This window comes from Scyliorhinus torazame, chromosome 9, assembly GCF_047496885.1.
Source record: "Scyliorhinus torazame isolate Kashiwa2021f chromosome 9, sScyTor2.1, whole genome shotgun sequence".
In the NCBI taxonomy this organism is placed as follows: domain Eukaryota; kingdom Metazoa; phylum Chordata; class Chondrichthyes; order Carcharhiniformes; family Scyliorhinidae; genus Scyliorhinus; species Scyliorhinus torazame.
Window position 1 is genome coordinate 71,289,475 of NC_092715.1, and position 106,212 is coordinate 71,395,686.

General features: G+C 46.9%; 1 protein-coding gene and 1 long non-coding RNA gene across 4 annotated transcripts; one reads left to right on the plus strand and one right to left on the minus strand.

Annotated features, from left to right (window-relative positions):
• Nucleotides 1–3,553: 3,553 nt before the first annotated feature.
• LOC140429298 (uncharacterized) lies at nucleotides 3,554–82,068 on the minus strand. Its single transcript, XR_011949027.1, has 3 exons — nucleotides 81,436–82,068; nucleotides 52,474–52,554; nucleotides 3,554–3,722 (listed from the first exon to the last, which is right to left on the minus strand). It is a non-coding gene; the product is annotated as an uncharacterized lncRNA (long non-coding RNA).
• Nucleotides 82,069–82,403: 335 nt separating this feature from the next.
• Nucleotides 82,404–86,615, plus strand: foxd1 (forkhead box D1). 3 transcript variants are annotated; one of them, XM_072516111.1, is made up of 2 exons: nucleotides 82,404–82,484; nucleotides 84,787–86,615. In XM_072516111.1, exon 2 carries the CDS (start codon nucleotides 85,016–85,018, stop codon nucleotides 86,003–86,005), a length of 990 nt encoding a protein of 329 aa, XP_072372212.1. In that variant the 5' UTR covers nucleotides 82,404–82,484; nucleotides 84,787–85,015; the 3' UTR covers nucleotides 86,006–86,615. The 3 variants fall into 3 exon arrangements, with proteins under 3 accessions (XP_072372212.1, XP_072372213.1, XP_072372214.1); XM_072516112.1 differs by having other exon boundaries at nucleotides 82,418–82,484; nucleotides 84,792–86,615; XM_072516113.1 differs by lacking the exon at nucleotides 82,404–82,484 and having other exon boundaries at nucleotides 84,120–85,574; nucleotides 85,673–85,907.
• Nucleotides 86,616–106,212: the final 19,597 nt, after the last annotated feature.

The following is a 106,212-nucleotide window of genomic DNA, read 5'->3' on the forward strand; positions in this document are numbered from 1 at the left end:
CAAATGGTACAGCAACAAACAGTGATTAGTTACGGTGCGGAACAAAGGGCCAAACAAAGCAAATACATGAACAAAAGCAGCATAGGGTGCCGTGAATAGTGTTCTTACAGGAAACAGATCAGTCCGAGGGGGAGTCCTTGAGGAGTCTTGTAGCTGTGGGGAAAAAGCTGTTCCTATGTCTGGATGTGCGGGTCTTCAGACTTCTGTACCTTCTGCCTGATGGAAGGGTCTGGAAGAAGGAAATGCCTGGGTGGGAGGGGTCTCTGATAATGCTGTCTACCTTCCTGAGGCAGCGGGAGGTGTATACAGAATCAATGTGGGGATGGCAAGCTTGTGTGATGCGCTGGACTGAGTTCACCACACTCTGCAGTTTGTTGCAAGTTTGGACCGAGCAATTGCCATACCAAGCTGTGATGCAGCCGGATAGGATGCTCTCTATCGCACATCTGTAGAAGTTTGTGAGAGTTGATGCAGACATGCCAAATTTCTTTAGCTACCATAGGAAGTAGAGACGTTGTTGGGGTTTCTTGACTGTTGCATCAACGTGAGTGGACCAGGACAGACTGTTGGTGATGGTAACCCCCAGGAACTTAAAGCTATCGACCATCTCCACTTCGGAGCCATTGATGCAGACGGGAGTGTGTGTCGTGCTGCACTTCCTGAAGTCGATAATCAGTTCCTTGGTCTTTCCGACATTTAGAGAGAGGTTGTTTTCGGTACACCATGCGACCAAGTGATTTTTCTCCTTGTCTGAAACGTCGTTGTTTGAGATATGACCCACCACAGTCGTATCATCCGCAAACCTATAGATTGAGTTGGAGTTAAATCTTTCCACACAGTTATGTGTGTATAGAGAGTACAGTAGAGGACTGAGCACACATCCTTGCGGGGCCCCGGTTGTGGTCTATTGTAGAAGATGTGCTGTTGCCTATCCTGACAGATTGCAGTCTGTTGGTGAGGAAGTCAAGGATCCAGCTGTACAGTGAGGGGTCAAGTCCAAGATTGCATATGATTCTTGTCGGGATAATGGTGTTGAAGGCGGAGCTGTCGTCTATGAACAGCAGTCTTACATAGGTGTCCTTGTTATCGAGGTGTTTGAGTGTTGATTGAGAGCCAGGGAGATAGCATCTGCTGTGGACCGGTTGCAGTGATAGGCAAACTACAATGGATCGAGACCGTCTGGGAGGCTGGCAGTGATCCATCTCATGACTAGCCGCTCGAAGCATTTCATGATAACAGACGTCAGGGCCGCCCGTCAGTAGTCGTTGAGGCAGGCTACCTATTTCATCTTACACCACTGAATTCCTGTGCCCCTTTCCTTGCCCCTGTTTTGCACTGTAATTCTCTCTCTTTCTCCCACTGCCTCCTTCCTCTCCCTACATCCTCATTTGACCATTTTCCTGCTGCTTCCCCCCCCCCCCCCCCTTTCAGTCGTGCATTACTCTTCTCTATCATTTTGTTGTCAGTGGAAAAACGCAAAGCTTTTTTCACCATGGAATTCTCTGCAGTGAAGGATTTTTTTTTTCCCTCTCAGAAGTTCATATTTGAAACACATCTATATATATTCCCTCCCTTCAGGAACTCTATCTGTCCAAAAGTTAATCTCACTCCCATCCAGCAGAGGTTGCTCACAGACCTCAGTCCCTTCAGTTAAAATAATTCAGCATGAGAAGAATAAGACACTGCTTCCAGCAGCTATTATGGCCCGAAATGCACCCTGAAAATACTTTACTTTTCTATCTATCATTTTTGCTGTACCAAAAATAAAGAATCTGATGCAAAAATACTGATTAACTGGTACCTTGTAACCTTGTGGTTACATTTATGTCACCATGATACTCTTCATAGACTGCAAGTTACTTAGCTATGCATTTACTGTCCTGAATGACATTGTCATTTTCAGCCCATTTATAAATCATTAATTTTTCAGTTCATATGGTGGATAGTGTTGGTGTGTCAGCTCGATTTCCGAAGAGTATGCTTTTTCCTGCAATTCTCCTTATTGACTCTCCTTATCGCACTTGGAATACTGTGAACAGTTTTGGTCCCCTAATATAAGGAAAAATATACTGGCATTGGAGGCAGTCCATAGAAGGTTCACTAGATTAATCCTGGGTATGGAGGCATTTTCCTATGAGGAGAGGTTGAGTAGGTGGGCCTGTACTCATTGGAGTTTCGAAGAATGAGAGGTAACCTTATTGAGACATATAAGGTTCTCAGGGGACTTGACAGGGTAGATACTGAGAGGCTCTTTCCTCTTGTGGGAGAGTTGAGGACCAGAGGGCATAAGAGGTCACCCATTCAACCTGGTGTTGTAAGACTTCTTACTGTGCTCACCCATTTATGACAGAGATGAGGGTAGTGAATCTCTCAGAGGGTAGTGGAATTTTTTCCCACAGTGAGCTGTCGAGGCTCGGTAAGTATGTTTAAGGCTGAGATAAACAGATTTTTAATCAGTAAGGGAATCAAGGATTATGGGGATAAGGTGGGAAAGTGGAGTTGAGGATCATCATATCAGATCAGTCATGATCTCATTGAATGGCAGAGCACTCAATGGGCCGAATGGCCTATTTCTGCTGCTGCGTCTTATGGTCTTATGGAGAATGACTGATTTTGATTATCAGAAAGAAAAAATGCGAAGACGGTTATCTGGGTGAAGCCATCATCAAGGGATGGCCCACCATTAATAATATGTTGTCAGTCCACCACTGACCAGATTCTGAATTTGACTGACCTGATAGCAATGTTAGCAGCATTACAGTGGCTGAATATTCTGTGACAAATTCCCTGAGTCACAAGTCCCTCAGACACAGGATCCTGTCAATCCATGAGCCTGAAAGAAGCTGCATTTGATTAAAGTTTCCACTTTTATAGCTAGTATCATTAATTTATTCACTTTTTACTATCTGTAGGGCTCAAGTCAGGAGTGTGATAGAATAAGCAGGATTTTGTTTGATTGATGCAACATACAAGAAGCTCAGTTGCATACACAACAAAACAATTTAATCAATGCCACTGGGTACTATATCCACCCTATCATAAACAATTTAATCACAGAAAATGGTTCGTCTTCAAGGACTAAGAACATTCTGGAAAAGATTGTGCTTTCTAAAAGACACCTTTGAGTTATTAAACGGTTAATGCAAGGACTCTGGTTGTTGCTGTTCCTGGAAAAGACAGCGGGCAGGATGCTCCTTTTGGGAGATCATGGGCGGAATTCTCTGGCCACATCTGCCCAGAGACCGGAGAATCCCGCCCAAAGTCAGTGGACTCTCCACTGTCTGCGTCTCGCCCGAGGCAATTTTGCGGCAGGCGGGCGGAAGAATCCAATCTACTGATTTATGCTCCCGCTGGGTGTCCTCCCCGAGACCTCCTAACTGAAGAGACCCCCAGAGTCCCCTTAACAAAAGGGACCCCCACAGGGACCCCCCTAACTAAAGGGCCGTCCCCCCTCCCCTTCACTAAAATTCCCCCAGAAAAAACACCCCTATCTGGAAGCCAGAGAGCAGTCCAGCCAAGGGCAGTGAAATAATTATGGTTGTAACACTCACCTGGAAGTACCTTGTGTCCATTCCTGAAAAGAGAACAGCTGTGACCTGTGTTCAAATCCCTCAGATCCAGTAACTGCAAGCCATTCATTAATTTCTGACAGTGGGCTATGATGGACAGCTTCCACAAAACAGCTGTGAGACTTGCTGTACTCATATTCTTCGCTCTAAGTGCTGTAACCACAATGTTTGTAAACATTAACCACATCAAAGATTTAAGTGCACTCCAATCACACTCCTCCACCTTGAGTGATTTTGAAGTGCTGAGCTGGAAATTGACAGTACCTCACAGACAATCAATGCGAAAACAACATTCCCTGACACGCTGCACCCCCAGCCTCCTCCACTCCCCACGATAGAGGGACTTATGGACTTTTGGGGGAGGGGTGATATTATAACCCCCACAAGACCCACTGGGATGACCCGATCGATCTTCCCATGGGCCTCATGGAATATGAGTTACCCCGCTGAGGGGCGGAGGCTTAACAGCGGGGCTCGTTAATCCCCAAAGTCAGCCCACGAGGAAGCCGGCATCTCAGGATGGTCCTGGCTGGGACTTGGAGTGTTCCTTAGTTGTTGTATTTCCTAACTGTGAGTAGGAAATAAATGACTGTTGACTTATCTTTTCGGGGCTCCTCATTGACTATAATAGTGAAGAATCAAACACAGACTGTGGTCTATTGTAAGCGCTGTGGCTGCTGCATCTGTGATCTTAGCACCCAGTTGCAGGGTTCTGGCATTGTTGATTTGGAAATGACAACGATCAAAAAATACTGGAACAAATTATAGTGCCCTAACTTTGGTCCCAACTGACATCAACTATTTATTATTAAGCAGTATAGCATCCTGGGACTTTTATTCATTGCAAAACACATTCTATATGTATTCATGAACTCAGTATTTAAAAATCATCAACAATGCGATGTCACCTGTTAATTTGTTGCAATATAGCAAGATGGTAACCAATATTCAGAACCAAATAAATCGAATTTGTTCATTATATTTTACTGAACTTTTTTGTTAAATCATATAAAATAAATAGTCAAAGAATATTGTTTTAAAGTGCAGTTAATTAAAAAAGTTCTTTCTTTTACTGAAATGAAGCAATGTACATAATAAAGGTTTTCAATCCGATCAATAAACAAACTAATGTGTGAAATCTTTGTAGAAGAAATCAGCTATTGCTATATTCTAATCTCCATTCACAGCAGCTCATAGTTGAGGCACAAGAATGTTGGGGAAGTATGACAGACATCTACATACAAAGAGTGCATCGAACCGTTGTAACTTAAATCATATGAGAAAAATAAGATACACTTTGTAAATAAATCAAATGCACTCAACAGACAGAATAAAGATAATTCATCCGTTTAGAATAAACATTGGGCATCAACCCAGGAAAGAAAATCCAGTTAGCAATTTAAAAAACAATCAGTGAATGGTTGACCTGAACTTCAGTATTTGTTTCTTCCCACCACTTATGTTTTTTTGCCGTTTTGAAGAGGTCGGGTCAATCATGTCCCAAGGGTTCCCTGTGCCTTTGGCTGACCTTGCTGCTGTAAGGACAAGGCTTTCATTTCAAATCTAGAAGCTGCCGCAGTCTAACCCCTCGGCCCCAGTGTTTGGAACTGTCAGCACCCCACAAGCCTGGGCCCTGGTTGGAGGTACCGACAGCACTTTACCCGTGCCTCTACCACCTCAAAGAATAAGGGTAGTGAGTGCATGGGAGCCAAGCCACCTGGAAGATCGTGTCCAAATTAGGGCGGCACTATAGCACAAGTGGTTGGCTCTGTTGCTTCACAGCGCCAGGGTCACAGGTTCGATTCCCGGCTTGGGTCACTATCTGTGTGGAGTCTGCACGTTTTCCCTGTGTCTGCGTGGGTTTCCTCCGGGTGCTCCGGTTTCCTCCCATTAGTCCAAAAGATGTGCTGTTAGGTGAATTGGACATTCTGAATTCTCTCTATGCACCCGAACAGATACCGGAGTGTGGCAGAGGCAGATTTATAATGAAACACACCCAGGCCAGCAACAGGCGCGCGACACCCTGAAGCCACGAGGAAAAGCAGGGCAAGAGCAGGTTTGCGCTGGCAATCTAACAGAGAGTACCCCACCTCCTTGCCAACAACAGGCACGCAACAATGCACTGAAAAAAGCCATGAGGAGCCAAGCAGGTATTCGTCGGCAGCAGCACGGACTCCTGAGACCAGCAATTATAAATCTGCCTCTGCCCAGCGACAGCGGAAGAACAGTGATATATTTCCAAATCACAAAGGTGTATAATGATAATAATCTTTATAATAATTTTTATTGTCACAAGTAGGCTTACATTAACACTGCAATGAAGTTACTGTGAAAATCCCCTCGTCATCACACTACGGCGCCTGTTGGGTACACTGAGGGAGAATTCAGAATGTCCACTTCACCTAACAAGCACGTCTGTCAGGACTTGTGGCAGGAAACTGGAGCACCCGGAGGAAACCCACACAGACACTGGAAGAACGTGCAGACTCCGCACAGACAGTGACCCAAGCGGGAATCGAACCTGGGACCCTGGTGCTGTGAAGAAACAGTGCTAACCACTGTAATACCGTGCCGCCTATAATCACTATAATGGCAAAGCATCTCAGAAACCTAATGAAGTAAAAGATGCAAATACTATTCCATAGTAGTTGATTCAACACCAGATGTGAATCACATGGACCAATTAACATTAACTTTAATATATGTGACAAAGGATGGTGAAGTCGTAAAGCAATTTCTTTGTTTTGTCCAGCTACATTACACACTTCTGAGTGTCTGAAGGCAACTGTTTTGGAAGTCATTGCAAATTTAGGTTCGGACATCAGAAATTATTGCGGGCAGAGTTTCGATAATGCCACAAATGTGGCAAGAAAATACTCAGGTCTACAAGCAAGACTGAACAATGTAAGCCCCTGTGCATCATTCATCCCATGTTCCATACATTCCTTGAATTTAATCTGCAATGCTGCAGCTGAATCCTGTGAAGGAACTGTACATTTTTCTGACTTTGTTTAAAACGTGTATGCCTTTTTTCAATTTCCACGAATCGATGGAATATGTTGCAATCTCACTGGGAGCAGGTAGATGAAAAACATTTGACAGTCAGAAGAATTTGTGACACCAGGTGGCCTGCTTGTGTGGATGCTGTTTTGGCTTTCAAAATTAACTTTGCTGATATAAAAGAAACTTTATTGGATATAGCCACATCAAATTCAGAAAAAACATCTGTGAAAACTGAAGCAAAACCCTTAGCAGAGAAGTTTGAAAAGTACAATATTGTTTTTACTCTTTTATGAAACCGTTTACTTCAAAGAATTAATGCCTTCAGCAAATCTCTGCAAAATATTGATACACATTTATTGAATGTTGTATAATTGTTAACCTCAGTTGGAAGTTTTGTCACAAATGTTTGAAGTGACTATAGCTTGGTGGAAGCAGAGGCAAAAGCATTAACAAAAATATAGGTCCCTCTGATATATCTGATGAGAAGTGTACAAGATGCAGGAAGCATTGAAACTAGAGACAATAGAATTAATCTAAAAGGAAAAGAGAAAATCATAATGGTGACACATAATGGTGCAATTGCAGGGTAGAAGTGAATCTCTGAAGAAAATTGTTGATTTAATTTGCATGCTTTTTGGCAGAGGTTTGGATGAAAATGCTAAAAGCCACTACAGTAAGTAATTAAGTGAATTCTACTGGGAGGACATAGACACAAATATTTTTTTATTAATTTCATCGCTACTGAGGAGCTTTGTGCTTCAAGGTCACCAGCTGATTTGTACAGGCTTGTACGTGATAGGCAACCTTTGTAAAGGTGGAAACTATTCTGAAAATACTTCTAACAACACCTGTCATAGTTGCTTCCAGTGAATGTTCTTTTTCTATATTGAAAAGAGTTAAAAATTATTCACGGAGTACGATAAGTCAGGAACATTTGGCAAGCTCAGAAATATTGACAATTGAATGTGTGTCTTTACAAGATTTTACCTATGATGATGTAAGTGATGATTTTGTATAGAATAAGTGTAGAGAAACCTAATTAAATTGCGATTCTAACAAGAGATACATAGAAATAGAAGCGGGAGGAGTCTGCTCTGCCATTCAATACGATCATGGTTGATCACCAAGTTCATTATCCTGATACAGCCTTCCCCCCTCATATACCTTATCCCTTTAGCCCCAAGAATTATATCTAACTCCTTGAAATTACACAATGTTTTGGCCTCAATGACTTTTTGTGGCAGTGAATTCCACAGATTTACCACTCTCTGGGTGAAGAAATTTTTCCTCATCTCAGTCCTAAAAGGTTTACCCCTTATCTTCAAACTATGACCCGTAATTCTGGATTCCTCCACCATCGGGAACATTCTTTTTGAATCTACCCTGCCTAATCCTGGTAGAATTTTATAAGTTTTGATGAGATTCCCTCTCACTCTTCTAAACTCCAATGAATATAATTCGAACTGACTTAGTCTGTCCTCATATGACAGTCCCACAATCCCAGGAATCAGCCTGATAAACCTTCGCTGCACACAATACTCCAGGTGTGGCCTCACCAATACCCACACAATTGCAGTAAAACATCCCTATTGCTCTACTCAAATACTCTCGCTATGAAGGCCAACATACCATTTTCTTTCTTTAATACCTGCTGTACCTGCATGCTTACTTTTAGCGACTGATGCACAAGGACAACAAGATCTCGTTGAGTATCCACCTCTCTCAATTTACACCCATTCAAATAAGCTGCCTTCCAATTTTTGTGACCGAAACAGATAACCTCACATTTATCAACATTATACTGCATCTGCCATTCATATGCCCACTCCCTCAGCTTGTCCAAATCCCACTGGAGCATCTCTGCAATCTCCTCACAGCTCACTCTTCCATCCAACTTTGTATCATCTGCAAATCTGGAGATAATAAATTTAGTTCCCTTGTCCAAATTATTAATATATAACATGAATAGTTGGGGTCCCAGCACAGATTCCTGCAGTACCCCACTAGTCACTGACTGCCAATCAGAAAGAGATCCATTTATTCTGTAGCCATCTGGGATGGCCACTTTCAGCATATAAAATGGACACTCACAGAGCATAAAGGGAAAAATGGACAATGCAAAGTAACAAGCAGGCACAGAGCCTGAATGTGTATTTAGAAGACAGACTGCAGACAGAACCAAAACTCTTGGCCGATTTGCACATTGATGGCCCATCTCCGATAAACAAAAGACTAGCGCTCAGGTAGCCGATACCGTCCCAGACATTCAGCAAGAAGATACAAACAAAGCAAGGCCAACGGCCACTTAGGACACGCCCAGCCATCAAGGCATTTATTGGCTCAGATCGATGGCGGTGATCGAGAAGCTGCCCAAGTTTAAGGCCTGCCTAAAAGCGTGTGAAGCACCCCCCGAGTATACGAAGGAACCTCGCCATGTGTTCGCTCTCTTGGATTCGGCTCTCAACTGGAGAGACCCCTCCACCTGCACCACCAGAAGCAAGTTCAAGTTCAACGCTCGCTACCAGACGGACAACCATAGCTACATTCCTGCTACCTCTTCGAACCCAACAGCCTCAGATCCGAACAACGGCCACTGTTCCTCTGACCTAAGCAGGTACCCGAAGTTAAGTATAGGTGTTAGTGATAGACATAGTTTAGCCTGTAGTGTTATTGTGCATGAGTAAACCATACTGTGTGTAAATAAAGTACCATTGACTTTGAACTAACTAACTGGTGTATTGGCTCTTTGATCGATATTCGGTTGAACCTTGTGGCGGTATCAAGAGATACCTGGCGACTCTGAAAAGCGTTTTCATAATTAAGATTAAGAAAGGTGACCTTATTAACCGCCATATTTATAGCCCCTAAAAGATAGCAACATTACTGGCGACTCTGGTGGGACTCGACCTAGAAGTGACTTTGTCACTCCGAGAGAACCCAACTTTGAATTAGAAACCCAATTGGAAAAAGTAAAAACCACAAGCGTAAGACCAGTATTGATCAAACCTCCAAGATTCGGAAGTGTGTAATTTGCATGCGTAATAACAAGGGACATAAGGTAACCTCGATAGATTTTGTTGCTTAAAACTGTCGGGAGTCTTATAGACTGGAAAATAGCTTAAGCCGTACCCGTGTTTGCATCACCACTTTATTCCCCCCTGTTCCAAATTTACGGTAGAAACCCAGAGATTACAGTAGGGATGGCAATGAAGGCAATGGAACGCCTTATGCATCCACAAGAGCTTGAGGTCGCAGCGACCAATAGAGCAGAGCAGTGTCCCATATGGGAAGAAGAGATTAGGAAATATCTAAAAGGGAAAGGATGGCCCCTTTGGAATGAATTTTGCGCAAATGAGGAAACAGGTCCCAGAAGTATAGGACAGACTTGGTGGGATAACCTGACCGAGATCCATAAAAGGAGTTTAGGAAATGTTCGTAAGCCGATCGCAATCGTGTCGTGCTTGGCACAATTGCGAGGCACAGAGGAGTTCGTGAAGACGCTCCGCGGAGAGATTCGAGACAGAGAGAAGAATAGTGAGGAAGACGTCACCGAATGCGAGAAAGTTAATAAGCATCTCAGAGAGCAGTTAGCAGCGAAGGACAAGGAGATGGCTGATGTCAAACGGGTACACCAATCTTGTCTCGCTCACCTAAGCAGCTTTCAGTCCCAGTACGATAAGGCCTACCAAGACACGCAACGCGCAGTATTGGTAAGAGAAGAGACAGAACTTCAAGTCGAACAATTAAAGATGCAGTGTAAGGATTTAAAGGCAGCCCTACGAGCACTCCACAATTCCACCATGGAACAAAGGCAGAGTTCGGTGGACCACGCCAAATGCCGAAAGAAAATTGCAGACCTGCAATCTCTGCTCTCAGTACAAAATGGTTTCCAAGATACATTTGGACCCCAGCTAGATCAGGAAAATGGCCCCGATTGGCAGGAGCTAAATGAAACTGCCCATCGCTATGTGCATGGAGCATGTACTCAAGATAAAACCCAGCAAAGGAAAGCACCCCCACCCCCGACTGCACAGGTAGTGCAAAATCCCATGAACCCTGTCAAAACACAGTGCAGGGCCACAACAGCCGGAGACCCCGATTTTCTGTACACTACCCCATTAACCATCACCCAATTAAGGGACGCGTGTGACAAAATCAAACCGTTCCAACCCACATCGGACCCGCACCATTATTTTGCGAGAGTTAAGCCACAGGCGACCATGTACGGCCTGGACAAAAAAGAGCAAGTTAAGCTCAGTTTTGAGCCTCGATCCTTCAGTCGTGGCAGCCCTTCCCGACCCACAAAACGTAGGAGGAGGTACCCTCCAAGAAATGCATGCAGCGATCCTAGATGCGATCGGCTACAATAAGGGAGATCCCATAGAAGGACTCAATAAATGCAGACAAAAAAAGACCGAGCACCCAACAGCGTTTGCTGGACGCCTTCAGACCCACTTTACTGCAGTAGTTGGAGAGTTAGTCCGCGCCCATTTGACACCAGAAAATATGGCCAAATGGACTTGTACCCTAGTCTCCCACGCGACCGAAGCAGGATAGAGAGCTTGCGCCACTTATGACCCCTCAGACGACGCACATAATGAGAAATGGGTATTAAAGAGATTATCCCGAGCTTGGGAACAGTCCCTTCAGGGAAGGTCAGAACAAGGAAAAGTAGGGGAAGAGCAGGCAGATGCTAACATGCATCCAGTCAGGACACATCAAAACCCCGCATGGGTAAACGAGGGAAGAAACAGCGCACAGCAGCCTAAGTCTCAAGAATGCCATAATTGTGGACAGTTAGGACATTACACCCGAGAATGCAATGCCCCCTAGAAACAGCAGCAAAACCAGCAGGCACATGCCCCAAATAAGAACAAAGCCAAACCCATTTAGCGCCCGTTCCGAGAACGCAAACATGAACGGCACCGATTGACGGTGTTCGGACTCCCCAACTTGGGTCTGCGACACCCTTCAGGACAAGTCCGGAAGACCGGTAGGAGCAGGCATAGTCCGGGGACACCCCGTAGAATTTCTCTGGGACACAGGAGGGTCCCGTACCACGTTAAATTCCTCTACAATGTTCCAACGGGATACATGGCCCACCACAGATACCATTACCCTTAGCGGCTTCACAGGACACTTACAGCAGGGACACATTACGGCCCTGTGGCTATTCAGATAGGCAACATTAAGACAAAACGCCCCGTTGTTCTAGTAGGCATACCCCAGACAGCCGAACACATTTTGGGGATAGATTTCATGAGCCCCCACAATCTTTCATTTGACCCTGTCAATAGATGTGTGTGGAGAATGGCAAAAGGCAGCACGAGCCCCCGCCACGCTCACAGTTGGAGACTGCGCACACAGGATTAGCGCAGTAGGAGATTTCTGGTTTGATCCAAGAACCATTAGTCAAGACAAAGAAGTTAGAGATGTTTTACAGAAACACAAAGCATCTTTTGCCCAGCACAAGCACGACTGCGGCAAGATCGCAGGTTTAGTTAACATCCCAGGTCCCGATCCTAAACCCTAGAAACAGTACGGTTTCCCCCAACAGAGGGAGAAATTGTAAAAGTCATCCGAAGTTTACTTGACCAAGGCGTACTTCGTTCAGTAGCCTCAATTAACAATGCCCCAATTTGGCCCGTAAGGAAACCCGATGGCTCAAGGCGACTGACCATCGATTATAGGGAACTAAACAAAGTGACCCCATTAGCAGCCCCCACCGTGGCCATTGTCCTGAGACAATGTTAAAACAGAGACTCAAGTCGAAATTGTTCACGGTTTTGGACATCAGCAACGGCTTTTGGTCCATGGTCCATTCCATTGGATAAAGCGTGCCAATACAAATTTGCTTTCACCTTCCAGGGACAGCAATACACGTGGACGTGCCTACCACAAGGCTTCTACAACTCCCCTTCCATTTTCCACAGACAATTGGCAAATGGATTAGCTAATTTTTCCCGACCATAATGCCTCGTTCAGTATGTAGACGACTTACTCCTACAGACAGACACTAAGGGAGAGCACATTTCGCATCTCACCAAATTATTAGGACTCCTTCACGAAATCGGAGGTAAAGTTAACCCCAAAAATACCCAGATTCTCCAGGAAAAGGTCATTTATTTAGGCACAGTAATCACCCATGGCAAACGCGAGATCAAGGAGAAACGCATTGACTCCATTGTTAAATTACCCTTGCCCCATAATGTTACAGCCCTCCGGTCATTTCTAGGACTGGTTGGCTCCTGCAGGAACCACATAGACAGTTTGCCACAAAGGCAGCCCCTCTTTCCGAGCTCCTAAAAAAGCAAGCCCCATGCAAATGGCTTCCACAGCACACGGATGCCATGGATGCATTGAAACTTGCCCTGAGCACAGCTCCCGCTTTACAGGTACCAGACGCACTCTCCTCATACGCAATAGCGGTAGTATACACCGACCGAACCCTTTCGGCCGTGCTCCTTCAGGAAAGACACACTCGTTTAGGCCCCTTGGCCTATGCCTCACGAGTTCTCAATCCGGTAGAGCAAGGATTTTCTGCCTGCGAAAGGCACTTGCTCGCAGTTTTTTGGGCTGTTCAGTACTTTGCGTACATAACAGGATTCAACCCCGTAACCATTTTGACAGAGCACATCCCAACCCAACTTCTACTAGACAGTAGACTAAAGGATGGCACAGTCAGCCAAATTCGCACAGCACGATGGACCCTACTCCTACAAGGACGGGACATTACGGTTAAAAGGACTAAGACACCACGTTTCTAGCAGACAATTTACAGTATGCAGGCACCCCACATTAGTGTGACATCATTACCACCAAGCACAATACAGGACCCTTTGTCCCCAAATCAGCTCCTCCGAAACCATGTACTACACCTCAGAGGCCCACACACACTATCGCAGCTCTTAGGATTTATGTGGATGGCTCCTCCACAGTTTTAAACGGTAAAAGAATCACAGGTTGTGGTATTTATGTAGAGGATGCGCAGGGACGCGCGTTAGAAGAAATCTCACTGAAATTGCCTGGACGTCTAGGTTCGCAGGCAGCCAAATTAGCAGCCGTAGCCTACATTGTACAGCACCCCGACTCGTTCCCGACCCCAGCCAACATATACTCCGACAGCCTATATGTCTGCAATAGCTTAACTGAGTTCCTACTCCTGTGGGAATCTAGAGGTTTTGTTTCCGCCGACGGAAAACCCCTACCCTCAGCCCTATTACTCCAGCATATCCTCAAGACAGCTAAAGGCCGTAAATACGGTATTGTTAAGGTTCGCAGCCACCATCGTTCTTCCCCCCCCCTGGTAACGTTAAGGCAGACGCCCAAGCAAAAGCAGGTTCCAGACATGGTCACTTTTGGAATCCCCCCGGGAGTGCCCCAGTGCACGCGGTCCAGGTCTCACAGAACAATATTCAAGATTTAGCCCAAGCACAGAAGGAAGACGAAAAGCTCAGGGAAGTTTTAAAAGGTAACTTCCCAGCCCCCTATGATAAGTACAGACACGCTTTAACAGCACACGATGGCATAATTTTAAAAGACGGTATTTATGTGGTCCCCACCGAAGATAGAAACCAGATTATCTGCCAATTCCATGACAACCATGGACGCCAAGGGATAGATTCAACCCTTGCCCACCTCAGACCTCTCTGCTGGTGGCCCAATTTAAAATCCAATGTGACTCATTATATTGAGAATTGTTTGATTTGTGCCCACAACAATCCAGACAGGTATGCGAAGAAAGGTCAACTCAGTCACACCCGCCCTGTTAATGGCCCCTGGACAAATCTACAGATAGATTATATAGGTCCCCTACCCCCCTGCAAAAATGATTTTAAATATGTGTTGGTAGTGATTGACACCTTGATGAAATGGGTGGAAGCTTTTCCATCTAGGACTTGATGTGTTAAGTAAGTTGGTTCAATGTTGACTGCAACTGGATGCAGTGAAACTAGAAACAGGCTTCTGACACAGGAGATGGTCCAACACTGTTTTATTGAACTTCCTGATTTCTGTACACAGTCTGCTGTGAGTTGACACTCTATCAATCTAACTGATAACCTCCTACTGGCTTGACCAGACTAACTCTCTAGCTCATGGTGATAGTGCTCACTGGCTTGTGCACTCTTACTATCTCAGTAGCTGTGTCCTATAGAGAGAGAGAGAGAGAGTCTTAATGTCCTGTGTGCTTTATAATGGTGGTGTCCTGTCTGGTGATTGGTTGTTATGTGTCGTGTGTGTTCATTGGTTATCCTGTGTGTCAATCACTGCCTGTCTGCATCTCATTATATACATGAGTGGATATTATGACATCTCCCCTTTTTGAAATAAATTTTGGAACGTGGCGATATATATACATGCATGATTATATACAAGTGGTGAGTGAATGAACATATGTACATGGGAAGGTGTCTATCGTGCAGATACAGAGCAAACTGAACAAAATTTACAGGATTTAAGTCTATAGATTCCGTCTTTGTGGTGGGCGACGAATTCTTGTTGATCGCCTCAGAGGTGGAGGTGGGGACGCCGGCACTTGGACAGGCGGGATTGCTGCCATGTCGGTGGCCTCATGGAGAGGCGGGATCGCTGCCAGATCGGTGGCCTCGTGGTGCGAGATGTCCGGAGGAGGCATGATGACATGCGGAGAAGTGCGGCCAGGCAGCGGGCAGAGAACTTTTCGTAGCATCCTCCTGTTGCGCCGTAGAACATAAGAACATAAGAATTAGGAACAGGAGTAGGCCATCTGGCCCCTCGAGCCTGCTCCGCCATTTAATGAGATCATGGCTGATCTTAGTGGACTCAGCTCCACTCTCCAGCCCGTACACCATATCCCCGAATCCCTTCATTCTTTAGAAAGGCATCTATCTTTTTCTTAAAAACGTTTAAAGGAGGAGCCTCAACTGCTTCACTGGGCAAGGAATTCCAGAGATTCACAACCCTTTGGGTGAAGAAGTTCCTCCTACACTCCGTCCTAAATCTACCTCTCCTTATTTTGAGGCTATGCCCCCTAGTTCTGCTTTCCCCGACCAGTGGAAACAACCTGCCCGCATCTATCCTATCTATTCCCTTCATAATTTTATATGTCTCAATAAGATCCCCCTGCATCCTTCTAAACTCCAATGAGTACAGTCCCAGTCTACTCAACCTCTCGTCATAATCTAATCCCCTCAACTCTGGGATCAACCTAGTGAATCTCCTCTGCACTCCCTCCAGTGCCAATATGTCCTTTCTCAGGTAAGGAGACCAAAACTGAACACAATACTCCAGATGTGGCCTCACCAACACCTTATACAATTGCAGCATAACCTCACTAGTCTTGAATTCCATCCCTCTAGCAATGAAAGACAAAACTTGATTAGCCTTCTTAATCACCTGTTGCACCTGCACACCAACTTTTTGCGACTCGTGCACCAGCACACCCAGGTCCCTCTGCACAGCAGCATGTTTTAACATCTTACCGTTTAAATAATAATCCATTCTGCTGTTATTCCTCCCAAAATGGATAGCCTCACACTTGGCAACATTGAATTCCATCTGCCAGACCCTAGCCCATTCACCTAACCTATGCAAATCCTTCTGCAGACTTCCGGTATCCTCTGCACTTTTTGCTTTACCGTTCATCTTAGTGTCGTCTGCAAACTTTGACACATTGCACTTGGTCCCCAACTCCAAATCGTCTATGTAAATTGTGAACAACTGCGGGCCCAACACTGATCCTTGAGGGACCCCACTAGTTACAGGTTGCCAACCAGAGAAACACCCATTTATCCCCACTCTCTGCTTTCTGTTAGTTAACCAATCCTCTACCCATGGAGCCATCAGCCATTTGGACAATGAAGGACCTGGGGGCAGCCTGCTTGATGACAATAGCTGGGGCTGACCAACCTCCCTCAGGCAACTGGACGCGAACAACATCGTCTGGAGCCAGCGCAGGTAGATCCTCGGCATGAGCATCATACGTGATCTTCTGCTGGTCCCTGGATCTCTGCACTTTCTGCAGCACCGTGAGGCGGTCAAGGTCTGGAACATGGATTGCGGGAACAGTCGTCCTCATGAGCGGTTCATGAGCAGCTGCGCCGGAGACAAACCAGTCGACAGAGTGGTTGCCCTGTCTGCCAACCACGCCAGGTTGAAGTCCGAGGCTGAGTCCGGAGCCTTGCACAGCAACCGCTTGACAATATGGACCCCTTTTCCGACCTTTCCGTTTCATTGCGGGTAATGGGGACTGGATGTGATGTGACTGAAGTGGTAGGATCGTGCAAAGTCGGACCACTCTTGGCTGTAGAAACATGGGCTGTTGTCACTCATTACTGTGAGTGGTATGCCGTGCCTGGCAAACGTCTCTTTGCAGGCTTTAATCACTGACTTGGACGTGAGGTCCGACAGTTTCACCATTTCCGGGTAGCTGGAGAAGTAATCGACCAAGAGCACGCAATCATGCCCATTTGCGTGAAAGAGGTATATCCTCACCTTGGACCACGGAGAAGTCACAATCTCGTGATGTTGCAGTGTTTCCTTGGGCTGAGCTGGTTGAAACTTCTGGCATGTTGTGCAGTTGAGGACCGTGTTGGCAATGTCCTGGCTGATGCCAGGCCAGTAGACTGCCTGCCGAGCTCTGCGTCGACATTTTCCAACCCCAAGGTGACCCTCATGGATCTTTCTGAGCACCATGGCTTGCTTGCTTTGGGGAATGACGATTCTATCTCATTTAAGAAAGATCCCCTCGACAACCGTTAACTCGTCCTTAACGTTGAAGAACTGGGGGTACTGCCCCTTTTGCCAGCCATGGGCAAGGTGTTGCATCACACGCTGCAGTAGAGGATCTTTGGTAGTTTCTTCACGTATCTGGACAACTCGTTCATCCGTGGCTGGGAGGTTGCTGGCACACAACTGCACTTGTGCCTCGATGTGGCAAATGAAGTCACCCGGTTCACACGGCATGGTGATGGATCGGGATAGGGCATCCGCGACGATCAGCTCCTTGCCCGGTGTGTAGACGAGTTCGAAGTCATATCGGCGGAGACGAAGAAGAATTCGCTGCAGCCGAGGTGTCATGTCATTTAAATCCTTCTGGATTATGTGGACTAAAGGCCTGTGGTCTGTTTCCACCGTGAACTTCGGCAGACCGTATACGTAGTCATGAAGCTTGACTATTCCTGTCAGGAGACCCAGACACTCCTTTTCGATCTGGGCATACCGTTGTTCGGTCGGAGTCATGGCCCTGGAGGCATATGCCACTGGAGCCCAGGACGAGGAATCGTCTCGCTGGAGGAGCACCGCACCAACGCCATCCTGGCTTGCATCTGTGGATATCTTGGTATCCTTGGTTGGGTCAAAGAACGCCAGTACTGGGGCTGTGGTGAGCTTCGCCTTCAGCTCAAGCCACTCGCTTGGTGAGCGGGAAGCCACTGGAACGCTGTCAACTTTTTAACGAGATGCCGGAGGGCTGTGGTGTGGGATGCCATGTTGGGAATGAATTTTCCGAGAAGATTTACCATCCCAAGGAAGCGGAGGACTGCCTTTTTGTCCTCTGGTGTCTTCATGGCGTTGATTGCCAGCACCTTGTCGGCGTCAGGTTGCACACCTTGCTGTGAAATGTGGTTACCCAAAAACTTCATAGCGGACCACCCAAACGAGCATTAGGCCCTGTTGAGCTGGAGGCCATTTTCATGAATCCTCTGGAAAACCTGTTTGAGGCAAGCAATGTGATCCTCGGGCGTCGTGGACCAGATGATCACGTCGTCCACGTAGCCTCGCACCCTCTCGATGCCCTCCATCATTTGCTCCATTATGCGATGAAGTACTTTGGAAGCTGATATGATACCAAAAGGCATGCGGTTATAGCAGTACCTGCCGAACGGAGTGTTAAAAGTGCACAGCTTCCGACTGGACTCATCCAGCTGAATTTGCCAGAAGCCACGGGAGGCGTACAGCTTGGTAAAGAATTTGGCGTGAGCCATCTCACAGGTCAATTCTTCATGCTTCGGAATCGGGTAATGCTCTCGCATGATGTTGCGATTCAGATCTTTGGGATCAATGCAAATGCGGAGTTCGCCAGAGGGTTTCTTGACGCAGACCATGGAGCTGACCCAGTCTGTGGGTTCTGTGACCTTTGAAATGATGCCCTGGTCTTGGAGCTCTCGTAGCTGCGTTTTCAGACGGTCCTTGAGAGGAGCCGGCACCCGGCGTGGTGCATGGATGACTGGGGTGGCATTCGACTTGAGCAATATCTTGTAACGATAGGGGAGCGTGCCCATCCCATCAAACACACTGTGGTATTGTGTGAGAATGTCGTCTATTTCAGCCTGGAGATTCGCATTGGGCGAGGCCGTCGCCTGTGTCGAGGTCGTGGCATGAACTCGCTGTACCATATTTACTAGTTTGCATGCGCGAGCACCGAGCAGGGATGCCTTGTCAGGCCGGACGATCTTGAATCTCAACATCGCCTTGATTGTCTTGTGAGAGACACCTCGCTGGCATGACCCACTGGCAGCTATGGCATTGTAGTCAAGGAGCTGGCAGGCTGGTGGAATAATCTGTTGGGCTGCCTGGATCAGAATCCTGCATGCCTTGTTGTACGCAGCGGACATGTCTGCACTGCAGGTGGGATCGCTGGCTATTGTCCGGTGGGGCGGACCTGCAGAAGGCCACGTAGTGGCCAGGTTTTCCACACTGTAGACATCGCCTGCCTTTGGCTGGACATTGCCGCTTTAAATGGGCGGAGCCACAATTCGGACACGTCATGACGCTGACGTCAGCACCTTCTGTGCGCCATTGCGAATGCACAGTACGGTCAGCCGACGTTTGTGCATGCGCCTCAGGGTCTTCGGCCTCATCGGCCACCCGGTTATGGCATGCATGCGTGGGGACCCGAGAGAAAAGCGTGCAAAACGGCCACTCTCCTCGATGCTCAGGCCTTGAATTTTCGCTTTGGCCTGCACCCTTTCTGCCTCATGGGAGGCCAGTTTTGCAGTTTCTGCCGCCCTGATGCGGGAGTAGCGATTTCTGGCATGCTCATGGACAACGCACGTTACGATGGCGACGGAGAGGGTCAACTGTTTGATTTTGAGGAGCTGCTCCCGCAGGCAGTCGGACTGGACCCCGAAAACGATCTGATCCCGGATCATGGAATCAGTCGGCGAGTCATAATTACCTGACTGCGCTAGGATGCGGAGATGGGTCAAGAAGGACTGAAAAGGCACATCCTTACCCTGAAGCCTCTGTTGGAAGATGTACCATTCAAAGCTCTCATTCACCTCAATGTTGCAGTGGCTGTCGAATTTCAGCAGAACTGTCTTGAACTTTGTCTTGTCTTCGCCATCGGCAAACATAAGCGAGTTATAGATGTGGATGCGTGATCCCCCGCAGTCGACAGGAACAGCGATCTTTCTGCCATCCGATGCTGCCTCGAGGTCGGAGGCCTCGATGTACAGGAGGAACTTTTGTTTGAAGACTTTCCAGTTGGCGCCGAGGTTGCTGGAGATCCGGAGTCGCGAAGGAGGCTGGATGTTTTCCATGCCACTGGATGGCTGCTTGCTGGTCGTTGCAGATGCACTCGAGGTAGGTTCGTTAGGATTAATAGCACTCTGGTACCATGATGAGTTAGGTAAGTTGGTTCAACGTTGACTGCAACTGGATGCAGTGAAACTAGAAACAGGCTTCTGACACAGGAGATGGTCCAACACTGTTTATTGAACTTCCTGATTGCTGTACATAGTCTGTTGTGAGTTGATACAATCTAACTGATAACCTCCTACTGGCTTGACCAGACTAACTCTCTACCTCATGGTCATAGTGCTCACTGGCTTGTGCACTCTTACTCTCGCAGTAGCTGTGTCCTGTAGAGAGAGAGAGAGGCTTAATGTCCTGTGTGCTTTATAGTGGTGATGTCCTGTCTGGTGATTGGTTGTTATGTGTCGTGTGTGTTCATTGGTTATCCTGTGTGTTAATCACTGCTTGCCTGCATCTCATTATATACATGAGTGGATATTATGACAGGACTAACATGGCTAAAACGACAGCCGAGATTCTAACACAGCAAATTTTCACAAGATGGGGACACCCCCGTAATATCGAGTCAGACCAAGGCTCACACTTCACAGGACGCTTGTTGAAAAATGTCCTCACAATTTTCAGCATACGACAAAAATTTCATATGGCCTATCACCCCCAATCCAGTAGGATTGTGGAACGCATGAATCGAACCCTCAAGCAACCCTTAGGAAAATGGTACAGCAGCATAATGCGACATGGGACACAGTTCTCCCATTTGCACTCATGTTCATTAGGAACACGGTATCGACTTCAACAGGATACACCCCCCACACCCTCATGACCGGACGACCCATGAAGGGAACAGAATACTTATTAGGGCTTGATTTGGCCAGCCCCACAGTCACCGCCCTCACCCATGAGAAAGCAGTACAACAAATCCTGGAAAACGTTAAAGCAGCCCAGCAGCTGTTAGGCTTGGCACACAAAAAAACCAGAGTAAAGCATGTTTTGGTAAAACGGTACACCCAACGGAATTTTCAGTCGGACTTCAAGTCTTGCTCTCCCTGTACAACCCCAGTTCATTTCTTTTCCCCAAATTCGCAGGACTCTACTCAATTTCAGACAAAGTCAGCCCCTCCGTTTATAAGATCACTTATCATAATGGCAAGTCCGGATGGTTTCACATAAACCAGCTGAAGGTTTATGTCACACAGTGCAACCACTCCCACCACATCTCACTCGCAGCAGCAGACAAACACGCCCCGCCCATGAACGACCTATTCCTACCCTCCCCCAACCAGTCCAGCCCGTCCACGGACACCACTTCGACTCCACCCCCAGACACATGACTCCGCCCCTCCCTTCTTCGATCAGCACCGACAGCGACAGCACTGATACGTTAGACCTCATGGAACCGCCACACGATTTGAATTCTGCACCAGGCCCCACTCACAGCGCCTCCGAACAGGATATGTTTGACCCCTACGAGACCACTTATGTAAAAGCCCCTGAATCGGACCCACCGCCCGATGACGATGGATTGCCACCTACCGCCTCCACCCTAGACACTAAGCATTGGCACCACGACAATTCCTACCGACTCATCCATAACAATGAGAGGGACCCCACATCTGCCCAGGCCGCCTTGGCACAGCTACTCCAGTCACGAGTGTGGCAACCGGGAGAAGATGATGACTCAGAGTCTGACTCCCACCAGGCTAGCCCCTTTGCGACTCTTTTTACAGTTGAACAATGAGGTGTCCAGATGATGAGAAAAAGCAACCGATTGACATTTACGGTGTCCTACTTTCCGATGGAGCCTGCCCGCTTTCTTGTTTCAGCTTGTTTTTAAAAAAAAATTGAATGTTTGTATGTTGTTCGACTCACGATACAGTTTATTCATGGCCCCACGCCAAATCTTGATGCAGTCATAACTGCTCTTTTAATGCCACACGGCAGTTAAAGGGACAAGTTTGTCGGCAGACACCAGTTGATACAGTCATAACTACTCTTCTGATTCGACGGCAATCATAAGAACCAGTGTATCCACGATGAACACATTCTTTCCGTTCTTGTCCGGTCACCCAGGCAGTGGAGTAACGGCACTGATCCCCGCCCTGCCTGAGGACCCCTATCTGGTCAGCTAGGCTCGGGTACTGCACCTACGGCACTGGTCACCGCCCTACCCAGGGATTCCAACCATTCTTGCCCCGCCGTGGCCCATACGCACCCCATTCGGAGCTTTTATTTCGAAACACTTTTACTGTTTCTTAGGATGTGGTTTAAAGAATGCTCTTTGCCACAAGTTTTGTTTGCTTTCCGGCGACCCTTAAGTCGCTATCCCCACATGCTATTTACATGTTCAAACACTTGGGTGAAACGATTTGCTGCTGGACGGCGAAATTGTCCGCGCACTCAGCGCATCGACCACACAGGCTGCGAGACTGCTCGCACTGCGACAGTGTTTTCTTTTTCGGATGTCTTGGCCCCAAAAATATTTGGTTTAAAAAAAAAATGAGAGAGTCACATATGGTGACAATTCTAATGGGCAATTGATGATTAAAGGAGAGACAGACAGACATACGAGATATTAAACAAGGTAATAACAGATATTATGCTTGTGCCTACAGGAAATCCAAAAAACCAGAAGACCGAGGAAGACCAAGAGAAAAATGAAGACGGACATAATGACCTACATTTGGATCATCGTGGGATCACTACAGTTGCGCACGGAAGCGACCCCCCCTAACCCCCACCCCACAGGCCGTGAATGTATCCCATCCCTGCCATACACCACACCCAGAAACAGCCACTGACACACCAACCTGGTGCGACAACCTCATAAAATGATATTCCCTTTCATACATCGTGGAAGCCCTACTAGTGATAGCAATACTCTGCAGTGTCATCCAGACACTGAGACTTCGAAAATGGCGAAGGAAAGCCTCCCGCACTCCGGTATACACACTGAGTGCTGAATTTGGTGCATTTGAGTGCGATAGTGAGAGTTTGGTGACCGAGGGAGTATAAGGCTTCATTTTTATCTAAAGTTTAGTCTTTCTTTTATTTAGTTAATTAACTTAAAAGTTGCTGTTTGGTTTAGAAGAAGGTGAATTTTCAATAAGCTTTAAACAGGCTTCTACTTGTAGGCACTTGCAGCTGGAGCTTGTTAATTAGTTAATTGGATTAGGCCAGTTTTCAGAGGCTAGATTCACAGTATAAAAGTGATCCCCTACAGTGCAGACTTTGTTTGCACTGAGTGCTGAATTTAGGGCATTTGAGTGCGATAGTGAGAGTTTGGTGACCGAGGGAGTATAAGGCTTCATTTTTATCTGTAGTTTAGTCTTTCTTTTATTTAGTTAATTAACTTAAACGTTGCTGTTTGGTTTAGAAGAAGGTGAATTTTCAATAAGCTTTAAACAGGCTTCTACTTGTAGGCACTTGCAGCTGGAGCTTGTTAATTAGTTAATTGGATTAGGCCAGTTTTCAGAGGCTAGATTCACAGTATAAAAGTGATCCCCTACAGTGCAGACTTTGTTTGCACTGAGTGCTGAATTTGGTGCATTTGAGTGCGATAGTGAGAGTTTGGTGACCGAGGGAGTATAAGGCTTCATTTTTATCTAAAGTTTAGTCTTTCTTTTATTTAGTTAATTAATTTAAAAGTTGCTGTTTGGTTTAGAAGAAGGTGAATTTTCAATAAGCTTTAAACAGGCTTCTACTTGTAGGCACTTGCAGCTGGAGCTTGTTAATTAGTTAATTGGATTAGGCCAGTTTTCAGAGGCTAGATTCACAGTATAAAAGTGATCCCCTACAGTGCAGACTTTGTTTGCACTGAGTGCTGAATTTGGTGCATTTGAGTGCGATAGTGAGAGTTTGGTGACCGAGGGAGTATAAGGCTTCATTTTTATCTAAAGTTTAGTCTTTCTTTTATTTAGTTAATTAACTTAAAAGTTGCTGTTTGGTTTAGAAGAAGGTGAATTTTCAATAAGCTTTAAACAGGCTTCTACTTGTAGGCACTTGCAGCTGGAGCTTGTTAATTAGTTAATTGGATTAGGCCAGTTTTCAGAGGCTAGATTCACAGTATAAAAGTGATCCCCTACAGTGCAGACTTCGTTTGCACTGAGTGCTGAATTTGGTGCATTTGAGTGTGATAGTGAGAGTTTGGTGACCGAGGGAGTTAGGTGAGGAGGGAGTAAGGTGCTCCTTTCATTTTGTTTCCGACATTTCCGCAAAGAGTGCGAAGAGAGCCAGGAGTTTACAGAAAGTGTAGCTGACTGGGAGCAGGGTCGGAGGGCGGAGATCTAGTTAGTCCACAGGGCAGCTATATTCTGTCAGGTAAGAGGGGATGGAGGCTAGGCTAGTTACATGCTCCTCCTGTAGGATGTGGGTGGTGAGGGATACCACCGGTGTCCCCACTGACTATACCTGCGGGAAGTGCACCCAACTTCAGCTCCTCAAATACCGTGTTAGGGAACTGGAGCTGAAGCTGGATGAACTTCGGATCATCCGGGAGGCAGAGGGGGTGATTGAGAAGAGTTACAAGGAGGTAACCACACCCAAGGTACAGGACAAGAATAGCTGGGTTACAGTCAGGGGGAAAAAAACAAACAGGCAGAAAGTGCAGGGATCCCTCGTGGCCGTTCCCCTTCAAAACAAGTATACCGTTTTGGATGCTGTTGGGGGGGATGACCTACTGGGGGAAGGCCCTAGCGGCCAGGTCTCTGGCACTGAGTCTGGCTCTGGGGCTCAGAAGGGAAGGGGGGAGAATAGAAAAGCAATAGTTGGAGGAGATTCAATGGCTAGGGGAATAGATAGGAGATTCTGTGGTCGCGAGCGAGACTCCCGGAAGGTATGTTGCCTCCCGGGTGCCAGGGCCAGGGATGTCTCGGATCGTGTCTTCAGGATCCTTAAGGGGGAGGGTGAGCAGCCAGAAGTCGTGGTGCACATTGGTACCAACGACATAGGTAGGAAAAGGGGTGTGGAGGTAATAAACAAGTTTAGGGAGTTAGGCTGGAAGTTAAAAGCCAGGACAGACAGAGTTGTCATCTCTGGTTTGTTGCCGGTGCCACGTGATAGCGAGGCTAGGAATAGGGAGAGAGTGCAGTTGAACACGTGGCTGCAGGAATGGTGTAGGAGGGAGGGCTTCAGGTATTTGGATAATTGGAGCGCATTGTGGGGAAGGTGGGACCTGTACAAGCAGGACGGGTTGCATCTGAACCAGAGGGGCACCAATATCCTGGGAGGGAGGTTTTCTAGTACTCTTCGGGAGGGTTTAAACTAATGCAGCAGGGGCATGGGAACCTGGATTGTAGTTTTAGGGTAAGGGAGAATGAGAGTATAGAGGTCAGGAGCACAGATTTGACGTCGCAGGAGGGGGCCAGCGTTCAGGTAGGTGGTTTGAAGTGTGTCTACTTCAATGCCAGGAGTATACGAAACAAGGTAGGGGAACTGGCAGCGTGGGTTGGTACCTGGGACTTCGATGTTGTGGCCATTTCGGAGACATGGGTAGAGCAGGGACAGGAATGGATGTTGCAGGTTCCGGGGTTTAGGTGTTTTAGTAAGCTCAGAGAAGGAGGCAAAAGAGGGGGAGGTGTGGCGCTGCTAGTCAAGAGCAGTATTACGGTGGCGGAGAGGATGCTAGATGGGGACTCTTCTTCCGAGGTAGTATTGGCTGAAGTTAGAAACAGGAAAGGAGAGGTCACCCTGTTGGGAGTTTTTTATAGGCCTCCTAATAGTTCTAGGGATGGAGAGGAAAGGATGGCGAAGATGATTCTGGATATGAGCGAAAGTAACAGGGTAGTTATTATGGGAGACTTTAACTTTCCAAATATTGACTGGAAAATATATAGTTCGAGTACAATAGATGGGTCGTTTTTTGTACAGTGTGTGCAGGAGGGTTTCCTGAAACAATATGTTGACAGGCCAACAAGAGGCGAGGCCACGTTGGATTTGGTTTTGGGTAATGAACCAGGCCAGGTGTTGGATTTGGAGGTAGGAGAGCACTTTGGGGACAGTGACCACAATTCGGTGACGTTTACGTTAATGATGGAAAGGGATAAGTATACACCGCAGGGCAAGAGTTATAGCTGGGGGAAGGGCAATTATGATGCCATTAGACGTGACTTGGGGGGGATAAGGTGGAGAAGTAGGCTGCAAGTGTTGGGCACACTGGATCAGTGGGGCTTGTTCAAGGATCAGCTACTGCGTGTTCTTGATAAGTATGTACCGGTCAGACAGGGAGGAAGGCGTCGAGCGAGGGAACCGTGGTTTACCAGGGAAGTGGAATCTCTTGTTAAGAGGAAGAAGAAGGCCTATGTGAAGATGAAGTGTGAAGTTTCGGTTGGGGCGATGGATAGTTACAAGGTAGCGAGGAAGGATCTAAAGAGAGAGCTAAGACGAGCAAGGAGGGGACATGAGAAGTATTTGGCAGGAAGGATCAAGGAAAACCCAAAAGCTTTCTATAGGTATGTCAGGAATAAGCGAATGACTAGGGAAAGAGTAGGACCAGTCAAGGACAGGGATGGGAAATTGTGTGTGGAGTCTGAAGAGATAGGCGAGATACTAAATGAATATTTTTCGTCAGTATTCACTCAGGAAAAAGATAATGTTGTGGAGGAGAATGCTGAGCCCCAGGCTAATAGAATAGATGGCATTGAGGTACGTAGGGAAGAGGTGTTGGCAATTCTGGACAGGCTGAAAATAGATAAGTCCCCGGGACCTGATGGGATTTATCCTAGGATTCTATGGGAGGCCAGGGAAGAGATTGCTGGACCTTTGGCTTTGATTTTTATGTCATCATTGGCTACAGGAATAGTGCCAGAGGACTGGAGGACAGCAAATGTGGTCCCTTTGTTCAAAAAGGGGAGCAGAGACAACCCCGGCAACTATAGACCGGTGAGCCTCACGTCTGTAGTGGGTAAAGTCTTGGAGGGGATTATAAGGGACAAGATTTATAATCATCTAGATAGGAATAATATGATCAGGGATAGTCAGCATGGCTTTGTGAAGGGTAGGTCATGCCTCACAAACCTTATTGAGTTCTTTGAGAAGGTGACTGAACAGGTAGACGAGGGTAGAGCAGTTGATGTGGTGTATATGGATTTCAGCAAAGCGTTTGATAAGGTTCCCCACGGTAGGCTATTGCAAAAAATACGGAGGCTGGGGATTGAGGGTGATTTAGAGATGTGGATCAGAAATTGGCTAGCTGAAAGAAGACAGAGGGTGGTGGTTGATGGGAAATGTTCAGAATGGAGTACAGTCACAAGTGGAGTACCACAAGGATCTGTTCTGGGGCCGTTGCTGTTTGTCATTTTTATCAATGACCTAGAGGAAGGCGCAGAAGGGTGGGTGAGTAAATTTGCAGACGATACTAAAGTCGGTGGTGTTGTCGATAGTGTGGAAGGATGTAGCAGGTTACAGAGGGATATAGATAAGCTGCAGAGCTGGGCTGAGAGGTGGCAAATGGAGTTTAATGTAGAGAAGTGTGAGGTGATTCACTTTGGAAGGAATAACAGGAATGCGGAATATTTGGCTAATGGTAAAGTTCTTGAAAGTGTGGCTGAGCAGAGGGATCTAGGTGTCCATGTACATAGATCCCTGAAAGTTGCCACCCAGGTTGATAGGGTTGTGAAGAAGGCCTATGGAGTGTTGGCCTTTATTGGTAGAGGGATTGAGTTCCGGAGTCGGGAGGCCATGTTGCAGCTGTACAGAACTCTGGTCCGGCCGCATTTGGAGTATTGCGTACAGTTCTGGTCACCGCATTATAGGAAGGACGTGGAGGCTTTGGAGCGGGTGCAGAGGAGATTTACCAGGATGTTGCCTGGTATGGAGGGAAAATCTTATGAGGAAAGGCTGACGGACTTGAGGTTGTTTTCGTTGGAGAGAAGAAGGTTAAGAGGAGACTTAATAGAGGCATATAAAATGATCAGGGGGTTGGATAGGGTGGACAGTGAGAGCCTTCTCCCGCGGATGGATATGGCTGGCACGAGGGGACATAACTTTAAACTGAGGGGTAATAGATATAGGACAGAGGTCAGAGGTAGGTTCTTTACGCAAAGAGTAGTGAGGCCGTGGAATGCCCTACCTGCTACAGTAGTGAACTCGCCAACATTGAGGGCATTTAAAAGTTTATTGGATAAACATATGGATGATGGTGGCATAGTGTAGGTTAGATGGCTTTTGTTTCGGTGCAACATCGTGGGCCGAAGGGCCTGTACTGCGCTGTATTGTTCTATGTTCTATGTTCTATGTGGTGGCCATCACGGAAACTTGGATAGAAGAGGGGCAGAAATGGTTGTTGGAGGTCCCTGGTTATAGATGTTTCAATAAGATTAGGGAGGGTGGTAAAAGAGGTGGGGGGGGGGGGCATTATTAATTAGAGATAGTATAACAGCTGCAGAAAGGCAGTTCGAGGAGTATCAGCCTACTGAGGTAGTATGGGTTGAAGTCAGAAATAGGAAAGGAGCAGTCACCTTGTTAGGAGTTTTCTATAGGCTCCCCAATAGTAGCAGAGATGTGGAGGAACAGATTGGGAAACAGATTTTGGAAAGGTGCAGAAGTCATAGGGTAGTAGTCATGGGCGACTTTAACTTCCCAAATATTGAGTGGAAACTCTTTAGATCAAATAGTTTGGATGGGGTGGTGTTTGTGCAGTGTGTCCAGGAAGCTTTTCTAACACAGTATGTAGATTGTCCGACCAGAGGAGGGGCAATATTGGATTTAGTACTGGGTAATGAGCCAGGGCAAGTGATAGATTTGTTAGTGGGGGAGCATTTTGGAGATAGTGACCACAATTCTGTGACTTTCACTTTAGTAATGGAGAGGGATAGGTACGTGCAACAGGGCAAGGTTTACAATTGGGGGAAGGGTAAATACGATGTTGTCAGACAAGAATTGAAGTGCATAAGTTGGGAACATAGGCTGGCAGGGAAGGACACAAGTGAAATGTGGAACTTGTTCAAGGAACAGGTGCTACGTGTCCTTGATATGTATGTCCCTGTCAGGCAGGGAAGAGATGGTCGAGTGAGGGAACCATGGTTGACAAGAGAGGTTGAATGTCTTGTTAAGAGGAAAAAGGTGACTTATGTAAGGCTGAGGAAACAAGGTTCAGACAGGGCATTGGAGGGATACAAGATAGCCAGGAGGGAACTGAAGAAAGGGATTAGGAGAGCTAAGAGAGGGCATGAACAATCTTTGGCGGGTAGGATCAAGGAAAACCCCAAGGCCTTTTACACATATGTGAGAAATATGAGAATGACTAGAGCGAGGGTAGGTCCGATCAAGGACAGTAGCGGGAGATTGTGTATTGAGTCTGAAGAGATAGGAGAGGTCTTGAACGAGTACTTTTCTTCTGTATTTACAAATGAGAGGGGCGATATTGTTGGAGAGGACAGTGTGAAACAGATTGGTAGGCTCGAGGAAATACTTGTTAGGAAGGAAGATGTGTTGGGCATTTTGAAAAACATGAGGATAGACAAGTCCCCCGGGCCTGACGGGATATATCCAAGGATTCTGTGGGAAGCAAGAGATGAAATTGCAGAGCCGTTGGCAATGATCTTTTCGTCCTCACTGTCAACAGGGGTGGTACCAGGGGATTGGAGAATGGCGAATGTCGTGCCCCTGTTCAAAAAAGGGACTAGGGATAACCCTGGGAATTACAGGCCAGTTAGTCTTACTTCGGTGGTAGGCAAAGTCATGGAAAGGGTACTGAAGGATAGGATTTCTGAGCATCTGGAAAGACACTGCTTGATTAGGGATAGTCAGCACGGATTTGTGAGGGGTAGGTCTTGCCTTACAAATCTTATTGAATTCTTTGAGGAGGTGACCAAGCATGTGGATGAAGGTAAAGCAGTGGATGTAGTGTACATGGATTTTAGTAAGGCATTTGATAAAGTTCCCCATGGTAGGCTTATGCAGAAGTAAGGAGGCATGGGATAGTGGGAAATTTGGCCAGTTGGATAACGAACTGGCTAACCGATAGAAGTCAGAGAATGGTGGTGGAAGGCAAATATTCAGCCTGGATCCCAGTTACCAGTGGCGTACCGCAGGGATCAGTTCTGGGTCCTCTGCTGTTTGTGATTTTCATTAATGACTTGGATGAGGGAGTTGAAGGGTGGGTCAGTAAATTTGCAGACGATACGAAGATTGGTGGAGTTGTGGATAGTAAGGAGGGCTGTTGTCGGCTGCAAAGAGACATAGATAGGATGCAGAGCTGGGCTGAGAAGTGGCAGATGGAGTTTAACCCTGAAAAGTGTGAGGTTGTCCATTTTGGAAGGACAAATATGAATGCGGAATACAGGGTTAACGGTAGAGTTCTTGGCAATGTGGAGGAGCAGAGAGATCTTGGGGTCTATGTTCATACATCTTTGAAAGTTGCCACTCAAGTGGATAGAGCTGTGAAGAAGGCCTATGGTGTGCTCGCGTTCATTAACAGAGGGATTGAATTTAAGAGCCGTGAGGTGATGATGCAGCTGTACAAAACTTTGGTAAGGCCACATTTGGAGTACTGTGTACAGTTCTGGTCGCCTCATTTTAGGAAGGATGTGGAAGCTTTGGAAAAGGTGCAAAGAAGATTTACCAGGATGTTGCCTGGAATGGAGAGTAGGTCTTACGAGGAAAGGTTGAGGGTGCTAGGCCTTTTCTCATTAGAACGGAGAAGGATGAGGGGCGACTTGATAGAGGTTTATAAGATGATCAGGGGAATAGATAGAGTAGACAGTCAGAGACTTTTTTTCCCGGGTGGAACAAACCATTACAAGGGGACATAAATTGAAAGTGAATGGTGGAAGATATAGGGGGGGGATGTCAGAGGTAGGTTCTTTACCCAGAGAGTAGTGGGGGCATGGAATGCACTGCCTGTGGAAGTAGTTGAGTCGGAAACATTAGGGACCTTCAATCAGCTATTGGATAGGTACATGGATTAAGGTAAAATGATATAGTGTAGAGCTATTTGTTCTCAAGGGCAGCACGGTAGCATTGTGGATAGCACAATTGCTTCACAGCTCCAGGGTCCCAGGTTCGATTCCGGCTTGGGTCACTGTCTGTGCGGAGTCTGCACGTCCTCCCCGTGTCTGCGTGGGTTTCCTCCGGGTGCTCCGGATTCCTCCCACAGTCCAAAGATGTGCGGGTTAGGTGAATTGGCCAATGATAAATTGCCCTTAATGTCCAAATTGCCCTTGGTGTTGGGTGGAGGTGTTGAGTTTGGGTAGGGTGCTCTTTCCAAGAGCCGGTGCAGACTCAAAGGGCCGAATGGCCTCCTTCTGCACTGTAAATTCAATGATAATCTATGATTAATCTAGGACAAGGGTTCGGCACAACATCGTGGGCCGAAGGGCCTGTTCTGTGCTGTATTTTCTATGTTTTATGAAAATATTTTCAGACTCCAGCAAACCCCCTGCTCTCTCTAAATAAATAAAGTGCATCGATTATTTTTTTGATTTGTTCTAATAAAAGAAAGGATTTGAATTTTCTGTATTTGACCGCCAAGATACAGAGAAATGTAACGCTGCTATTGTATAGTTTTATACTGTTTGTAAATTCTTTTTATTGGCTAAACAGCCTGAATATAGTTTAGAGGAAGATAGTTAGAGGTTCCCATGTTTAAAGAAAGAAATGTAATGCATGCTTGAATGTTATCGTGCCCCTTAGGATTTTATAATGATATGATGTAAATAAAAGCAATTTAGGTAAAGGTTCAAATCCATAGGACAGAGTAGGCTAGAACCTGGGCGGAATTCTCCAACCCCTCGCCGGGTCGGAGAATCGCCGGGGGCTGGCGTGAATCCCGCCCCCGCCGGTAGCCGAATTCTCCGGCACCGGATATTCGGCGGGGATGGGAATCGCGTTGTGCTGGTCGGCGCCCCCCCCGCCCCCCCCCCCGGCGATCCTCCGGCCCGCGTTGGGCCAAAGTCCCGCTGCTGGAATGCCTGTCCTGCCGGCGAGGATCAAACCACCTCTCTCTCTTACACGCGGAACCTGACGGCGCGGGCGGGCGGGCTACGGGGTCCTGGGGGGAGCGCGGGACGATCCGGCCCCGGGGGGGTGCCCTCACGGTAGCCTGGCCCTCGATTGGGGCCCACCGATCGGCGGGCGGGCCTGTGCCGTGGGGGCACTCTTTTCCCTCCGCCTCAGCCACAGCATTTACCATGGCCGACGCGGGCGAGACACCCCCCCCCTGCGCATGCCGGTGAAGGTCCTGCGCATGCGCGGACTCGCACCGGCCGGCAGAATCCTTTCAACCCCGGTTGGCGTGGCGCCAAAGGCCTTCCATGCCAGCCGGGGGAGCAGAAACCACTCCGGCGTGGGCCTTGCCCCTCAAAGCCCCTACAGATGCGGAGAAATCCGCACCTTTGGGGCGGCCCGACGCCGGAGTGGTTCCCGCCACTCCATCCCGCCGGGACCCCCCGCCCTGCCGGGTAGGGGAGAATCCCGCCCCCTGTCCTTGAATGCGGGTGCTCGACTTAGGCAGAGAACAAAGAAGATTCAGTAATGTGATCCTTCACGCTTCGCGTTGAGGATCATAAGGAGGGAGACGACACAAAGGTTGGTGGAATTGTGGATAGCAATGAGGACTGTCAGAGGATACAGCAGGATTTAGATTGTTTGGAGACTTGGGCGGAGAGATGGCAGATGGAGTTTAATCCGGACAAATGTGAGGTAATGCATTTTGGAAGGTCTAATGCAGGTAGGGAAAAAACAGTGAATGGTAGAACCCTCAAGAGCATTGAAAGTCAGAGAGATCTAGGTGTACAGGTCCACAGGTCACTGAAAGGGGCAACACAGGTGGAGAAGGTAGTCAAGAAGGCATACGGCATGCTTGCCTTCATTGGCGGTGGCATTGAGTATAAGAATTGGCAAGTCATGTTGCAGCTGGAGAGAACCTTAGTTAGGCCACACTTGGAGTATAGTGTTCAATTCTGGTCACCACACCACCAGAAGGATGAGGAGGCTTTAGAGAGGGTGCAGAAGAGATTTACCAGGATGTTGCCTGGTATGGAGGGCATTAGCTATGAGGAGCGGTTGAATAAACTCGGTTTGTTCTCACTGGAATGACGGAGGCTGAGGGGCGACCTGATAGAGGTCGACAAAATTATGAGGGGCATAGACAGAGTGGATAGTCAGAGGCTTTTCCCCAGGGTAGAGGGGTCAATTACTAGGGGGCATAGGTTTAAGGTGCAAGGGGCAAGGTTTAGAGTAGATGTACGAGGCAGGTTTCTTTAGACAGAAGGTAGAGGGTGCCTGGAACTCGCTGCCGGAGGAGGTGGTGGAAGCAGGGACGATAGTGACATTTAAGGGGCATCTTGACAAATACATGAATAGGATGGGAATAGAGGGATATGGACCCTGGAAGTGTAGAAGATTGTAGTTTAGTCGGGTAGCATGGTCGGCACGGGCTTGGAGGGCCGGAGGGCCTGTTCCTGTGCCGTATTTGTCTTTGTTCTTTGAGTGTAGCCATCTGGGATGGCCACTTTCAGCATATAAAATGGACACTCACAGAGCATACAGGGAAAAAGGGACAATGCAAAGTAACAAGCAGGCACAGAGCCTGAATGTGTATTTGGAAGACAGACTGCAGACAGAACCAGAACTCTTGGCTGATTTGCACATTGATGGCCCATCTCTGATAAACAAAAGTCAAGTGCTCAGGTAGCCGATACCATCCCAGACATTCTGGCGCCATTACCTCAGCAAGAAGATAGAAACAAAGCAAGGCCAACGACCACTTAGGACACGCCCAGCCATCATGGCACCCGCCCCTTTATTGGCTCAGATCGATGGTGGTGATCGAGAAGCCCAATTGATTGGGACCAAGTTTAAGGCCTGCCTAAAAGTGTGCGACACCGCCCCCGCCCCCGCCCCCCCCCCCCCCCCCCCCCCCCCCCGAGTATAAGAAGGAACCCTGCCATGTGTTCGCTCTCTTGGATTCGGCTCTCAACTGGAGAGACCCCTTCACCTGCACCACCAGAAGCAAGTTCAAGTTCAACGCTCGCTACCAGACGGACGACCATAGCTACACTCCTGCTACCTCTTCGAACCCAACAGCCTCAGATCCGAACAACGGCCACTGTTCCTCTGACCTAAGCGGGTACCCGAAGTTAAGTATAGGTGTTAGTGATAGACATAGTTTAGCCTGTAGTGTTATTGTGCATGAGTAAACCATACTGTGTGTAAATAAAGTACCATTGACTTTGAACTAACTAACTGGTGTATTGGCTCTTTGATCGATATTCGGTTGAACCTTGTAGCGGTATCAAGAGATACCTGGTGACTCTGAAAAGCATATTCATAATTAAGATTAAGAAAGGCGACCTTATTAATCGCCATATTTATAGCCCCTAAAAGATAGCAATAATTCCAACCTTTTGCTTCCTGTCTGCTAACCAGCTTTCTATCCATCCCAAGACACTACCTACAATCCCATGTGTTTTAACTTTACATAATAATCTGCTACGTGAGACCTTGTCGAAGGCCTTCTGAAAGCCTAAATAAACCACATCCACCAGTTCTCCCTGGTTAACTCTACCAGTTACATCTTCAAAAATTTCAGTAGATTTGTCAAGCATGATTTCCCTTTTGTAAATCCATGCTGACTTTGTCTGATTCCGCAACTGCTTTCCAAATGCTGTGCTATGAAATCCTTGATAATGGATTCTAGCAACTTCCCTACTACCGACTTTAGGGGGGGGGGCGGCATGGTGGCACAGTGGTTGGTACTGCTGCCTCACAGAGCCAGGGACCCAAGTTCAATTGTCACCTTGGGTGACTGTGTAGAGTTTGCACATTCTCCCCGTGTCTGCGTGGATTTCTTCCAGGTGTTATGTTTCCTCCCACAGTCCAAAGATGTGCAGGTTAGGTGGAATGGACATGTTAAATTGCCCCTTAGGGTGAGGTTATAGGGCGGGGGATGGGTGGTCTTTCGAAGGGTCGGTGCGACCTGATGGGCCATATGGCCTTTTTCTGTCCTGTAGAGATTCTGTTAGACTCACTTGGCCATAGTTCCCTGTTTTCACCCTACCTCTTTTTGAATTGTGGGCTTATATTAGCTGCCCTCCAATCTGTAGGAACCATTCCAGAGTCCAAAGAATTTTGGAAAATGACCACCAATGGATCTACTAATTCTAGGGCCACTTCCTTAAGTACTCTGGGACGAAGATTATCAGGCCCTGGAGATTTATCTGCCTTCAATCCCAATAATTTTTCCAAAATTATTTCTTGACTAATATTGATTTCCTTCAGCTCCGCATTAAAACCTGTGTTTCTCAGAACTTCCGGTACATTATTTATGTCTTCCTTTGTAAAGACAGAAGCAAAGTATGAATTGAGTTCCTCAGCCATTTCTTTGTTCCCCGTTATGAATTCCCTCATTATGAAGTAAGAAATTTAAAAAATATGTCCTTTTTCCAAATTCTCTTTTTTAAGTTCTGTTTTTCAAAGTTGACCATTGCTGGTCTGATCTAATGGCTGCAGCTGATCACATGATGGTGGTTCTAACCACACCAGGCCTTGCTTTGGACCGGCTTTTATGTTTACTTATAACAAGTTCCAGCTGGATAGCCTTGACCTCCTATCTGGGAAGCACATACTCCATGTCTCCTATGGGGAGATCAACAATGGTTTCCCCGTGGTCCTCGTGATCGTTTTAACAGCCCCCCCCTAAAAGTCCAAAAATGTCCCTTCAGCCACCAATGGTGGGGGCCTTCTGCATGCTTTGCCCTCGGCTGTGGTTCCACCTGGGTTGGGCAAAGTGCATTGGTTTGTTGGCCGCTGTTTCCTGGTTGATCTCCAAAGATTTATTGCTGGGACCTCAATCCCGGACACAACGTCATCCACAGGTATGGACACTTCCGTACCCATCTCTGATCCAGAGTCATCCTGGGTGCTGTGCTCCAGACGGCTGGGTCCCCAGCTGAGGGCTGGTTCCTGGCATGGAGAAGATGACAGTACTACTGGTTGGGCGTCGTGAAGTGCAGGAGCTCACTTCTTCAGGTGGTCCAAATGCTTACTCTGAATTCTCCCCTGAACCTGGACATTGTACAAGACTGGACCCGAAGACTGGTTAAGACAAATAAACTGTAAGGTCCCTTACAGTTAGAATCAAGTGAATTCATAATGGGCAACAAAGAGATGGCAAACTAGTTGAACAAATACATTGGATCTGTTTTCACTAAGGAGAAACAACGGTGCGACTGGGGGGAAAATTACAGGTTAAAGACGTAATAATAATAATCGCTTATTGTCACAATTAGGCTTCAATAAAGTTACTGTGAAAAGCCCCTAGTCGCCACATTCTGGTGCCTGTTCGGGGAGGGTGGTACAGGAATTGAACCAGCACTGCTGGCCTTGTTCTGTATTACAAGCCAGCTGTTCAGCCCACTGTGCTAAACTAGTCCCTATGACTTGTTTTCATGTCTCATTACATTCACCCCCCACCATCTGGCCTGGACTTGCAAAATCCTACCAACAGTCCTGGCTTGAGACAATTCACACCTCTTTAACCTGTGATTATCCCTCTCTCCAGTTGCCATCTGGACCGGTAAAGACTTAATTATCTGCAAAGATTCACATTCAAAGGATCATCTTGCATCATTGACTTTGTCTATATATGAGTTTGTGGAACCCACCTCTTCACTGACCTGATGAAGGAGCAACGCTCTGAAAGCTAGTGACTCCAAACAAACCTGTTGGACTTTAACCTGGTGTTGTAAGACTTCTTACTGTGCCTATTTTCTATGTTCTCTCCAGCATGTCGCCTGACGGCCAAAATTGTGGGCATCCTCTGAGTGAAATTGCCACACTGACATCCTCTAGCTGTGGTGACTCTTCTCCTTCTCCTGCTGCACATTCACTTTCTGCCAAGGCTCGGAAATGTGAGACTCAACTGGATTCTCAGTCTTCGGCCCATCAACAGTTCCGCAGGGGCAATTCCAATTGTCACATGTGGCGTCATACGGTAATTAAAAAGGAATCATGCCAGCCGCGTGTCCATGGAACCTGTGGATTTATTTTCATAGTATTTACAGTGCAGAAGAAGGCCATTCATCTCATCAAGCCTACACCGGCCCTTGGAAAGAGCACTCCACCCAAGCCCCATGCCTCCATCCCATGCCCTTATCCCCGTAACCCAACCTAACATTTTTGGACACTCAGGGCAATTTAGAATGGCCAATTCATCTAACCTGCACATCCTTGGACTGTGGGAGGAAACCGCAGCACCTGGAGGAAACCCACGCAGACACGGGGAGAACGCGCAGACTCCACACAGACAGTGACCTAAGCTGGGAATCGAACCTGGGACCCTGGAGCTGTGAAGCAACCGTGCTAACCACTATGCTACCATGCTGCCCAAATTTTTCAAATGCCCCTTTTGAAGGCTTGGACCGCCCTTTCCGCCAGGCCGTTGGAGGAGGGATGATATGGGGCAGTTCGAATATGCCAAATACCGTTTTGTTTCATAGGCTCAGCAAATTCTTTGCTAGTGAATGGCTTCCTATTATCGATTACCAGGACGTCAGGGATCCCATTGGTGCCAAACGAGCCCCGGAGCTTTTCTATCGTGGCCCTGAACACTGTTGAGGCCACCCTGTATATCTCTAGCCACTTCAAGTGGGCAACCATGATGACAAGGAACATGGGGCGCGATTCTCCGAAATGGAGACAGAGTGTTCGCGCTGTCGTGAACGCCGTCGCGTTTCACGACAGCACAAAATGGGCGCGGGGACTACCGATTCTGGCCCCCACAGGGGTTCATGCTGCTCCAGCCTCCCTTCCCGGCGCCAAATGGGCACTGCGCCAACCCTCGCATGCGTAATTGGGCCGCGCAGGCACGGAGGACTTCTTCAGCACACCGGCCCCGACGCAACGTGGCGTGGGGGTTCAGGGGCCGGCGGGGGAGTAGGCCCGGGGAGGGAGAGGCCGGCCCTCCGATCGGTGGGCTCCGATCGCGGGCCAGACCCCATCGGAGGCCCTCCCCGTTGAAGGAGTGCTTTCCCCCGCCACACAGGACGCCCCCCCGACCCTTCGCGCAGAGTTCCCGCCGGTTGCGAGCAGTGGTGGACAGCGCCGACGGGACTCTGCTTTTTCCACGCGGCCCATCCGGGCCGGAGAATCGGCGGCCCTGCTGCCTACAGCGGCCCGCGACTGGTGCCGCGTCAAACGTGCCGCCGCAAGTGGCGCCGATTCTCTGCACCTCGGAGAATCGTGCGCCGGCATCGGGGCGGCGTGGCGCGGTTGCAGCGATTCTCTGGCCCGGCGCGGGGCTCAGAGAATCGCGCCCATGGACTCCATGAACGGTGCTGCGAAATCCGTGTGTAGACGCACCCATGTTCAGGAAGAATGTGTAAGGAGCAGGTGATTTGACATTGCCCTTTCGCTGGCAGCCAAAGCCAAAAATCCCCATGTCATCCCGTTGTGGTTTCAAATCAAAAACACAATCCTCCATGCAATGGCCTCAACGCATTTCTCTGTGGAAACTTCATCCTTTGTGTAAAACAACTTTCTGCTTCACTTGAAGGCAATCAGCTACACATACTGATTTAATTACATATACTTTCAAAGTATTTGTGCCTTTATGACCACAGATTCAAATCATACAATTAACTCATAACTCCATGCAATCAAACTTACTTCAATCCAGCAAAAATTACTGAAGTGTGATGCCATTTGTCATGAGTGTAAGACAATAAGCTGCTCCTGCACTAAATGAGCTCGCAGTCTTAGTTTAACTAAAGATAAGCGGCCGGATTCCCCATTCCTGAGACTAAGTGTTGATGCCAGGGCAGGATTCACGGAATTCTACGACATCAGAACTGGCGCCGCACCTGGACTGATTCAACGACCATTGTGGGGCTAGCACCGGCGCACCCGGAGAAGGCCGCTCATAACAAACAGGAGCGGGAAAAGACTGGAGGGGGACTGTCGGTCCTGCGATCCCTCGCCGCAGCACTGCAAAGGACACTGGACGTGGTCTGAGAGCCCGAAGGAAGGGCAGTTGCAAGGGTGGGCGTTGGAGGTTGGCATCGAGCGAGGAAGTGAGCCCCCCGCTGAGTTGCGGTTCCCCATTACATGTCTGTCACGCCCCCCTAGCACCGACCCTGCACCTCCACCCCTACAACCCCCTCCCCTACACACCCTGCTCCGCTGCACACCCCCACCACCCCCCACTCCCCGTCGGTCCACAATGCAATCATGTGTCTTGTCTTGTGTCTTGCAGGAGCTGCTGGTGATTGGGCGGGCCCTTCTAGTGTTCCCTGCGCCCGACCCCATCCACAGCCAGAACCCCAAGTGCTGTGCAGTGACGAGGACAAGGTCGACATGGATGGGAGCCGTCAGCCTGCATCCCAGGACACCCTGCAGCTCAAGTCCGGGGATGACACTGGTTTCCCGTCACAGCTGTCTGCAACACCCTCCACCATCCTAGAGACACTCACTTTGGTTGGGCATGTAAGTGAAGAGGCCCCTGGGGCATTAACTGGTGCGCACAACTCACATGATCCGGTATAGGAGGTGGAGGTAGGAACACCCGAGGGGGCGGACCGTCGGAACGCGGGCCAACCCCAAGGACTAGCTTCCGTCCAGATGGGTTTCGAACTTCTGGAACAGATGGTCCCATCGATTGTGGAGATGCAATTGCAGAGACAGGAAGCTGGATTCTCCGACCCCGACACGCCCGACCCTGACTGCCCGCCGAAATTGTGGCCGGCGCCGGGGCAGAGAATCCATTTCCCAGCACGGAATTGGGACCGGCATCGGTTCACCGATTCTCCGGGCCACGCCGCATATCACCTACCTGCAGCCATTACTGGAGGCCCGCCCTGCCATTCTCCGCCCCCGGTCGGCCTAAGGCTCGAAGGCATGGATCTAACATGGTCCTGCTGGTTGGGATACTAGCGTGGCGGCTGCAGACTCAGTCCGCGGCCGCCATGTTCGAGGGTGGGACGATCGGAGGGTGGGGGGGCCTTATACGTGGCCGGGCAATTTTTGGGCGGGCGGTCAGGGTCGGGCGCGCGGCCGATCGGGGGCAATGTGTTTAGAGTCCTGCTCCGCAGTCTGAGTCCGCCATGGAGCACGGCGCGGCTGCTGGAGGCCGCCAGCGTGCGCATGCGCGGCCTCTGACCCAGAGGTGCGGGGGCCCGTGAGTGCAGCAAAAGCTGCTAGTTTTACGCTGGCTCACTGCTAGCCCCCTGCAGGGCTTGGAATATGTGGCCCTATCACGCCAACATTTCTGGCGTGAAAGTCCATGATTTTTACAAGGGTGTGGGGGCATAGTCCCAAAACCAGAGAATACATGAGGGGTTGTCAGCAAGCATCCAGCACCTGCAGGTGCAGTTGGAGGAGTCACACTGGAACAGGAGGTGGTGCCGACCATACATGCCACCCAGGCCAACACCGCACGGGTGGCATCCGCGGTGGAGGCCTTGAGGCGAAGGTTTCGGCCATGGATCAACATGTCTGTGCAGGTGGTGGCTGAGGCCCAGGACAGGGCTGCTATATCACAGGCAACCATGTGCCAGACCACCTGGACATTGCAGCGGCACTCCTGAGCTTGGTCAAGTCACAGTGGACCATGGCTGAGAATGTCAGCGTCAGTGCCCAGGCGCTGGTGAACGTGGCACAGAAAAAAAGGAAGGTGGCCCAATCTCAGAGGGAGATGGTGCAGTCATTAGCTGATGTGGAACACACCCAGAAGGTGGTGGCACAGTTGCAGCGTGATGTGGCGCAGTACCAGGCGGAGGTGGTCCACTCCCTATGCTCCACGGCCGCAAGCATGCAGACATTGGTTGAGACAGCAGCGGCCTCCAGGACTGGCAGCGCCAGGTGGTGGGGAGCCTCAGGGGTTAGTTCCACTTGCACCCTTGTCCCATGGAGTAGCCCGGGAGCCATCAGGCACCCTGAGGGAGGAGGTGATGGGGTCCTTGCCGGTGACTCCCACAGGACAGATGTTGGAACACCGCAGCACCTCTGACTCCCCTCCTCCTTTCCCCGGCACAAGCAGAACAGGATGACACCACTCCACCTGGGACACCCAAGCAACAACCGGCTCCATCCATGCCCAGTTGCCCCAGAAGATGGCTGCCATGGGTGCAGGGCACGGTTTAGCGATAGGGGCTAGAGCACAAACCTGTATATATGTTTTCACATTAAACACCTGTCCACAACCTGCCTCGGTGCTGTTTCAGAAGTGTGTAAGGGGTGGGCTGGTCTCGGCTGGCCGCATAGGGGATGGGGTGGAGGGCAACTGGAATGGGCGGACATTGGGGGGTTGGCTTGGCCCAGGGACTGCGCGCTGGCCTTGGCGCACATGTTGTGTCATCTCCCATGTCTACCTGGGCTCCATATTCTTCCCATCCTTGCCGTCCCCCGCATCCTCCTTGTCGGACGTAGACTGGCGTTCAACCGCCTCCTCCGTAAGTCACCCTTCTGCTGTGCGATCTTGTGAATGACGCAGGAGGCCACCACATGTGGGCAACCCTCACAGCGCTATACTGGAGAGCCCCTCCAGAGCAGTCCAGGCACCTGAACCGCATCTTCAGGAAGCAGAAACACCGCTCGATCATGCCCCTGGTTGCTGCATGGCTGTCGTTGTAGCGGGTCTCCACGTCGGTCTGCGGACTCTGGATAGGTGTCATCAGCCACGACCGCAGTGGACAACCTCTGTCGCCCAGGAGGCAAACCCACAGCTGGGGGTGCGCCTCAAAGAGGCCAACAACCGTCGAGTGTGCCAGGATGAAGGCATTGTGCACACTGCCCGGGTATCAGGCGCAGACGTGCATGATGCAGAGCTGATGGTCGCATATAAGCTGCAGGTTCATCGAGTGGAACACCTTTTGGTGTGTGAAGACCGGCCTGTCATCTGCAGGTACTCGTAGGGCAACAGGCATCCTGTCGATCACCCCCTAGACCTGGGGCACCTCGAGGATCATGGCGATCCCTCCTGCCCTGGTGGGTTTGGTCCACATTGAAATGGATGTATTGTGCCGACTGTGCATATAGGGCTTCCATGACAGCATGAATGTGCCTGTGCACCGAGCTCTGTGAGATTCCACACATCTCCACTCGGCGCCTGGAAGGACGTTAAGGTGTAGAAGTTCAGGGCGACCGTCACCTTGCTGGCCACCGGGAGCGGGTGCCCTTCCCCATTCCCCCGTGGTGCCAGGTGTGCCATGATCTGGCTGATATGTCGCACTGTCGCCCTGCTCAGCCGGAGTCTTCGACGGCATGTCTGGTCCGGCAGGTCCTCAAATGACAGCCGCTGCTGGTGCACACGAGGCCTTGTGTGGCGCCTCCTTTGCCCCTCCTCCTCCGCCTGTTGGGCAGCTGGCTCTCCATCCTCACCAGCTGCCTCCTATTCCTCTGGGTCAGGCTCCGCTGCTGCAGCTGCCTCCTCCTCGAACAGCTCCAGCTCGGACAGCCGCAATGGATCTCCCAGGGCTGCAGCGACTAGGAGGAAGGCACCATTGCTGGTTGAATTCCAATATCTGTTGTCTGCGGGAGGTGAAAGGTCGACATGGTACCCCTGTGCCCATCCAGGTCCAACGGGCTACAAGGTAGCCCCTGTTGGCACTGTGGACCCTGCACCTGCAAGTCCCCCTCCCCCCATTCCCACACCCCTGGCCTCATAGATGCCTGGCACCCTGGGGGCCTCTGGCCCCCGCCTGGCGCACCCCTGTAGGGGCTACTGTGGGCATTGCCCTTGGGGGGCCGGATGCTGGCCCGCCGCTGGGTGGCGGCTGCTTGTGGGGGTGGTATAGTGGAGGGTGAGGTGCCGGGGTGGAGGGTGAGGTTGGGGTGCAGGTGTGATGGGGTGCTGAGTGGGCACTGAGGTATGGAGACGGTGGGGTCATGGGGCACCCATACGGCCGGTGGCACTCTGCAGAGCTACGGGCCATGGTGGGTGGTCAGTGGGGTGCGCAGCACGATGGCTGTCTTGCAGGCCGTGGTCCATGCCTGGACATCGCCACAGTCCCATGGGCGGCCACTCCAACCCCACAGCCTGCTCTCCTCACCGCCCTCCCCCCCCCCCCCCCCCCCACCCGGCCCTGGCAGAGACCCCTTCCACGGTCCCCCCAGCCAGTGTCAGGACTGGCAGCCCAAGGTCGTGCCTCTCCAAGTCCTACCTCCTCTCACTTCCTCATCAGCCATGGGATCTGCTTCCCGATTTTTATAAGCACAAATTAACCTTGCCGTCGGGAATTCCCCCTGTGGGGGCGGAGAATCACGGAGGCCCCGGACAAAACCAGGTCAGGCCCACTAATGATATGTAAATGGCATTTATTGTACTTGCAGGGTGGAATACATTGATGCCACTGTCGGGGCACCGGAGAATTGTGATTTGGCATGAACCCGGCGCCCATCAGGATTTTGGTGTCAGAACCAATTCTCTGCCCTATTGCCTTTCTCGATTTTGGTGTTGGCCGACGGAGAATCCCAAAGAGTCACTTATAGCTAAGGGCACCTAGACATAAATGGAAGTGAAGTTGGATAGTGCAGCTCCCCGTTTTGAGATTCAGAACAGAGTCAAAAAGCAGCAATTTTCTAGGAGCAATTTCCATACCCCAAAGGCAGCAAAAAAAATGTAATGCCATTTTGGTTTTCAGGCTCTTTGGCAGCTGCATAAAACAGATAGTGAACCCATTAAGTACATTAATGAGGTGTCTAACACCAGTTTCATGACCCTCTCCTGGTAATTCATTGGGACTGAGCAAAGCACGCAGCACTTAAATAACAAAAAGCTTGCGTCGAGGCGACTCATGCATACTGTGGACTCCCTCCAAACTGACCCTTGTTTGGACAGAATTCCACACTGATCCTACACCCCGACAGCCCCTTCGAGAGCTGCAACCCCATAAGTTGAGCTGCCTCATGGCTATTCCTACTGTACCTTTTCATTCAGCCTGGAGGGGCTTCATGTGTGGTCTGCTACTGCACAAGTGCCACCTTCTTGCCTTCCTCCACCGTCAGGACATGCCTTGGTATTCTGTTCTACTGCATGGTGGTGGGCCATCTACATGGGAATCATCCCTTTTTCCATCGGAGACCTGGCTTGTGGGGTGTTGCATGTATGAGTGCCATACAATCTTAGATTTTAAACATTAAAAAAAAATAATTTATGGGATGTGGACGTCGCTGGTTAGGCCAGCATTTATTGTCCATCCCTAGTTGCCCTTCAAAAGGTGGTGGTGAGCTGTCTTCTTGAACTGCTGCCTGCAGTCCTTGAGGTATAGGTACACCCACTGTGCTGTTAGGGAGGGAATTCCAGGATGTTGCCACAGCAACTGAAAAAGCTGCGATATATTTCCAAGATTAGATTAAGATGGTTCACAGATTACCAGGCCACATGCCTTTTCTGTGGCCAAAGGGAGCCGTGTTCCACATTTATGTGGATTCTCCAATGTTGTAGTTATTTGAAAGGGCTGCTCCTCTACATTTTGTTGCATTTCAACCTCATGCTCCATATCTTCAGTCACCCGGAGTGAGGAGGGAGGAGGACATCCTCATGGGTCTGCTCCTGGGCCTAGCAAAGTTGGCCATTAACAGGTCCAGACAGCGGGCGATTGAGAGGGTTGTCCAACTCGACTTTCTGCTCTTCTATCACGGCTACATTCATGGAGGGTGGTCTTGGTAGAGAGCACGCGGTGTCCGGCAGCACGCTTCAGGCCTTCCACGACTGGTGGGCGCTGAGGGGGCTGGGGTGAATCATCACCCCAGGAATGACATTTTAATTTTATTAGGTACACTTACGTTTGACATTTTATATTAGTTACAGTGCCACCAGGTGCTATCACCCTTGTCATTTGTGTTTAAGTTATTGATTATTGTTTTATTCAAAAGAGTATAACAAAAGAATTTCATTGATATAACATAAGGACATCCCAAAGTGCTTCATAGCTAATGAGGTGCTTTTTGAAATATAGCCACTGTGTAAATAGAACACAAGCTCTCACAAACAGCCTGATGGCCAGATGATCTGTTTTAGTGAAGCCAGGGGAGTGAGATAGACTGGGTTGCTCGACATAGAGCCGGCATAGACTCAATGGCCTAAATGGCCTGAATGTGCCAGAAATGACCCTATTACTCGAAGGATAAATATTGATCAGGATAGCAGGGATAACTCCTCTGCTCTTTGATAAAATAGTGCCATGGGAGATTTTTTTATATTCACATGAGTAAACAGACAGAGGATGGGATTCTCTGACCCTCCACGCCAAAATCGCGCTGGGCGCGGGGGCGGAGAATTACCCAAAATAGGCTCCCATGCTGGCACGCGATCGACGCAGCGCGGGACCCGGCCCCCGGGTCGATTTTCCGTGCCCGACGGGCCGAGTGCCCGCCGGGTCCCACCGGCATGGTTCACATGTGGTCCCACCCGGCAGGACCTCAGCGTTCTGGCTGCGGGGGTCATCCTAGTGTGGAGTCGGGAGGATCCGACTCCGGGGGGGGCTGGCCCACATTCGGTGGCTACAGATCGGCGGGCGCGCTCATTCCAGGGAGGGCCTATGTTCCTCCGCGCCGGGCCCCTGTGGGCTCCGCCATGTTGCGCGGGGGCCGGCGCGAAGAGGGCCGCCACGCACATGCACTGCCGCGCAGGCCTTAACTGCAGGGCCCAGCCGGCAGCCGGAGCTGCAAGACGCACGCCGTGGCCCTCCAAGCCCCCTTGAAGATGGAGAATCACACTGGACTTTCTAGGAAAAAGTCTGGAGTGATTCCCGCTTGTTTTCTGGCGGGCGTGGGGACATGGTCCTGTAGCCAGTTAAAATGGCTGACCTCCCGATTTAGAATGGCTAACCCCGATTTACAATGGCAAATGGAAAAGCCTGATGGGAAAATCAGCCAACAGGACTAAACAAGTAGCTGCAGGTAAAACTGTGTATTCGCCTCTGGGGAGGCCAGACAGGATCGATACCTGCAGCCTTCAGCACAACAAAACACCAGCCATCTGAATATTAATTAGCAATCCCCGGGAACAATGTGCAACAATTTAGACACACAAAGCCAACCCAGACTTTTCGGCGCCAACAGGAGCCTACACAAAGAGAGGTGAACGACCACCCCAAAACCGCCCATCGATCAAGGAATCGCTCCAGCATTGGAGAATATCGAACCAAGTGATTGGGACGAAGTCCAATCACTTGGAACCAGGTACAGGGTCCGCCCCGAAAGACGGGAAGCCTCTGGGGACTATAAGAATAGAGTCCAAGTTCAAATCCACCCTTCCGCACCCTTCTTCACCCTGCTGCAACCCCTGCTGCCTTCTGCTGACCTTCTGCAACAGCCGCTCAAATCGTAAGTCTTACTTCAACGCTCGCTACGAGACAGGCGCACCTAGCTATCGAATCCCGCAGGCTCAGAACCCAAACGAAAGGCCATTCATTTCCCTGACCTGGTGGGCCATTTCCAAGTTAAGTATTGGCTTGTTAGTTGTAGGAAGTAGCTTAGAAGTAGAATTTATGCATAAGTATTGATTACTGTATATAATAAATGTGCGTTGATTTAACTCTTACTAAGCGGTGTGTTGGATTATTGATCATTACTCGGACTTGAACCACGTGGCGGTATCAGAAAGATACCTGGCGACTCAAGAGCAAAGGTGATAGAACAGAGCAATTAAACTAAGGCTAAAATAAAGTTAGCAACAGTCCCCAGAAGGGAGAATCCCACCCCCGGTCTCAGTTTAATGTCCAATTTGAAAATAGCATCTCCAATGGCGTAGCATTTCCTCAGACTGCTCTGGAGTGTCAGCTTAGATTGTTGTGCTCAATTCTTGGAATGTGACTTGAGCCCACAATCTTCAGACTCGGGGGTGAAAGTGCTACCAACTGAACTGCAGCTGACACATGGCTTTAGTCAGTGGTCCTTAAGGGGACTACCAAAGGCTCCACCAAAGTACTAAGTATTTTCTTTTGAACTTAAATTCAGGAGGCAGGTAGGAGTGAGTAAGAGTGCTCAACACACTTTACACCATATTTTGGACTGCTGGTGGCCTACATTAGTTCCTCCCTTCCATCTCAGGACTTACCTGAGCACTGCTGTCACTGAGGATGCTAGCCCAAATCAATCGTCTTCAAACTGGGGAACTATTCCTAGATACCAAAATGGTGTCTACAGCTCAATGGAAGAACGGTGATGAGGCCTTAGACCCAATCTTGGCTGAAATTCGGGGCCTCTGGTGTGCACTCTCAGTAAACAGGTACAGAGAAGGTTTACCAGACTCACATCAGGAATGGATGGATTGTCTTATGAGGAAAGGTTGAACATGTTAGGCTAGAGTTTAGAAGAGCAAGAGACAACTTGATTGAGAAATACAAGAACCTGAGGGGTTTTGACAGGGTGGATGTGAAAAGGATGTTTCCTCTTGTGGAAATATCTAGAACTAGTGGGTCACTGTTTAAAAATAAGGGGTTGCCCATTTAAGACAGAGAAGAGGCAATTTTTTTCTCTCAGAGGGTCATGAGTCTTTGGAACTCTCTTCCTGAAAAGGCAGGGGAAGTAGAGTCTTTGAATAACCTTAAGGTTGAGGTGGATGAATTCTTGGTAAGCAAGGGGTGATAAATTATATGGGATAGGCCGGATGCAGATTTGAGATTAATATCAGATCAGCCATGATCTTATTAAATAGCAGAGCAGGCATGAGGGGCTGAAAGGCCTACCAATGCTCCTTGTTCGAATGTTTGTAAGAACGTATACAACTTTGCCTTAAAAATATGCAGTGACCCTGCCTCCACTAATTTTTGGGGAAGCAAATTCCACAGGTTCGCGACCCTCTGAGACAAAACATCCCTTATTTTAGTTCTAGTCTCTCCCACAGGGGGAGCCATCCTTTCAGCATCCACCCTGTCAAGTCCCCTCAGGATATTATGTTTCAATAAGATCACCACTCATTCTTCTAAACTCCAATGGATACAGGCCCAACCTGTCCAACCTATCCTCGCAAGATAACCTATTCATTCAGTCAAGTGAACCTTCTCTGAATTGCTTCTCATGTTATTATGTTCTTTTTTAAATAAGGAGACCCAAACTGTACACAGTACTCTGGATGTGGTATCACGATGCCCCCTACATCTATAGCAAAGCTTCCCTACTTTTATATTCCATTCCCCTTGCAATAAACAACGTTCCATTTGCCTTTGTAATCATCTGGTGTACCTGCGTAGTAGCTTTTTGCAGTTCATTTGCAAACCCAAATCCTTCTGTACCACAATTTCTCTATTTAAATACTACACTGCTTTTCCATTCTTCTTGTCAAAATGTACAAGTTATACTTCATCTGCCTACATTATACTTCATCTGCCAAAGTTTTGCCCACTCGCCTTGTCGAGCTATATCCCTTTGCAATCCTAATGTCATCTTCACACCTTACTATTTCTGTGTCATCAGCAAATTTTCCAACCATTGTGGTAAAATGGTCAACGGCCTGAAATTTAGGCCCGATACAGAATTGGACACTAAATTAAGAATTGGACACTTTAAATTAAAACCACAGTCAGAACCACTGACAGGCCTGTTGGGATGTCCAACAGCAAAACTCAAATATACTGGACAGCGACAGAGCAAGTCTGGGCCTGCCCTGTAAACAAGACAGCGGAAGAAAATTGGTCCCATTCAAATGGATGGATTGTTGTGAGTTGCCCAGATGAAACCAATCTTTCTGGCACCTAGATTTCCCACCATTACCTTATATGGGATATGGTTACAGGTAAACAATGCCCCTGAGGATGGATCTTTGGTGGGGAAGTTCCTGGTATCCTGCGGAGTTGCAATCGGGCAATTCCAATAGGTGTTGTAAACCCCGTCCCGTGACTGCATTGACTGAGGGCCAGAGAAACTTCTGGAAGGATGGGAAGAGGGGTATAAGTACTGGACACCCAGAAACCCTCCCCAGCGAAGACTCAACACAGAGGCAGCGGAGAAGATTCAACAGTGGACCAGAGGATGGATGGAGGAAGCGTGCGAGACCCACCTTAGCAGACGAGGGCCCTGAGAAGACTGAGACTCAGAGGATAGTGTTTGAATCTTGGGCATATTATAGTTGGGATTATTTGGGGGGAGATAACTGTTCTATTGTGTTTGAAAATAAATGGGTTGAATTGTGAACCTGTTTCTGCAACCTGCTCATCTCACAAATAGGGGCACCTGAGTAAAATGTTTGAATAATGAACTGGTTGAAGTGTCTGAAATTTTACAGACAACACCATACATTCTGGCCTTTAATTGATATAGATTCTAAATAGTTGAGGCCCCAGCACTGAGCCCTGCGGCATTCAAGAAGCTTTATGATTTGATGTTGGTTGATCTATTAATTGAAAATTTAATTGACACGCTAATTTTTGAATTTTCTGATAGCAGTGTGGTGATGTGCCTGTGCACAGTTCTGTATGTAGTTAGCAATGCGACCTCCGACCAGCTAATGGCGATCGAGATCTATCACGTAACTCGAGACACCCGCTAGTTGGTAATACGACATATAAGAGAATAGTCACATTTAGAGTAGTTCCAGGAGAATTCACTGAATTCATTTAGTAGCCATTGTCTGTATCATAGTTCGTTAGTTATCTTTCCACGTGTTTGTTAATAAATCATCTTTCTAATTAAACAACTCGATGTTCTGTGTACATCATTACAACGGTTAGAACACAGAACACAAGCAGGATCCATTTTCTCAGCAACTTTAGAAGTAAGATAAGAATTGCAAATAGACACTGTAGTCATACCTCAATGGTGCCAATGTCAACATGTAACATAAATAAAAATTCCCCATCATTCACGGATCCTTGATAGGCCCATTTTTTATCAAACATACAAAAATCTTAATTTTGTTTCAAAATTACTGATTCTAAAACTATGATCAATGGAAAATTTCTTACAGAGAATACCAATGATTGTTTGGAAAATGATAGCTGAAAAATTGGTAACAACCTGAATTCAGATATTAAAGTGATGGTAAGGAATGTAGACGCAGGAGGACTACTTGAAATTGGGATGGCAGTGAGGCTCCTCATTCCGAGTTCAAGTTTTTATCTAAGTGGTGGCCAACCTGTGGCCGGGGGGCAAACAATCATTGTATGGCACTTGTGCTGGACGAGGAGTGCTTGACATGATATTTGCGGTGCATTGAATTCAAGAGAAGTCCTGTGAAAAGAACAAGGACCTATACATGGTGTTCATTAACCAGACCAAGGCCGTCGCCATAGAAAACCATGAAGGCCTGTGGAGGATGGTGTACAAATATGGCTGCCTTAAAAAGCTGATCAGGTTTATCTTTTCATTTCAAGACTGCATGATGACCAAAATGATGCAGAGTAGTGCCTCATCAGATGCTTTTCCTGTTACCTATGGCACCAAGCAAGGACACGTACTGGCTGCTTGTTGACTTTTTTTCCCCAAGCATCAAAGTTCTTGAAGAAGACAGATTTTGTATCAACCTGGCCCTGGCAACAAATTCCAAGATTCCATAATCACAATCAATAATACACCCCTCAACTTAGTTCAGAAGTTCTGTTTCTTGGGAGTATCTTTTTGGCAATACCACATCATATGATGAAATCACCCATCACCTGGCAGAAGCAAGCTCAGCATTCAGCAGACTAACCATTAATCGTTAAAGTTTGTCGTCTCGAGCGGTTCTCCATATCCTCCAGATTTGCTCGCAGTCCCTTATTGACCTCAACCACCCTTTGCAGCTCATCTCCCATCGAGGTGAGCTGATCGCTGTGCCGCGATATGGCCTCCTCTACTCCCTTCATCTTCTCACTCTGTTCCCTCACCTCAGCCGACGCCTTTGCAACAGCTACCTTCACTGGGGCAATTGCCTCCTCTAACAACACCTTCAGTGCCACCGCCATCTCCTTCCTCATAACCTCCATATGTTTTGCGAACTGCTTTTTGAGCTCTAGAGACACCACCTCAGCCATCTTCCCTGCTGTAAGCAGTACGGCTCCACGCAGCGGCCCGGCCTCCGCCATCTTGTCAGCCCGGGCTGGTCCTCACCTCGACGGCGAGCGCTCATTCTCCCTTCCGTGCTGATGTTTTCCTCTGGCTTTTGGACACCTTTTGCCTTCTTTACAGCTTCTTAGTCCTTCATGCCCCCAGGACCGGGCATTACAAATTCCCAAAAAGAAAAAATATATATACGCCTCAAGCAGGAGCCACCCAACGTGTAACGACCGCTCGTGTTCTGGACTTAACACCGCCACCTCGGCTGCCGCATATTCTAGGCCCAGCCCCACCACTCCGACCGCCTTGTGCTCCGGACCCAGCTCTGCAGTTTATTTTTAAAAAATTTTTTAGAGTACCCAATTATTTTTTTTTCTCAATTAAGGGACAATTTAGCGTGGCCAATCCACTTCACCTGCACATCCTTTTAGGTTGTGGGGGTGAAACCCACGCAGACACGGGGAGAATGTGCAAACTCCACATGGACAGTGACCCAGGGCCGGGGTTCGAACCCGGGTCCTCAGCGCCGCAGTCCTAGTGCTAACCATTGTGCCACCGTGCTGCCCTCGCTCTGCAGTTTTGACTGCCTCATGCATGTTAGACTTCACTCCCGCCGCTCCAACCGCCCCACACTCCGAGCTCGATGCCTCAGTTCCATCTGCCCTGCACTCCCACAGGAATTATCACCAGTTTTAAAGTGGTTTGATTTGCCGCCTGTCTCTCGAGCTCCAAAGACCGAAAAAAGCTCGAGAGAAAATAACGCTGAGAAATGAAAATTGTCCGCGGGCGGGAGCCTCTCTCTTTAGCGACTGCTCCACTCCCGAGCGCCCAGGTCTCCAACTTTAAAGTGTCTCTTTTTCCTTCTTTTGGTGTCTGGCTTGATACCTCTTCCACACCCCCTTGCTGTGGGGGGGCCCAAACAAACAAATTTGTGTGTATTGGGCGCAAATTCCCAGCAAAGAATGGAACAAAACTGTGATCCCAGCAGGAGCTTCTCCACATGCAACCGCTCCCTGTTTCAGCCGTCGGATGTTGTCTCACCAGTGCGAATTAGCTCAGGAATCCTTCCACTACACCCCACTGAAGGGCGAAACAGTGTGGGTGAGAAGAAACTCTGAAAAAAGTTAGGCTCAACAACAAGCTTACGAGAGCATGGAGTTAATCACAAAACAGAGATCGAAGTCTACCAGGCAATGGTTCTCACATCACTTCTCTGTGGCTGGATATGGACAATGTCAAATAACTAGAAGCAGTTCACATTTACTGCTTAAGAGCTACCTATAGGGAGCAGGGAAAATCCATAACATGGAAGTTCTGAAAGGTAGACTGCTCCAAAATCAAGCAATGTCAACATTTGAGGAGAGCGGAGTCAGGTCCGTACAGGACAAGTGAGTAAATCACAAAGTCAATCCACCTCTCCACCATTGACTTCAACTGCAAATCAAGGCTTGGTTTAACAACATACACCGGACATACCAACCTGGATGATGAACAATTGGTCTCCTTGCTGAACATTCATCCATTGAAGCAATGGGAGAATCCATCATTAATATGGCACCATCTGTAACACATGTGCAAAACAGGCATTGAACATTCAACCCCGGAATTGGTCATTTTTGCCCCTGTTTTCCACCTGGAAGGATGGCCTGAGGGTCTAATTTTGTTCTCTGTGTGTGTGAATTTTTTTTTACAGTACCCAATTCATTTCTTTTCCAATTAAGGGTCAATTGTGGCCAATCCACCTACCCCACACATCTTTGGGTTGTGGGGGCGAAACCCACGCAAACACGGGGAGAATGTGCAAACTTCACAGACAGTAACCCAGAACCGGGATCGAACCTAAGACCTCGGCGCCATGAGACAGCAGTGCTAACCACTGCGCCACCGTGCTGCCAGTGCGCTCTGTGTATTTGTATCCCAAGATCGCTCACATCCTCTGTTTCAATGAGTTTTACCATTGAGGATAATTTGCTTTCTGTTGTTAATTTTCTGAAATGTGCTAATTCACCTTTATCTACTTTGCATTTGCTACTTATCTGGCCACTTCCTTAATTTGTATATGTCCAGAATGCTGTAATTTCCTCCTCAATCTACTGGGATACATGATCTCCACCACAGCTTCTGCCACAGATGTTCACGTTGAAATAGAGCCAGAATAGAATTCATAATATTTCACTAAGTGTCTACCAGCCACATATTGTATTGATGGAAATAATACACAGTATATTGGCCATGTACATTTTTAAGCTTAATGTATAATAAAACTAATATATCCCACATGTGACAGTAAGTTGTTCACATTTCCTCAGCCTCGTTCCATAAGACTTAGAGGCACATTTACTTTTCAATTATTCTTTTTTTTAAAAAATATATTTTATTCAAGATTTTTTGGCCACACATAACAGTACATGGTTTTTCTTTTAACAACAATAAAACAATATAAATAACAGTGGCCAGTTTTAAACAAGTAAATAAATAATATATAAACAGAAACAAAAACAAAACTAAATGGCAACTGCCTTGTCAAAAATAGTTACTCTCCAAAAATACAATCCAACAGTCCAATATACATTACCTATAGCAAACGTCTATACATATACAATGACATCCCTAAGAGCCCGCCCCGATCCTTCCCCCCCGGGTTGCTGCTGTTGTCTTTCTTTCTTTTCATTCCCTCTATCGTTCTGTGAGGTAGTTGACGAACGGTTGCCACCACCTGGTGAACCCTTAAGCCGAACCCCTTAATACGAACTTGATCCGTTCTAACTTTATAAACCCTGCCATGTCGTTTATCCAGGTCTCCACGCCCGGGGGTTTGGCTTCCTTCCACATAAGCAATATCCTGCGCCGGGCTACTAGGCACGCAAAGGCCAAAACATCAGCCTCTCTCGCCTCCTGCACTCCCGGCTCTTCTGCAACCCCGAATATAGCCAACCCCCAGCCTGGCTCGACCCGGACCCCCACCACCTTCGAAAGCACCTTTGCCACCCCCACCCAGAACCCCTGTAATGCCGGACATGACCAGAACATGTGGGTGTGATTCGCTGGGCTTCTCGAGCATCTCCCACACCTATCCTCTACCCTGAAAAATTTACTGAGCCGTGCTCCAGTCATATGCGCCCTGTGTAGAACCTTGAATTGTATCAGGCTTAGCCTGGCACACGAGGACGACGAGTTTACCCTACGTAGGGCATCAGCCCACAGCCCCTCCTCAATCTCTTCCCCCAGCTCTTCTTCCCATTTCCCCTTCAGCTCATCCACCATGATCTCCCCCTCGTCCCTCATTTCCCTGTATATATCCGATACCCTACCATCCCCCACCCATGTCCCTGAGATCACTCTATCCTGAACCTCCTGCGTCGGGAGCTGCGGGAATTCCCTCACGTGTTGCCTCGCAAAAGCCCTCAGTTGCATATACCGAAATGCATTCCCTTGGGGCAACCCATATTTTTCCGTCAGCGCTCCCAGACTCGCAAATGTCCCATCTACGAACAGATCTCTCAATTGTACTACCCCAGCTCTTTGCCATGCTCCAAACCCCCCATCCATTCTCCCCGGAACAAACCTATGGTTATTTCTTATCGGGGACCGCACCGAGGCTCCCGTCCTTCCCCCATGCCGTCTCCACTGCCCCCAAATTTTTAATGTTGCCACCACCACCGGGCTTGTAGTGTATTTCTTCGGTGATAACGGCAACGGTGCCGTCACCATTGCTTGTAAACTGGTCCCCTTGCAGGACGCCCTCTCCAATCTCTTCCACGCCGCTCCCTCCCCTTCTCCCATCCACTTACACACCATTGAAATATTGGCGGCCCAGTAATAATCATTTAGGCTCGGTAGTGCCAACCCCCCCCTATCCCTACTACGCTGCAAGAACCCCCTCCTCACTCTCGGGGTCTTCCCGGCCCACACAAAACTCATAATGCTTTTCTCAATTCTCTTAAAAAAAGCCTTCATGGCCATCACCGGGAGGCACTGAAACACAAAGAGGAATCTCGGGAGAACCACCATTTTAACCGTGTGCACCCTACCCGCCAGTGACAGGGACACCATGTCCCATCTCTTGAAGTCCTCCTCCATTTGTTCCACCAATCGTCTTAAATTAAGCCGGTGCAAGGTTCCCCAATTCTTAGCTATCTGAATCCCCAAGTATCGGAAGTCTCTTGTTACCTTCCTCAGCGGTAAATCCTCTATTTCCCTGCTCTGCTCCCCCGGATGCACCACAAACAACTCACTTTTCCCCATGTTCAATTTATACCCCGAAAAATCCCCAAACTCCCCAAGTATCCGCATTATCTCTGGCATCCGCTCCACCGGGTCCGCCACATACAACAATAAATCATCCGCATACAGAGATACCCGGTGTTCTTCTCCTCCCCTAAACACTCCCCTCCACTTCCTGGAACCCCTCAGTGCCATGGCCAGGGGCTTAATCGCCAGTGCAAACAATAACGGAGACAGGGGATATCCCTGCCTCGTCCCTCTGTAAAGCCGGAAATAATCAGACCCCCGTCCATTCGTAACCACACTCGCCATCGGTGCCCGAACAGCAGCTGTACCCATCCGATATATCCATCTCCGAAGCCAAATCTCCTCAGCACCTCCCACAGATAATCCCACTCCACTCTATCAAATGCTTTCTCGGCATCCATCGCCACCACTATCTCCGCTTCCCCCTCTGGCGGGGGCATCATCATTACCCCTAGCAACCTCCGTATGTTCGTGTTCAGCTGTCTCCCCTTCACAAACCCAGTCTGGTCCTCATGTACCACCCCCGGGACACAGTCCTCTATCCTCGTCGCCATTACCTTGGCCAGAATCTTAGCATCCACATTTAAAAGAGAAATGGGCCTATAGGACCCGCATTGCAGCGGGTCTTTTTCCTTCTTTAGGAGGAGCGATATCTTTGCCTCTGACATAGTCGGGGGCAACTGCCCCCTTTCCCTAGCCCCATTAAAGGTTCTCGTCAGAAGCGGGGCCAGCAAGTCCATATACTTCCTATAAAATTCCACCGGGAATCCGTCTGGTCCCGGGGCCTTCCCCGCCTGCATGCTCCCAATCCCTTTCACTACCTCCTCCATCTCAACCTGTGCTCCCAGCCCCGTCCTCTCCTGCTCCTCCACCTTAGGGAATTCCAGCTGATCCAGAAAGCACATCATTCTCTCCTTCCCTTCCGGGGGCTGAGCTTTATATAATCTTTCGTAGAACACCTTGAACACCCCATTTACTCTCTCCGCTCCCCGCTCCATCTCTCCCTCCTCGTCTCTCACCCCCCCTATCTCCCTCTCTGCTCCCCTCTTCCTCAGTTGGTGGGCCAACAACCGGCTTGCCTTCTCCCCATATTCATACTGTACACCTTGTGCCTGCCTCCATTGTGCCTCTGCATTACCCGTAGTCAACAAGTCAAATTCTACATGTAGCCTTTGCCTTTCCCTGTACAGTCCCTCCTCCGGTGCCTCCGCATATTGTCTGTCCACCCTCAAAAGTTCGTTCAGCAACCGCTCCCTTTCCCTACCCTCCTGCTTTCCTTTATGTGCCCTAATAGATATCAGCTCCCCTCTAACCACTACCTTCAACGCCTCCCAGACCACTCCCACCTGAACCTCCCCATTGTCGTTAAGCTCCAAGTACCTTTCAATACACCCCCTCACCCTTAAACATATCCCCTCATCTGCCAATAGTCCCATGTCCATTCTCCAGGGCGGGTGCTGTTCTTTTCCCTCCCCTATCTCCAGGTCCACCCAATGTGGAGCGTGGTCCGAGGTAGCTATTGCCGTGTACTCCGTCCCTGTCACCTTCGGGATCAGCGCCCTTCCCAATACAAAAAAGTCTATCCGTGAATATACTTTATGGACATAGGAGAAAAACGAGAACTCCTTACTCCTAGGCCTGCTAAATCTCCAGGGGTCTACTCCTCCCATCTGCTCCATAAAGTCCTTGAGCACCCTAGCTGCAGCCGGCCTCCTCCCGGTCCTGGACCTCAATCTGTCCAGCCCTGGGTCCAACACCGTATTAAAGTCTCCCCCCATTACCAACTTTCCCGCCTCTAGGTCCGGGATATGTCCCAACATTCGCCTCATAAAATTGGCATCATCCCAGTTCGGGGCATATACGTTCACTAGAACCACCGCCTCCCCTTGCAATCTGCCACTCACCATCACGTATCTACCCCCGCTATCCGCCACTATGGTCTTTGCCTCAAACAGTACCCGTTTCCCCACTAATATAGCCACCCACCAGTTCTTTGCGTCTAACCCCGAATGAAACACCTGCCCCACCCATCCTTTGCGTAGTCTGACCTGGTCTATCAGTTTCAAATGCGTCTCCTGCAACATAACCACATCTGCCTTTAATTTCTTTAGGTGTGCGAGTACCCATGCCCTTTTAATCGGCCCGTTCAGCCCTCTCACGTTCCACGTGATCAGCCGGGTTGGGGGGCTCTTTACCCCCCCCCCCCCCCCTTGTCGACTAGCCATCCCCTTTTTTAATCCAGCTCCTCACCCGGTTCCCACGTAAGCGTATCTCCCCCCGATGGCGCCCTCCCGCCTCGACCACCCCACCCCGTACCAGCTCCCCCTTCTCCCCAGCAGCAGCAACCCAGTTAATCCCTCCCCCCCCCGCTAGATCCTCTTCTAGCGTAATTGCACCCCCCATGTTGCTCCCAGAAGTCAGCAAACTCTGGCTGACCTCGGCTTCCCCCCGTGACCTCGGCCCCCACTGTGCGAGGCCCCCTCCTTCCTGCTTCCCTGTTCCCGCCATGATTACCATAGCGCGGGAACAAAGCCTGCGTTTCCCACTTGGCCCCACCCCTAATGGCTGGCGCCCACAATTCCTCATCCTTCCCCTCCCCCACGACATGGGGAAGAGAGAAAAGTTACAGGGTCGCAAGATTAACAACTTGAGAAATCATCCCTTCCCCCTTTCCCCCCCCCCCTTCACCCCACGTAATCACACCACCACTTTGTCCCAAACGTTCTTTTTCTTGCCCGCCTATTCCAGCTGCTCCTCCACAATAAATGTCCACGCCTCTTCTGTCGTCTCAAAGTAGTGGTGCTTCCCTTGGTGTGTGACCCACAGTCTTGCCGGTTGCAGCATTCCAAATTTGACCTTCCTTTTGTGAAGCACCGCCTTGGCCCGATTGAAACTCGCCCTCCTTCTCGCCACCTCCGCACTCCAATCTTGATATACGCGGATCACCGCGTTCTCCCACCTACAGTTACGAGTTTTCTTTGCCCATCTGAGGACAATCTCTCTGTCATTATATCGGAGAAATCTCACCACTATGGCTCGAAGTATTTCTCCAGCCCTCGGTCTTCGCGTCATAACTCGATAAGCTCCCTCCACCTCCAATGGGCCCGTCGGGGCCTCCGATCCCATTAACGAGTGAAGCATCGTGCTCACATATGCCCCGACGTCCGCCCCCTCCGCACCTTCGGGAAGACCAAGAATCCTTAAATTCTCCCTCCTCGCATTATTCTCCAACACCTCCAGCCTTTCCACACACCTTTTGTGTTGTGCCTCGTGCATCTCTGTCTTCACCACCAGGCCCTGTATTTCGTCTTCATTATCCGCGGCCTTTGCCTTCACGACCCGAAGCTCCTGCTCCTAGGTCTTTTGTTCCTCCTTTAGCCCTTCAATCGCCTGTAATATTGGGGCCAGCAGCTCCTTCTTCATCTCCTTTTTAAGTTCTTCCACACAGCGCCGCAGGAACTCTTGTTGGTCAGGGCCCCATACTAGACGGCCACCTTCCGACGCCATCTTGCTTTGTGCTTGCTTTCCTTGCCGCTGCTCTAGAGGATCCTCCGCAATCCGGCCACCTTCCTCTCCTTTTTCCATCTGTGTCCAGGGGGAATTCCCTTCTGGTTTACCGCACAGTGTTTTTAGCCGTTAAAATTGCCGTTGGGGCTCCTATTAAGAGCCCAAAAGTCCGTTCCACCGGGAGCTGCCGAAACGTGCGACTTAGCTGGTCATCGCCGCACCCGGAAGTCCTTTTCAATTATTCTAAGGCCATCTTCTAGATTGGTTAATAAAGTAATATTTTCTTTCTCATATGGGATGTGCAAAATGCAGTCAGCAGCCATAATATTTCAAACATGATTGACTTAAAATTACAAACAAAAGGTAATCTGGAAAATAGGGAGCAGGTGGATCAGCAACTGAAATGAAAAGATTGTTAACATTTTCCACATGGGACCTTTCAGCAGAACTTTCACATTCCAAATCATATTTCCAGTATTTTTTCATTTTATTCCTAACTTTCAACTTAGTGGGTTTTGTGACCAGTTCAACATATTTTATCTTCCAAAATCTTGTTATTTTAATAGGAATGAAAGAATTGAATTATTTATTATGCCTTGAAGAAGTGCTTTTCAAAGTGCTTTGCATGAATTGCTTTTTCAAGTTTGTTGTGTAAGAAACACAGAAGCCAACTTACATACAACAAGATCCAACATAAACAATGGAAAAATTGACAAGTCTATCTGATTTTAGTGATGTGCGTTTCAGGGAGAATATTGGACATGACACCTGCTGAAGTCCTTGATCTTCTTCAAGAAATACGATTCAAGCTTATAAAGGTTCATCTGAGCAAGCAAGAGAGGGTCTTTGTTTAATATTTCATATAATACTGCAGCATCTAAACTATTCCACTGATGTGTTAGATTGGATAATGGGGTAAAATTCAACATTTGCAGGGACACAATGTGACCTTTTATACAGGCTGCTAATCTTTTTCTTTTTTTTTTAATAAACAATTTTATTGAGGTATTTTTGGCATATAAAACAATGACATTGTATAGTACCGTACAAAAGGAAAAGCAAATAACAAATAGCAAATAACACATAGTGCAAACCACGACTCCATTCTCGCAAGGACCTGCCTAAACCACCCCCTACTCTACACTACCCTAGCCCCCCCCCCTGCTGACGATTAATTCTCCGCGAAGAAGTCAATGAATGGCTGCCACCTCCGGGCGAACCCCGATAGTGAACCTCTCATGGCGAACTTAACCTTTTCTGGACCGAGAAAGCTCGCCATGTCCGATAGCCATGCTTCGGTCTTCGGGGGCTTTGAGTCCCTCCATACCAACAGTATTCATCGCCGGGCTACCAGGGAAGCAAAGGCCACGACATCGGCCTCCTTCTCCTCCTGGACTCCCGGATCCTCCTGCACCCCAAAGATTGCCACCTCAGGAGTCATTACCACCCCAGTTTTCAAAACCCGGGACATGATGTCCGCGAATCCCTGCCAGTACCCACTGAGTTGAGTCTAGGGCACGACCAGAACATGTGCACGTGATTAGCCGGCCCACCGGCGCATCTGGCACACTTGTCCTCCAGCCCGAAGAATTTACTCATCCGGGCCACCGTCATGTGGGCCCGGTGCACGACCTTAAACTGGATGAGACTGAGCCTGGCACACATTGCGGGCGTGCTTACTCTGCCCAGAGCTACTGCCCAAATACCGCCCTCCATCTCCCCCCCGAGCTCCTCCTCCTACTTAAGCTTCAGGTCATCAGTCTGTGTATCCTCTGCCTTCTTTGTAAATATCTGAGGCTCTACCCTCACCTACCTCTCCCCTAGAAACTACCCTGTCCTGCCTCCCCTTTGGCGGGAGGTGTGGGAAGGACGGCACCTGTCTGCACACAAAATCCCGCACCGGTAAGTATCTAAAGTCATTCCCTCCCGCCAGCCCGAACTTCTCCTCCAACGCCCTCATGTTCGGAAAGCTCCCTTCCAGGGACAGATCACCCACCCTCACAATCCCCGCCCTCCGCCACAGTCGATACCCACCGTCCATGTTCCCCAGGGCAAATTGGTGATTGCCACAGATTGGGGTCCACACCGATGCTCTCACTTCCCCTATATGCCTCCTCCACTGGCCCCAGATCCTCAAAGTCGCCACCACTATAGGGCTGGTGGAGTACCGCGCCGGCAGGAGCGGCAGAGGCACCGTAACCAGGGCCGCCAAACTGGTGCCCCAGCACGAAGCAGCCTCCATCCGCTCCAAGACCGACCACGTGCCCACCATCCATTTCCTTATCATTGCTATGTTGGCCGCCCAGTAGTAGTTGCTAAAGTTCGGCAAAGCCAGCGCCCCCCTCCCCTCTGCTCCTTTCGAGCATCACCTTCCTCACCCGCAGGGACTTCCCCGCCCAGACAAATCTCAGGATAATTTTATTCAGCCTCTTAAAGAAGGACCTCGGGATGAAAATGGGGAGACACTGAAATATGAACAAGAATCTCGGGAGAATCGTCACCTTGACAGTCTGCACCCTCCCAGCTAGTGACAGCGGGAGCGCACCCAACTCCGAACCTCCTCCCTCATTCGTTCCACCAGTCGGGACAGGTGGAGCTTATGCAACCTGCCCCAGTCCAGTGCCACCTGTATCCCCAAGTATCTAAAGCTTTCTCCAACCAGCCTGAACGGCAACCCCTCCAGCCTACTCTCCTGCCCCCTCGCCTGAATTACGAACAAATCGCTCTTAGCCATGTTCAATTTATATCCTGAAAACCGGCCAAATTCCCTCAAGATTTCCATGATGCCATCCATCCCCGTCATTGGGTCCGCTACGTATAACAGCAGGTCACCCGCGTATAACAAGACTTTATGTTGCACTCCCCCCTGGACCAGCCCTTTCCAGTCCTTTGAAGCTCTCTGAGCAATTGCCAGGGGCTCTATGGCCAGCGCGAACAGCAGTGGGGAGAGAGGGCAAACCTATCTTGTCCCACGGTGTAGTCTGAAATAATCTGATGTCGTCCTGTTCGTCCTTACACTAGCCTCTGGGGCCTGGTATAACAGCCTTACTCAGTCAATGAATCCCACCCTGAACCCAAACCTTCCCAGCACCTCCCACAGATAGTCCCACTCAACCCGGTCGAAAGCCTTTTCCGCATCCATAGCTATCATTATCTCTGCCTCCCCACTCTCCAAGGGCATCATGATCACATTAAGCAGCCTTCTTAGATTGGCCACCAGTTGCCTACCCTTTACGAACCCAGTTTGGTCCTCCGCAATTACGTCCGGTACACAGTCCTCAATTCTAGTCGCCAAGATCTTGGCCAGTAACTTAGCGTCTGCGTTGATCAAAGAGATCGGCCTATAAAACTCACAGACCTCCAGGTCTTTATCCCGTTTCAGAATAAGCGAAATAGTGGCCTGCGACATCGTCGGGGGTAGGACCCCTCTGTCTCTTGCCTCGTTAAAAACGCTAACCAGCACCGGCCCCACTATCTCGGCAAACTTTTTGTAAAACTCCACCGGATACCCATCTGGCTCCGGGGCTTTGCCCGACTGCATGACCTTCAGGCCCCCCAGTACCTCTTTGATCCCAACCAATGCCCCCAGTCCGTCTACCAACCACCCCCCCCCCCTACCCACTCTTGGGAAGGTCAGTCCGTCCAGGAATCATCCCACCCCCTCTGGTCCCCTGGGGGGTTCCGAAGTGTATAGCTTACTATAAAAGTCCCTAAACACCTTGTTCAGCCCTGCCGGGTCCCCCACCAGATTTCCCTCCCCATCCGCTATCCTTCCTATCTCCCTAGCCGTTTCTCTCTTCCTTAGTTGTTGCGCGAGCATTCTGCTGGCCTTCTCTCCATGCTCATGTATCGCACCTTTTGCCTTTCTAAGCTGCTGTACAGCCTTGACTGTAATCAGCACCCTGAACTCGGCCTGCAGCCTCTTTCGTTTCCTGAGTAACTCTGACCTTGGGGACACTGCGTAGCTCCTGTCCGTCCGTAAAAGTTCCTGAACTAGTCAGTCCATTTCTGCCCTGTCTGTCCTGTCCCTATGGACCCGGATTGAGATCAGCTCCCCTCTCACTGCTGCCTTCCGTGCCTCCCAGAGCACTGCTGCTGAGACTTCTTCGGTATCATTTACCTGCAGGTAATTCTGCATGCATTTCCTGAGTCTCTCACACACCGCCTCGTCCGCAAGCAATCCAACTTCCCGCCTCCATTGTGGGCGCTGAACGCTATCCTTACAAATCCATAGGTATACCCAGTGCGGAGCATGGTCCGATATGGTAATTGCTGAATATTCTGCCCCCACCATCCCGGCCGGCAAGTCCCTACTCATGACAAAGAAATCAATTTGGGAATACACCTTATGGACATGGGAGTAGTACGAAAACTCCCTCGCTGACGGCCGGCTAAATCTCCACGGATCAGCTCCCCCCATTTGCTCCATGAACCCTCTCAGTCCCTTTGCCATCGCTAGCAACCTGCCCGTTCTTGAAGACGACCGATCCAGGCTCGGGTCAAGGACTGTGTTAAAGTCCCCACCCATGATCAGTTTGCGTGAGTCCAAGGCGGGGATCTTCCCTAGCAACATCCAGAGAAAATCCACATCGTCCCAATTAGGGGCATACACACTGACCAAGACTACTCTCATCCCTTCGAGCTTACCCCTAACCATAACAAATCTGCTGCCTCCGTCCGCAACTGTACCCTCCGTCTCAAATTGAACCCTTTTATTAATCAGGATCACAACTCCCCTAGTCTTAGTGTCGAGCCCCGAATGAAAGACCTGACTAACCCAGCCCTTCAGCCTAACCTGGTCTGCCACTTTCAGGTGCGTCTCCTGCGGCATGACTACGTCCGCCTTCAGAACCCGCAAATGCGCAAACACACGCGCCCTCTTCACTGGCCCATTTAACCCTCTAACATTCCAGGTGATCAGCCTGGATGGGGGGCACTTCACCCCCCCCCCCCCTTGCCGATCAGCCATCCTCTTTCCTTGGCCAGCCCCCCAGCCATGTGTCGCGCTTCCTCTGGCCTGCCTCCTGGCCGGCTCCACCCATGACCTCCTCACTGTTGCCATGTCCAGCTTCCATCCTCGTCAGCAGATCAACTTCCCCCCCTCCCCCCCTAGTTAACACCATCCTACCACCTAACCCCTGCTCTAATCTAACTGTATGAATCCACCCCACCTGGCTTCCGTTGACTAGCCCACCCAGCTAGCCTGGTGGCTCCCCGCTTCGGCGCCAGCGCGTCTCTCACCTATTGTTCCCTGGCTCCCCTCCCCCCGACCCATCCATACCACTTCCCCAAACCAGCCCTGCTTCAACACACACTTTATACAAGTCAAAGACATCCCCTACAATAGCGCAATTTAGATCAAACAGATAGAGATATGAAGTACCAGGCACTCTCAGCCCTTCCCCTCCACACACAGAAAAAGATTGCAAAAAAATCCCCTGAAACCCTCATCATAACCACACCTTTTTAACTATTATCTTTTTTATTTTCCCCCTACCAAACCTCCAACCAAACAAGAGACCCCAAAAAGAAACATTTAGGGAAACCGTAAAAAAGAACAAGACAAACACATTGCAACCAAAATACATCAACCTAAAAAGGTTGAAAAAATGAAAAGAACGGACCCAAACATGCAGGCATCTCTCGCAGCGAGAGAGAAACAAAACAGACTTAAAAGTTCTACCATGAGTCCAAGAGTCCTCAGCTCAGAGCCAGCCCTTGCTTCTTAACAAAGTCCATCGCCTCCTTGGGTTCCTCAAAATAGTGGTGCTGGCTCTCACACGTAACCCACAGTCGCGCCGGAAAAAGCAGCCCGAATTTCACCTTGTTCTTGTACAAAATCTCCTTCACCTGCCGGTAGCCTCCCCTCCTCCTGGCCACCTCAGTGCTCAGGTCTTGGTAAACACGCAGGGTGCTATTGTCCCAGGTACAGCTTTGTGTGCTCTTGGCCCATTGCAGAACCTGCTCCTTGTCCAGGTACCTGCGGAACCGGACCACCATCGCTCGTGCGGGACCCCCTCGTCGTGGCTGCCTCACCTGCACTCTGTATGCCCTGACCACCACCGGCGGGCGAGGGAACACCTCATTCCCCAGCAGCTTCTCAAACACACCCGCCACATACGCGGCGGCATCCAGCCCCTCAGCCCCCTCCGGGAGGCCAACAATTCTTACATTCTGCCGGCGAGATCTGTTGTCCAGGTCCTCCAGCCTTTCCAGGAGCATCTTTTGCTGATCCCTCAGCCTCCGAATCTCCACGTCTGCCAATGTTTGAAAGTCTGCCTGCTCCTCCACCGTTTTCTCCAGCTTCTGGAGCTTCTCAGCCTGATCATCCAGCCTTTTTCCAATCTGTCCATCGGCTTCTGGAGAGGCTCCAAATTATTACATTTAAGAGCTAAAAAGCCCGCCTGCATGGCCTATAGCAGCTGCTCCATTGTAGGCTGGGCTGTCGGCACCTTGCTCTGGACACCGGCCATATTGGTCTCTCTCTCACAGCCTCCACCGTGCCCTTGTTTGACCACTTTGTCTGCTGTTTACGGTCCCTCCGGCTTCTTAAGTCCATACAACTCTGTATGGGTTCAGTGCCTGAGTACTATTGCTTTCCAGTTCCGCGCTCAGAAGCACAAAAAAGTCGGGGGGAAAGGTCCAAAAGACCGACCGAAACGGGAGCCACCAAATGTGCGACCTACTCCCTCATAGTCGCCACCGGAAGTGTAATCTTCCTTTTCAAAGTTGAAAACAATTTTGTATTCTGTCACATCCAAATGAAACATTAAATTATTTAGACTTGGAAGCAGAATCTTGGGCGGGATTCTCCGTTGGCTGACGCTGAAATCGGGAAATGTGATTGGACGGAGAATAGGTTCCGACACCAAAATCATTGCGGGCGCTGATTTGACATCAAATCGCAATTCTCCTTCACCGTGACAGCGGCGTCAATGCGTTCTGGAACGCACGTACAGTAAACACCATTTGCATATCATTAGCGGGCCTGACATGGTATTCTCCGGGGACTCCGCGATTTTTTTGCCTCCGATGAGCCGAGTTCCTGACCACTTACGTTTTTAAAAACTGTGAAACTGGCGTCGTGGCTGCTGAAGGAGAGAGAGGGGGTGCGGAAAGTGTCCAACATCGCCATAGTTTGTTGACAGTTGTGCCGCTGGCCGGGGGGCTTCTGCCGGGGCCGGGGAGGGTAGCGGGGCGGCCGGGAGGTGGGCTATGGGGTCGGGCTGGATGGGCATGGAACACCATTGCCGCTGCCGGAAAGACAGCCATGCAGCTGCACACATTGCTGACAGCCCACTTTGAACCCAGTGCCACGGGTCGTATAGGTGTTCCCCCAGGCAACCTCCCTAGGTGCCCTCTGGCCTCAGCCGACCCATCAGCGAAATGGGTGTGCCCCAGCGCAACCAGTGTCACTTTGTTGTCAGGGATGAGTGTGTGTGGGGAGTGTAATGTGTATATGCGGCTGCAGCTTGTCAGCCTCCCGAGTGTCAATCATGGACCCGGCAAATCCCGCACCGTTTTTCATTGGAATCGATTGTGTTCAATGGGGCTAGCCCCCCCACAGTCGCTGAATCGTTCCATGTTCGGCGGCAGTTTTGCTGTCGTGAAAGTCCATGAATCCTGCCCCGGAATCAACACAGTCTCAGGAACGGAGAATCCAACCCCTTATCTTCACAATGCATTGATATTCGAAATGTCGTTTTTAGCACAAGATGGTTTGTTTCTTCTTACATTGGCTTTGAGAACAATTGAGAACAGAATTTAAGTTTTTTTCCTGATTAGTCTGGATGGCACAGTAGCGTAGTGTTTAGCACTGCTGCCTCACAGCACCAGGGACCCAAGTTCAATTCCGGCCTTGGGTGACTGAGTGTGTGGAATTTGCACATTCTCCCTGTGTCTGCAAGGGTTTTCTCCTAGTGTTCAGGTTTCCTCCCACGGTCAAAAGATGTGCAGGTTAGGTGGAGTTACTGGGATACACGCGCGAGTGTTGTCGGTTATATGAGCGATGTGAGCCTGTCTCTAGTATGTCACTAATCCTACATTTGCTCGATTGAGTAGGCAGGGCAGTAGTAACTAAGGTTATCCGTGTCAGGAGGAAGGTATGTTGGGCGGGGGAATAAGCCACCCTTCCCCGAGATGTCCCCTTTTGGGGGCTGCTAGACTCTTCTTAAGATTTGGTCCCCCTGTAGATGTAGTATCCTGTTGACTGTGGGATATGAGTCGGAGTGCATTGGTTCAGTGTTGTTCGAGTCTTTCTTTAGTTGGAGATTAGGTTGGCTGGAGGAGGGGCTCACCCTCCTCCAAGTGGTCTTGTACGGGTCCTCCAGACTGTCCTCTTACTTGGGGCTTGGGCTCCCCTGGGGGCAGTATCCTGTTCCATATGAGATTGTGCTGTTATGTTCCCGGTATCCATTCTGCGAAGGTGTACATTTCCAGACCATGTCGGACATCTGTTGGCTAATCCTGGTATTCCTCTCTCTCTGGAGATTCTTCTCTCTATTTGGGTGGTTGAGGTGCTGATACAGACACCTGGAGGGTGTCCCTTACCTGTCAAGAGGAAGAGAATTGTATCTTTCCCCGAGATATCCTGTTGATGGGTGTATTGACGATGCTTCTTCTTCATGTCAGTGGGGCCTCCTTGATGGTGAATGGTTTAGGATCTCCAATGAGGGCAGGGCCTGATCGGTATCTCTCATTTGGTTGGAGAGGAGCGAGGTTTGTTGTTTGTGAGTCTTGGTATGACATAAGTGGGGCTAATCCTGGTGTTTCTCCCTTTCTGGAGTTTCCTTTCTTTATCTGGTTGGGAAAGGCGTTGAAACGGGCTTTGATTTCTTTTCAGAGGGCTGCCCTTATCTTGTCGAGAGGAGGGGGGATGTATTACCCTCCAAGATACAAAGTTGATGGGTGCCTCGATGATTCTCCTCCTTATCGGTGGGATAATATAATCTTTATTATTGTCACATGTAGGCTTATATTAACACTGCAATGAAGTTACTGTGAAAAGCCCCTAGTCGCCACAATCCGGTCCCTGTTCGGGTACACTGAGGGAGAATTCAAAATGTCCAATTCACCTAACAGCATGTCTTTCAGGACTTGTGGGAAGAAACTTGAGCACCCGGAAGAAACCCACACAGACATGGGGAGAACGTGCAGACTCCACACAGACAGTGACCCAAGCCGGGAATCGAACCTGGGACCCTGGCGCTCTGAGGCAACAGTGCTAACCACTCTGCTACTGTGCCGCCCTAAATCAATCCCCCCGTAAAGTTATAATGTCTGACCTGCCGATCAAGGCTCATCCGGGCTTTCTCGCATGCTCATTGACTGAAATACCCGAAGCACGAATCATACCCCTAGACCAACAAGGCGCCTTGATGTTAAATGGTTAAGTTTCTTGATGATTTCCTTGATGGTAAATGGTTTAAGGTTCTGGTGATGGCGGGGTCTGAATGGTGCCTCTTATTTGGATGGCACTGTAGCCATCTGGGATGGCCACTTCCACAATACAAAATGGATGTTTGCAAAGACTGTAGGGAACTATGGACAATGCTAAGAAAGCAAACAGGCACAGAGCCTGTATGCATATTGGAACCGCAGCTCCAGACGAGACTGAAACTGTAGGTCTATTAGCATATTGATGGCCCATCTCCAGGAACAAAGGAAAGACACTCAAGCAACCGATCTAGCTCCAGACCTCGCGGCGCCAGTTCCCCAAACCGAAAGCATAAACAAAGCAAGGCCAATGGCCACCTAGGACATGCCCAGCCATCAGGGCACCCACCCCTTTATTGGTCAAGATCAATACGAGTGATCAAGATACGGCCCAATTGATCGGGGCCAAGTTCAAGGCCCGCCCAAAAGCGCGCGAAGCCCCTTTCAGGTATAAGAAGAAGGCCCCGAGAGAGAATCGCTCTCTTGGAATCGGCTCTCAAAGTGGAGAGACCCGTCCACCAGCTGCACCAGAAGCAAGTAAGTCCAAGGTCAACGCTCGCTACCAGACGGACAACCTTAGCTGTTCCCTTGTACCACTTCGACCCCAGCAGCCTCAGATCTGAACAACGGCCATTGTTCCTCTGACTGAGTGGGCACCCGAAGCTAAGTATAGGCGTTAGCATTAGAGATAGTTTAGTTTGTAGTACTTTGTGTACGTGTAGATCTTACTGTGTGTGTAAATAAATAGTATTGACTTTGAACTAACTAACTGGTGTATTGGCTCTTTGATCAGTATTCGGGTTTGAACCTTGTGGCGGTATCGAGAGATACCTGGCGACTCTAAAGCAAACGTAATTAGGATTAAGGAAGGCGACCATATTGACCACCATACTTATAACCGGAGAAACAGAGCAACATTTACTGGCGACATCTGACGGGACTCGACCTAGAAGTGGCCTAGTCACTCCGAGAGAACACAAATTTGAATTAGAATCCAATTGGAAACAGAAAAACCACAAGTGTAAGAACAATACTGATCAAATCTCCAAGATTCGGAAGTGTGTTATTTGCATGCGTACTAACAGGGATATAAGGTAAACCTGAGAGATTTTGTTGCGTAAAACTGTTGGGAGGTTTGTAGGCCGGAAATTAGCGTAAGCCGTACCCGTGTTTACATCACCACTTTATCACCCCCTGTTCCAAATTCGGTAGAGAGCAGAGATAGCGAGGAAAATGGCAATGAAGGCAAAGGAATGCCTTATGAACCCCCAAGAATTCGGTCACAGCGACCAGTAGAGTAGAACAGTGTCCCGTATGGGCAGAGGAGATCAGAAAATATCTCAAAGGGAAAGGATGGCCCCTTTGGAGTGAATTCTGCGGCAATGGTGAAACAGGTCCCAGACGTGTAGGGCATACTTGGTGGGAGAACCTGACAGAGATCCATAGGAAGAGCTTAGGGAAAGCTCGCAAGCCGATGGCAATCGTGTCCTGCTTGGCACAATTGCGAGGCACAGAGGAGGTCGTGAGGACGCTCCGCAGAGAGATTGAGGAGAGAGACAAAAATAGTGAAGGAGATGTGAGTGGATATGAGAGAGAGAACAAGGAACTGAGAGAGCAGTTAGCGGCGAGGGACAAGGAGATGGTTGATGCCAAGCGGGCACACCAATCTTGTCTCGCCCATTTGAGCAGCTTTCAGTCCCAATATGACAAAGCCTGCCAAGACACGCAACGCGCGGTGTTGGTAAGACAGGAAACCGAGGGAGAGAAGGAGGAAGAGGGAGAGAGAGGGGAGGGAGGGAGGGAGGGAAGGGGGAGGGAGGGAAGGGGAGGGAAGGGGGAGGGAGGGAAGGAAGGGGGAGGGAGGGAAGGAAGGGGGGAGGGAAGGGGGAGGGAGGGAAGGGGGAGGAGGGGGAGGGAGGAGAGAGGGGGAAGATGGGGGAAGGAGGGAGTGAAGGTGGGTGGGAGGGGAGGTATTAAATGGGGAGGTGGCCATGATTGGGGAGGGGGGTTAGATGGGGAGGGGGTACATGGAGGTTTAAATAAGGGATGGGGGAAATGGGGGCGAGGGAATAATTGGGGGAGGTGGGGGGAAATGGAGGGATACGCATTAACTGGGGGTGAAGTTGGGGCGATTAGAGCACGTTGGGAGAGATTGGGGGGCAATGGGAGAGATTGGGGGCAATAGGAGAGATTGGGGGATAATGGGAGAGATTGCGGAAAATGGGAGAGATTGGGGTGAAATGGGGGAGATTGGGGTGAAATGGGGGAGATTGGGGGCAATGGGAGAGTTTGGGGGACATTGGGAGAGATTGGGGGACATTAGGAGAGATTGGGGGCAATGGGGAGATTGGGGGGCAATGGGAGAGATTGGTGGAAATGGGAGAGATTGGGGGGCAATGGGAGAGATTGGGGGGCAATGGGAGTGATTGTGGGCAATGGGAGTGATTGGGGTGAAACGGGAAGATTGGGGGCGAAATGGGGGATATTGGGGGGGCGAAATGGGGGATACTGGGGGGCAATGGTTGAGATTGGGAGTAATGGGAGAGATTGGGGGCAATGGGAGAGGTTGGGGGACAATGGGAGAGATTGGGGTGAAATCGGGGAGATTGGCGGCAATGGGAGAGATTGGGGGGCATGGCAGAGATTGAAAATGAAATGAAAATTGCTTATTGTCACGAGTAGGCTTCAATGAAGTTACTGTGAAAAGCCCCTAGACTTTGGGAGAGATTGGGGGACTTTTGGAGATTGGGGGACATTGAGAGTGATTGGGGGGCAATGGGAGTGATTGGGGAGCAATGGGAGTGATTGGGGGCAATGGGAGTGATTGGGGGGCAATGGTAGTGATTGGGGGGCAATGGGAGAGATTGGGGTGAAATGGGGAGATTGGGGCAATGGGAGAGATTGGGGGAAATGGAGATTGGGGGGCAATGGGGTAGATTGGGGGGCAATGGGGGAGATTGGGGTTCAATGAGGGAGATTGGGGAAATGGGAGAGATTGGGGCAATGGGAGAGATTGGGGGCAATGGGAGAGATTGGGGGGCAATGGGAGAGATTGGGGGGCAATGGGAGAGATTGGGGTGAAATGGGAGAGATTGGGGTGAAATGGGAGAGATTGGGGGGCACTGGGAGAGATTGGGGTGAAATGGGAGCGATTGGGGTGAAATGGGGGAGATTGGGAGGCAATGGGCGAGATGGGGGCAATGGGAGAGATGGGGGGCAATGGGAGATATTGGGGGGCAATGGATAAGGAGATTGGGGCAAATGGGGGAGATTGAGGGGCAATGGGGAAATTCAATGATAATCTATGATTAATCTAGGACAAAGGTTCGGCACAGCATCGTGGGCCGAAGGGCCTGTTCTGTGCTGCATTTTTCTATGAACAACAGGTTGAGCAGTTGCAGAAACAGTGTAACGACTTAAAAGCAGCCCTTCGAGCACTCCACACTTCCACGACGGAACAAAGGCAGAGCTCGGTAGATCACGCAAAGTGCCGGAAGCAAATTGCAGAATTACAATCTCTGCTTTCTGTTCAGAATGGGTTTCAGAGCATGTTTGGACCCCAATTAGACCAAGAAAATGGTCCCGACTGGCAGGAGTTAAACGTGACTGCCCACAGATATGTACATGGCACATGTACACAGGACAGACCCCAGAAGCAAAAAACGCCCCAACCCCCGACTGCACAGGCCAAACATACCCCTATGAACCCTGTAACCACACAGCGCAGGGCCACAACAGAAGCAGACCCAGATCTCCTATACTCCACCCTGTTAACCGTCACTCAATTACGGGACGCGTGTGACAAGATAACACCGTTCCTACCCACATTGGACCCCCACCAGTTCTTTGCAAGAGTGAAACAACAGGCGACCATGTACGGCCTGGATGAAAAGGAGCAAGTGAAGCTCACAGCTTTCAGCCTCGACCCTTCAGTCGTGGCAGCCCTTCACAACCCACAAAATGTAGGAGGACGCACCCCCCAAGAAATGCACACAGCGATCCTAGATGCGATCGGCTATAACAAAGGAGACCCCGTAGAAGGCCTAAACAAGTGTAGGCAAAAGAAAACAGAGCACCCTACAGCGTTTGCTGGACGATTGTGGATACATTTTACTGCAGTGTTTGGAGAGTTAGCCCGCGCCCATTTGTCCCCAGATAATATGGCCAAATGGACCCGCATCCTAGTCTCTCATGCGACAGAGGCAGAACAGAGAGTTTGCGCAAATTACGACCCCTCAGATGAGGCCTACAACGGGAAATGGGTTTTGAAAAGATTGTCCCGCACTTGGGAACAGTCCATTCACGGTAAAACAGCTTATGGTAAAACAGAGGAAGATTAGGCAGACATGCATCCAGTTAGGACGCACCAGAACCCCGCATGGGTAAATGAGGGAAGAAACAGTCCACAGCAAACCAAATCCCAGGAGTGTTATAATAGCGGACAATTAGGACATTACGCACAAGAATGTGAAGCCCCCCTGAAACAGCAATGGAATCAGCCCACAAATGCCCCCCGAACCAGCAACAACACCAACAGCCCCAACTCCCCACCCAGGGAACCATACCCAAGGGTGCAATACCCCAGAGAGCCTGCTCCACCTAACGTGCCCCAGAGGTCATGTTACAATTGTGGGCAGTCAGGACACTTCTCCCGAGATTGCAGGAGACCCCCAACAGCTAGACTAGCCCCCAGATATGAAGGAGAACACCACCCACAGCAGCTGCAAAGTCCCAGCTGCCCCATGCAAACTGTGAGTGCTTACCCGCCACTTCTCATGGCAGGGACACCTCAGCAATGCCACTTAATTTTTGTTTCTCTTCTCCTTCCTCTCTTCTTCGGTCACACTACACTGACCCCAAATGCTAGTTACACCCCAAGCCAAATGTGATTTACGGTATCCTACTCTCGGATGGAACCTGCACCATGTTTGTAATGTATGTTTGTTTGTTACTGTGAATGTTAAGTGTTGTTTGTTACCTCAAGGTTTTCATGGCCCCACGCCACCACTCTTTTAATGCCCAATGGCAGTTAGAGGAACTAGTTTGTTCACAGACAAGCGATCATAACTGCTCTTCTGCTTTGAAGGTAGCAGATAGCAACAAATGCGAACCCCACGACGACCACAAATTCTTACCGTTCTTGCCGGTCGCTCAGGCAGTGGAGAAACGGCACTGGTCCCCGCCCTGCCTGAGGACCCCCATCTGGTCAGCAACACTCGGGTAGAGCACAAATGGCACTGGTCACCGTCCTACCCGGGGATTCCACCCATTCTTACCCGCTGCGGCCCATATGCACCTCATTTGGCACTTTTAGTTCAAAGCTCTTTTGTTTGTTTATGGCGACCCTTAGGTTGCTTCCAAATGCTATTTACATCCTCAAACACTGGGATAGTAGATCGCACAGGCTGCGAGACGGCTCGCGCTGTGTCAGTATTTTTCTCGGATGTCTTGTCCCAAATATTTGGTTTAAAAAAAATGAGGGAGTCACAGATGATGACCAATTATAACGGGTAATTGGCAATAAAAGGACAAACAGACATACGAGATCTTAAACAAGATAATAACAGATATTATGCTTGTGTCCATAGAACTCCGGAACCACAGAAGCCTCAAGAAGACGAAAGAAGAAGAAAAGATGAAGACAACCATCATGCTCTACAGTTGGATCTTAGCGGGATCCCTCCAGTTGCGCACGGACGCTACCCCCCTGACCACACAGGCCGTGAATGTTTCCCACCCCTGCCATACACTAGACCCCGAGATAGTTACCGATACACCAATCTGGTGTGACAAGTTCATAACTTGTATTCCCTGTCCTACGTTGTAGAATCACTACTAGGAATTGCGATACTCTGCAGTGTCGTTCAGACCCTTAGCCTCAGGAAATGGCGGAGGAACGCTCCCGCACCCCGATATACACCTTCAGATCCCCTATTTTTGGACTTCAACAAACCCCCCAACCCCTTTAAGTGAATTAAAGTACATCTATTTTTTTGTGTGTTTGTTTCGTTCTAATAAAGAAATGTAAAACTCTGCGCTTGACTGCCAAGCCAGAGAAACCTGTGTTGCTGCTATTGTACAGTTTAAAATGTTGTAAATTCTTTTGATTGATTAAGGATAGTTTAGTTAAGGACAGTTAGAGGTTCCTGTTGTTTTTTTTTTGTAATGCATGCCTGAATGTCATAGCGCCCCATAGAATTTTATAATGATGTGTGTACATAAAGTAAATTAGGTAAAAGTTTCAATTCATAGGACAGAGTAGCGTAGGGCCTGTCATTGCTTATGGGTGCCCGACTTCGGAGGCGAACGAAGAAGATGCAGTAACTTGATTCTTCACGCTTCGCGTTGAGGATCACAAGGAGGGAGTGTAGTCATTTGGGATGGCCACCTCCACAATACAAAATGGATGTTTGCAAAGACTGTAGGGAACTAGGACAATGCTAAGAAAGCAGGCAGGCACAGAGCCTGTATGCATATTGGAACCGCAGCTCACAGACGAGACTGAAACTGTAGGTCTATTAGCATATTGATGGCCCATCTCCGGGAACAAAGGAAAGACACTCAGGCAACTGATCTAGCTCCAGACCTCGCGGCGCCAGTTCCCCAAACCGAAAGCATAAACAAAGCAAGGCCAACGGCCACATAGGACACGCCCAACCATCAGGGCACCCACCCCTTTATTGGTCAAGATCAATACGAGTGATCAAGATACGGCCCAATTAATTGGGGCCAAGTTCAAGGCCCGCCCAAAAGCGCCCGAAGCCCCTTTCAGGTATAAGAAGAAACCCCCGAGAGAGAATCGCTCTCTTGGAATCGGCTCTCAAAGCAGAGAGACCCTTCCACCAGCTACACCAGAAGCAAGTAAATCCAAGGTCAATGTCGCTACCAGACGGACGACCTTAGCTGTTCCCTTGTACCACTTCGACCCCAGCAGCCTCAGATCCGAACAACGGCCATTGTTCCTCTGACTGAGTGGGCACCGGAAGCTAAGTATAGGCGTTAGCATTAGAGATAGTTTAGTTTGTAGTACTTTGTGCATGTGTAGATCTTACTGTGTATGTAAATAAATAGTACTGACTTTGGACTAACTAACTGGTGTATTGGCTCTTTGATCAGTATTCGGGTTTGAACCTTGTGGCAGTATCGAGAGATACCTGGCGACTCTAAAGCAAACGTAATTAGGATTAAGGAAGGCGACCATATTGACCGCCATACTTATAACCAGAGAAACAGAGCAACAGCGGGGAGTATGCTCTGTGAGTTGTGAGTCTTGGCATGGTGCAAGACTCCTTGGTGACTTTATGGAGGAGGGCGTACACCATAGGTCCATTTGTTCATGACTTTATCCTGGTATCCTGTTATCCTGAGATCCATACTCTTTTGGGTATCTTTTTATCCTTTCATTTTCCGTATGAAGGGAGACACCAACCACATCAATTACAATCTGTATATATATTAAATCTGCATATATATGTGTGGAATAATGATCACTCTGTACTGTACTAGATTTTGGGGATTTGTTGCACCTGATATATATAAGATATCCCCTTAAAACTAGATCTTCGTGAATTGTTTTTGTATTTCTTTTGCTTTATTTTGTGGTTTAAGAATTGTTGACTGGATCCTGCAAAGTTATAGGCAGGTCTCTTGTCTGAGAAAAAGACGACATAATGCTTCTGGTATAATTGGAATTAAGGGAGGTATGTTTTGCTGCACGCCCAAACGGGGCACAAAAATATTATCCTAATTTTCTTTGGCTTTATGATCAATCGCAATACATGAAGGTGTGCACCATTTTTACCATGTTTTCATGGCTTTATCCTCTTGGCCCTCATTCTCCAATTTATCCTTTCACCCTTTCTCCTGGTGTAAATGGAGGCACCAAGCCTAATCCTGTCTTTTTCTGTATTCATGTACCCAGAAGTATTTAGGTACCAGTTTTGAGAGTTATTGCATTATTTGTTCAAATGGTAAAACTCTAATAAAAATATATATTATAAAAAAAGAGTAAAAATTCAAATATAGTAATAGATTTAATGAATGGGGACAATTTAAACCATTAAATAAACAGAAGCCCATATCTGGTAGATGGCACATGAACCTTTTATCCTTACATAGGATTACATAGAATATATGGCACAAAACAAGTCATTCAGCCCAAACAGTTCATGCCAGTGTTTAGCTCCTCTTGAGCACCCTCCCATCTTTTCCCATTCAAGTCCACATCATAACCATCAATTTGCTCCTCCCCTGATATGCATCTACACTGATCACTTCCTATGGTAGTGAGTTTCACATTCTTTGGGTGAAGAAATTGCTTCTGATTTCTTGGTAACTACATAATATTAACGGCCTCCAGGTCACCACTCAGCCTTTTTTCAATTCCCTGGACATGTTCTGTCTCCCTTCTTAAATACTAAATTACTAAATATGTGTAATAATGTCTCTGTTATCTCTTCCCTGGATTATTTAAAAATATGTGGATGCAATCCATCCAGACCAGGGGTTTTATCCTCATTGAGTTTGTTTACTTTAGTCAGTGGATCCCCATTTTTTTATTTTAACTGCACTTAACTCATTATTTGACTCATCAATCAATGTCATGTCTATTTGTTCTAGTAATTACCAAAGCAAAGTAATTATTTAATATTCCTGCCATTGCATATTTTCAGCAATGGCCATGGAACTTGTTACCACTGTTTAGGAAATATAGCCTTATATGGTAACTAGTATATATCCCATGTCAGTTATGTTGGCTGAGCTTTAACATTTTTCATTTTTCTCCGTCCTGTTCCCAGGAATTTGTAACCTACGCTTTTCTCTTTCATTTTCAGTTTTCTCCTAAGTAACAATTTCTTTCCATCAAGATACTAAACATAGTTTTAATTCACGGCAGCATATATCTTTATGAAGACAAAGATGAAACACAATGTCAATCTAATCAGATATATGGAGTACCACTCTCACATTTCTATTCATGGAAAATAGCTATGAAAATGTTAGTCACCAAATTATTCCACAATGTGTTTACAGTTACTGAGCTCCAAGGAGGAATAATTGCTTCTTGCATTTCTAATCTTCGAAAGGAGGTACGAGGAAATTAAGTGACCAGTCAAGTTCTGTAGAAAAGAAAACATCATAAATTGACTCTTCAACTCAAGACACATTTGAATTCTTGAGCATAACTAAAAAGGTTGTTCAAGAAATGAGCCCTTAATAAATCACTTGGCCTTGAGAGTTTAACTGGTGATGTTTATATACACTTTCTGAAGATTTAGTACATTGAAGATTTATGATTGTTGAACTACATGCTGGGAAGGAATTATCTCCATATTTGCTTCTGTCACAGTGATTGTCATCCTCTTTTGCTTTTAGTATAATGTATTACATTTGAACATTAAACCTGAAGGCAAGATAAATGCACTTCCCCAACACTAATTCAAACTTACCTCACTAAATTGATAAAAATGTCAGACCGCCGTGGAAAATTCTACTAATCTCAACATTTACACATAAGTATTCAACAGATTTGTGGATTCATGTTTGATGAAAAGGACAGCTCTTGTAAAATATTCCCAAGTATTTTTACTTGACATGGCTCCAATGCTAGCAAAACAAATGGTGTGGTTAGACCGCAGATTTGACACAAAGAGTATTTTGGAGCAATATGAGCAGAGAATATTGCATTATTTGCTCCTGCTCACTGCCTCTAACCGCTGTTGACAATTCTTATGCCAGCCAAAGAGCTGATGTGATAGGCATTCTTCCTGCCTGTCAAAAACCTTCCTGTTAAAAACCTTGAGACTGCCTGGGCTCTTTTCAAGTTAGTTTCTATTTTGTACAGTTATGCCAAATCACTGAGAAAACCACCTCATACAAATGATCTTCAATGGCCTAGTGGTAAATGTAGAGGTGAGTGCACTATAGATCATACACAGAGTTTAGTTGACCAGGAGTTCAAGGGCATACTTCCCCATCCCCCCAAAAAGCATTAATTTTGATACAATAATTTCCCAGCATTTTGGGAGTAGTGGTTTTATACATATGTAAATTTATTTATTGATGTTTTAATTAATCATTATAAGAGAAAATACACCACAAATCTAGAAAATAGTTGTATTGGTGTGTCTTATATATTGGATAATCTACTATTAACAGAATAACATACGTAATTCTGAGCCTTTTTTTGAATATACTATTATTCTTTTTTGAGCCTGGAAATTATTTTTCTGGCATGAGTCTAATCCTTGCCTCTGTGCTATTTTAACTGAGACATGAAGTTGAGGGTTATGGTACAAACAGACAGAGTTAGAATGATCAGTGTTAAATGGACCAGAGATTGTTACAGTTATTACATTACAAAATATCAGTGCATATTGCATCAGGATGTGGCTATAAGAGTAGATCAACGGCTGGAAATTCTGTGGAGAGTAACTCACATCCTGATTCCACATAACCTGTCCACCATCTATAAGGTCCAAGTCAGGAATGATGTGGAGATGCCGGCATTGGACTGGGGAGGACACAGTAAGAAGAGTCCAACAGGTTTGTTTCAAATCACTAGCTTTCGGATTGCAGCTCCTTCATCAAGTGAGTCTGACCTGATGAAGGAGCAGTGCTCCGAAAGGTAATGATTCCACGCAAACCTGTTGGACTTTAACCTGGTGTGTAAGACTTCTTACCAAGTCAGGAATGTAATAGAATATTCCCACTTGCTTGGATAAGTGCAGCTCCACCAACACTCAAGAAGCTGAAGACCATCTAGGACAAAGCAACCCACTTGATTGGCGCCCCATCCACCACTTCCAACATCCACTCCCTCCTTCGCCAACGGTGGTACACACACTCCTGTGTGGCAAAATTTGGCTCCAACTCCACCTACACCTTTGCTGATGACGCAACTGTATTGGGTTAAATCTCGAACAATGATGACTCAGAGTACAGGAGGGAGATAGAGAACCTAGTGGTATAGTGTGTGGTGTGGAGTAACGACAAAAATGTCTCCCTCAACGACAGCAAAACTAAGGAGCTGATCATTGACTTCAGGAAGTGAAGTATCATACACACTCCTGTCTGCATCAATGGTGCTGAGGTGGAGATGGTTGACACCTTCAAATTCCTAGGTGTGCACATCACCAACAATCTGTCCTGGTCCATCCACGTCGACGCTATGATCAAGAAAGCACAACAGTGCCTATACTTCTCAGGAAACTAAGGAAATTTGGGATGGCCACATTGACTCTTACAATTATTTACAGATGCACCATAGAAAACATCCTGCCTAGCTGCATCTCAGGCTGGTATGGCAACTGCTCAGCCCAAGACCGTAAGAAACTACAGAGAGGCATAAACAAAGGCCAGTCCATCACGTGAACCCGCCTCTCATCCACTGACTCTGTCTACACCCCCCGCTGCCTTGGGAAAGCGAGCAGTATAATCAAAGACCCCCCACCCCCCACACCTAGGTTATTCCCTCTTCCAACCTCTTCCATCGGGAAGGAGATACAAAGGTCTGAGAACACCCATTAAGAGATTCAAAAACAGCTTCTTCCCCGCCAGACTCCTGAATGACCCTCTTATGGACTGAACTGATCTCTCCACGCATGTTCTCTACTGAGTAGTCATACACTCTGTGTGCTTCACCCGATGTCTGTGTCTAGGTATTTACATTTTGTATCTATCGTATGTCCTATGTTTTTTTTTCATGTATGGAACGATGTGTCTGGACTGTACGCAGAACATTACGTTTCACTGTACCTCGTGTCAATAAACCCAAATCCAAATCCACACACGGTGGCAGCGGTGTGTTCCATCTATAAGATGCACTGCAGCAACTCACCAAGGCTCCTTTGCCAACACCTTCCAAATGTGATCTCCACCAACTGTAAGGACAAGAGCAGCAGATGCCTGGGAACACCATCAGCAAGTTGCCCTCCAAGCCACACACCATCCTGATTTGGAAATATATTTTTGTTCTTTCATTGCGGCTGGGTCAAAATTCTGGAACACACTCCCGAACAAGTCTGTCAGTGTTCTACATCACATGGACTACAGTTGCTCAAGAAGGTGGCTCACCGCCACCTTCTCAAGGGCAATTCGGAATGGACAATAAATGCCGCCCTAGCTAGTAATGCCCACATTCCATGAATGGATTTTTAAATGTTAGATCTGGAGATAACTTTTCTTTCCTCCCAGAACACACTCCTCAAAAATCTACCTCTTGCACAAAGCTTTTGTCATCCTCCCTAATTTTTCCTTATGTGGCTAGATGTCAAATCTTAGTTTTATAACAACCCTGTGAAGCACTTTGGAATGTTTTATTATGTTAAAAAATGCTGTATAAATACAAGGGGAATGGCACTGATCCACGGCAGCGGCACAAAGGCGACTCATAGGAAATGGGCCGCTGATTTCTCACCTTGCCCCAACTTCTTTACAGTGAGGTTCACTGAACAATAATTCAAACTCTTTTTCGAGACTCGTTTCCTGATCTTTACTGGGTTTGGGATTAAAAATCGTGGCAATATTTTCCAAGTCGTTGGAATTTTTTTAAAAAAACAGATCCAGTGAAAGCTCAGCTGTCAATTTGCTGGGGCGTGGCTGAATTTCAGGCCCCGGTTGTTGTCAATGAAACCAATGCATGGGTGAGATCTTCAGTAGCAGATGAGCTGAGGCCGGGGTGGAGACTGCCGATCTCACGGAGGTGCAAGTAGGCAGCCCGGGTGATGGAGAGGATATGGGGTGGGCAGGTCAGCCCAGGGTCAAACAGGGCGCCAAGGTTGCAAACAGTCTGGTTCAGCCTGAGACAGGGGCTGGGATGGATGTCTAGGGAATGGAGTTAGTGTTGGGGTGGGGGTGTTGCAGACACTTGGCTTTGCTCATATCATTCTGCGATTTAGGAAGTGGACGGAAGAATTAGCAAGAGAAAATAAGACATGTCTCATCAGAGTAATTGTGAATATGTGCACTTCACTCAAAATGCTAAAAGGTGATCTTTTCAGTATGTCTGACTAATAGTTAATAAAACACATCTTAATGATGTCGAAATAAACCAGTTGCATTAAAACAGGCCAGAAATTGAAGAAAAAAAATACGTTCAGCCAGACGCGGGTGGGGGGGGGGGGGGGGGGGGGGGAGCGGGTGGCGAGGATACACAGAAAATCATTCAAATCAACGCAATCAGTTCAGTAATGATCTTATTTTTAAATCTCTTGTCATTCGAGACCATGGATTTCCAAAAAAGACTTACCGTAGAGTGCGCATTCTTTTTCTATATTTTCCGCTATACAATGGTGGGAAAATGCATTCTCGTCTTTTGTCTGCACAACGCTCATGTACACATCAGGGAAATTTGAACAATGCCTTTGATGCTTTCGCCAGAATGTGCATCTTTCTTTGCAACAACCGCGGCTCTTGCTGTGATCGAGCTGATGTCCAGCGATGTTGTTAAAAGTTTGCTAAATATCTCTCTGGCCCAGTATGTGCGTGTTACAACCCATCTTTGAGATCTGCAAATCCATAAGAAATTGCCTAACTACTGCACAAGTATTCTGTGCCTTAGTCGCACACAAACAGGCGAAGAGACTGGTGGGTGCTGTGACCCTGGTAGGTGGCGCTCCGGAGCCGCCACCACTGAGACATTTGGGCAGCAGTAGTTTCATTCTGTACAATTCAACTCAAGTAAAAGAGGTCAGCAAATGTGCTTAATAGAAAAGTACATTACGTTTTTCGGATCAGACATTCTTAATTTATTCAGGCCAAGTTATAACACAGTCGCAATCTCAGCGGAATAGGGTATACGTGTTAACACATGGCCCTCTATAAAGTTTATCAGCTATTATATTAACTTGTTTAATCAAATCTATGTGCCAAATCGTGCAGAATTTACTCCCAATGAAGTGTCATTGAGGCTTCCAAATAGCAATTAAAATTGATCAAAAATGGGATCTTTAAAAATCACATATTATTTGATAAGACCAATGGACAGTATTATGTGGGATCTTTCCAACTGCTTGCATTCTTTTCTGGTCATTCTTAGCACAAGACTGAATTCAAAGATTCCCTTTGATTTTACAGATACAGAGGAATACGTTGTTTTCCATACAACTCATAACGTCGTGGATTCCATTCGTTCAGGGGGAATACAATGAAGGAGGTTCGCCCACTTCATCATGAAGAAAGACACTCATCAAGCACCGGCAAAATGACAAATAGTTTGAATTTAGCAAAAGAAACGCAAAATGGCTGAAGAACCCTTCGCATTTTACACCAGTTGAGAGGTGAACCGCCGAGAAATGGGTAAGAGAGCACAATCGCAAACTCGTTCAAAACAATATCTCCTAACGCACAATATTGTAAAATGCAAGCTTTGAAAACCAATTCCTCGCTTGTTTTTTTAAACCCTCTCTCTGGTGTCGAGTCTTTCGCCTGGTGCCAAATAAAACATGAAAAAGAACAATATTTACATTAACTACGCTTGAACCAGCTTCTATTAATCATTTGGTCTAACGTGTAATGGATAATGAAGTTATGGCGAGCTGTAGTTCTTTTTCTTGCGAAAGAAAAGCTGTTAAATTCTTCCTGACATAGTCTGTTATTTTTGTACGATGAATACAGCAGCTTAATTCACAAAGTGCCCTGAATCTAAATTATCCTAATGTTACGTCCGGGTTTTTCTTTTCTTCTTCCAGTTTTTATTTTTAATGTCTGTTGTTTTTGCAAAGTTCTGTCGTCTTTTTTTGTTTAACGTTCGTTCTCGCCCAACCTATAGTTTAGTACAAACTAATAATAAGGTATCTTCTACAACTTCTTGTGTATTTATTTCTGCCAAGTGCTTATCCCAGTTTAAATGGCTCTTCGAGAGGTACTCTTTATCTAGTGTTCTGCTCTAATTAACAACTTTTCTGTTTAAAATAGCCGCTCATTATTTAATTGCCTGTGTTTCCTGGATCTCCCTTTGTGCTCGAGATCGGGTAGCACAACATTTACAAACTAGATGGCACAAGTCCAAACCAGGGTAACAACATTATCATCAACTCAACAGCCGGTACTGCAATGGGAGCTGCTTGAGTCCAAATAAAAATGAAATCATTTCATTTCCGTAGCACAGATAGAAACCAGTGTCGGTTATTTCCCCCCACATAATTTCGTGACTTGCACAGCCGATTTTCCCTCCGCAATCCGTTTGCATCTATTGGAGTTTCTTTTATTTTTGGAGAGAAAAGTAAACGTCAAATGGTAAAAAAATAAGCAGTTTTCCTCAGGGCAGTCTTCGCAAGATTGAAAGTGAAGTAGGTGACAATGCATCTCTCTGCCCTTTGCAGTAATTACAGTGATCGGTGTGTGACACGGAATCGAATGGAAGAAGTCCACATAGAAAAATGTTTCATCCGAACTCGTGTTCTGTCATTCCTCAACTAGTCAGTAACCCCGGTGTATTGACAGACGATTGGTGTACATTTTTAAACCCGCATTTTGGTGCGTGAAGTTGCAAAATGTTGGTCATGGGACGCAAACATATCGAAGACGAATTTAAGTAGCCTCATAAACAATACACAGTTCGCTAGTCACGTAACCCTCTGAATTAGAGCTGCAGATAATTTCGCACCTAGCTCCCTCCCCGCACATTAATCCTCACCGAGGATAGAATTGGTTTCAAAAAGTCTCCCCCTTTCCGAATCTGTCCGATGAATGTAATTGTTGAATGAGCCCCAGCAACGTTTGCTCGGGAGATTGGCAGGGTTGGGACATTAATTCAATTTGAAGTTGGGAAAGGAAACTGTTACTTCGTGTGTTATGGCAAATCCCCCTTGGGACATTATTTGCGTTGTATGTTGTACAAACTTCATGGGGGGGGGGGGGGGGGGGGTGTAAAATGTAAAAGGCGACAGTTGGATTTAATAGACCGCCAACCTAGTTACAAAATCCACTTCATTTTCAACGCAGACTTCAAAAGTGGCGGCAGCAATTAGGAGTGCGCAATGTTTGCAATTCGCCACAGTTTCTCCAGGGACCTGAAATCTTTGCTGTTAAAACAAAAAAGGGAAAATGTATCTTTCTGAGCAAATTGCAGCCGTGAAGGGGAGTCTTATACCGTTTGGTTTTATGGTTGCAATTTGCCGCTGGCCCTTCATTAAAATCCCGTTGCATTGGGTTAAATCGATGATACAATTCCTGCATTTATCAATAGACCCTGTTAAAGTTCCATTCAATGGGTTTGATTTCCACACTTTAATTTGGGAGGTGGGGGGATATTCTGAACTAGCTTCTTTATATTTGTTGTGGGGTGGGGGTGGAGACAGAAGTGCTGGATAAAGAAACCTTACAAACAGGAAGCCTAAAGATGGATCATGCGAAGACTGAAGGCACATGTGGAAGGAGCGAAGCGCACCGCCTATTAATTATTTATCGCACAGCGCTCCCTGTTCGATATTCTGAAGGAGGAATGTGATCAGATTTTCTAATTTTGTGGTGACGTTTGGAGCCATGTGATCTCTGCTGTAATATAAGGCTCCAGAGAGAACCGCCCTTTCTCCCTTCGCTTATAATTTGTGTTTGAGAACTGGTCTATTTGGTGATTTTTTTTTTTACATTCCCTAAGAAAAGGTTGCAAGAAGGACATCTCCTTTAAGGTGATTCGAGACCCGATTGATCTTTGGAGTCGAGGCTATAAAGGAATTGAGAAAGTTGGCAGGAGGGACAATTTCCTGTTTCAGCTTGCCTTTTTGTGTTGTTGCTGCGATTCCTTATGTGGGAAGCTGGTGGTAGGTTGCTGAGAATCGCCCCGGAGCCTCTCGGAGCAGCTCTCCAGCCCTGGGTCTGTTCAGATTATGACTTTGAGCTCTGAAATGTCCGATGCGTCCTTCCTCTCAGAAGAGACCGACATAGATGTGGTGGGAGACGGAGCGGAAGGAGAGGAGGACGAGGCCCAGGGGGGCAGCTCTTTTGGAGAAGTGGGGAGCCAAATGCACTCTGAAATCCTGACGCCTCGATCACCTTCTTGTGTGGATAGCTCATCAAACCGGGACCCTTACAAACCAGTCAGCAAAAACCCCCTGGTCAAACCTCCTTACTCTTACATAGCCTTAATCACAATGGCAATCCTGCAAAGTCCCAAAAAGAGACTGACTCTGAGTGAGATCTGCGAATTTATCAGTAATAGGTTCCCCTATTACAGAGAGAAGTTCCCCGCCTGGCAGAACTCCATCAGGCACAATTTGTCCTTAAACGACTGTTTCGTAAAAATTCCCAGGGAGCCTGGTAACCCGGGCAAAGGCAACTACTGGACTCTGGATCCCGAATCTGCAGATATGTTTGACAATGGCAGCTTTTTACGGAGACGAAAACGATTCAAAAGACAGCAATCGGCGGATCTGCTCCGGGAGCACGGTAATTATATTCCTGCTTATGGTTACGGACCTTACGGCTGTGGATACGGGCTTCAGATCCAAGCTTACCACCCTCATTCTGCCGTTTTTGCCTTTCAGCATCCTTCAAGGCAGGCCCACCCCATCCCCCCGCCCTCCATACTGCCCGCGAACGAACTAGCCACGACTTCTTTCTACCCGCAGCTTAACCCTACTCTCCCCTCCGTGCAAGCTGTCAAACACAACTCGGCCATATCAAGGTCCCATTTCTCCATAGAAAATATCATCGGGGCCAACGCCAGTCCAGCCAGCTGCTCGTCCCAGTCTCCAGCCGTTCCTCTATTGTCATCAATACCTTCCTCTTCATCGGCTCTGCCAAATCTGCACCAAGAAACTGTGATACACAATGCAGGGAAATTTAATGGTAGGATTCCAAATGTTAACGGCTGTTAATAAAATATAATGCACGCCTATCTGAAGGTAGGATTATTTTTGTACATTTCCTCTATGCCAACAGAATAACGGACAGTCAATGGTTCAGCTGACTTTATCCTGTATATATATTTATGTACATTTCCAAAGACTCGAGTTGGAATGCAGAAATATCTGCAAAGCCCTGTGTTGAGAAAAAGAACTGGGTATTATTTCCAAACCTACATTGATGGTGTGTATAGGGCATCTCAGGTGTAAACATTCAACTTGACACAGAAAATTGAATTGTCCTTTGAAGACAATGCAAAGTAAATCTGTTTCTGAAAGACATGAAGCCATCTAATGGTTTATCGACCGCACACTACGTTCAGTGTAAGAACGTTCTCTTTAAAGATTATAATGGGGAAATTAAAAAAAAGATTTTTAAAGCTGTGAAACAGAAGATTCTGAAAAGCCTTTTCAGCTGATATTTTTAACCTGTGTTTTGTATATGGATATTACGTTTTATAAACTCTGTACCTCTCTAAGGTAAAAATTGTTTAAAAAATGGATACTGGCCAACATTCCTGTATTATTTTAATGCAATATTTTCACACTTTTCTTAAAAAAATAAAATCTATAATTTAAAATATTTCTCGGTGTGTTTGCTTAAGTTCATCAGTAAAGAAAATCTGGACATATTGAATTATCTGTTATTTGGGATGCAATGTTGTGGAAATGTGACCAGATTTTAGAGGACAAGGGAAGGATTAAAAAATATATATTTAATTTACATTTAATGTGAAGTTAGATTTGCACAGTTTGCGAATATAATCTGAAATAAAAATAGTTTATCATTAAACTATGCATTGAAAAATTGAACTGACAGTCCTCTGAAATACAAAACGTTATCAATAAAATTGTATAAAATAACATGGTTCTGGGAATCTAAATCCTTCATTTGCTTTGAACACTGTTTTACTCAGAGGGCTCTTCCAGAATAATGACATATTCTGATGGAGAATAGAACATTTGTTCTTTTTTTTAAACATTGCTAATTGCCTGACAATTAATCAAATTTGATTTCAGCTTGAACTTATACTTTGGTTTTCACTGATTTCAAATTCCAGGTTATATATTATTCGTCGAATTTGAACCTAATGTGCCAGACCTGAATATAATTCCCATTCCTTTATTTAAACTAAAAAAAATGAACGAAGGAACCAAGCACTGGCTTGAAGTTAGCTGCACCATTTTGAGATTCGTCTTGAATCTCAAAGTGCCAATACTGTTAAAGGAACCCGTCTACTTGAGGAGCAGACACTGTTTTAGTAACCTTCTGTCAGGCGGTGATAAGGAGAAGCCATTACTAAAAACTGAAATGTTAGTGCACGTAAATTTCAACAATCGCGCGCGTGTGCAATTGTGCACCTCATCGACTGGGATATTCTAAGGTCTACAGTTTTGTGTGCTATGCTATAAAGTGCAGTTGGCTCAAATTATATAATGAATCGTTGTACCAAGTGGTGACTCTAAAATGAAATGAAAGCAAAGTGCTAAAACTGAGATAGGAGTGAAACAGGTTTATATCCAGTCTGCTCTGCTGGGATCCTGAATAATGGCTCAGTAAATAAACTCTGGCATTTAGTCTAATTTTGACAAATACAGCAACATTGATTTCAGAGTTGCCTGATCATTTGGCCTAAAAAGCACTTTGAAATACGATGTGCCGAGCGTTTCAATATTCTCATCGAAATATAACCTTTAGCCGACTTGTTATAGAAGTATTTTAAATAAGGAACCGCGCGGCATAATTAAATGGAATAACCTTCTATACAAAATACCTACATTTAAAATACATAATTTATGACATGTTAAGTAACCATTTCGACATTAATCAAGAACTGATCACCTAAAGCCTGCAAAATCCTAACTAGACTATTAATATACTTACTGGCCAGATCTGGAATTATTAAGCAGACTGATTAAATCAATGATGTTGCTAAGAATCTGATAATCTTCAGGAATTTCTATTCTGTTTAAGTAGCCGAGTATTGCAGAGTTTGTTTAGCAGAACTATAATTTGTGACTTTAAACTTAGATATAGACAATAGGAGCAGGTACTGACGCGAGGTTCTCTCTACCAGTGATATTAATAATAAAAATAAAACAAATAATCTTTATTATCACAAGCAGGCTTACATTAACACTGCAATGAAGGTAAGGATGAAAAGCCCCTAGTCGCCACATTCCGGCGCCTGTTCGATTACACGGAGGGAGAATTCAGAATTTTCAGCTGGTGCGGGAATTGAACCCGCGCTGCTGGCCTTCTTCTGCATTACAAACCAGCTGTTTAGCCTACTGAGCTTGCGAAACCAAGCATAAATATTAATTGTCGAAATAATAACACACAAGCAACTCCGCCTACTGGGGGTGACAAACTCCCAGTGAAAACAGGCCGAGATCATCAGGCGAGGAGAAAGTAGAATCGGTTAAGAAATGCATCATTCCACATTACATTATTTCACTTGTCACAACATAAAATTTGACGCTTTCAAAGAAGTTTAGGCGAGTAATATCTGGATTTTAATTCACACAAGGAACACGGCGATGTCAGTTTTCATTACAGCCAGTGCATTCACTCCCTCCTTTGCAGCCAGCAAGAATGAGCAGATGCTCTGTGTACAAAGAAAATCCAAAGTTGTACTAAGGGTTGAATGGCAAAAGACTAAATCGCGGCGACAACTTTTCTATTTAGTGCATTGCAGGTGTGACTACAAAGAACGTCAATATTTCTGGCAAAACGATTTCCTTTAGCAAGTAAATAACTCTTTGAAGCTCAGTAAAGCTATTTGAAGTAATTGTTTTACACGATAGAAGGCCGGTCTCGACAAATAGGCAATTGCTATAAACGCAGAGGAATCAGCACTGCAATCTCCCCAACAACCAAGAGCCCAATTAGCACATTAGGACGCTGAGGTTTTATACATCCATTCTGGAAATCTGCAGAGTTCTGCTTCTCATGCACCATTTGACGGGGGGGGGGGGGGGGGAGATTTAGACCTAAAGTGCCAGGAGCTGGAAGTAAATTGATTTAAATCGCCATTATAAACAAATCAGGTTTCGCTCATGACATGTAACAGAAAGACTTGGGGCACGAAAAGATTACAAAAAGATAAGTTAGGCGATTGGCGCTACTAGCAGGTTGAAACTATCACGATGGTTTACTAAACACACAAATACATTTATGTATATGAGTGTGTATAAATGCACACACATACAGATATATATGTGTGTGTAAATATGCACACATGCAGATATAATGTGTAAGTGTATATATGCACGCGAATACATACAGAAATATATGTGTCTGCATATATGCACAAACATACAGATCTATGTGTGTGTGTGAATATGCATACATACAGAAATATAAATACGAGAGTGTATATATGCACACGGACATATACAGAAATATACGTGTATATATGCACACATATACAGAGTGTATGTATATATAGGCACACATACAGATGTGTGTGTGTATATATAGGCACACACAAATAGAAATATATGTGTGAATGTGGAAAAATGCACACAGATATATATGTGAGCATATGTATGTGCACACATGTACAAATATATATGTGAATGTATATATGCATGTACATATACATACATATATGTTTGTGTATAGTTACATACACATACAGATATATATGTGAGTGCATATTGCACACACACACATACAGATATATGAGTGTAAATATGCACTCACGCACATAGATATATATATGCCTGTATATATTCATGCACACATACAGATATATGTGTGTATATGCACACACATCCAAATATATATGTGAATGTGTATATATGTACACACACATACAGATATATATGTGTGTGTGTATATATGCATATGCATAGATATATATGTGAGTATATATATATGCTCTCACACACATACATGTATGTGTGTATATGTGCACATACACGCATATATGTGAGTGTGCAAATATGCACATTCACATACAAATATATATCTGAATGTGTATAAATGCACACACATACAAATATATATGTGTGCATATGCACACACACAGATATAAGTGAGTGTGTATATATGCACACACCTACACCCATAAAGTTCCCGCACTTTAGACTTAAGTGGAAAATTGTAAGGTATCTTCTAAGGCTCTGGATAATAAAACTTTTTGCACCAAGTGTTGTGCTATGCTCGTGCTATTGAAAAACATTGAGCGAGTATGTGCTAGGGAGAGATGGAAGGGGAATTAATTTTAACCGCACATAGCAATAATTGAGATCAGTTTCTCCCATAGTTTCAATAACGATAATTATTGTGGCCGTGTGCCAACAAAAAAGTTGGACAAGTTTTGGAAAGCCTGGCCCTTTGTGAGTGTTTTTAAAATGAAAACTAAGTGAATGCACGTATGTCAGAGTAATTTCTTGCCGCGAGAAGAATCGCAAGAGCTTCGGGATCTACCAGTCGGGCTCTCTTTCTGTTCTGTCTGTTCACCCCTCTACTTCATCATGCTTTCCCCCATGTTAGGATACCGTAGACACGTCAGAAAAACGAACGAGTTTTACATTCAGTGTGATGTTTTTTGAAGCGCCCTTTGGGGGTCGGTATGGAATCATGCGTTCTGATGTCAAAATGCTGCGGATAATCTTGTGACAATCGGCATCATTTCCAGTATGGCACTCCGTCTTGTTGTAAACGAGGAGCGGTGAGTTGGAAGTCGAACATGATTTGATCATGGTTCTTTGCCACATATAATCGAATAGAAATTGTTTAATTTTGGCACCCATCTAGATACCAATACACCTTTGTATATATCTATAAACACTCAAGAGTGTATAGAATTTAATACATCGATGAGAAAAATAAAATCTAATTTAATACGTTAACTTTTTAACCTGTAGACCCAAGGCATCTATATTCAATTTCTGAGGCAGTAATCAATTGGACATTGCTTTTTGCTGAGGGTGTTTTAGCAAAAACATAGAATTCTTTAGAAGTTGGCAGCGGTGGAATCGGGTCTCTGTAACAAATTCCAAAGCCAAATATTACATTTGTTTGGAAGCACGTATTGCGAGTAAGTAGCGAGGGAAGTTATTAATTTATGTTTCAGCCGGCTCGCTGTACGCTAGATCGTTCAGGCTACTTCATTTCTACAAAATTACCCCGTGCTATTGTAAATTACTTTAAGAAGTCGTTGGTCATCTTAAAGCACCTGTGTGGGAAAGGGTTTTTTTCTCTCTAAATTGTCAGGTGGATGTGTATGAGAGAGTAGGGATTTTAATTCAATGCACCTATTATACGTTAGAATGTCAGCCCATTGTACGCTCTGCTTTGGATTTTGAATTAACTTTGCATTTGCAAAAATTCTCTAGATACCAACGTGTTTACTGCTGGGCCATATTTTACTCCACAGCAAGAAACAAAACAACATAGCTACTGCAGAATATCCAGAACGGCAACATATTTAAACCCTAGTGCTAGCTGAAAAGAGGGATGTTGCATTTGAGTTAGGACTACCATTAGTCCAGGCACGCTGGGGTGTATTTCCGCTTATTTCTTGTCTGTGGAAAGTGTAAGGGTGATATAGGGTTTCATTTTCATGACATGATTAACGAAGGACAGGAGGAACAAATTGCAACTGCGTGCGGTGGGTCAAAACATACCTTTCCACGTGTATTAATACGGTTCGATATAATTTCCATCTTATAACTCGTCTACAGTGCAGGGAGTGAGGGAAAAGGAGACAATATCAATTTTAAACAGAGGATACATAAATTAAGCGAAAAACTCACACTTCATGTAGAGTGGGCTTTTAGTGATGACCCCAAAGACTTCACTAGAATTACACTTTTCTAAGAGACCACTCCATTTGATAATGCTTCTAGTTTATTCAATTTGATTCCATTCAGTTTAATTTTTCAATTATTACTCTCATCCGCGTGTGTAGTCTCGAATGTATGTCACAGATCTAAAGGTCAATGCAATAATAACGAGGGCCTCTTCCATTTTTAGAGTACGTGGCGTGATTTACTGTGCTAAATGACTTTGCAGATTGCGTGTTTGTTCTTGGCCTTTTCGCATTGTCATTTTTCTGGCGGAACTTCCTCATTTGAACAGGTCCCGTGACGGCTGAAGCGCCCAATGGTTTTAGTAATCCCCCCATTTGATAAATTAGGTCACCGAATCATTTACACAGGGGTTCAGAGCAACCGTGAATGCTGTAGTCCCAGTCATGTTGTGGATTGTGAAAACACGTTGCCCGTGCTTTAAAAGCTTTAGGCAACAACAGGAAACTAACTTAAAACCCCGACTTCACACTGAACGAGGCACAGCCACTGGAACTGTCGACACTGAATTTTCACAGGCCAGAAGAGGACACTCGTCCCATCTGGGTCTGGATTACACACGTTTGACTTCAAGACAAGAGAATGAAGACATCACTGGGCAGATTTAAGAAAAGCCACTTGACCGGATTGCGAGAAAACAGAACTTTTTAAAAGAACAATCTTTATTACATTACAATCATGGCACATATCTTTCTAGCCATTCCTATAGTTCAATGTTGTTTTTTGTTCCGGAGAGGGTTGGCAATAAAGTTCAGTACAACTAAGAAAAGCAAAATTAAAAGATCAGACACCTTGTTTTCTCGGAGCTGGGCTGAGAGACGGTAAAATGTTACATTTATAGCCGTACATCAGCTAACTTGAAACAGAAGAGACAATGACACCCAGCAGCGTCCTGATACATTGCGTGACGAGGCTTGCGTTATCTCATTCTTTTCCCTGCTTGGCACAGCTTTTTGAATATAACTCGATGGACGATTACATTATTCAGAAGCCACAGAAGGAATTTAAAGCAACGGAAGCAATATTTAAAAAATAGAGATCAGTCATGTACAAAAGCACGCGGATTCAATGTCTATAAAATTTAGTTTATCCGCTCCCAGAGAACGACACGTGTCTTCACACGAACAGTTTACGATTGGAAACACACATATGGCTTTGGCTGAATACGATGCAGGCGCAGAGCTTTGCATCAATCGGTTTCACTGTTAGGTGTGAGGGTAAAATCAGCAGAACATTATTTGTTAAATCGCCATTATCACCATCTCCAGTTGAGTAAACATTTATCTTTTGTTTTATGCACGCTGCAAAATATACACCGTGGCGGACAAGCAAACCCGAAATATAAAGTGATTTACAGAAGGTGGGAGGGAGAATAATAAATCAAATTGGACAGAATGCAACAGCAAATGGTATCGGTTAGAGTCTGTTTTGGTAACAGGGTTTGACCTTAAAATTATAAACATCAAAACAAAGACAAATTGAATGAGATTTAAGGGCTTCTTTTGTTAGAAAGATACTAAGCTGTTTCAATCGGCAATTGACGTTGAAGTAATTCTGTAGTTGCGGCACAATAGTGTAGTCAAAACGCACCTGCATTACTGACAGACTTTTGTTAGCAGCGACACTTGGGTTGAATATTGAGCTATTTAGCTATTCCCTATTGAGATACACAAGGCCCACTTATCTGCTCTGATAGCCTCTGTTTGTCTTGCTGTATTAACCACATCACTTTCCCTTCTTACTTCTTCCCCCCCTAGAGTGTACTTTATTGAGATAAAATCTCCAGCGCTGTTGAGTCTGGTGTCTGCTTAACTGCTTTCGGTGTAACTGCCCTGTACGTGGGCGAATGGGCTAAGTTTGGAAACTCTTTGCTTATCGCTCAGGCGCTTTCAGAAGAAAAATGTTAATTTGTTGTCCGGTTACTTGCAACGACTTCGTGAACAACCTGTAAGCAGACAGGGTTTGTGTGTAATCAATCGGAAAATAAACGGATTAGTGGGGAGCATTCAATCCAGGTCATGCCCCCTCCCCCTCCCAAATAAAACCTATTGAACCTTTTTCAATATTCTCATATGGCCATGTATGCGCTGTCGACTTTCTCAACCAAAACCATGAACGTTTAAACAAACATATAATCATTTAAAATGATAATATCACCGTAATCCAAGCTGGCTTTAGATGCTACCCCCTTGTTTTAAATGAAGAGCTGAGGGGGACACTCGTGTTAACCCATTATCCCAACATAGAAATGCCACATACCTTTTAGAAAATAATTTGGGATCCTTAAAAAATTGATGCACTTTAATTGAATTGCCCCTTTCACTTTACACGGTGTTTACAACAGGATTTCCGCGCCTCCGAGTCTAACTGAAGACTTTATGCCACTTTCTTCCATTATTTTCTTTCCAAATGCTTTGAACTTCCTGACTCGCCGAGGAAACCAACGCTGCCCGTATCTAATGTCTAAACGTATGAGAGCGGGTTTGCAGAAAGTCAGAGCAGTGTTTGTGCTACAATCAGCAGTCGCACCTTTGTTTAGGCCCCAGGATAGTCTACCTGATTGGATCACACGATGTACAGTAATGCGCAAATCGGGAAAGTAAGTGTGCAAACCTTGCGTGACAGGACGTGGAGGGTTTTGGAAACCGCTCAACAGCATTCCATTTGAAATGGAAGACAAGCAAAGGTCCATTTTACGCCAACCACGGCATGGCATATAAGATTAATCGGAAATGTACCCACTCGCCTATACACGCCCTGGCTTGGACACCTATTTTTTTAAACGTTAAAAGTAATATCAGAATTACTGATAATCTTTTGGTGACTGGCTTCCGACCCTGTTACGTGTCCAATCCCAACAACAAGCGTTGCAAGTGGAGACTTTTCACCCAGTTATTTTTAAGGAGGTGACTTTTTCTTGTTCAAATTGATTCAGTGTTGGAGTTCTATAATGCACCAGTAAAAGTGGTAACGGCGGGGAAGTGAAGACTTGAGTCGGGTCGGACTTGAGCGTTTTAGGCCACTTGCTTTGGCTTTACCTGACAACCATGTAGGACATCACCTGCAGCACCAGAAACTTCATACTTACACCGTGCTCCACTTCTCCCTTTTTGAGCCAAGACTCCCGTTGTTCAAGTTAACCTAAAAGTCAATTAACGCACTAAACTGCAAAGATTATTTTTTTAGATTTATATGAAAAGATTCCAGACGTCCTGGACAACACGGTAATTGCTCCTGTAATATGTTGCTATTCATTGGTTTAAATAATGCAGCAAACCTCACACTGATACACACGTATCCCAATCATAGACTGGATAATGGCTAAAATGTTCAATTAAATTGCACCGAGTTATTTACAAAAATAGTTTCGCAATGGCCGGCCCAGGTTCCAAACATGTAATGTGACTGTATTTGATTGCTCCATAAATCTCGTGAATGCAATGGCGGCAGCTTAAAAGGATGGTGTTTGCAGCTCCGATTTGTGGGATTGTGAATGACTACCTAATTAGACCAGCACAAGGATACTGTCTCTTTAGACGGGTGCATTTCCCATCTGCTGTGCTCCCTGCGAGACTGCTGTTTGTTTTGTTGTCAGTTGACCTGATGGTGACAGTGTGGGGGTGTGGGGTGACCTACCCTGTAAGACCAGCCAAATACAAGACTTCACTTTGTTTTTACACCTGCACCTATTAACGCACTCCCTTTATAATTTATTGACCAATTAAAAGCTTAACTCCCAGTAAACCACACGCATAGGGTCATTTTATTGGGTTCTTGGACTTCTCCATTCCGAAGTGTCCTAATTTTTAGATCACAGTGTAACAAGGTTTTCATTTTGGTGCGAATTTTTCAATTAACACCAAGGACCTTTTGTAATGAGAGTCTCTTGTCAATATTTTATTGTGGTCACAGTTAGAAAACTGGGGCGTACCTGTTTATACTGACGGAAATAAATTCGACCTCTTCCCACTTTTAAACAAGGATGCGTTTTCACGTTTCTTTGCTCCTGACAAGTATATACAATTGCCGTTCCCTGAAGCAGAATGTTTTCCATTAGAAAGCAAGCTATTCCCCGCTTCTTAGAAGTTCTGCTCCAAATTAATCCCAAAAAATGACAAAAAGCTGTAACAATGTTCTTGACTGTGATTTTCTGGAACTAACATGCAGTGCAACTGACATCCAGTGCAATTGACATCTAGGCCTGCCTGGTCAACAGGATAGGCATAGCGCAAAATATTTTATGATTTGAACACGTATTCATTCCGTGGACTGCATCCGAAATATCAGTGTTCATAGGAAGGTAAAACATATTTAATCATCTCAAGGCAGTGTTAAAAGGCAGTGCAAGGGGAGTCCCAAATCGAGAAATGGCAATTATATATTGGCTCACGCATTTATTGGTGGTATAGTATTTGTGCTTCTGCGCCTATACTGGAATTCACTGCTCTCTCGAATAGTACAATGAGCCAGATGAAGAGCAGGGTTGTCCGTCAGCATCTTTTCATTGAGCTGCCGTTCTCAAACGCATTACACAAAATATTGTTTTTGGAGAAGTTAAACATCTTTAAAGGGTGAGATAGTCTCTCATATCGCCTCCGCTTTCTTGTTGTGGGAGAGCATCAATCCAGCGCTGATTGGCAGCATAAAGCATCTTGATAAGAAGGTATCCGTCCCCAAACAACCCTCAAACCGTCTCCCTAATTAGTCTAATTAGAAGGAACCTGGAGTGTTGCGGTGCCTATAGATTGTTGGCATTACGTTGGCTTGGGCTTTGTACAATGGGGCCTGAATACGCGCCATGGGTGGTGGAAAATCTTTACATACACATTCACTCATTGTCATATTTGCTACATTTATGTGCCGTCATTGAAAAGCGCTCGGATTTACTCTCTGGCTGAAAGTTTGGGAACTCATGCCACCTCGGATTTTCCCTCGAGCAGAGAAGGTTCACCTGCTTTTTAATCTGCACTCAATACTGACAACTTCATTCGGCCGCACCTTTGGGTGCTTCTGAATAATTTTCGTCAAATCCTGCAAAAGAGCTTTCAGTAGACATTTGGAACTCGAAATTAACTCTGTACAGCTGGATCAAATCTCTTGGACAATCGATGGAACTCGTTACAATGTGAATATTAATCGAACTCTCTTCACCTATAATCGTTACCAGAAAGCTAAAAATCCCCAAATAATTTAGCACCGGCTGAAGCTTTCGGCTTTATCTGATGGCTGCCCAAGATTATACCGCGACTGTCTGTGCGGCAGGTCCCACCAAAGTTAGAATCATAGAATCACTGCTGAAGAAGGCCATTCGGTCCATCGAGTCTGCACTGACCCTCTGAAAGAGCAGCCTATCCAGGCCCGTTCCCCTGCCCTACCCCCGTAACCCCACCTAACCTGTACATCCTGGACACTAACTAAGTGGCAATTTTATCACGGCCAATCCACCTAACCCACACATCTTTGGACTGGAGTTAGCTGAGTTTTACTCAACACTTACTGGTAAGATGCTCAGAACTAGTCCTCTCCCAACCTCATCATCCCCTTTATTTCCCATCCACCTTACCTTCCTCACCAATCCCCACCCCAGTTAGCTCATTTTAATGTTAAGAAGTAGTTGAGAGCGCCTGCGAATATTGTAACATTAATACCAGGGAGCATGATATTATGGATGGGACCCCGGGTACAAATGCTTGGCTTGTTCCTCCAAGGTTCCCTTACCATCCCGAAAGGGGTAGGCAATAAAATTGCTGGCCTAGTCAGCGAGGCCCATCTCCCGTGAAACAATTAAATTAAAACTATCTCCCATCGGTCAATGGTTTCTAAGGTACTGAGAAAGGAGTTACTGGTGACTGGGTGTCGTTGGTAGGGGCCTACCCCAAGGTATAAACTCAATTGAAAATATAGTTTATGGTGAGCCGAGGACCTCGAAACCTATTTGGGTGAAGAAAAACGTTAACACAAAGATGATCATGTGAAGATATCTGTACGTTAAGTATATGTTCAGTGGTCCAGGTAAGTTGTCGCAAGCTGCGAAATAATTACCATTCTGATATTCTAATTTACATTTCACAAAGAGAAAAGATGTCCCTTTGTAGACTCTTGTTCGAGCCCCTCAACAGTCTATGGCACCAGTCTATACAGATAGATTGGAATATCATTGAATAATAGAATTACAGTAGAGAAGGAGGCCATTCAGACTATCCAGTCAGTTCTGCCATTTCCAAGAGCAATCCAGTTAGTTTCACTTCCCGCTTTCCTTGTATCCCTGTAATTTTTATTCTCCTTCAAGAATTTATCCAATTCCCTATTGCGAACTACTATTGAATCTGTTTTCACCACCTCATCAGGCCATGCATTCCAAATCCTCACCACCGATTAAACAAAGTTTTTCCTCACATCACCTCTCATTCTTTCATCAATCACCTTAAATCTATTTGTTCATCGATCCTTTGGCCATCAGAAATAATTTTCCTTTGTTTACTCTTGGTAAACCGTTCCTGATTTCAAAGACCTCTGTCAAATCTCCTCATAGCATTGTCTCCTCTCAGGAAAAGAAGTTTCACCAATCTATCCATGTAACTATAACCCCTCATACATGGAACTATTCTAGGAAATCACTTTTGTACCCTTTCCTTTACATCCTTCTGGAAGAGTGATGCCCAGAATTGGGCAGAATCTTTCCACTTTTTTTTTCTTGCTGGAATTATAAGATCATAGAGCCCCTACAATGCAGAAGCTGGCCAGTTGGCCCATCAGGACTACACTGACCCTCCGAAAGAGCACCCTACCTAGGCCCAAACCCTACACTATCCTCGTAACCCCACCTAGGGCCAATTTAGCATAACCAATCCACCTAACCTGCACATCTTTGGACTGTGGGTGGAAACCGGAGCACCTGGAGGAAACCCACGGAGACACGGGGAGAAAGTGCAAACTCCACATGGTCACCCGAGGCCAGAATCGAACCCTGGTCCCTGGCACTATGCAGCAGTAGTGCTAACCACTGTGTCGTCATGCCGCCCAAATAGTCGGACATTTTCCAAACCTATGACCAGCAGTCCCAGAGATTGTTTTTTAAAAGAGCAAACCGATTGACCTGACCAAGTAGGGAAAGTGGGCAGATTGATGTGTCCAGGCTGTCAAAGGAAGGGATTCGCATTAGAGGGATGGTGATTTGAGTTACAAAGTGGAGACCAGCATTAGGATATTTCAGGCTGCAGTAAGGGCAGGGATGGAGAGAAGATGTCAGAAAGACGGCCATTGGATCTCTCGTTCTTCACTGCAGGTCCTGTTGCAGGTTTTACCTCTCCACCTAAATAGGCAGGGATGGAAGTGGTCAAGGAAGTCAGTAGCAGATGTTTGTTTCCTCTGACCTGATGCTAGAGGGTTGAGAGGATCTTGGACCTCAGTAGGGCAGGAACGGTGAGTGGCATAACATTTACAAGTGCCAAGCCCTGCATTTTGACATTCTAAGGATTTTCCTGCACAACATGCCTCAGAATAACACAATGTGACTCTCCAAAAAAGCTTCTCTTCCACCCTTACCACACAAGCCATTACGAATACTCACAGTTCTGCATTCTCTACTTGCAGTAGTAAAGCACACACCACTTGGAGCGAGGCAGAGAATGAAGCGCGGGAGAATGCATGCAGGTGGGTGGGTTGTCATCCCGCCCCCCCTCCCCCCCCCCCCCCCCCCCCCCCCACTGCCAAGCACCTTGTTGGGCATTAACAATGCATGCCTACCTGGTCCAATAGGAAGGAATGACCTGCAGAGCGTCTGAGTCTCCTGTGGCTCAGATATATTCGGAAAGCTGATCCTCTGCCTGTTGGCCCCGTGTTGGAAGGTCTCACTTCCTCCCACTGAGCTGGGTCTCAGTGTCTGTCCCATCTGTCCTGTTGAGGAGCATGGTGCTGAGCTGTTGTTGTTTCTGTTGCTGCTGGAGGAGCTGATGGCAGTATGACCTCTTCTCTTGCCCTTCAGTAGAGTATGCAAGTGGAGTTGTATGAGTTGCTGCAAAGCTGTGCTAAAGGCTGACAGCAGGGAATTGCAGCTGAAAGCCAGTGCAATGCTAGACAGGTACAGTGCCTACCAAGAAATTGGCAATCACCTGTCATACAGTGAAAATGCAGTCAGAGAGAAGAATGGCTTTGAACAGGAGCTGTGCAATGGAGCTCTTCAGTGTAACTGATCAAAGATTTCCCAGCATGCTGCTGCTCTTGTAGCCATAGTATTTATATGGCTAGCTCAGTAACATTTCTGGTCAATGGTAACCCCCAGGATATTAATAGTGGGGGATTCAGCAAAAGTAATGCCATTGAATGTCAAGGGACATGGTTAGATTCTCTCTTGTTGTAGATGGTCATTACCTGGCACTTGTGTGGCACGAGAGTTACTTGCCACTTGTCAGCCCAAACCTGGATATTGTCCAGGTCTTACTGCATTTGGACATGGGACTGTTTCAATGTCTGAGAATGGTGCTGAACATTGTGCAATCATTAGAGAACATCCCCATTTTTGTCTTAATGATGGAAGGGGAGGTCATTGAAAAAACAGCTGGAGATAGTTGGGTCTAGGACACTATCCATGTAGGAAACTTCTGCAGTGATGTTCTGGAACTAAGATGTTAATGTGGATAAAATAGATGTGGTCAAAGATGGTTAGAAATATAGTAATTGATATATCCGTTAGAGATATAAACAGACAGAAATGTAGATCGATAGATGGGAAGATAAATAGATCATCCAATCTCTCCTCATAGTAGCAATTTTCAAGTCTTGGCAAAATTCTTGTCTCTCCCCTCTGCACTCTCTCCAGAACAATTACGTCCTTCCTGTAATGTGGTGACCAGAACTGCACACAAAACCCCAGGTGCAGCCTAACCAACGTTTTCTACACTTCCAGCATTACATTCCTGCATTTGTATTCCATACCTCATCCAATAAGGGAAGCATTCCACATGCTTTCTTAATCATCTGATCTACCTGTCTTGCCACCTTCAAGGGCATGCACTCCAAGTTCTCTAACTTCCTCAACCCCTCTCAATATCTTCCCTTGCTATGATTGCCCTTCCCGAATGCTTAACCTCACATTTTGATTGATTGAATTCCATTTGCCACTTCTCAGCTCACTCAATTAAACCATTACAAGTTAGCTAGGAAGGACCTAAAGAGAGAGCTGAGAAAAGCCAGGAGGGGACATGAGAAGTCTTTGGCAGGTAGGATCAAGGATAACCCTAAAGCTTTCTATAGATATGTCAGGAATAAAAGAATGACTGGGGTAAGAGTAGGGCCAGTCAAGGACAGGAGTGGGAAGTTGTGCGTGGAGTCCAAGGAGATAGGAGAGGTGCTAAATGAATATTTTTTATCAGTATTCACACAGGAAAAAGACAATGTTGCCGAGGAGAATACTGAGATGCAGGCTACGAGACTAGAAGGGCTTGAGGTTCATAAGGAGGAGGTGTTAGCAATTCTGGAAACTGTGAAAATAGATAAGTCCACTGGGCCGGATGGGATTTATCCTAGGATTCTCTGGGAAGCTAGGGAGGAGATTGCTGAGCCTTTGGCTTTGATCTTTAAGTCATCTTTGTCTACAGGAATAGTGCCAGAAGACTGGAGGATAGCAAATGTTGTCCCCTTGTTCAAGAAGGGGAGTAGAGACAACCCCGGTAACTATAGACCAGTGAGCCTTACTTCTGTTGTGGGCAAAGTCTTGGAAAGGTTTATAACAGATAGGATGTATAATCACCTGGAAAGGAATAACTTGATTAGAGATAGTCAACATGGTTTTGTGAAGGGTAGGTCGTGCCTCACAAACCTTATTGAGTTCTTTGAGAAGGTGACCAAACAGGTGGATGAGGGTAAAGCAGTTGATGTGGTGTATATGGATTTCAGTAAAGCGTTTGATAAGGTTCCCCATGGTAGGCTACTGCAGAAAATACAGAGGCATGGGATTCAGGGTGATTTAGCAGTTTGGATCAGAAATTGGCTAGCTGGAAGAAGACAAAGGGTGGTGGTTGATGGGAAATGTACAGACTGGAGTCCAGTTACTAGTGGTGTACCACAAGGATCTGTTTTGGGGCCACTGCTGCTTGTCATTTTTATAAATGACCTGGACGAGGGCGTAGAAGGATGGGTGAGTAAATTTGCAGATGACACTAAAGTCGGTGGAGTTGTGGACAGTGCGGAAAGATGTTACAAGTTACAGAGGGACATAGATAAGCTGCAGTGCTGGGCTGAGAGGTGACAAATGGAGTTTAATGCAGAAAAGTGTGAGGTGATTCATTTTGGAAGGAATAACAGGAAGACAGAGTACTGGGCGAATGGTAAGATTCTTGGTAGTGTGGATGAGCAGAGAGATCTCGGTATCCATGTGCATAGATCCATGAAAGTTGCCACCCAGGTTGAGAGGGTTGTTAAGAAGGCATACGGTGTGTTAGCTTTTATTGGCAGAGGGATTGAGTTTCGGAGCCATGAGGTCATGTTGCAGCTGTACAAAACTCTGGTGCGTCCGCATTTGGAATATTGCCTGTAATTCTGGTCGCGCATTATAGGAAGGATGTGGAAGCATTGGAAAGGGTGCAGAGGAGATTTACCAGAACGTTGCCTGGTATGGAGGGAAGATCTTATGAGGGAAGGCTGAGGGACTTGAGACTGTTTTCGTTAGAGAGAAGAAGGTTAAGAGGTGACTTAATTGAGGCATACAAGATGATCAGAGGATCAGATAGGGTGGACAGTGAGAGCCTTTTTCCTCAGATGGCGATGTCTAGCACGAGGGGACATAGCTTTAAATTGAGGGGAGATAGATATCGGACAGATGTCAGAGGTAGGTTCTCCACGCTTCCAAATTGATTCAAATTAATCTAAGACCCAGAACAATCACATAATTGATGACTTTGGAAGAAAATGTTCCTAAGTTGCAGCATTTAGACATAAATGTATGTATAGACAAGGTGTCAAAAGCAGTACAACTTAACATACTTCTCTATTCGGTAGGCCCAATTGGGGGTGGCATTATTGCAAGGCAGGGAATCATTGAATCATCTGGTACAGAGGAAGAAGTTCTAAAACTACTCAAATGTTTATTTTGATCTAAGATGCAAATAAAAATATTTGAATAATAATAATAATCTTTATTGTCACAAGTAGGCTTACATTAACACTGAATGAAGTTACTGTGAAAAGCCGCTAGTGGCCAACATTCCGGTGCCTGTTCAGGTACACATTTAATAAACAAATCCAGCAGTCAAGGGAAACGGTCAATTCATTTATCACAGATCAATACAGGATGGCAGAAAGATGCAAATATATATTTTTTTAAATTCAGAGCACCCAATTCATTTTTCCAATTAAGGGGCCATTTAGTGTGTTCAATCCACCTACCGTGCACATCTTCGAGTTGTGGGGGCAAAACCCACGCAAACATGGGGAGAATGTGCAAACGCGACACGGACAGTGACCCAGAGCCAGGATCGAACCTGGGACCTTGGTGCCGTGAGACAGCAGTGCTAACCATTGTGCAACCATGCTGCCCCTAGAAAGATGCAAATATGAAGGCATAAAATCAGAATTCATCAGAGACAAAATGACAGGTGCCATTCTCTATAACCTCATGTAAGCAAAATGGCTGAGGATGTCAAGACAACCACTATCATTAATCATACAGAACTGCAAGTTCCTGAGTACCCAAACAAAAAAACAGTATCCTGACTGGAACTTCAGCTCTGAACTGCTTTCTCCCTTTGCAGAGCAGGTTGTTTCCATTCTTCTTACAGCTGTGGACAAACCTCAGTGGTCAGACCAGCTAACTACCCAGTTGGTAACCACAATGTCTCCAGTGGAGGATGTAAAAACAAGTGACCTGAATTCCGATTATCCTCAACTTCCAGTTCTGGCGATGTTACACTGCAACCACCGAACACACGCTGCAACTCCCAGCCAGCATGCCAAAGCCCCAAAAATGTTGAAACCTGGTAGTGGCTCTCCACTGCCAACAGCAAAAGGCAGAGGTGAGCATACCAGTAACCTCCTTCTAGTCACAGGAATACTTATCCTCCACTGCAGAGGACATCGCCGAACCCACAGATGACAGGAGAAGCAAAATAAATGACAAGGAGGCAAATGCAATATTTGACCATCCCGCAAGACGAGTTAAAGTTGCAACCACCAATCAGCATCATAGCCAAACTGACCAATTGTGGTTCAACACAAAAGAATGGAAGAAAAGGGCAAAAACATACACGGGTGCCAGAGCAATCTCTAAACCTACAGGAAGAACTGGTAGTGACAGAGCCTAACACTTCTCCGACAGTAGTACAAATGAAACATGGAAAGGATATAAAGTCTCCAGACTGCCTGAACCTTTGAATTTAAGTACCTGGAGGGGGAAATTGGATAGTAATAATGTAGCAATGACAATGTAAATATATAATGGTAATAATGAAAGACATAAGGTAAACTATAATTGCTTAAAATACATTGGATAAATACTTGGGGGAGATGTAATATAAGGGTCTAGCACATATAGGGTTAATGTGGGACTGAATAGAGATCCGCCCACACAGTGGTGTGAGAGAGTACATGGCCCACACACAGGGTCAGTCCAGTGTTGGACAAAGCCATGTGTGTCAGCATGAAGACAGCTCCAAGCTTGTACTGTGAGGAATCTGTTTCTGGAAAAATTTGAAGGGCATTGAATTTTTGGACATTCTTCCTCCTGTGTTCTTCATTTTAAGTCTGCCAGATTAATTTGACATGGTGCATATGCCACTCCACAAGAAACCATGGGTCGGACCCACTGGGTCATTTAGAGAGGGAAGAGATAATTGTATACCTAAGTTAACAAAGAACTGCTGTTGCCAGACTAAAGACTCTTGCTGATTGGTTAACAAACACCTAGCCTGAGAAAAGTATTCGCTGAACATTTTCATTATTTCAAAATTCTCAGTGGTGTGAGGGTGTGCGTGCCTCAGAAGCAGGCTGCAAGAAGAAGAGGCTCTCTTTCTTTCTCTCTGCCCCTCTGTTGTATGCATGTGATCTAGAGTAAGTTAAATTTTCATCAGAAACATCTCATCAGAGTAGCTCATCTGTTTTCTTTTTGAAAGTCCTGCAAAGTTGTGATAAGTAAGAGCCATCAAGGATAGTTTCACCAAAGTCCATCTGAAAGAATTACCAGAATTCTAATAAACTGGGAAGCATGGAGGTGCAGTGGTTAGCACTGCTGTCTCACGGTGCCGAGGTCCCAGGTTCGATCCCGACCCGGGGTCACTGTCCTGTGGAGTTTGCACATTCTCCTCATGTTTGCGTGGGTTTCGCCCCCCCACAACTCAAAAGATGTGCAGGCTAGGTGGATTGGCCACGCTAAATTGCCCCTTAATTGGAAAAATGAATTGGATACTCTAAATTTAAAAAAAAAAGAATTCTGTTAAATCAACAACTTCAGGATTTCCTTTCTGAATGTTAATCTTTTTAAAAAAAGATGTTCCAACATGCCAGCCTCTACAGGGGAGTGAATTGAATTGAATTGAATTTGTATGATTTATTGTCACGTGTACCGAGGTACAGTGAAAAGTATTGTTCTGTGTACAGTCCAGACAGATTGTTCCAAACATGAAAAACCATAGGACATGCATAAATACACAATGTAAATACATTGGCACAGGCATCGGATGATGCATATGGAGTACAGTACTGCTCAGTAGAGAAAACATGTGACAAAGTCAGTTCAGTCCATAAGAGGGTTATTCAGGAGTCTGGTAACAGCGGCGAAGAAGCTGTTTGTGAATCTGTTAGTGAGTGTTGTCAGACCTTTGATCTCCTGCCTAATGGAAGAAGTAGGAAGTGAGTATAACCCGGTGGGAAGGGGTCTTTGATTATGCTGCCCGCTTTCCCAAGGCAACGGGAGATGTAGACAGAGTCAATGGATAGGAGACAGGTCTGCGTGATGGACTGGGCTGTGTTCACAACTCTCTGTAGTTTCTCAGAGTCCTGGGCCAAGCAGTTTCCATACCAGGCTCTGATGCAGCCAGATAGGATGCTTTCTATGGCGCATCTGTAAAAATTGGTAAGAGTCAAGATGGACCTGCTGAATTTCCTTAGATGCCTGAGTAATTTTAGGCGCTGTTGTGCTTTCTTGGTCGTAGTGTCGACATGGGTGGACCAAGACAGATTGTTGGTGATGTGCAAATCAGGAATTGGAAGCTGTCAACTATCTTCACCTCGGGACTTCCGGTTGCGGCGATGCGGAGCTAAGCCGCGCGTTTCGTCAGCTCCCGCGACTACGGACTTTTGGGCTCTCCAGAGGAGCCCCAACGGAGCTGTTTTGATTTAATCCGTGTGGGGAAGGTGCAGTGAGGTCC

What these genes read in the sequence shown, in the direction of transcription:
- foxd1 (XM_072516111.1), top strand. Translation starts at nt 85,016, where the DNA reads ATGACTTTGAGCTCTGAAATGTCCGATGCGTCCTTCCTCTCAGAAGAG.